At 36.9% G+C, this 144,179-nt stretch overlaps 3 protein-coding genes and 5 pseudogenes across 7 annotated transcripts; 3 read left to right on the top strand and 5 right to left on the bottom strand.

Moving 5' to 3' along the window:
• The window catches only part of LOC122144276, a 7,721-nt pseudogene extending 900 nt beyond the window's left edge, over positions 1 to 6,821 (top strand).
• A 19,423-nt stretch (positions 6,822 to 26,244) lies between these two features.
• LOC109095428 (zinc finger protein 648-like) lies at positions 26,245 to 29,834 on the top strand. 3 transcript variants are annotated; one of them, XM_019109141.2, is made up of 3 exons: positions 26,245 to 26,687; positions 27,093 to 28,666; positions 29,428 to 29,834. In XM_019109141.2, exon 2 carries the CDS (start codon positions 27,176 to 27,178, stop codon positions 28,625 to 28,627), a length of 1,452 nt encoding a protein of 483 aa, XP_018964686.2. In that variant the 5' UTR covers positions 26,245 to 26,687; positions 27,093 to 27,175; the 3' UTR covers positions 28,628 to 28,666; positions 29,428 to 29,834. The 3 variants fall into 3 exon arrangements, with proteins under 3 accessions (XP_018964686.2, XP_042610979.1, XP_042610980.1); XM_042755045.1 differs by lacking the exon at positions 29,428 to 29,834 and having other exon boundaries at positions 26,246 to 26,687; positions 27,093 to 28,820; XM_042755046.1 differs by lacking the exons at positions 26,245 to 26,687; positions 29,428 to 29,834 and adding an exon at positions 26,692 to 26,826 and having other exon boundaries at positions 27,093 to 28,820.
• Positions 29,835 to 29,926: 92 nt separating this feature from the next.
• On the bottom strand, positions 29,927 to 39,719 carry LOC122144275 (annotated as a pseudogene).
• A 3,858-nt stretch (positions 39,720 to 43,577) lies between these two features.
• On the top strand, positions 43,578 to 45,372 carry LOC122144274 (annotated as a pseudogene).
• Positions 45,373 to 55,761: 10,389 nt separating this feature from the next.
• On the bottom strand, positions 55,762 to 107,409 carry LOC109092369 (guanine nucleotide-binding protein G(I)/G(S)/G(O) subunit gamma-12-like). Of its 3 annotated transcripts, XM_019106145.2 has the most exons (4): positions 107,297 to 107,371; positions 79,245 to 79,325; positions 58,874 to 58,986; positions 55,762 to 56,113 (listed from the first exon to the last, which is right to left on the bottom strand). In XM_019106145.2, the coding sequence occupies exons 3-4, from the start codon at positions 58,964 to 58,966 to the stop codon at positions 55,988 to 55,990; spliced, it is 219 nt and encodes a 72-aa protein (XP_018961690.1). In that variant the 5' UTR covers positions 58,967 to 58,986; positions 79,245 to 79,325; positions 107,297 to 107,371; the 3' UTR covers positions 55,762 to 55,987. The 3 variants fall into 3 exon arrangements, with proteins under 3 accessions (XP_018961690.1, XP_018961689.1, XP_018961691.1); XM_019106144.2 differs by lacking the exon at positions 79,245 to 79,325 and having other exon boundaries at positions 107,297 to 107,409; XM_019106146.2 differs by lacking the exons at positions 79,245 to 79,325; positions 107,297 to 107,371 and adding an exon at positions 59,093 to 59,611.
• Positions 107,410 to 109,320: 1,911 nt separating this feature from the next.
• Positions 109,321 to 111,429, bottom strand: LOC122144273 (annotated as a pseudogene).
• Positions 111,430 to 114,661: 3,232 nt separating this feature from the next.
• LOC122144278 (retinol dehydrogenase 8-like) lies at positions 114,662 to 118,936 on the bottom strand. Its single transcript, XM_042755044.1, has 6 exons — positions 118,691 to 118,936; positions 118,145 to 118,306; positions 115,796 to 115,987; positions 115,513 to 115,606; positions 115,023 to 115,206; positions 114,662 to 114,901 (listed from the first exon to the last, which is right to left on the bottom strand). The coding sequence occupies exons 1-6, from the start codon at positions 118,779 to 118,781 to the stop codon at positions 114,662 to 114,664; spliced, it is 963 nt and encodes a 320-aa protein (XP_042610978.1). The 5' UTR covers positions 118,782 to 118,936.
• Positions 118,937 to 119,358: 422 nt separating this feature from the next.
• Positions 119,359 to 128,616, bottom strand: LOC109054783 (annotated as a pseudogene).
• Positions 128,617 to 144,179: the final 15,563 nt, after the last annotated feature.

Raw genomic sequence — 144,179 nt, 5'->3', positions numbered from 1 at the left:
ACATTTTAGGAATCAAGTGTAATTTCAATTGTTTTATGTATGTATATGCTCTGTAGGGTACACATATAGGTGTAATCAACTTGAAACAAATTAAGTCGCTGAAGCTGTCTTGTTGTTCTTCAGTGGGAATTTCAAGTTGGCCCTTGTGGAGGGGATTGTAGATGGGAGACCATTTGTGGATCGCCCGCTTCCTCCTGCACAGGGTTTGTGAGGACTTTTGGCATTGTGGCCTCTTTCGACCCCAAGCCCATTCCAGGGAACTGGAATGGAGCTGGCTGCCACACCAACTTCAGCACGAAGGAGATGCGTGAGGAAGGGGGTTTGAAGTAAGTGTGTAAAAGGACACCTTGAGGTTTGTGCACACTGTAGCACTGACATAAAATGGTCATTTATATTAATCAAATTTTGTTTTTGTTTTTTAGGTAGTTGATTGAGAGGCTGGCCAAGAGACACCAGTACCATATCCGTGCCTATGATCCTAAAGGAGGGAGGGTTGGACAATGCCAGACGACTGACCGCCATCATGAGACCCGCCAACTCAATGATTCCTCTGCTGAGTGCTACCGTGGTGTAGCCCCGAATCCCACGATCTTGTGGGCCATGAAAAAAAGGTACTTTGAAGACCGTCGTCCCTCCGCCAACTGCGGATCCGTACGCCAGATCACTGAAGCTCTTGTCTCCATTTCTGCTCAGTGAAGAAGGCGGAATAGCCGTGAAAATCTTAAGACTGAAAGTTGTTTTCAGTAGTGAAATATCTTACGGTGCCTTGTATGTTTGATTTCATTAATCCCTGAAATGTGGATGATTGGGTCAGTTTATGCCACCGTTTAGCATTCTTCACTGCCAGGTGTCTTTTATATCAGGTTTGTGGGATTGTAATGAATACCATATTCCCGTTTTCAGAAATCCCATTTTTGATAGAGACAGAATTTTGCAGGTAAGATTACTGCAACAACTTGGCCTTTAAAAGTTGTTCCTTGTCTCAAACTCTTGATTTGTGTTATCAAATTTAACATGTAAGATTTTAAATTGGCCTTTGTTATGTATATCTTAATCATTTTATTCACTCGGTTATCAATTATGGTACTGTTTCCTAACAGGGGCCAAAATGCGTTGTATTATACTGAATATGGCTCTGACTGTTCACAAGTTTGGTGGCATTTTAGATTTACAGTACCATTGGTTCCCGCAAAAAAACCACTAAACTTTAACACTACAACATCAAGAAAGTTTCTCTAGTTTTTTCTTCGCCCCCTGCATTGAGTCCCTTCTTGACAGGTTAGCTCATTGAGTGCTGAACTTATGTTGTTGTAGGCCAGTCCTGGAAGTGCGGCATGCACCCTGGTTCCTCTCAACAAATCCTTAATGCGGCTGTTTTTTATATGGTGTTTTGGGTGTTCTTGCATAAAACAAGTTCTCTGACAGACAAACAGTTTTTTCTAAGCGGCATAATAACTTGAATAGCATTTGAAGTCCTAAATACGAGAGACCCTAGTGTCAAAATGAGAATGTAGACTCAACGAACTGCATGAAAACAAAGCATTTGGGTGAATTTTAAGCATCAAGCTTCTAAAAACTCTTACGAAAAAGGAATCCAAGGTACTTCCCCTGGTCCAAAAAAGTTAAAAAGCTTTTTTCACATTTATGTGCCATTCTCATACAGAAACATTAAAAGTGAACCTCAAACACTGCACACTGATGCATTTTGGCCTTCACCTTCCCATTGTAGTGTGTCAGGTATCAAATGAATGACTGTTGTAGGAATAATTAGTCTGTGATATTGGCAGAAACCAAAAAAGCCACTAATTCGGCAACTCTTTGAAAGGTCAGTCATTATTAACTAAATTCCATATGAAAATCTAATCTAGCACAAAAACTTTTAAAAATCAACAAGGCATTATTGCTGCATATGGTTTATGTTGTTGACTAACAAAAAAATTTTAATTTCAGGCATTTAACCAAAAACCCATGATGCTACGAAAAATGCTACAGGGTACGATAGAGAAAAAATGCTGAGGTTCAAACGGTACTCATGCATGTAATGCGCAACTGATGAAAAGACCACTGCTATTTATTTGAAAACTTGGAATGTTGCATTCCATTGCTCTTTTGTTGGATTTTGAATGTGGGGAATCCTAACATCTAACTGATGTTTTTCTGGTGCCTTGGCATCTTAGGAAACATCAAAAACAACTTCATGCATCAAATTTTGTGTGTTTGGTAGGCAATCAGCCCACAGCACCAAGTGGAAGTGACTCTTTAGAGCCCAACACATAGCATGCCTCCCTGAAGCTCGGCTGTTTTCAGAAAAATGGTAAGTCTGTAATAATTTCTTTTATAAATATGATAAAACTTACGACTCTTTGGGGAGCATGAAGTATGTAGTAAAAAAAAATACCGATAGGTACTCAAGAGTAACACAAGATTGGGGCAAAGCTGTGTGTGTTATATCCACTTTAAAGGGTGAAACTTAGGCTGCGTTTTACTCGCCCCCGAGGCATCCTAGGTGTATATGACTTTCTTCTTTCAGACAAATCCAGTTGGAGTTATATTAAAAATTGTCTTTGATCTTTCAAAGCTGTTTCATGGCACTCAACGGGTGTTGCATTCCTTCAGTCCAAAAGACCTGAAATAAAAAGCAAAAAAAAAAGTGTCTCACACAGCTCCGGGGGGTGGTTAGGGTTGTGAACAAAGGCCTCCTGTAGCAACTCGATGCGTTTTTGTAAGAAAAATATCCATATTCAAAACATAATAATCACTTTAAGCAGAAATACTCTGGCTCTGGATGAAGTGTGTTGAATTACTATTCTGAAATCCAAAACACAAGGGCCTGTTTTGCATCCCAAATCATATAACATATTCTCTGTCATGTTTGGTAAACCCTTTCACCCAAATTCAATGGAACTATACAACTCCTCAAAGCAATTTGAAGGAAAACATTTTTGTAATATTGTTGTTCCATTAAACAAAGTGTTCCAATGAAGAGGGCATTTGTGGATGCAGACAGCCACACACCACTCAAGTTCTGACCAAATAAAGTTAGTTCACACAAACATGGCAACATTCTGGGAAGACAATGTTCCAAGAATTCACAAAGCAAACCAAAGAGAAATACTACAGCCACATCAGAAAGGAATTTCATTTTCAGAACTTTTTAAAGAAAATGATAATGCATTATAAATACGTACATTTCTTTTGCTTTTAATTATACTTGCACAACTTTAATGGTACAATTTTATTTTCAAAAACATGCCACAGACTACTCAAAATCCATTAGCTGCATTTTTTACTCAGAACTTTATTTTACTACATATTTTACTACTCCACTTTATTAGGTACACATTTCTAGTGCCTTTGCTAGTCCCTTTTGCCATCAGAACTGCCTTTATTCTCTGTGGCATACTGTTCAAGGTGCTCACAGATTTTGGTCCATATTGACATGACTGCATCACGCCTTTGCTGCACATCTATTATGTTTATCGTCCGTTCCACCACATTCCTAAGGTGCTCTATTAGATCTGTTGACTGTGAAGGTCATTGGAGTTCATAGTGAACTCATTATCATGTTCAGGGAACCAGTTTGAGATGATTTGAGCTTTGTGACATGGCTGTTATACTGCTGAAAGACAATACAACAAAGTGTGCCAAGAAAATATTCCCCACACCACTACGCCATCATCCGCCTGAACTTTTGCTACAATATGGGATGGATCCATTTTTTCATGTTGTCATGTTATTTGTAACCTTGGTCCACAACACCAGTCATAAGCAGCATGGGTATATTTGTAGCAATAGACAACACTACATTGTATGGGTCAAAATTATCGATTTTTCTTTTATGTCAAAAATCATTAGGATATTAAGTAAAGTTAATTTTTGAATTTTCTACCATAAATATATCACAACTTAATTTTTGATTTGTAATATGCATTGCTAAGGACTTTGCTAAGGACTTCATTTGGATAACTTTAAAGGAGATTTTCTCAATATTTAGATCAACTATCTCGGCCAAATATTGTCCTATCCTAGCAAACCATACATCAATGAAAAGCTTATTTATTCAGATTTCAGATTATGTATAAATCCAAATTTCAAAAACAATTGACCCTTATGACTGGTTTTGTGGACCAGGGTCACATTTATGCCAAATTAAGAATGTCACAACAGAAATTGCTGATAAGATCAGCACCCGGGTTGTGGTTTTCTGTTGCTGTACTCTAACTGCTTTCAGTGCTTGATGTGTTGTGCATTTATAGATGTTCTTGAGCATTCCTCAGTTAATAACGAGTGGTTATTTGAGTTACTGTTGCCTTTCTGTCAGCTCAGCTTATATCTGGCCATTCTCCTCTGACCTCTTGCATTTTCACACACAGAACTGCCGCTTACTGGATATTATATTTTTTTGGACATCGGTTTCTTTAAACACTAGAGATTGTGTGTGAAAATTCAAGAAGATCAGCAGTTCTTAAAATACTCAGACCAGCCCCCCGTCTGACACCAACAACCATGCCACCTTTAAAGTCAATTAAATCACTTATCTTTCCCATTCTGATGCTTGTTTTGAACCTCAGCAGATCATCTTCAGCTATCATATTGGGCAGAAATTGGAGTGCCCAATATCATAGTAACAGTTCAAGGAAGTCCTGCCTTTCAAATAAATGATCCAACTGTCATTCAACAAGTTATCACTTGTCATCAACCGTCAAGTCATCAACTACTTTTACAACGGTTGTTGCTGTTGGCAAGCAATTTTGAAATTTCAGTATTTCTCAACTCAGTCAGATAGGAGCTGTACTTGCATGGCTGAAAATAGCTGAAAATAATGCAAGGACATTCCCAAGATGATTGTTTTTGTTTTTTCAGGACAAATGTACGTCAGGTCAGGGAAAATTGAGACAATTTAGCTGGGAAAAGTTGTTAAGTGTTAAAAATGTTTTGTACAGCTTATTAATAGTATTTTATCTGTTTCATGTATCATTTTTACACTTTATAATTCCTTTACTGTTTCAGTTTTGCTGTAAAACTTATAACTCGTTGGTTTAATGTCAGGTTCCATTGTGACAACTTACCCCTTCAACAGACTTTAAGGTTGTACCAGAGAATCCCAGAGAAAACACTGTAATAATAAAAATGGTCTTTTGTGAAAATCAGAAAATACTGTGTATCGATTGACAATAAAGTATAATCAGTCTCTGTTCTAATACTTATTCATAACTGCAGCAGGCTAGAAGTGGCTGTATTATATTGGTCTTATGTTGACATGATATAATAGCTCTAGAAGTGTGACTCAGTTGAGCATGAGCAGCAGAACAAACATGGGCCTCAGCCTAGATATCAGAACAATCTCACCAATCAGTGTTCAGTGTTGTTTCATGCTCTGAATGAATATCAGCACTGATTGGCTTATTAGAATTCTGATCTCAGTCAACGACGGAACTACTGACCCATTTGAATTCCATCCTTTACCCTGCAGGATTTGAAAGATTATTGTGTCTTCTGAATCTTAGTGTGATATCACTAATAGGAAGATGGTGGTTGTGAGTTGATGTGAAATGGTAATTAAATATTGTGATCCCTTTACACATCCCCTCTTGTGCACATATAAACACACACAAAAGAGACAGTGGCAGGGCATGGCTGATTGGCGCCATGTGCAAATCACATGCAGCATCAGTGAGAGCCATGTGGCGGAAATGCAATTACACTCTTCACTCTTCAACCACGAATGCCATTTACTTAAGTACACACACACACACACACAAAAGCAGCCAATTCTTACAGGACAGGGCTGGAACTGGACTTTCAAGAGATGATAAACATCATGAAAATACTAAAAGAAAGTAAGACTTTGTGATTTGAGGTGGTTAAAGCACAAAATGTGTGTGCTCAGTTGCCATGGCAGCCATAGAGCAAAGACAATGTGTGTTTTGTGCAGCTAAGGTGGAGGATGGGGGTGGGACATTGGTAGTTACATAACAAATCTGGGTCAAACATGAATTCCCCTACTAACAAAGATCTGCTTGATTGAATAGCCTAAATAAAAATTAGCAAAATAATTATTATGAAATCACAGAAAGCTGCCCATAATGTAGTGTAAACTGGTTATACAAAAGCAGAGTCCATTACCAGTCTACAGGTCACCTAAAATGCTAATAACGTGATCTGTATTGGATCCTAGGAATGTTCTTGTACAGACAGATGAATTACTATGCTTAACCTGTTGAGACCTGTTAGCCTAGTCAGACACCACATCAACAGCACACAACGGTTGTCTGTGCAATGACTAAATGTCTGCTCATTGCATGCGAAGAGGATCTAATGAAAGCTACAATCAAACAATTTATAATAAAAGATATTAAAATAATACGTACTGTCTGACCTTTCGGTATCCTCATCAGTGTTTGTTTGGGTAAAAATGCTGATATGATGCCAAGGACATTGCTGTTCACAGCTGAAAAAGCAGTTTGCTGTGAGAATAAAACAGGACAAAATGTCCATCAGACCTTGTAACATCAGTCCACTGCAGCTGTGCACCAATTATCAGCATGCACTTTGAAGAAAAGAGTCTTTTGTCTTATGACAGAGACATGACGGTACAACAGTGGTATGGAAAAAATGGTTACAGTAACAAATGTATGTTGTGTGTTATGGTATACTATGAAAGGTTGATCTGTTGAAGAAGAAAACACAAAAAGCATGATTTTACATAAAATGCAGTTATGTTCAACTGTGTTTGTTTGCTCAGCAGGGTGCATTGTTTTTACAGCTGTATTGCTTCCAGACGGCCTGTGCAGGATGAGACCGTCTGGGAGAAACGCTAGGAAGATACAGCTTAGTGAAAGGTGAAGTTTGTGTGAAATGTGAATGTTGAATGAAAGTGAAATGTAATAAAGCTTGGTCCTTATTAAAGATATAAAAACAATGTCTTTGTATCTTTTCAATGAACTCTTACATTTTATGCAGTCAGATTATTCAATAAAAGGTGATGATTTTAATATCTGCTGTGAATCCATGGTGAATTTAGGAAAACATTTTGGTGTTCGGCCATTGTACTTTAAACTCTAAATGAGAGTCTCCAGCATTCATCCGGCCACATGAGAACAAAGAAACTGCTGATATTAGAGGTCAAGGCCCAATAAAAGGGCTATGTGTGATCAATGAAGCGCCACTGACATGGAATTTGCATCAAAATAGAGATTTATTTTGTGTGACTCTTGTATTAAAGGTGACTTCAGTAGTACACACCAGTAGCAAGGCAATATATTTTAAGGGGAGTGGGACATTGGTGAAATAGAGTGAACTTTAGTGCTTACTTTCAAACATGAGAAAAAAATAGGGCTGCAAATTTCAACATCTGACGACGGCATTACTGGTGTTTGGCTGAACAGGAAATAGGTCAAAAATATGTGATGAAAAATATATGCCTAAATTGAAAATGAAAATGTGACTTTCTTGAAAATGGGATTTTAAGCATCAAACGTGTCATATATTGTTGAAAAGGTCTCATCTAGCAGAATACAACAAGCATAAATGTTTCAAGTAGAGACCAAAATAATACCAAGTACAAAAGAAATTTCAAAAGATTTCAAAAAATTCATCAAAAAAACACAACATAATGTTTAATGAATAATGACATAATTTTAATTTTGGGGTGAACTACTTTTATTCTTTCCCAAAAGCCTATGCCTAGAGCCTCATAGCCACATTCATTAGTTGAACTCTTTTTATGGTACTAAATGGCTTAAGTATAATTATTTTGGAAATTCCAGTTAAACTTGTACACATTACAGATTGTAACTAATCACCTGGATGTAAAGACTCAACTATGTGTGCACTCATCAAAAATGAGCCAGGGTGCAACTGATTACTGATTGTTGAAAAAGTTGTAAAAGACTGCAACAAAATCTACAATTTTTAACTGCAGAGTCTGCAGTGCATAAAAGCTGCTGGTCTAGACTGAGGTTGTAAACACGGGGGGTGGGGAGTTTCACCTGTTTTCCCTCAGAGAAGTCTCAACACCCACCATACTTGTTTCCTGTATTTAAAATCTTCTCCACGCTGGTGTGGTGTCAAATAGCACAAACTCTGAACAAAATGTTCTACACAAACACCACCCCTGCACAATCAGCCCAAAGGGAGAAAATCTTGGCTGGACTTGTGTAACCCTATGATACAGCACTGGCTTGGCACATTTTAATTGGCAGGAGCTCATATTATTAGAGTGATCCCACGTGATATGAATGTCTTTTAGACATACAGTAGTTAAGTTTAATATGTCTAGAGTGCCTGGCTGAGTGACTGCCGCCATCTCCTGCTTGTGCACAAATGCGTAAAGATGCTGAAATAAAAGAATAAAGCAATTTAATAAATGTTCTTGATGTGAGACCGCATTTCAATATTTTGCATGATCTCCACTCAAAATGACTTTCCCTTTTGTTAAAGAGGCATAGTAACACGTTAAAACTTGGTGCCAGATGATTTTGCATGAGAAATTGAATTCAAAGTAAAGCCATCTGATGTGTCTTTATCACATGGGTTTGAGTATATGAGTAGGCCTAAATCATATAAACTATAGTATTACACAACTATTGGCTTTATTATGCATATGTAATAATAATTATAATGTAATAATTATGTGTTTAAAAGTTATTTTTATTAACTTCTTATTAACAATTTCCTGAATGTTTTGAATATCAGCACAGCTGTAATTGGTAAGCAGCCTCATGCTAGCAAATTAATCACTGCATGCTTGCTAGTGTGATATTATGTTAATATGTTTGCTATTTTGAGACTTGCTTCTCCATGTTTTGTCATCAAAATGTATTGCCATCAAAACCAATGTTTTAGGTTAAGCTTATCAACACAGTTTCATTAAGAAGTCTTCTCTAGTATAAATGTTACTCAGTGATTATTCAATGATTCTGATTTCAATATTCTCTAAATATAACTTTGATTTTTGCTTTTTATCCTGTTTTCAGCCTAAACTTGCCCTTTACCTCAACCCCCTTCCTCCATTTTTCTGACCACAGAAATATCCAGAGTACCCTGAACAAGTGAGTGTTACACATGTACAAAGGCTCTATAGAAGCCCCTGCAGAAAACTGAGTAGATAAACAATGGAGATCACACAGCACAGCGAACCGCTTGAACACAATGAACTCCAATTCAGAAGACGACAAAAACATTGTTAGGTTCTCGATAGCTATGAACAGGCACATGCAGAGAGGGTGCTTTGGGGGCTCAAGGCTCTGCACTTTTTCCAAAGTTAACCAAAAGTGCCCCTCTCTAAACAATTATCAACAATAATATTTTGGTCAATAAAACAAAATGCATTTAAATCATAATTATTATGACATATAAAAAACAGTAACAAATGGCTCAAAAAAAAAAGATACCTGTTTATTTTTATATCTGTCAGTCTGAGACATTGTTGCCAATGCGTTCCAATTGATTGTGTGCATCTTAAACAATCTCAAATTTTATTGGGCAATGTTAAGTGGAGTGGGATCTTCCTGGTCTTATTCATAATGAAAACTACATAGCCAGTGTTTGTTTACATCTTTTTAGGCAAACCTTAAAAAATAGTCACATTAATTGTATGCAGTGTTTAATTTACTCCTGTTTACATACTGCATATTGATATACCGTTTGATAAAACTATTATTTCTAGTTAAATGAAGCCCAAATGTCACCAACAGGCCTATTACATGAAGTGTAGTAAATGTTGAATTAGAATTACTCTGTATATAAATGCCTTTTTTTTTTTTTACAGTTGAGCCCCTGCCCTCGAGGAACTCTCTGCATGTCCCAGTCTATGATGAATAATAATAGCTATGAAGAAGAATAAAATCTTTTAATCACATACAGAAATAGTAGATATAATTCCTAGTCTGCTGGCCTCAAGTTTGGTGGTTGCAAATCTGGGGATACAGAGTACAAAAATGTGAAACCCCATTAAGGCTACATAAATGATACATTCACAGGGCTGCTGTTTTTAATAAATAATAAAATATAAAAACATCACATAGGAAAAAAATGTTTGACCAGCAGAGGTGTGTAGACATTATATTTTATCATTTTGAATTTACTTTGTTTTATTTAATGTGCAATTAAATTAAATTAAAAAAATTGTGTTTCACAAAATGCTTTGCAGTGGAATATACTTTCTTTGAGTTTTCCTTCCAATTGCGTGCATATAAATGAATAGAATGGAGCACAAAGTCTGGCATTAACAGGTGAACTAATTCCCATTGAAATATACCAGATTTTATTGAAAATGGGCCAGCGACAAGCATGTTGAGACTAAGGCAGGTGATCTTCTATATTCTTGTTGAACTGATGCTATCCAGACTGGCAAGAAGGGTCATTGTTTCTCTCACTGGCACCGAAGCCAGCCAAAGAGCTATCCAAGAGACAAATGCATCTTTGTGCTCAGCTTACTCATATCCACTCAGACTGAAGACTGCTTGTTTGTTAATGAAAGACCTTGGGAAGACAAACAATACCTTCAGCCAAGTTCACCAGTACCAAAATCTTAAGGAACATATAGATAAATGAAACTCTCAGTAGAGCAGTAGTCTCAGTTGAATGGCCACTCCTGAAACCTGACCTGGTTAGCATCCAGTTTGTTGTTCTGTGAAAGAATCAATGATACTTTGTTGAAAACAAAGGAAGGAGAGAGACAGGTCTGTAGCTATCTGTAAGTATCAGCTATCTGTTTGCTCAAGCCCAACTGGATGCAGAACATGATCACAACAAACTAGCCTTTTACAGTTCCATTCTCAGTGGAATTATCTCTCATATCCTTTAGCAATTGGGCCAGTCAGAGACTAATAATAAAGATGCTTAGTTTCAATATAGCCTGGTTTGCAAAGGGACAAGAAGTCACTGCTGTGTTCCAGATATAGTAATGTCAGGGTTATCTATTGCTTGGCTCACAACACAATTTCCAATCACGTGTATCCTTTAGATAAGGCATTAGTTTTTCACACCTCTTTAATTTCACTGTATATAAACAATTGATCTCCAGTATGACGTAAAAGCAGTTTGTCTGTTACACACTGACTGGAGGAACCTAATGCTTTCAGAGTACTAAAGGACAAGCAGTACTAAACAAATCAACATCTGTTAAACTGGTCACACAATGACCTTCATGCTGGAACTCAGTGATAAATCAATGAATTCATGCTTTCTCAGGTAAAGGGAATGTTATTCAGGTTTTGAAGACTCTGTTTTGACTCAAAGGAGGCAGACGAGAGAACGAGAGCATATGACTTCTTTTACTGTTGACAGAAAACAAAAAGAATTTTGAAATAAGTACACAGGTCAGAAACAATAGGTGGTATCCTTTGGTATGTCCAGCTTTTGCATCAGTTACAGTATAGTGTCTTGCATAGTGTCAATATATTTTCTGAGTAATTTAAACCTAATGTTATCCCATGCCTTCTGCAACTCAAGCCAAAGGCATTCCTTTTGAATGTACAATAGATCTGTCCAGTTTATTTTCCAACTTGCCTCAGATTTGCTCAATGGTGTTGAGGACCGGACTTTAAGGGGGCCAGTTCATCATTTTCAATTTTCCAGCAGATTCCTTCCATCGCAAGTAGCTCCGGCAATAGTTCGTTTTATAGGTATTGTAATGGCCAATTCAACAAAAACAACTGAAACCTCTTAAATATGCCAAGCGTGTTACTTAAATATTTTAATAAACATATATAAAAAGAGCACACATCTTTAGAGAAACACAAACTCTGTGGTAAATTTTAGTTGTTATTATTTGTGGTAAATAATAACAACACTACTATACAGTTTATAGTCTTTTATGCTCACCAAGGCTGAATTTATTCAAATTCAAAAATACAGTAATGATTTGATTTATTATTACATATTTAATATATTTTAAAATGTTTAAATAAAATGTATTTATGTGATGGAAAAGCCACTTTTTTTAGCAGCCATTAATCCTGTCTTCAATGTCCTATTATCCTTCAGAAATCATTCAAATAGATAATTCAATAGTGATTTGGTGCTCAAGAAACAGTCCTTTTTTTATAAAAAGTGCAGAATAGACTAGTATGACCTAAAATCTATCTCAGGCTGTGTTTCGCTTACTCTCTCTCTGTCTTTATTCAGATAACAAGACAATGTGACACCTCACATAAAGTTAAGCTGCGTAACAGGTGTGCCTGCATATCTTTGTAGTGAAACCAGTCTGACACGGACAGCTCACGTCACACAAACAAACAGCTGAGCTGTGCACGTCAAACCAAGTGTAACCATTGAAAACAATATACTCTCTGAGAAACATCTCTGATATTTAAATGACACACAACTGAGAGCTCCATCGAGTCTCTCGAGCTATGAAACAGAGCAGCCCTTAAGCAATAAAAGTTTCCTCTAAACACTATCACTGATTTTCCAGGGTGTAAGCAAGCATATATTTCATACCAAATGCCAATCTTGCATCATAAAAGCATACAGTATATCCTGATGTTTAAAGAAGAGTTGCCATGACTCATAATACAGTTTACTGGACACAGCAAACAGAAGTGAGGTGATTACTTCAAAGGAACTAAAGTTCCTGGTAAAGAAACGCCCTCTGTCTAACCTTAAATGCTCTTTGATATGATTAAGAAATTATATCATATAAATTAATGTACAATCAGACAGCCTTAGCAACCTTTAGTAAGCAAAATTAAACATTTCCTTATAATAGAATTCCAAACCTTTAAGGGGTTTTATGATTATTAGTTTAAGTGTGAAATAATATTAATCTGATAAAATGTGGTATGAAATGAAACAGGAAACAGGAACAAAGCATTATGATTAGTTCAAATATTTGCACATTACAGGTTTTCCTTTTTGTTTACTCAAAGACACGTCAGTGAAACTCTTTGCAAGCCAAAGAACAATTCAACACCATGACACCTAACAATAATATTAAAAAATAAAACATTTCCATGTAGCAAATGACCAATCACAACATTGCGTCATATCATGCATTCCATCAGGAGACTACAGACTTCTGAGCCTGCACACACCGCCTCGGCTCAAAAGCTAGTCTTTGTGTGTGAAACTGTGAAATATTTGACAGTTGTAACCTCATAGCTTTAGGGCACACCCCACTCACGCCCTCCTGTGACATCATTTCGAGTATGCATGGATTATCTATTTAGCGTATTGCAAAAAACTTGCTTTGTTTTTATTTCTGCCACATAAATCGTATTATGTGGTTTGATCCTGGTTATGTAATGATTCTTCACACCCATTTATTCAGGCACACAATATAAAAAAGCAACTCAATCCAACAGAAGTTCATGAAAATGGATAAAAGTTAAATTGTATTGAATGTGCACTAGTAGTACCAGTAACCTGCACTTACAGATAATATAATATTAAATAATGTAAATAAAAGCCCAATATATTTTATTTTATTTTATTTTAATGAAGTATATTATATAAAGCAGTGGTTCCCAACCATGTTGGAGATGCCCGCCAACACTGTGTGTTTTCCATGTCACCTTAATCAAACACACCTGATTCAAACCATCAGCTCATTAGTAGAGACTCCAAGACCTGAATTGGGTGTGTCAGACAAAGGAGAGATGCAAAATGTGCAGTGCTGGGGGGGCCTCCAGGAACGTGGTTGGGAACTACTGATATAAAGCATGTTATTTTTGTACTAAGTACTCCACTTTCCATGATGATCTAAGACAGTGTGGTGTAATGATACATTTCCAGTTTATCATTAAAATGATTAGTCATCAAATGTCAAGCTTCAGTTTGCATGTCTCACTTTAATGTATAATAGTTAGGGCAGAGCTGCATGTAAAACAGTAATTTTCTTAGCTCAAAGTTCGTCAGCCTTCTGTTTGCTTTGTCATTCTTCCGGAACACAGACGCAACTCAACTTAAGAATTACATTTATAAAACAAATAGAACAAATTGAATATATGAAACAGATTTAGACAGTCTGAATGGTGCAAGACCTGACGTCAAACCATTTCAGAGATTAAGAGCTGGAATCAAACCTGTTCAACAGGTATTAAGAATTAATATTGACTGTACTGTACATTACCATCCAAATTGGCCACATATATACATAATGATTTACACAAAAAAAAAAAAAATTTTTTATATAAAGTCATGGAATGACATGAGGATGAGTAAAGGATGAACAGATTTAAAGGGGTCATATGACCCCTTTAAATAAGAACATTATGTTGTGTTTTTGTTGTAATGAAATGTATGCGGTTTAAGGTTTAAAAACACATTATCTTCCACATACTGTACATTATTGTTGCTCCTCTATGCCATGCCTTTCTGAAACGCGTCGATTTTTACAAAGCTCATCATTCTGAAAAGCGAGGTATACGCTGATTGGCCAGTCATCCAGTGCAATTGGCTGAATACCTCAAGCGTGTGACGGAAATGTTACGCCGCTTAACATACTGTGATGCGTGTCTTGGCTGGTCCCGCCGTGTTTAGAGTATTCCGGTAAGGTGAGTTAAAAATGAGGCATTTCTTGCATCCAGTGGGGACATAATTACTGATTATAATGACTTTTACTGTGTTTTTACACGTTGCATTGTGTATTGAGGAGAATAAACATAAAACCATGTCTGCATTTGTGATTGGAGAGACGACTAACAACAAGCGCTACTCTACACTGCTCAAATCTCACATTTGAATCATCAGTGGCAAATTCTTTACATATAAAAAATTTACTTACAGGCTGTGAGTCAGAAGCGCCAGACTGGCCTTGCAAAGTTGGAACTGCCCCACTTTATAGAAACAGCCTTTGTGCACAGTGACATTGTAAGCTACTCTGCAGGTTCAAGAAACAATCCTCCATAAAAAAAAAAAATTCAGAATATTTGGGTTGAACTGTTCTGGAACAGTGTTGTACATACAAATTAACCACTGAATCAACGGCACGGCCAGCTGATTCAATGAAGGAGCGGCCAGCCAGGTTGCTGCAACCACATGTTATGATGCCGGGCTGGACTCCGCTTCATCCATGGTGAAAGCCGATCGAGCAATCCACAGTGCGAAACTGATGTATTTCCTCAGCGACAAGCACAGATCAGCTCTAGGCATGACAAAGCAGATATCGTCCTCTTTTGGAAGGCCAAACTAAGCAGTTTCGCTTTCACAATGAAACACACACCATTTCCACAACATGGCGGCGGCGGCAACAACAATACTACAGAGAGAACAAAAGTAACGCCTTCTTTCTTTGCATGAACATTTGGGCAGTGTTATGTAAATCTTCTCACACAGTGACGTAGACATGTGGGGGCTTGTTTAAACGAGGCATTTTAGGAGGGCGTGGGCAAGTCTTAACTGTAAATAAAGAATATCTCTTTGGATTTGAGACTTTAGTCTTTGCAACTTTACAGATCTTCTTTATGCACCAAGAGCTTGTAACACTCCAAAGAGATAGGAAAAATTTCAGTCGCATCATATGACCCCTTTAAATTTTTTGTTGAATTCTTTGAATTTATTGGGTTATTTGAGGCAAATCCCAACTGCCTAAATATATGAAACATTTTGGTGGAAAATTATAGGGGTGAAAATTTAGTTTTCTTGAACACAAATCTAGGATAAGTGAGTGACAGCATTTTTCCATAGAGGGGTATATGGCTAGAAACTCCCTAGGCAAAGTGGGTGCTTGGCCAGGCTAAAAGATTCATGCATTTAGAATGCATGACAGGATTTATGTTGATATTGTTCAAAAAATAAATACATTTAAAAAACACTTTACAAGCTTAGAAATTAATTGCAACATTTTTTTTTTTTTAATTAATAAAATTAAGATCTGGATTGGACAAAATATTTAGCACTGCTTTTTATGCTTAACTTGAACAAGAAAAAAAATATTCATCCTAAAATATAAAATAAATGTAATAAAAAGCATTAAATTTGACTTTTGCTAACATGTCGACAAAACAGCAATTTTGTTTTAAAACAAATTATGTAAACTGTTTGTGTCTTGAAAATTATTGCTTCATTTAAGGTTTTGGAAATTAGAATCTTATAATTTCAAGCAGAACATGATTTTTTAGAATGAATGCATTTAACCTGTTCTAAAAATCCCCATTTAAAAAATAGATTTTTGGATTTTGATATTATACATTGAGAATACATTTAGGGCCCCCGTCATTTTCATGTACAAAAGAGACTTGTTCCCCATATAATTTTTGCAATATGGAATGCAAAAACTTTGAAGTTTAATATCTCAAAACCTGAAAATGCAGATAGAACTGAATTAATTAATTCCAAGGTAGTGAATTTTATAGATAATAAAGAACTGGTTATTTTGCCAGGACACCCAAGTGAATAAAAATAATGGTTTGATATTTTGTATATAATGCAATGAAAATCATACAGTTTAAGAATGACTTAAATGTCCAAAATTGGTTTGGAGGTATTTATATTTTATTTTATCTTATAGCCAAAGAACTGCTAACTCCCAAGAAAATAATATAGTGTTGTCTGTGGTCAAACCCCTGCTGAACAGAGAGGACAAAAGTACAAACTAACTCCGGTCTTACAACAGGTGGCTCTCCAACAGCCACTGGAGATCTGCCAGAGATGATAAACATCAGGAACACACTCAGCCCTAGTCACCACATCACACACTTTCCGTACACACAGCCTTAAGGGCACAGCCTTTCTGTTGTCTCAGCTTGGAAAGTTTGACCTGTCCAGCTGATTTAAGAGGTGTGATCCCCACGATCTCTTGGATTCATAGTTCTTTCCCAGCTCTGAACACATTAGACTCATCTGACCTGACATGGAGCTGATGGAGCACACTAACTCCCTCATACCCACCACTCAGTTTGAGCTCTCAGTGCCTAAAAGGTCAAAGGTCCCTTTGGGAGGGGGAGGTGCAGTAATAAATAAGCAGACTATGACAAAAGCTCACAGTTATTCACTATGATGGTTACCTTTGTGAAAAAGAAGTACATTTTAGCATACTTTTAAAAGGAATACTTTGTTATTAATAAATAAAATGCAAAAAAAAGGGGAGTACTTTGTTAATAATATACTTAAAAAGAAAAATTAATGCAGTGTTTTAAGACACATAGTTGCATGTTATTTGCAATTTAATAAACATGTATATATAATTTTATGGTTCTTTCTATTGTCTTGATATATGGTTAAAGTGTACTTCTGAATATACTGACAAACATTTATGGTTAACTAAAATACACTTCAGTCTATCTTTATGAAAAATTGTATATCATGCATATAATATATTGTAATTATAATTATAATATATTTTGTAATGATGAAGTTAATATATATTACCTTTTAATTTCATATCAAATAAGACTACAGTTGTAATTATAATCATATAGTTTATTTGCTTTAATTTGTTAGTCAACCAATTCAAAATTCGTGTTTTTAAAGTAAAAGAAAAGATTCATAATTAATTTTAAACTTTTAATTTGACATTATTTCAAAGTGCAAATTTTATTTAAATGTGTTTAAAACATGCAATGTACACTTATGGCCTTTATCCATTAATGTTACATTATCTGCAACTACAAGTTATAAAATATAAAAATATACATACTTTTTAGAGTTGAAGTACACTACAAGCACACATTCAAAAAACTAAGCACACATCTTTTACCACAAAAGTATGCTATTTGAACAGGGCTTTCATGGAAAGCAGTACTGTCATACAAATTAAAACCATGTTTCAGCTGTATTTTCTGAAACTACTCATTGACTCAGATGTTTTGGAAAATTCCACGAAAAAAAAAAATCACAAGTGAGTCACCATTCAGAAAAACCTAAATTGTGGGAATGCTTTGAATTAAACTGCTCATGCAAGGATGGTTGCCTATATAACCCAGATCAAATCTGGAACTGCTCTGACATCAAACGTTTACAGTTTCATTCAATTTAATTTTAATATAACTTGCTGAAGGCTCTTTAAAATCAATATGTATTTTGCAGTGTCCCCCCGTGCATTGGTTCTTGGTCACGCTTTTAAAACGGGCTCTCAATGGGAGAATGTCTTCAGATTTGTAACTGAGAGAGTTAAAGGAGATGGAGTGCAACACGAGTCTTCTGTAGTTAATGAATTACAGTGCTTTCACCAAGCATATGCATTTAATTAAGTGTCCAAAATGGAGAAAGGACACAATGTGTCTCCTGACTGAGAAGCTTCTTTTGCTTTCATTTAAATGAAGTAAGTGTGAGTTCAGCCTTTTCCCACATAAATCGATCTACTAACAGTTCTGAATCATTTCTGTCCTGCTTTCTGTCTTGTGCCTCATAATTAAAGAGCAAACTCTCCTCTCTCATCACAACAATAGTTCTCCTACGAATATTGCAAAATAAAGTGAGCTTATGCACGTGTTTAAGCAAGCACTTTTTTGTGCATCCCAAGTTGTGGTACATATAGTATCTATCTATCTATCTATCTATCTATCTATCTATCTATCTATCTATCTATCTATCTATCTATCTATCTATGTATCAAAGAGAGTAACTGAATAAACAAACAAAATTTGTCAATAGCTATAATCCAATTGCAATAAAATAATTGCTGTACAATGTAAGTATTATATTTAAGCAGATCTCAAAACTGAGAATGATGTCTGAAAGCAAGTGCAATGACCAGTCTTCTGCTGTCACACATATGGTAACAAAACATCTCTGTGTAAACCTGTAATAATTAGAGCTTCTCACAGCTTTTAAAGCCAGTTTGAGTAAAGCACATAAGTAAACAAAAGAAGTTCTTTATGTCTGAGTTCATGTACCTTGTTGTATAAGGAACACAGGTAAGCTGAGCCTGAGGAGAGACCAATTATGGGTCTACGTGAGAAAGCCCTGCATGAAGACTGCATGATGTGACTGGTTTAAACACACAAAGGACAAAGGTTGTCAGAGAATAAACCATCTGTGTTTTCACTTATCATTGCCATTGCAGAAATGTGCTATAGGCTACTGGTCATTAAGTCATTCCAGCAGAAAATAGTATTTGAAAATAGCGAGTTACTGAGATAAAGTATGCTCACTTCATGTACAATATATATATATATATATATATATATATATATATATATATATATATTAAAGTACAATACTCACTTCATGTTCTATATATATTATATATATATATATATATTATTAATGTTAATATTTTTGCACATTTTTGGCCTTTTATTGTGGCCAGCCTAAGGCACACCTGTGCAATAATCATGCTGTCTAATCAGTATCTTGATATGCCAAACCTGTGAGGTGGATGGATTATCTCGGCAAAGGAAAAGTGCTCACTAACACCGATTTAGACAGATTTGTTAACAATATTTGAGAGAAATAGACCTTTTGTGTACATAGAAAAAATCTTAGATCTTTGAGTTCAGCTCATGAAAAATGGGGGCAAAAACAAAAGTGTTGCATTTATAATTTTTTTCAGTGTATAAGGAAGAAATATCAAACACTCATCAGTTCTGCACACAGTCTCTGCTTGGCTGGCATCTTACATACGCATTTGGCATCATATAAAACCCTCAAGTTGGCCTCAGTTCTGACAAGTCTTGTGAAACTATTATGAGAGATGTTGTCTAAGTATCACAAGACTTGTCAGAACTAGGCCTCTGCTTAATATAAAATCCAGGAAATGGCTGGTAATTCCCAGAACACAAGTACCAGTTTAGGAACAAAACCGTTTTGGCACAAGTCCTGATCTTGCTAAAGATCTGACATCAGATACAGCAGGTTCAAGATTTATCTCTAAATGCCAGTACAATGTCATTGTTATAGAGCAGGGGTCGACAAACTACGGCACGCAGAGGGATAATAGCTGGCACGCGAGCAATAGGGAAAACTGCATACTGACGTGCATTTTGAGGTAATTACTTCTCATAATCACACAGCCTTTTAGGAGCTATAAATACTATTGAAGTGTGAGAATTAACTTGCACTAGTCTACGGATGTGCGCGTGACCGCCGCACATACTAGGCACTTCAGATCAACGCCTCAGCGGTCTAACAGCACTTGTCAATCTTTGTCAATCACTTGTCAAAATGACTGAGATGGCCAATCAAATCAATGTAGGCGGGGTTTACTGTCCAGAGCGTGAAGCATCAGTTTAACGTAGGGATGGGCGAAACAACTTATTTTGTTTTCGATACGAAACACCTTAGTATTAATATTTTTTATTTGAGTATCGTACTTTCGATATTCGCATCAGTATCGATATATCGTTACTTCAGGATCGATTCGCCCATCCCTAGTTTAACGGGCGAGAGCGAGGTAATATGAAGCTACAAATCATTTAATATTAGTCAACTTTTAACGTTAAGTTTTACGAGAAATGTTAAATGACTAAATGTTAAATAATTTTCGTTTGCCCATTTTTCAAACAGAACGAAATAATAATAATAATAATAATAATAATAGGCCTAATTATTATTATTTTTATTTTATTTTATTTTTGTCACACTGCTACTGTGTGGGAACGAAGGAGCGTGGAGACAAAGGAGTTTCAACTTGACTGTCTTTAATGACTCACAACCAAGGGAACACAGGGCAGGCAGGAACACATGTAGCACATCGACGTTTAACACTGGACAGGAAACAAATGGCAGAACACACTTTAAATACAGAACTAAATGAGGAACTCAATGAGACACACCTGAAATCAATGAGCACAATCAACACAAGGGAGAAACAGGGTCACGGGGAGCACATGGGGAGCAAAACACAAAACAAAACAGGAACACAGGGATAACATTACCTCAACCTCCCGGAAGGCGCGTCCTCGCGCCACATAACTTCCAGAGGGTAGGTGGGGGGGTAGCTCTGGAGGCCTCTAGGGACAGGCTTGTGAAGGAAACAGGAACACATGGCTGACATTAGGTACCGGTCCCAGGGCCCATGGCGGATCAGGCAGTTCAGGGGGCCATGGCGGAATGGGCAGTTCGGACTCCGAGATGTATAGGGCCAGATGTGGGAACAACAGCCCTCTCTGGGCTTGATGTGGGGACAGGAGCACTCTCTGGGCTATACTCAGGATCTGAGGCCCTCCCTGGTCTGAACGTGGGGACAGGAGCCCTCTCTGGGCTATACTCAGGATTTGTGGCCGTCCCTGGGCCGGATGTGGGAACAGGAGATGAGGGAGGGCTGGACGGGACCAGTGAAGACGAATGAGACTCAGGAGATGAAGGAGAGCACAGTGAGCTGAGTGGGCTCCCAGTTGAGCTCTGTGACGTGAGTGGGCTCCCTGTTCTGGAGCGGACTCTGGAGAGAGTATCGGGCTTGACAAAAATCTCTTCCTCCTCATTCTCCTCCTTTGGTTTAAGGTTAAAGAGAATGCTGAAGTCATAATAGGGTTTGACTGAGGACCGGGATATCCTGTATTACAACATATCTGAGTGGAAAAAATAATATGTGTGTGGCAGCAATGCATCACCGTAATTTACACCCAGTATTTGTTCCCTTGAAAAACCATACACTGCGTTCCAAATTATTATGCAAGTGACATATCAATAGGATTTCGGTACAATAAAGAGTCAGATTTTTGTTTGTGTTGTTTTACACATCTTTTTAGATAACTGGTATCAATCTCAGACAGGTTTGGTCAATAGTTTTTGTACCGAAATCCTATTGATATGTCACTTGTATTATAATTTGGAACGCAGTGTAGGTTGAAAATGACATGAGGGTGACAATTTGGAATAATTATCCCAGCTTAGTCTTTTTTACTGCATATATTCATTACTGTTTTGTTCTGTATCTTTTTTGACCAGTAGATGACCATCAGTTGTGTTTTAGGATGTTGACTGCCTAACCACAGACATCTGACCTCACCCAAACTCTGATCTGCAAGGTTGCATTAGCCTACTTAACCATTTAGCCTGCAAGAACATTGTTGCTTAACTATCTTTGTTTAACAAGCTTCACCAACAACAACAACAACAACAAAAAAAGAAAATTACTTTAGACCAAAAAAACACGGATAGCTGTTGCTGCTTTGTGCTCAGTCTTCTCAGCAGCTATACCTTTGGTATATATTGTGACATATGTTTTATTTATGTTTCATTCTCCAATTCCATTTCTATTAACGCTTGTTTTAGCTAACAACAGGGTAAACGGTGATATTATGATGTATCAGTGTCAGCTGTATCACCACAGTTTTGCCACTTTGAATATCGGTTTGCAAGGATATCGCTATCATACGTAAATCAAACATTTCTCGTGTTTCACGGATCATTTTACATACTATTATTATTATATATATATATATTTTTTTTATCAGGACTTTTATTTAAAGAAATAAAACAGTTTCGAATGTTTTCTTAGAAGATGCCACTATGTTTTCTTCAAGTTCTCTGATAAAACGTGTTGGTAAACATACTGTAGTATAAGTAAGATTATAGCGACCTCTGCTGGACACATGTGGCATATCAGGTTGTTTACTCTATTTGGTTTGAATGTGAGTTTTAAACAAAAGCCAGGACTGAGGTGCGGGGAAATAGAACAGAATGTCCTCTTTATATGGAACAGGGCTTCCTCCTCCTCCTCAGGACCAGAATATTTATGATGGCCTTCAAAAATAACTAAACTGGAAATAAAAAGCAGATACATGTAAGCATAATTCTAAAGAATGTTTTTTGGAAAGTTATCGGAAATGCAAAATCAAAATTAGGTTCAAACAGCAAAGATGCCAAAATAACAAATCAATGCATGATTTAATGTGTGTGTGTGTGTGTGTGTGTGTGTGTGTGTGTGTGTGTGTGTGTGTGTGTGTGTGTGTGTCTGTGTGTGTGTAAATACTGTATATACTGTGTGTGTGTGTGTGTGTGTCTGTGTGTGTGTGTGAGACAGAGAGAGAGAGAGAGAGAGAGAGAGAGAGAGAGAAAGAGAAAGAGAGAGAGAGAGGTCTGTCAGTTTCACGGTAACTTAATTAATTAGTTATGAAAAATAAACGATTAAAATATTTTAACGGCCAGCCCGCTCCCAGACCTGTGCATCATCTTACATTTTATAGAGTTGACTGTTGACAAAAATGATGCAGGGCAACAACTATATGGGGGGGGGGGAGGTTGTTGTGTATGACCCAACATGAATGAATGCCCCTGTATGTCTCATATCTTTTTGTCTCATATTTATATGATAAGCGATATCGAGTGATGATTTTGTGCTTTTTTGCACGAGTGATTTATGAACCAATGATTCAAAGGCCCATTCATAAAGTGAGCCGTTTACTTCATTCCTGAATGAATCAGCCGTTTGAACTAATCGACTCATAAAGACATTTACCGCCACCTGTGGGAAGTTTTAGTTTATTTTTTAGAGTATAAATTTATTTAAAAAAAAAACAAAACAAAAAAAAAACCTTAAAGGGATAGATAGTTCACAAAAAAATGAACAATAAATACATTGTCATCATTTACTCACCCTCGTGTTGTTTCAAACCTGAATGACTTACTACTTTCTTTTGCACAACATAAAAGAAGGTATTTTGAAGACTGTTGTTAACAAAGCTGTTTTGGTCACCAGTGACTTTCATGAAAAAAAAGATACTGAGATGTTTCTCATCCATGAAACATTTTATCACATTTACATAATGTTTTAAAAATCTTTTCTCATATTTTCTCTACTGTATAATATGCATGTGTATAAAGATAATATTTGAATTGACAAGTTAATTAAGCTATAAAATTTACTGACTGAATAATCAGTGGTGATGGTTGATGATTTATTTATTTTTTTTTTGTATGAACTGAATCTTCCAGAGAGATTATAACAATTATGAATGGTTTTATTAGAGACCATTTACTAACATTATCATTATTCCAAACCAATGTATTAAGAGAGTTCATGTATTAATGGAACCATAAACCGTACTTATGAGCAGAATAACTGCTAATGAAACAGAATTACTTTTTAAAAGAATGATGGAACAGTTAAAAATAGTATATATACTCAAATTACTGAAAGAACGCACCGTGCATACCTGTTGATGTATGGGGTTGCATAGCTGCAGACTGGTCAGAATGCACCGCTGAAAGTGCCTACATGAGCATCAGACCAGGACCATGGAGCAATGGAAGAAAATTGCTGGATCTGATAAGTCTTTTTGTTGATCAGGAGGATGTTTGTATGCTTATGCATTGTTTACCTAGGCAAGAAATGGCCAGGGATGCACTAGGGGAAGGAAATATTTTGGTGGATATAGTGTTATAGCAGCAGATGATATGCTGTGAAACATTCGGTCCTGCCATTCAAGTGGATGTTATATAAACACATTCTACCTACCTACCTAGAGTTACAGACCTACATGGCAGTAGTATTCCGTGATGGCAAGTGGCCTGTTCCAGTAGGACACTTCATCCTGACACACAGTAATAATTGTTCAGAAAAAGTATGATGAACATCCTCCATCCTCCAAATTCCTCAGATGTCAATTCGATCGAGCATCTGGGATGTTCTTGACCAACAAATCCATCCATGGAGACTTCACCATGCAACTTGCAAGATCTGCTGTTAAAGTCTTGGTGCCAGATACCAGATGACAGGTTTAGAGGTCTTGTGGAGTGCAGTACATGCTTCAGTTCATCTTAGCTGTTTTGGCAGCACGACGGGGATCTCCACAATATTAGGCAGGTGGTTTTAATGTTGTGATTGATCGGTGTGTATATACCTGTAAGTATGTGTGTGTGTATATACATACTAAACAGAAACACTGGCAACGCAGTTCACCGCAACAACCTTGTTCTTTCCACACTCAGAACCAGACCAAATGTCTTTCTCAAAGTCATTCTATCCATGCAGGTTCCCTTTCTGTTGAAGTGTCAGAAGTTGAGTTGAACACTCTCCGTCATTTTTTTTCCTGCCAGTGACATTTCCACTGCCCTTTGTGCTATCCAGGATTTTAAACCAATGCTAAATCTAAACAATTATTAAAATAAATATGGTATTAATTAAAAGATTTGTTTCTTAATACAGTCATGTGTCCTTAATATAATGATAATTTCAATTAGTATTCTTAGATTATAAATATAAATCTAGATCATGTCTTATATAATGATTTATGTAATGGGAATGGGCAAGGCTGGTACGTTGCCATTATTTCCATTTAAAGAGGAATGACATTTTAAAGTCTTTTGGAGGGATAAATGCAATTAGCTGAAATTACTCTTACACCAATTGTTCATTTTCTGGAAAATCTGAAAGCAATGACATGCTTTTGGTAGGCCAGGCTCTATAATCGATAACAACTATCTCAGCGGTGCATATGCGCTCAGCTCAGCATGGGCGACAACAAATTGCAGCTGTTGTTGGAGCTTCTGGTGCTTTTAATGGGCTGCTGAAAAGGCAAGTAAGCAAGTAGTTCAAGTATTATATTAACACGATGACATGAGTGTGCAATAAGTGCGTTTAAAAAGGTTTTGTGTCATCGAAGGAGCTAGGGTTGCTGTCTGACCATTATTAGTGTGCTAGCTATTCTTACATATACTGCTGCAACTCATTTTGTTTCAGGATACATGTTAGCTTGTCTTATATTTATTTATGAACCAGAAATTAACCCAGTGGCAACCAACCCCATTCTCCCCTATATGTGATCTATCATACTGTGCCATACAACATAAAATTACATTTATGTCCAGACTGTTGAGAGTTACTCACCGGACTCTCATTAACTCTTTAATTAGTAGAGAAAGAACACTAAGCTTGATGGATTGTTTTGGCAATCATTGTTATATTCTGAAATTCTGAGAAGAAATTCTGACAAAATCTCTAAAAAATCTTTCTTCAAACACTGTGCAAAACAATCCACCAAGTCTTTTTTCTTTCATTCTGTTCAGAGTAGGCCTCAATGTCAGGATACCCTTCCATCAGCATTTACACTGAGGGGTATACTGAACCTTAAGCAGCAAACAGGTGTCTTGTACCAGCTGATCTACAGTATGTTCTCTTCCTCTCATATTTCCTTTGACGCTTATTTTTTTTTTATCTATATGTGCTAGATGGGTATCAGGTTCAGTTATGTCTAACATAAGCAGGTTATTCCTGTTCTTAATTCTTACACTCAATAAGTGAATTAGTAGAAATATTTACATGCTAATTAAATTAACTAAAGAATGGAACGTAGAACATTGATACATCTCCTCAGTCAGATAAAAAAAAAAACAACAGCCTTACATTTATACCAATGAGAAAATGTGGTTAAAAATTTCTGCAGTGTAAATTGATCTGTGAACAACAAACATAGAACCTGCTATTAGAGATACAGTGTGTAGGGTGGACTAGATGGCTTATTTTACTACATATGATTAATAAGTGGAATGACTGCATCGTTATTTTACAACAGCCTACAATACAAAACAAACAAAAAAGCAAATATATTGGGTGATCATAATTCTGGAAGGTTGTAATTGCATCAGCATGTTTATGCAGTGCTCCCTGAGAAAATATGCATGCATGTGCCTCACAGCTGGCATTGAGCTGAAAGTGTCAATGAGTTGATTTTTCCCAACAGCAAATGGTTTTGCTTAAGTGCTGACCACTGCCAAAAAGATGTTGCACTCCCCCATGTGAAGCAGGTCTAACTGCGCTCTGGCTCCTCCTATGGTATCTTAAACGTCCACCATGAAGAGGAAGTGGATTAATTGCACTCTTTGAAATCACCATTGGTGGACTTGGTGCTGCCAAGGTAAGAGACTCTTTGCATGTGTGGGATGTTTTAATGATTCTTGAGAGTCCCTACTATGCACTATGACAGCTGAGAACAAAGTCCTTGCTGGCTCAAAGAGTGTGTAACTCTTCCAAGAGGATCTACTGGAGGATTTCCAGTTAGTATAATTTATGCTGGATATCTTAATAGCTTCATTATACCATCAGTACTCACAAGTCCAGCCTCTTAGAATTGATTGGATTTGGTGTATAATGAATTGTAGTGAATATTTATTATATCAAAAACTCATGTTCCATGTAGGGCAGCAGGATGTTACAGTCAAATATTTATTTTGAGGTGTAAAGTATTAGTTTATAGTTCAGATTATCTGTATTTCTCAAGTATATAAATCTAAGATCTAAACCAATGCTTTTTCTTTTTTAGCAATTGCAAACATAGATCACACAGACCTTTCAATTTGTTAATAAAGGTTGATGCACTAAATTCTACTCAAGAAATCATCTGCAATGGATAAAATGAATGAGCTGTGGAATTCAACAGCTTTCACAGACAATGTCTACATATCAAAACGAAGTATTAGAAAGATTCTCACCAGCAAGAGGCATTATCTGCCTGTGGAGAGTAACATTACTGACACCATGAAAATGAGTTCTAATCTACCCAGGGAAGAGGACATCAGTACTTCTACCAGTTGCGATGAAAGAAAAACAAAAAAATTACGAATCCAAGAGAGTTCAAGGACTCAAGCTACATGCCACCTTCCTGAGAAATTTTCTGAACAATCCTATGAAAAGGTGAGAGAAGTTGATATAACTGATGTGAAGGCTGAGCCTGGATCTGATTCCCGACTGAATTATGAGCACTTGGAAGCGACCAGCATCACAAACGTGAAAGTGAAACAGGAGGTGGATATCACTGCACCATGTGAACTGGCAGCGATTCCAAGAGATCAGCAGGAGACTGTGGGGGATGAATGCGAGGCTGAGGGAAACGAAGCGGACAGCCTGAACTCTTCTCAGAAGCAGGTTTTAAAAAATCATCAATCAATTGTCTTTGCAGGCATGAAGAAGCGAGGAACGGAGGGAGACATGGAAAACCGTCCGTACAAGTGCCCGTACTGCAGCTGGGCTTTCAAAAAGTCCAGCAACCTGTTGAGCCACATCAACACTCACCAAGGTCTTAAACCACACGTTTGTGACCTGTGCGGGAAGGCTTACTCGCATCAAGGTACTCTTCAGCAGCACAAGCGGCTACACACTGGCGAACGACCGTACCAATGCCCCTTTTGTGAGAAGAGCTACATTTGGTCCTCTGACTTCCACAAACACATCCGAACGCACACCGGAGAGAAGCCATACATCTGTGAGGAATGTGGCAAGGATTTTGTGCGTTCCTCAGACCTGCGGAAGCATGAGCGCAACATGCACACCAACAACAAGCCGTTCCTCTGCAAGCAGTGCGGCAAAACCTTCAACAAACCCCTGTCTCTTCTCCGTCACGAGCGCACGCATTTGGGTGAGAGGCCCTTTGTTTGTCCGGAGTGCGGGAAAGCATTTGCCCTGGCCAGTCGCATGACAGAGCACAGGAAAATCCACAGCGGCGTGCGTCCCTACACCTGCTCTATTTGCTCCAAAGCTTTCACCAAGTCCTCCAACCTCGCTGAACATCTCACAGTTCACAGCGGAGTGCGGCCACACAAGTGCTCAGAGTGTGGGGTGGCATTCGCCACGGCGTCCCGGCTAGCGCGACACCAGCGTATTCATGCAGCTGTACGCTCCGATCACTGCAAAAGCTGCGATATGTCATTCAGCAACCTTGCGGCACTTGGGAAGCATCAGAAGCAGCATGGAGAAGGCACAATCTTTGTATGCGGGCAGTGCAGTAAATCTTTCCCCCAGGATTCCCTGCTTACAGAACACATGCAAAGCCATGCTGATGCTGCGATCTGCATTACCTAAACCTACCCATTTCACACTGAAGTAACTGGAGGATAGCAAGTAAGCCTGGGTTATTCTATCTATCTATCTATCTATCTATCTATCTATCTATCTATCTATCTATCTATCTATCTATATATCTATCTATCAGAATTTAGCCTTAACAACATAGTTATATTTAGACATATTTAATAACATAGTTATAGCTAGAAAACCCATTTGACTTGTACTTATTTTTATTAGTGTTACCTGCAGGGAATTGTGGAGACCACTGTTGAAAGACTTTGATTACAAATAAATCACTGTGTATATTCCTAGTAAAAAAAAAAACCCACTGTACACAGACTGGTGACCCATTTGTAAAATGTTAATGGCAGCTGATGGCATCAGTGAAAGTGATAAAGAATATTGTGAATTCTCTTAGAGGTGTCGGATGCACAGCCACAGTGCTATTTCAAGTTACAAGATATGCTGTTAAAGCTATATAATGTTACTATTACTATGTGGTAGTGCTATATTTTGGTACTAAATGCATGCAGTAGGGGAAAATGTGTAATTGTATTTTGAGGTTGCGGGGATGGGGTTGGTGGAGCGTTATATGATGAATTAAATTAATTATGAACTGTTACCTTTTCTTTTGGACTTACATTAAATCACATGTTGTATAATTGTGAATATGTCATTACCAATTTGCAATTAAAAATGTCACAGACTAAATAAAAGTATTTTTCAGGATTCATGTGTGAAATGTGGTGTTGGAAACATGTTGAATAGTGTGTTGGAATAGTGACTCAATCATGTTGTTCCTTCTGTATGTATAGGACACAAGACTAATTCCCAGAGTTCCACACTTCTGCTAACATTTGTCCCTCTGCTGCCAGATCTGCACACTCATGGTAAAATAAGATGGCATACATCTTGTCAAATTCCACTGTCCTGCTATGCAACAAGAGATGTTGGCTCAAATTATATTTTTAGTTGACTAATTTTAATCAAATACATTGGCATATACAAATACTATTGATTTTTATTAGAAGTTTTTACAATAAAAGAATACATTACTTGGTAGAGATATTAAATAAAACATCAATATCTCTTCCTCTGCAATAAATCAAGGCTGTAACCCAAAGGGACCACCTGTACAATTACAACATTTCCCACATTTTCACTACTCTCGGGCTCCATATCTTAAACATTTGAATTGAGAAAAGCCCACTTAAATTATTAAAATAATTTTGCGTGTGGGAAGGTGGGATGAGGGATGGAAGTGTTTACATGTTATACAAATTTACTGACATTGCCAGCTGTGTGGAGACGTCTTAAGTTCATGTTTCCATAGGACACAGCACCATTTCCATCATGTCCCCGTTACCAAAGGGAATGGACACCAAATCCCTAGAGTCAGCACGGGGAGCTGTGCCTCAGCTGTTCAGTGTCTTCATTCAAAGAAGACCGGGCACCAAACACTTAACAGATTATTTCAAGAACTCTATGTCCTCAGTGTATTTCTGTAACCACAGATGCTACTGTATATAAAGATACATAGGCCCCTCTGACCTCCTCTAGTGGAACTGAAGGGGTGTGCCTAAGGAATCCCTTGGTCATGTGAACACTAGTCACGAGGCTGAAAGTCCATCCCTGAGTTCCTCATTTGGTGCTTATTCCTCAATTATGAACCTTCATTAGGGACCCTATGAACAAAACAATTAGCTTGGATATTTGCATGACAGTTTGTGATAAATATAGGCATTTATCAGGATTTCTACCTGTGAAATGGACCCTTGATTCTGACTCATTGTCCCAGACATTTTTTGTCCTGTAACAAAGAAAGAAAATTGTGATTATATTAAACTTGTTAAAAACCTCTTGTTTGAACTTCAAAATATCTAATGTGTGCAAAAATACTGGATTGTCAAACACAAATATTGCATATTTATTCCAGATAAATAATAATAAAATTTCCACAATTTTTTTTTTTTTAAGATCTTATTAATCTTTACTTTTCCAGGCCCAGAAATCAGACATGTAAAATTCACCGTTTTTCCATATTTCCACTTCAAAATGACTACATTTTAAATGAACCAGTTCTAAAGTTTTACATACTCTTAATCATTTTGTATTTTCACCCTACTAAATAAGAAAAAACAAACTGCTTTTATTATCCCTCTTACTTACTAATTCTGCAAGGGATGCATGATCAGGGTTGGATGTTAAAATTGACAGTAGTCAAAAAGAACGAAAAGTGCAGAGATTCAGGAAAAGTTTGATTCTGTCAGCTCAAACTCATTCAGTGTAACCGTCTCAGAGCGGAGTGTTGAGAAAACCAGGCAGATGTACAGATGATCTTTACTCACCAGCTCTCCTAGAAAAAGGATTGATCCCACTGAGTTGGGGCTGTGATGCATTTGGTATGGGTGGAGGAGGAGAAGGGAAAGGAAAGCTGGCTGTTGACTCCTAACAAGAAACAGAAAAAAAAAATGTTACTTGACTACAAACGAGGCTCAGTGAAAAAAGGTGCATCATTAATACGGTCAGTATATAGTGCTCCCAAAAAGTATCTGAATACATCTGCCATCCTTAAATGTCTGTAAAATCAGTTTGGGTTGAAAAACTCTATAATGTGGATAAGTAATCCAAATTGCTTTTTAGGACCACTGTATGGATGAACAAAAGAAAGTATTTACTTGGGAAAATTTAAGGTTTAAGTAATTTTGATGAATGTAATGAGTGTAAAAAAGGATACTTATTCCATGAAAGACAAAATTAACTTGAAGATCTGACTTCTTCAAATAATTTCAATTATTGAAATACAAAATATGGCAGTTCAAAGGTGCCATGGCACAAATGGTTAATTTAATTTTTTTCATCTTTTCCATTAACATGATTAGTGAATATAGTTATTTTATACAACAAGGAAGAACAGCAGTTTATGACATGCTCTGATTTAGATCTTTTTCTGTCACAAACTTCTTTAGACTGTTATTTTATGATAGGAAATGTAAGAGCATATACCCTAGTGGGGGGTTTGGGTTCTGGGATTTGTTCTTTTGGGTCTTCTTTAGGCTTAGACTTGAACCAGCCACTGAACCATCCAGGCTTAGAGGGCTGTTCAGAGATGAAATAATACAACAATTAAAAAATAAATAAATAAAAGTAGAGAGGAAATCATGTAAATATTTGATGTAATATACCTTTGCTGATTGTGTGCTGGACTCTCTCTGGTTGTCCTCATTTGGAATTGTCCCGGACTGATAAACACTACCAACCATAGCGTAGTTTTCAGCAGAACCCTGTGTGAAATGTTCATAAAGGTGATGTGTGTAATTTTTTGTGTTAAAATTCTTCCTCCAATCTCTATTAAACATGCAGAGGCAACTTCACTAAGGTTTTTCTCAAACTTAAAAATGAAAATGAACTGAAATCTCTTTTTCTCACCATTATTGCACCAGCAGAAAAGTCACCATCTTAAAAAACAAAAGGTAAAAGTTTAGTATTAATAATTGGTGTTTGAAATATTTACACTGATGTTTAAAAGTTTGGGGTGGGTAAGATTTATTTATGTTCTTGAATAAGTCTGTTATGATCACCAAGTCTGCATTTATTTGATCGAAAATTCAGTCAAAACAGCAATACTGTGAAATTTACGTTTTTCAATTTTAATATATTTTATTTAAACTGTAATTTATTCCTGTGATGGCAAAGATACATTTTCAGCAGCCATTACTCCACTTTTCAGTGTCATGTAATTCTTCAGAAATCATTCGTGCTGATTAATATTTTTTTGGAAACCATGATAAGGTTTTTGGGGATTCCTTGATGAATAGAAAGTTCAAAAGAACAGCATTTTTAATAGAATTCATGGGAACATCACAAATGTCTTTACTATCACTTATGATCAAATTTTGAATGGCTGTGTACAGAACCAAAACATTATTTTTAAGAAATCAATCATCCTAACCTGTATTATTGTAGCTTCCTGCAGGCAAAGTAGAAGCAGCAGTGTAAAAGTTATCGTTTTAATGCTGCTATCAATATTAGAGTGGCCTTGGTCCATTGAGACTTGTGGAGGCCCAGACATTTCCATAGGGAAGACTGGGTGCAGTGTCACTGGCTGCTGGTTCGGGTACAGTGGCACTGGGGCCACGGTCTTAGGAGCCTGTTCTTCAGAAGCGTAAGAGTGGCTCACTGTAGAGTAAGACTCCTGAAACCTGGCATCAGTGTTAGGTATCATGGATTGAGGTGGGTTCGAGTTTTCGTTTTCAGTGCTAGTGTGGTTAACGGCATCTGTCTGGAAGCCTTCTGTAAAATCTACAGAGAAGCCAAGAGAGAAAAACACATTTTTTTTTACTGCATACTGACAAACTGTTAACACACTTTTCTCCTGCACATTAACAATGTTCTAAAATTACGGGCAACACTGACAGACTTTCTGAGTGTCACTGCCACCTAGTGGCTCAGAGAAAGTTTCATGGGCACATAGTCAAAAAGATGTGGTTTTAAACCTGAACACGTGTTGCTCTCCTCATGACTCCAAGTTGTCTCCCCAACTGGTGACTGATATGTTTCAGTACAGTAGCTCCCCTCCTAATAAAATAAACATTTTACTGAGAGTGGAACCAGGGGAAAGGTCACAACATTGGTGATTAAGAGCAGCCTCTAAAGATGTGTAGGGCTATTGATAGCCTGATAGCTCCCTGACGTCTGCAAATTATATAGAAGGGCTTGTTTCTAGAGCATTAAAGTGCATTTTTTGGTGATTCAATCGCAAGTTGTCAGTCCAGATGCAATTACCATTTCCACCTGATATACATGTGTTTTAAATTTGTCTCATTTGACCATTTCTGTTTGGTATTCATCACACTTCCCTTACCAGAAAATTAGTATACTTCAAGTTTTATTTTATTAAGTATACTTAAGCAAAGTTCAAAGTATATTTAGACTTTTTTTTAAGTATAAGTCAAGTATACTTAAATGTCATTTTACATGTCAGAGTACATAAAGCCCATTTCTGAGAAGTACATAAAAAGTAAACTAAAAGCATACTTTCCTATTTTTAGTTTAAAAAGAAGTATACTAATAGCACACTTGAATAAACTTATTTTTCGTAAGGGTTTACATCTCCTTTGCAAGAGCTCTGAGTGCAGCGCATGAATACTAACCAAACCAGCTAATGCAACTTATGAGTAAGCAAGGGTTAAAATCATGTAAAGCATGCATATCTATATACAAAATTCGATATATTTATATTTTATAAAATGTTTTTATTTAGTTGGATTTATATATATATATGACCACTTGTGACCATGTCACCTAAGTCCCCAAGATGGATGTCAATACCAGATATAAACAGGACCCGAAGGTGAGCAAGCACCGTGGGTAATGAAAAAACGATAGTGTGGTCTGTACATTGAGTTCCATATGGATAGTGTTAAGTCTTGTGCTATAAACAGTCCTGCTGATCTTAAAGTAGACTAATTACTGTCATATATACTGTACAATACTTTGGGTTTACCAGCATGGCCTGGTGTCTGCAGCGAATCTGCACCAGCCAGTCGGGATCCAGGAAAGGCTGACCTATGTCACTGAGCTGTGACTCGGAGAACTTCAGTCTGTCCACCAACTGTGATAGCAAACAAATCAGACAGATCACAAAACACTTTTCAATGCATACTCAGAAAAGACAAAAGCACTGTATGTGCAGGTGTGTGTTACTTTAATAAGCTCTCCCTGCAACACCACATGGGCTTCCTCTATCTTGAGCAGAGCTTTTGCCACCACCTCACAGTAGTGGAAAGCCTGAGAAACCAGACCACAGTCCAGCAGCCGGCATGCCATATAGGAATTTATACACCTACACAGAACAAAATACAATAATAACTATGCAATAGATAAACAGACTGAACCATAGTAATACAGCAAAAAAACAAATGTGAAACAATCATATGATCTAAATAATTTTAAAATTAAGTAGTGCTTATGACCATATAAAATACTGACTATACAATTCTGACATAAATAGTCATAAATTATGATATAGAGAGGTCCAGAATTCTGAGACCACATTGTTTAAAACAATAATAAAATAATAAAATTAAATTTTGATCAAATATGTAATGTTTTTATTATTATTATTATTATTAAATCAGAACATAAGCATTTTTAATAGTGCCCCTCAGATCTTCGGATCCCTGATTTGCTAAGATTCCTGTAGTTAATGTACAGTATGAATACCTGAAAAGCAGAGGATTATAAATCCAGCATTTCCAAGCCTCTGGCAGTACTCAAAGAGTTCAGTACAGCGAATGGCAGAGTTGTGACAGAACTTGGAAAAACAGAACACTGCAATCAAAAGTTAAAAAGAAGAGCCATTTGTATTCAGGAACTCTGCCATTTAGATACCTTAGTGCTCATGCTGAATCTCTCACCTTTGCTTGCTGCCCAGAAGCACAAGGCGCTCTGATCTGTTTGTGTACCAGCCAAAGGGACATGAGCCGTGAGGTAGCAGATCTGGGAGGCATACAGCATATCCCTTGAGGCTGAGAGGAGAAACATAAGAGAACACGAGATCTACTTGAAGATCACATTGATATTAGTCAAAAATATGACAGCCAGAACATACAAGGAGATGGTTGGTTACTTCTAGAAATTGGCCTAGACATTACCGTTAGAGTATCACCCATGGTGATGATGGACCTGTGATGTATAAAGGGGTCTCCTGTCTCATTGGACAGCAAAACAGCCAAGTGTGGTCGCCCGTCTCCCCACTTCTCACTACTCAGGACTGAAAAGTGGAATTAGGGAGCATAGTGACAGCATTTAGAAGAGATAGCCAGAGAGAACAATTTTAAGGGTAGAGGAAGTTTTCACATGAGCTGTGACTGGAGGGGGCTGTATTTACACTTCCATTTAAAGAAACAGTTAATTCAAAATTCATTTAAAATTCTGTCATATTAGCATCCCACTCTAATGTTGTTCCAAATCCATATGCTTTTCCATATGTTTTTCAATGAAGCATAAAATTTGAAATTCTGAAGAAGAACTACACAGCTCTTGGCAGTACATTTATCAGAAAGACAAAAAAACAAATACACTACTGTTCAAAAGTTTCAGGTCAGTAAGATTTTTTATGTTTCTAAATTTCTCTTAAGCTCAACAAGGTTGCAGTTATTTGAGGCAAATATATATATTATAAAAAATAATATTGTAAATATAAAAACACATTTCTGATGAATATAAAATTCAAAAGAAAATAATCAATTTGAAATATTTTTTATAACAGTCCTGGGCTTTCACTTTTGATCAGTTTAATGCATTCTTGCTGGAAAAAAGTATTAATTTCTTTAAATTTTACTGACCCCAAACTTTACTGAAAGGTAGTCTGTTTAAAAAAACGTACCATAGATTGTGAAAAAAAAGTTAACCTCAACTGAAAAAGTACTAAAAAATTGATATTACAAACTTTAATAAAATTTTTCACATGAAACAACACTGTGTCTATCCATGTGTCCAAATCAACAATCATCATGAAGTCAGTGCAAGCTGTCGACAATGCATTTTATGACCTGTGTAAAAAATTCTTCAAAATTTCTCATTTGAAACTCCACGAGCAGATACAATAAACAAAAAAGGTTTAGAACAACATGAGAGCAATAAATTGCAATTAATTAAAATTAAAAGAACGCGTGAGAGGCAGCAAAAATGTTGTAGAATTACCATCCGGCACAACAGACTGGAATCCTCCGCCCCAGAGAGCAGCTGGAAGAGGGTTTGCAGAGAGGGCATGAACTAGGAGCCAGACTCCCTGTTAAACCTGTCAACACATACATAAATATTCAATCAGCTATAAACATAGACATGCTAGCTTGGCACAAAAGTTAATAACAACTGTGACACATTATGCACATAGCATGCATGCACAAACGATTAGTCAGCAAGTTCAAGACCTTGCATATCAACAAACAAAAATGTTACCTTCTTAATTCAAAACACAGCACAAAAGGAGCGACATTTCCAAGAATGACAACCAGCTAAAACATTACAGGCATGTGCATGCAATCTTCCAGTCATAGTCTCACTCAGAAATAAAACCGGATCTTTTGCTGGTATCCTCATTAGCATATGTAATATTACTATTTACTGTACTCTTTTCTGTCTTACTTATTTCACTATTGGGATTGCTTAACCAATTATGTTAAAGGGCGTTCTTCTCCATGAGACATTTTTCAAGGTATGCCAATGCTAATAATGAAAACTGATATCAGACTGCTCAGAACTGGACAAGTGCCAGGAAATATAAATATAACCTTGACTATTGTGGCTCTCGCAACTGTCTTCACTCACTGTATATTTGATCTGACATTATTACCAGGGTGTGTTTACGGAGTGTAAAATGTGTAACTGCAATTAAAATGCATGCATAAACCACTCAAAGCCTAACAGATTTTGTAGAGACATGGCACTGTGACATGAACAGATGATTCAGGGATTTGTGCTGTTTGAAATGGAATGTTTTGAAATGGAATGGTTATTGATGGAAAGTGGTTAATGCTAAAATGCATGCGCTGATCTCCCTCAGGCAACGGCTGTGTTAGTCATCTTTTACAGTGCTACAAACCTGCTCAGCACTGTGTTGTAGGATCTGCTGTCCATTTTGCTAGCCAGAAATAAAGCATGACCCCAAAGGACCACTCTGCATGGCTGACTCTAGCGCCTCCTGCAGGGAGGGAAGAAGTGTGGAGAAAAGAATCAGACAAGTAAAATCTAAAATGATTGTTACCAAGTGAGGCAAGGTACTGAACACTGTTAAAAAGAAGAAAATCTGCGGTTTTTTTCTTTCTGAAAAAAATAAGAAATTGTACTACAGTTTCTACACAATTATTCAACACATACACCGTTTTCCAACACTAATAACAAAAAGGTTTCTTAAGCATCAAAACAAACATATTAGAATGGTTCTGAAGGATCATGTGGACACTGAAGACTGGAGTAATAGTTCCAAAAAGCAATTACATACAATATATATATAATATATATATATATATATACATATTAAATAATTTAAAGTAATATTTTCGGTTCTGCTATTGATCTTTTTTTTTATTAATAAATGCAGCCTTGGGGAGAGCATAGGAGACTTCTTTTCAAAATATTTATACATTTTTACCAACCCACAAACCTTCTAATGCTATTGTACATATTTACAGTGTACAATGTCTTTCTCTAATAGGAAATGGAGATTAAAGCACACACACACACACACACACACACACACACACACACACATATATATATATATATATATATATATATTATATACTGGATGATGTTTCTTCAAAAAGTCAGGTTTCTTCAAATATTTTGCTCAATTAAAATGCCTTCTATAAATGCGGGCTATGACTTTAAAAATGAAGAAAAAAGAGGGGGAGGGGGACTGAACTAAGAAAGACGTCCTTCATTATGCACCCTGCCCTAATCTCCATTTTCAGTAGAAATTATGACAAGAAAGAAAGAACTGCACTGGTTAAACAGTTTTACAGCGTCTTTACCGGTCAAAAAAAGCTCTGAAAAGGGTTGGATTGAGAGACTCAAGGTAGAAAATACATTTCAATAAAATGCATTACCTTCTTTCTGCCAGACAGCAATAGTTTTTGTGTATCTCTTGAAGGTTTGCTCTCCAGCCTCTTTGTCAGTTGGTGGATATCCAGTCAGGAGGGTGCCGGCAAAGTTGAGGTCTATTTTTTCCGATGTGGGTGTTTCACTCAGATCAATAAGAGTTTCTCCATCTCCATCATCAGAGACCCCACACGCACCCAGAGAACTGGAGTCCCTCATCAGCCAGTCTGCAACTCTGACCCATGATTCTCTATACATCAAGCACAAACTCACTTTAACAGTGTAAAAGGGGCACACAAACAGAACTGAAAAGAATGGTATTACTAAATACTTTAATCGTATGAGATTGAGGTGTAATGAGTAATGGAACTTACTCCATTCTGGTCTGCCAGAGCAAGATTAGTAGATGCCACAAGAGGGACGCAGATAGTAGCATCTTCTCATTTTCTATCTTTCAGACATTTGCCTGGACATTTGGAGGGCAAAATTATGGCATCCACCTATGCAATCCTCCCTTAATGAAAAAAAAAAGAAGAAAAGCAGGAATGTATATATATATATATCTAAAGTAATATATTGTGAGAGAGGGATTTTTGGAATATCATACTAGGCCAGTGTCCAGGAAAATCATCTCATATCCTGCTGTTCATGTGTGTCACAGAGAATTACCTGAAATCATTAAAAAAAACATATTTAATCCACCATGATACTTCATATTAATGCTTTCAAATTCACTGTTTGTACCATGTCTCTGATTTACCTCCAGACTGTGGAGTTCCACTTGAGGCAGGCTCAACCCTCCAGAAGCAAGAGCTGTGACTGACCCACACCAGCTGAACCTGAAGGCCCAAAACTCACTGCCAACATGAGGGATGCAGAACTTCATGGGAGCCACCTCTCATGGGTACAGCATCATAAATCAAATGACCAAATAAACCACAGCCATTCTGAATCCATTGACCATTCAGATTCACGGACTGTAATAACTGCTGTAATAAAGGAATATTAACAAGCACCATTTGCTGTACAAAACCACAAAACCATTAAAGTTCAGTATTTGAAGGCCTGGTTGTGACAAACCTGTGTGAGATATGAGCTCAAGCTCACTCAGTTCATACACCACCGATGTTTTGTACTGGCTGAGCTCATAGCTTGCTCGAGGACAGACCAGAAGCTTTAGAGTTGGCAAGAGCTCCACTATCATACACCTAGAGAAGGAAAAACAAAACAGCCTAAAGGGGGAATCAAAAAGAGCTGGAATATATACACTAATGTTCAAAAGATTAAATGAATGTCGTCCTGAATACAGTATTAGTTCTTTCTTACGTGACACAAAAGTTTTGAACAAATAATGTAGACTTTAAAGTTGACTTTTATGAACAAGAATGGCAAGTTTACAATAAAGTCTTACGAAAAGTAATTTCTGGAAACAAACCTCTCCAGTTCCATCTCCATTTTCCATACTTTCTCTGTGCTGTCTCTCTGAGACTCCATGGGTCATAGTGACCGTCTGTTTTCTATGGCTATAGCTGTTAATAATGTGTTATTTAAATTTGTAGGTCACTTTGATATATGAACTGATTTGATTGGTCTCTGCAAACACATTTCAGGCATGACAGAGCATATAATGTATGAGTGTTATGCCAGAGAACAGACCCCCTGCTAGACTCGAAGTACGTTGGCTCTTGCATGACTCCTGCTGCAGTCCTCTGCCCTGATACCCATCTGTTCTCCATGCCCACCACCAATCTACCAAAAACACCAATGGGCTTAAAGTGAGTTTGCATGTTTGATGCGAGAATCCTTTGACAAAAACTGTGGTGCATGTGATTGAAAATTATGTACCTGGGGAGCTGTATTGTGATCTGTGATAACCTGATAATCATAATACCCCGTAGTCTTCTCTGTACAGGACCGTATTCTTCTTCTCGTAGGGCCACGTAGTTGGATGCTGGGGTAGATCAGTATTCCTGCCTGAACAGATATTCGGATTTAGACCTGCTGTGTTCATTCATTGACAATACTAGCAGACAAGGTGCCCGTATAGTTCCAGTATATAATATTTAAATACCTGTTCTCAAAAGTTTTGCAGGTCTCTTAATCGGCTAACACAAAGGCTGTAATATCGTGAATATTAAAGTTTAAAATAACGCTTTCAATTTTAGTTTTTTCTTTATTTATTTCTATTTTAATTTAACCATTGAAAATAATTGAAAATAATGGTGCTTAATAATTTGTTTGAAACTGGAATTCATTTTAGGATTCTTTGATGAATATGAAAGTACAAAAAACAGCATTAATTTAAAAATATATATATATTTTTGTATCAATGTACTGTAAAAGTTTCTAACTTGACAGTTTTTTTGGATCAATTTAATGACCTCCCCCTTGTGATCCAGTACTAAAATAAATACAGTTAATCTTCTTTGCGAAAAATATTAATGACCGTTAAACTTATGAAGGGTCGTGTATATTCTAAATAATACTAAAAACTGTCCTTAATCAGTTATTTTTCCTTTATTTTTGCTACCCGACTAGCGGGTACGTCCGCATGACACTGTCAACAATGTCAGAATTTCACAAACTGGTAACTTTCATTCGCTTCGTTAGTATTTTAGACTTAGTATCTCCACGCAATACCCTTAGCCCCTGATTCTGAGATAATCTTCAAAAGTCAAACAAAGTATTACTGATGAGTAATAGCACCGCAAGTAAGCACCGAAAGTGTAAATTGCACATTGATGCACAAATGGCAAAGATAAGTGACAGATTTTCATGGAAATTACAACAAACACGTACTTCAAGCTAGATGTTTTCGATAAAAAGTGTCGTAATACGCCGAGCTGCAGAAGATTTTGACTGGTTCGTGCGTGTCAAGTAGAATTATTTTGGCCTACAGTATTAAAGGTTCTAGCTGGGATGACTCTCATTTCGATACGGACTAAGGAAGTACACTATTAAGAAAAGCCATTTTTGACTGATTATATCCGGGAGTGAGGTCTGAATGTGTAATGGTTGGTGTCGATGCGATAAGCACTACTATATCCGGAATGTACTCTTGTTTAGTGGAGGGGAGCCTGGCCGCATCGATAGCATTACATTAGACGTAATCGGATCCAAAGATGCGGATGAGGCACAACCGATCCGTCTCTCCCTCTCGGGTCTGATAGGTGTGGTACGGTAATACACGGTTCTGTTTGGTGGGGGGAGGATCTGTAGTTGCTATCTACGTCGTTAGCCTAGAACTGGTTACTGATAGCCATCTGGTCGCTATGCACACGAATAGCCTGCCCCTTGGGCTCCATCACAAGACACCGTCGCACGGATAAACTTACAGCAATCTGCACTGACACAGACAAAAGATGACAGGATTTAGACATCAAAGGGGGAGCGATTTTGACTGCGTAAGTCAACCGGTTATCTATGTGAAGCAATTATGGATACCGAGACCGTCTTATCAGGAGAGAGCATAGATCAAAAACAACCCTCTTGTTTTCAGTCTGTCCGTGTTTACTTTTTCGTATACCTAAAGCCATCAGTATTAATTTAAAGCTTTTCTTTTTAGTACTACGTACTTAAGGAGGGGAACAAATAGTGGTAATAGTTAGATCTTATAGAGTTGTTCGGGTCTTATAGATGTTTATGAAATTAATATTTTTTAAATACAAGTACAATATAAAACCGTACCACATATATTTCTTTATCAAATGCTTATATTGAAATACATATACCTAAAAACAGTACATAGTGGTTAATTTAAAGTGTGGTCATAAAGATGGTTGTGCCACAATATACATAGAAAGGCAACTTACTGTAAGTGTTACGTTTTTTTAATATAAGAAACTAAACATATTGCAATAGCATTAAAGAAACTTTTCCTCATATCAACTTTCAACTTTCAAATAACTCACAGGTAAGTGTCTATTATTTGAGATTTTTTTCGCCATACACACGCGGCCTGTTGACTGTATGTGTCCTGTCACATCCTCAAAGTGCACATGCCACATCATCATTTCAGAGCACAACACCAACAAAGCTGAACTAAGGAACCTGCTTTTTACTGTCCGTATCAAAAGTCTCATCCATATGTTTCTCCTTCCTTTCTACCTCTAAAGGACGTCAAAATACCCATATTTGATGACCCTCCTTCATGGCTGTACTGACCAGCTGTTGTCAGCCCTATGCAACACCTGGAACCTCGGCTTTTTTACATTTTTACTTTTAAATACATAACTGGCAATACATCTATGTAAAAAAAACCATACACGAATATGCGTTTAAACATAAAAAAAGAAGTAATTTTTACACATAAATAACGCTAAAATCTGAAATAATTCAAAGCAGGACTTACGAGTGTGTTGCATACGAGGTTTGACAGGCGCCCTGGGCTTTATGAACTCACTCCCATATTTGTAATATTCAAAGGTGCCCTCAACTCGAGCGGAATCATCGCGCGTAGACGCTGGAGCTGCTCGGACACACTCGGATTAACACAGCTCACCGTCATGGTAGGGATTCGCTGGCTATGCTATGAAGGAACATCTGCGAAATTGTGCAGTATGCATTCAGATTATTAAAGGAAAAAAAATAAACCTGCTCCCGTAGGTAGAAGATACGTGTCTGCTTTTCAAGCACTTCTTACTTGGCTACACTCGGCCTCTTAGACTCTGATTTGTGACAAAAGAAAAAAATGTGCACGTAATCATTGTATACTAATCACAGTACATGATCAGTCTTGTGTTTGCATGTATTCTAATTGTCATACGATGTTTAATGCTGCTCCATTCTTTTACGGGTTCTCTGATATCTTGTGAAATGATATTTTATATTTGTTAAAAAATTCCTAGATTTATATTCGAGCATTTTTAAAACTTTGTTCTGCGAGCGGTACGTGGGTGAGGTATGTTTTAATTAAGACTTGCACTAATCCGCCACCCGATGTCGGCTGTTAATCACGTTGTTTTAAAAGATTTGTTATTGTCCTGAAGGCATACATTTGTTTTGTGTTATAGTTCTGTGCCAGTAATACTTATTGCTTGCCACAAATTATGGTGGCATGTCCTGACTCATTATTTAGAAAATAACATAAAGAGATTTATAAGTAACTGCACTTATGAGTTGTCTCTCGCTCTGCTTGTTCATGTTATGTAACATCCCACGTGAGTCTACCCATCAGCGGACAGTATGTAATGGAGGCTGGGAGTGAGTACGCTACTACGGTCTCCTGACACGAGCGTCCATTTTATCACTCCACTCAGAACGCGAGCAGCATAACCGTGCTCCTGGACCGCACAGGATTACCATGCTAACGGAGAATCCAGTGGCGCGATCACATACTAAGGATATCCGTTTTCTAACAATGGCAATCTGGACTTTTGAAGAACCGTGTGGAGACAACGCAACGGAAAAGTATGTTTTTCTTATTAAACTTACTGGTGTTGCACATTTGTGGTTTGAGCCGAGCATACACCGCGTGTTATCTGTCTGTCCGCGTATGAAATATCAGGAGGGTTATCACTAATTTAACTTTTTTGACATTTTTTAAATACAGATTTCCTCTGTAGATGTGTGCCTATAAATGACTTTTTACTCGAACGTTGCACATGGGATACTCCCCATGTTTAACTTGCTTAAAATGCGTTGCTGTATCGCGTGCAGAAGTTTGATCCCCCAAATGACAGTACAAGTCCGTGACAATTGATTAAATGTCCTTTTCAGCCTGTAAAATCGCGTTCATTGCAGAACGTTTTCCCAACATTTTTGTGCTTTAAGATGAATTTAATTTGGTATGTAAATATAATCTAATGTGTGGTATTTTCAATAATTTTTTTTTTAGAATGGACTCGGTTGAAAAGGCCACTAAGGAAGAGGTCTTGACTGCTGCATTACCTCAGGGGTTTGCACTCACACTGTGGGAGTTTTATGAGGCAGCGAGAGTCACTAACGTGTAACGTGTAAGTGCGTCATTTTAGATCCCTTCTTAATACAATAAATGGGTCTCATTACACCTTTTAGAAAATGCGATAAATGCTGGGATATAGTTCAACAGGGTTTAACATTTTTTTTTTCATGTTGCCCATCATTAGCGTGTAAGGTCAGTGACATTAACAAAGGGGAGCACAAAGACAACAACAAATAGTTTACTAACAAAAACACAAGATCACAGATGATGTAGAAGGGCTGAGCCTGATTCACAAACTGGACACAAAGAAAAAAATGTTTTCATGTTTTTGCACATTTTTAAATGTACGTTCATTGTCATTTTCGTAGGGACCTCCAGACAATGTGGTTTTATGTCTGCTAGGCCACAAGACGAGGAGGATGTGAAGACGTCGCGCTCCAGATTCATTTCACCTTGATTCACGCATTTCTGCTGTGAGAATGACATCAATATCTTACGATTGTTGAAACAACATGAGACGTTTGGCCAGTAGTATCCTGGAAGGCATGAAACCGGGCGGAGAGTCGATGGACCTCCACTGCATCATAGTCACCGTATGTGTCCATTTCACTCACCTATTGTCCAGTTTATTGCTTGACACCGCTAGCCTCAAGCGCACAGATTCGATCACATGCTGCACATTTGCCAGAATTTTTCATTGCATATTCTTATTACCTGCCAGGACTGTTTAGTTGAACTCATTTGAGGGCGGGCACGAACTGAAGTAGTTTTTGAAGTGTCAGTGATCCATTTAGAGCCGTCTGTGATGTGGAATTCCAGCCGGTCTGGGGCTGGCAGTAAACTGGCAGCTCTTCAGTGAGATCTAATAGTCAGTGCTGAACCTCTGTGGCTGCCTTTAGTATTCGCAGAACTTCTGTGCAACACAGGCATTTCTGCAAACACGGTTTCCTGGAAGAAAAGGCTCTGTGAAGTGACATATCTTTCACCAAATTAGAGAGAGGCCCCCTAAAAAAAAAAAACAAGTGCTTGTCGCGTTAACCAGCAGCTGCGAAACCACTCACATGCCAGAATCTTACTGTGTGGACCTTCTGAATTGTTGCAATTTACAGTGTTTTTATTATTTTCTCTCTCAGGAATCCACAGTCATCCAACGTGAAGGATCGCGCCCTCAGCAAACTGAAATCGATTCTGCAGAGACAGTCGCGTGGATGGACCTCAGTGGGTGCCGGTTTATCAATCTTCCGAAAGATGAACCGAAGCGGACAAACAATGTCAGAGCTTTTACGGGGCTCCAGCACTAGAATTTGTGTTCTGCTTGGATGAAGCATAATGCAAACTGAGAATGAGACTGAGGGGGATTAACAAAATGCAATGGATGATATATTTTTCCAGCAAAATCTCAATGATCTAGAAGTGTGGGTTTTGTTCGGTAGAACAGGCGATCATGGTTTCAGCCTCAGAGCAGGAAGAATGACTCTAGCACTGTGTTCGCAGTGCTGCCAGGGAGCGAACAAGTTTGACGGGAACTGTACAGGAAACTGAATCACACATGCTGGATTAGAGTACTAAGAGTGAGCTGAGAGACTGGAGTTGTGTTTCACTGGAATCTACTCAATGAAATGTGATCAGACTCGGAGGTCCAGATGGACTGTTAAATGAGGGCATTACCCTTTGCAGACCCACTGCAATTTAAAGACTGTACACTTATGATGTTATATGCTGTCCCTGTATTATAGTTAATTTAAAAAGGGAATATCGCTAGTCTATTTACTGATTTAGATCGAAATGAGGTTACTTGGTTTAATTAAACCATTCTGGAATATGTTTCGTATTTTAAACTGTTAATTTTAAACTTTTAATTTATTAATTGTATGTATATTGTTGCGTTCATTGTCAGAAACTGTTAAAAATAAAATGTCTGACCCCTGGTGCATCTGTCTTTGGGGCAGTGTTGTCACTTGTCTGTGAAATGCATATGTTATAGTGTCTCAAAACACTCAAAAAAACTACTTACTGGTAATTATAAAATAATTGCCGTCGGCTAAAGAAGAAGCCTGTGTTATTTGCATTGCTACCCTTCCCTGCACTTAAGTGCGAACTGTAGTTTTTGATTTGAACAATTGCCCTGCTATAGGCTATTGGCTGTGCTAATTAGAAGGTGGTCACAGCGGCTGTAGATTATTTAAACTGCTTGGTCACTGTTATAACTTGGTAGAAGCGATTAGTCAACATAACAATCGGGTCGGCAGCGTGTGAGTGTTTTCCTTAATAGTTGTTTGTAGATCTGTTTTTTGTTTAAATTATTACTTGCTGCTATGAAAGGAATATTTATTTCCTCTATACCTAAATTCTGTAGTTTTCACTGTAGTAAGTATTTTGATTTGTTTGATTGCACTTACTGGTAATTATAATTCTCTTGCCGTCGGCTAAGAAGGAGCCTGTGCTATTAGCATTCCTTCCTTCCTGTATTTAACTGCGAACTGTAGTTTTCGATTTGAACCATTGCCCTGCTCTAGGCTATTGGCTGTGCTAATTAGGTGGCCACAGCTGTTTTAATACATGTAAATACATACCAGTAACTTTACCTGCGCGACTTCACTGAACAACAAAACCAGCAACGCACTTAAGTATTATTTTTATCTTCCCTTTAAACACTCTCCTTTTCTGTCCTCTCTTTTCCACCTCTATCATGTGTTTCCAAAACATTCCGTTTGTCTCTCGACAACACTCTAACATCACACGCAGACAGCAACGCAATCTTGCTAACCTGTATCTTATCTCTACTGTACATCCTCTACTGCACCTCTTTGTTTCTCTGTGGGTCTCTGGAATTGTAAGTCAGCTGTCAACAAAGCAGACTTCATTTATGCTTTAGTCTTTAAAATCCACACTCGGTATCTTGGCTTGACTGAGACCTGGATTCATCACCAGAAAGACTCTGCAACCCCAGATGCTCTATCTAACAATTTCTTTCTTTCCCTCACCCCCCGTCAGGTTGGCACTGGTCTGCTCATTTCTAACAATAGGAAATACTCAACCCAATCTCACCTATGCAATTTGTAATTATTTTTAATTTGATTTTATTGCTGTGATGTTTTATTTTATATAAAGGTTGTGGTTGTTTTATTTTAATTTTAGTTATAGGCACCTTCCTAGAGGAGCTGGATGTCCTCTCATTCCTGGAGGATGGCAGTCCATTTTTAGTCTTTGGCGACTTCGACATTCATCTGCACAAGCCTTTTGCTACAGACTTCCATTCACTCCTTGCTTTCAAATGACTTACCACTACAAGCATGCACAAATCAGGCAACCAACTTGACTTAATTTACACGCGCAATTGTATTGCTGAGTATGTATCAGTCTTTGCTTTCATCTTTCTCTGCTGAAATCCATACTGCCATATCTTCATATTTCCACAACAAGATCAACAGTGCTCCAGACACACTTAATCTCTTCAAGACATTTCTCGCCTCTGTGCCCCTCCACTTTTCGCCACATTCTTCACAGACAAAACTATAACAATCAGTAGTTAACTCTCAGCCCCACACACACAGGACTTCAAACCAACCACTGCTAAAACTCCCATCCCCCATTCTGTCCCCTCACTGAGGCAGAAGTATCAAAACTTCTCTCCAGCCATCCTACAACATGCCCTCTAGACCCAATCCCCTCACACTTTCTTCAAGCAATCTCTCCTACACGCTTACTAGCACTAACACATATCATCAACACATCTCTCCTCACAGGCACCTTCCCCACTGCATTCAAGGAAGCTCGGGTAACCCCACTGCTCAAAAAACCTACATTAAACACTTCTCTTATAGACAGCTACAGACCTGTCTATCTCCTTCCATTCATAGTGAAAACAAATAGTTTTCAACTAGGTATCATTATTTCTTTCACAAAACAACAAACTGGATGCTAACCAGTCAGGTTTCAGGAGTAGCCATTCAACTGAGACTGCACTACTGTTAGTCACAGAAGCCTTGCGGATTGCAAAAGCTGATTCCAAATCATCAGTTCTTATTCTGCTGGATCTATCTGCTGCTTTTGACACTGTCAATCATCAGATCCTCCTGTCTGGCCTCTCATCACTGGGCATCACAAGGATTCCATTTCGCTGGTTTGAATCCTATCTCACTGGTAGGTCTTTCAGGGTGGTCTGGGGAGGGGAGGTATCCAAAGCACATCAACTGGTCACAGGGGTGCCTCAAGGATCAGTTCTTGGACCCCTCCTCTTCTTCATATACACTACATCACTGGGTCCCATCATACAGGCACATGGCTTCTCCTACCATTACTATGCTAATGACAAACAGCACTATCTCTCATTTCAACCACATGATGCAACAGTAGCTGCATGGATCTCAGGCTGCCTGGTGGACATCTCGGCATGGATGAAAGAACATCACCTACAGCTCAACCTGGCAAAGACTGAGCTTCTTGTCTTCCCTGCCACTCCACCTCTACAGCATGATTTCAGCATCCAGCTAGGATCTTCAGTCTGAAACCTTGGTGTAATCTTTGATGACCAGCTGACCTTCAAAGACCACATTGCAAAGACTGCTCGATCTTGCAGGTTTTCATTGCACAACATCAGAAAGATCAGGCCCTTTCTAACGGAGCATGCTACACAACTTCTTGTCCAGGCCCTTGTCATTTCAAGGCTGGACTATGGCAATGCTCTTCTGGCTGGACTTCCATCAAGCACAATCAAACCTCTACAAATGATTCAGAATGCAGCCGCATGACTGGTCTTCAACGAGCCCAAAAGAGCCCATGTTACACCTCTCTTTATCTGCTTGCACTGGCTACTGGCTGCAGCTCACATCAAGTTCAAAACACTGATGCTTGCGTATAGAACAGCCACAGGCTCAGTACCTGCCTACTTCCACTCACTACTACGAATCTACATCCCCTCCAGAAGTCTGAGATCCACTAGTGTGTGACGCCTCGTGGTACCATCACAAAGAGGCTCAAAATCACGTTCTCGTTCACCATTCCTGGCTGGTAGAATGATCTTCCCACCTCATCCGGAATGCTGAATCCCTGACAATTTTCAAGCAATGCTAATTTTCTTTCGACGTAACTTGACTTCATCCTAAATGAAAGAAAAAAAAAAACTTTGTCTTTCTCTCTCTTTTTTTTTTTCTTTTTTTTGTTTGTTGTTATTTTTTGAATGATGAAAAATTGGTCTTGGTATTACGAGCACTTCCTGTGTCTGTTTGCCTCTAAAAGAAGAATTGCTTAATGTATACCCCAATTGTAAGTCACTTTTGATAAAAGCTTCTGCAAAATGACTAAATGTAAATGTAAACACTATAAGAAAACACTGTGCATGATATATCGGTACCAAATCGGTTATCGGCCGATATTACAAAGGTTTTTTGTTGTTGTTGTTTTAAAATCACATGCAGTGTTTGTGAATATTTAATTATAATCTCTTGTTGCCCTTATTTCTAAATTTAGATTAGCTTTGCAATCATCTAACATTTACTTAGATGATGGTACATGCTCAATGTTTGTCTATGAAAATGCTAATAAATTATTATCACTGTTAAAATTTAATCTTAAAATCACAGATCTTAGCAAATCTTAAAATAAAAATCAATTTTTCATACTGTACATTATAATGTTGTGATGCCTAAATCTACTTACAGCATTTGAAAATACTTTATTCATTTATTTATTAATTCATTTTAAATGTGTACCATTTCAATAAATTTTTAAGGCCATTTTTTTCTGCTATCAAATTAAAATAATATTATTGGGTTGTAGGAATTAGTATTTTAATATCGGTGTCATGGTCAATGAGTGTATACAAAAAACCACAAAAGGACATTTATTTGCATGAAGAAACCAGACTTTTTGCAACTATTTATTTTGATAATATAAATGCACCGTATGCTAAATGTTTTACAAGGCATGCACATTCTGAGGGCCGTAGAGGGCAGTTTTAAAGTGTCATTGAGCTTTGTTTTGTCAACAGCTTTCTTCACTTGCATTGCTAAAAAAAAAAGCTATTTCCACAAGTAGGCGGGAAAGAGAATTCCATTACGTTCACTACGGCAGCTGGGAGACGCATGACGTCGGGTCATCGTGGTCTTGTGTCTTTACACAAAACAGAAGATAATCCAGGCCCTGACCAAGCCAGAAATAGAAACAGCGCTGAGAAAGTGAATCATACCTGACAGCATCAGCAGGGTGGGGGACACGCTAAACTATGGCTGAGTTAAAATGTGAACAAAAAAAGAGAAAAGATAAAGTGAGTCAAGGCCATTCAAGGCTGCAGCAGGAGAGCTGACAACTAAAAATAGCCCTCTGTTCCCTTTGCTCAGTTTACTGAGACAGGACAAAGAGAGAGAGGACTGGAAAGACCCTAATACACACTGAATACCACTGTAAAATGTTTCATTTCCAGCTAAAGCTTTGCTGCATTGCTCAAGCAGTTGAATTCAGGTTTTTAGTAGAAGCTCGGTCATGTGTTTAAAACAGAAGTCCACTTATACTCAACATGTTCACAAGAAGAGTTTGAGATGTTCCCTCTAAACTATGGATGTACAATATATGCCTATAAATGTTAACATTTTTGGGATGTTCATTTGTGCATGCTTTGTCATGATTTAACTCATTGTTAATCTTTAAAAACATAAAATACTTTAATTACACTGTTAAATGTAATCTGTATCAAATCTCATATATATATATATATATATATCCATAAATATATATATATATATATATATATATGTACCCAAATCCGCTCATTTTAAAGACTATCTACAACAATTATATATATTTGTGTGTGTGTGTTAGTGTGTAATCAGTTAAACAAAGCACTGCAGAATTTTAATATCTGCCATTTGTCTTATGAGAAAAAAAGAGATTCTGACATTATTACTGATGACCATTCTGCTTTCTAAATGTCAGAAATGTTGTCATTTATTGAAAAAAATCCTATTGACAACTATGAAATAAAAACAAATCTACATTTTTATGTTATATAAAGTTTTATTCTCACACAGTACACAGTATTTTTTTCTGAAGTTGTAAATAAAACAGATTATTGGAGTTTTACAAGAAAATACAATTTCAGTTTTTCTACTTCAAAATTTTACATTTAATGCAATGTTTTAATTGCATATATATAATTACTTTCTAATTATTTGTAAAATTTACTTGCAATTTCTAAGTGAAAATGTCTACATTGGACCATTTTTTTATTTGGTGTCTAAATGAGTCTTTCTATCTTTGGGTTCCCAGCAAGGTGATCATCATTTTTGGGAAACTTTCCTTTGTTTTAAAATGTTGTGCATGGAAGGAGGAGGGGGAAATATAATACCTTTAGTTGAGAAATAAATTTTGAAGCTACACTGGGACTTTACTAACTCCACACACCAGCTGTGGTTCAAAAGCCCAGTCAGAGAGCCAGACTGGGACATTTTGGGAGGGGTATTTCTGTAAGCTGACTAGAAGTAAACAGAGCTGACATTATGTCCCTGCTGCAATGACCTCTGGAGTTTTTTACCGCCCGGCCTGCCATTAACCTCATCCTGCTAAATACAGGTTTGTAGGTAAGTGGAGTCACACAGTGGTACTTTCTCTCCAAAAGTGCCTAGAGCTGGGAAACTCCAGCTTCACTGGGAACATGATTTTAGGTGGAAGTGAGACATCGGCTGTTCCCACGCATGAGGAATACAAATGTTTCTAAAAGGACCAACTGCAGCGCCACAGATCGAACCCGAAGAGCGTGAACAATTTTACAATTTAAAGGGATAGTTCGCCTAAAAATGAAAATTATATCATTACTCACTCTCATGCTGTTATATCATATTCAGAACACAAATTAAGATATTTTTGATTAAATCTGAGAACTTTCTGACTCTGCATAGACAGCAACAGAACTGACACATTCAAGGCCCATAAAGGTAGTATAAGGACATTGTTAAAATAGTCCATGTTACATCAGTGGTAATGTTATGAAGCTACGAGAATACTTTTTATGTGCAAAAAAAAAGAGAGGCTTTATTCAACAATTTCTTCTCTTCTGTGTCAGTCTTCGCCGTACGTTCAGGAGACATGTGCATGGACACCTGTGGTCTCACAAAGCTCTGGTATATAGCTGGATAATAACAAATAAATAACAGATGATATACTGAATGGCTTCTTGTTTCCCTCATACAGGATTACGGGGTTTATCCTGGAGCTTTTCTAATGAGCTGAAAGGTAACTTTATCACTAAAAATGACACGACCACAAAGCCAGTTCATCAATCATAAACAATTTGCTCCGCTGATTACATCGATGTAGGGCAGTAAATACAGCCTGACCTGTTTCTGAGTGTAGCAGGTATGAGAAGAGCTCTACTGGGATCATTGCATAACAACAGGCTTTGACCTGGAGACCCAAATAAAACAATATCAGACAAATTAGAGCAAGTGGGAATAGTGAGACCATGAACACCTGGCTGCTGAGGGAAAGCAAGAGGCAGCCATTAAATACACATTATTCTCTCCTGATAATGACACAAAAAAAAACTTGATATGCCAAAATACACACCATCTATCTATCTATCTATCTATCTATCTATCTATCTATATATGACTGATTTGCTAACTAGCTTTTTTGCAGTTATTATATTGCATCAAGGCCAATTAAAATAACTTTTATATTTTAATATATTTTAAAGCATCATTTATTCCTGTAAGTGTAAAGAGTTTTCGGCATCCACAAGATTCTTTAGAAATCATTCTAGTAGGCTTATTTGGCACTTAAGAAGCATTCTGTTTATTGTCAACAAATAATATATTTATGGAAAGTGTGATGAAATTTTTTTCTCAGAATTTTTTGGTAACACTTTCCATATGATAATGGTTTTATATACTACTTTAGCATGAACTAACAATGAACAATACTTCTATGTAATTTATTAATATTAGTTCTTCTAGTAAATAAATAAATGTAAATGTTAGACTGGACTCACCAGAGAACATATACAAACAAGACAACAAGATTGAGAATAAATCTATATTTAGTTGGAAAAAGACAACATCTACAACCCAGTACATTGGAACCCAGCTCTGGAATTTCAGCACAAAGGTGGAAAATTCACTCAAATACAGTGACAATGAATGCTTCATATTAAAAATATTTTTTAAAGGCAAAAAGAGATAAGGCGGCAAACTGAAGAGCTTGTGCATGTCATATTTTCAATACAAAAGTACCTTCAGAAATGGCCACAGCATCAAGAAAAACACAACAGCCCAATTAACAACAGGCCACTGAGAGAACCCAATACTACTGTTGGGAAACATTATGAAATTGTCACTTTAAAACCATCACACAACAAGAAAGCAAGGCTGAAATTGCCATTAAAAGCATACTGTTATTCAAACAAGATTAACATTGTGGTTTAGCAAAATCTTGATGCGTGTACAAGTTCAGTTGCATGATGCACAGGCATAGACGTATCCAGCCTGGGGCATGAGACAGATGTGTAATGATGAAGATACACAGTGAAGATGTCCCTAGGATCTCAGCGCCGCTGGTTCACAGTAGTTTAACTCTGGCTGTCATCTCGAGACAGGAGCGCGGCAGTGAACGAGTCAGAGCAGGAATACTTCATTAAGGCTGGTTCAGCTGGTCTGGTCAAGTTGTTTTCTGCCAGCTTTGTCATGAAGGCATTTCACACTCACTTTCACTAAATGCATGGCAGTTCACAAGAGTATTACAAAAAAGGTACAGGAGCTGTAAACATGGAATGATGTCATGATTATAACAGTCACAAAAATAACTACAATCAGAGAAATCATCATGTGCTCAGTGTATGTGTACAGAAAAATCATATGTGACCCTACGTGAGTTTCTATTGCTGGTTAGATCCCAGAATGAGATGGCACAATGACATTTTATCATAGAAGAGACAATGATTATGAATCAAAACAATCAGAAGAAATGTATACATTAACATAAGGCATCTCGTAAATAATCATTAAAGGGTTATAATATATTAAGTTCCATGATCTGCAATAAAGTATTGCTACTGTATCTAACATACACAGGGCAATAACACAAGACAAAGTATTCTAATACAAATTCAGAGGTTTTGAGTAGGGGAAATCTCATCCCATTTACTGAAAGTAGGAATTTAAAGAATGGAGATATGGGTAAAGCAGACACATTTTGGTAACACTTTGCAATAAAACAAAATGTAAAGGTTAAATTATCATGAACTAATTATGAATAATATTTTTTTAAAGTGCAACCTATAATGGCTAGTTAGGTTAATGTTCATTCTACTGTTTATGCTGGGCTCTTCCACCCTTACACACACACAAACACACATTATTATTTTGTTTTTTGTATGTTTTTTGTTTTTGTTTATTTAAATTTTTAGGAATTTTTTGTTTATGTTGGTTTTGAACTTTGTCTTCGTTCAGCAAAGTTTCTAAAATTGTATTAAGTAGATAATGAGAAATGCTTCTTGAGCACCAAATCAGCATATGCAGAAATGATTTCTGGAGGATCATGTGACATTGAAGCCTGGCATAATCGCTACTGAAAAATCGGCTTTGCTACAACAGGAATAAATTACATTTCAAAAGATATGAAAGTAGAAAAAGTTGTTTTGAATTGTAATAATATTTCAACAATATTATATTTTATATTAAATAAATGCAGCCTTGGTGAGCAAAATGTATTTACTATCACTTTTGATTCTTGCTTAACAGAAATATTAATTTTATTTTAATATAAAAAAAAAAAAAAAATTACTGACCCCAAACTTTTGAATGGTAATGTATACTAATACATTTTTAGCATTTGTTTGAACAAGTTGTATTAATTAACTTTGAATTATTAGCTATGAATTATTAATTAACAATTAACAATAGTACAGCACATTTATAAATTTACATGGATTTACATTAATAAATGCTGTTAAAATGCTTTTCATTGCTATTTCATGATTCCTAATACATTAATGATAACAAATTCAACCTTATTGTAAAGTGTTTCCCAAATTTTGTTTCAGTAATTAAAATAATAAAAAAAAATAGTATAGGAAATAAAGAAGCCTTCCATACAAATGCATAAACACATCACCTTGTATTACTCTTAAAATGCTGATCTGCAAGTTTTAGCAGTTGTTGAACTTTTGAAACACAGTTCACCTGGTTTACTGCGAGAAAATAAAAAGGGCACAGTCTAGCGTGTAGTGATTTGACAGGAGGGGTTAGCTTTGTTCAGACAGTGAGTTAATGAGGGAGGGCCGGAGCAGCACTGTGTCAATGTGACGCCTCCAAAAGACACCTGTTTCCTCCTCCACTGAGCGCAAGGACCATTCACACATTAGTGATGCTGACATTTCAACCCTCACATCAACCCCCTACACCTTCCTGCGACTGAACGCCTTGAAAAGCATCAGATGGGGTCAAAGCACCGCTGATGAGGCTTTGCTTATCTGCAGATATATATGACAGAGTGCAGTCATTAAAAATGATCGTTTCCTGTGCTTCATGATACTGAGAGCCGCCCACACTGACCTCACCCTTTATTTGCAGAAGACACAACCACATCAGTGGACGCTATCACAAAGCAAACAACTCATCTGTGCTGTGCCCTAAAGTGAAAAATTCATTCATGGGTTGGTTTTGTCTTTGCACCACAAATGATTTGTTTACTAGGAGCTTTGACTCTCCTTTTTACAGACAACAGGAACATTTCTAGTGCGGATTTAATCAAATAATAGCTTGCGGTTTAGCTCATTTTAAGGCGAATAGTGAATGAATGTATGAAGATCATATTCTTTCTATTAAAAAATAATAAAAGGGAACATCAAAACACACAGCAAGAGTTCAAGCATCCCACTACAATATAGTGCATGGCTTTTTATCCTTAAAAGGGTTTTCCGAAGCTGGGATACCCATAAGTAGAGGATCAAACTTGGCATGTTCATTGCAGTAATGCATGAGGTCTGCAGAAGCTTTAGACACCTGCACAGAAGAGATACAATATGAAGAACAATTGTTAGATTTTTATGTTTTATAAATTAACAATTTATTGAAAGGGATAGTTCGTTCCAAATTCTGTCAATCCTATGACTTTTGTTCTTGAATACTCTTGAATTTAACTTTTAAGGAAATTAGAATACTTCATAAAACATTTGCGAATAAAGCATCATTTCCATTTCATGTTTCCATCATCACTTTCTGCAATACTGGCAAAGTATCAACAATTAAAACAAAAGTTTCTGCAACTGGGGAAGCATGTGGCTCTTTTTTCTTACATAATACTGTAAATGATTTGCAGCAGATGAAATGCAATAACAAACGCTGTCATGTTATCTTGAATTCAAATGCCAGATGTTTGGGAATGCAATCGTGCGACACAGTTATGGGAAGTGATCATACCAAGTAATTTTAATGATGGACTTTGCCACAGGCATTTCAAAACTATTAAAATACCTTTTGAGATGGTTTGCAATGAGTTTGGTGTGCCGGTTAGTTCAGTCATCCTATTACATGATCTGCTGAGGCAAAGTCGCATGAGCTTTTTTTTTTTTTGCGAATCAATTAATTTGTTTGTCATTTTTTTTTTTTTTTTTTTTTTATGCAGATCTTGGTGTTTCCATTAGCGATGTGAATCTCATAACTGAGGCCGATGCAAAACACATCTCGATGTATAGCCAACGAAGGATACATTAAAGATACATATGAAGCAGCTGATGCGATGCGATACGATACAATTCACCCATTATGAAGCAGTGCAATCATATTTCCATTTGAGTCAATACAATGCAATTCGATGCAATACAATGCAATGGAAAAAATATAATCGCTTTTATTCGATGATCGCTAAATTAACTTAAACAGTTAGTTCAGCCAAAAATGAAAATTAGCCCATAAATTACTCACCCTCAAGTCATCCTAGGTGTATATGACTTTCTTCTTTCTGACAAATCCAGTCAGAGTTATAATAAAAATTTTCTTTGATCTTTCAAGCTGTTTATTGGCACTCAGTGGGTGTTGCAGTGCTTCAGTCCAAAAGAACTGAAATAAAAAGTGCCCATCCATAAAAAAAATATCTCACACGGCTCCGAGGGGGGCACAAAGTCCTCCTGTAGCAAATCAATGCTTTTTTTTTGAAAAAAAATAACCATATTTAAAATGCAATAATTACTTTAACCTAGCTTGTGCTCACTATTGTACACGGAAGCAGCTCCAGGCAGATGACGTATGAGGTCAGCTTTGCGCATGAGCGCTCAGAAGTGACGAATGCAGTAGCGCAGGGGAGAGATCAGAACAAAACAACGGTCACTAATTAGAAGTACAAAATGAGGATTTGTAACGAAGAATTTTGGAGGATTTTGATATAAGCCAAGAGGAGACTAAAGTAAAGAATCTTTGCTTCCTTTGCTCCTATTAACAAATGTTGGTTTTCACGAGACTCACCGGCGCATGCACACGCCGACCCCATACGTCATCCTCCCGGAGCTGCTTCTGTGTACAACTGTTGGTGCAAGCTACATTAAAGTGATTATTACATTTTGAATATGGATATTTTTCTTACAAAAACGCATCGATTTGCTACAGGAGGACTTTGTTCACCCCCCTGGGCCCCCTGAGAAAAAAAGACACTTTTTTTATGGATGGGCGCTTTATATTTCACTTCTTTTGGACTGAAGCACTGAAAAGAGATGAAAATGTGGAATAAAGTTATTTTTGTTTTGTTTGCACAAAAAAAACGTATTCTCTTAGCTTCGTAACATTACATTTGAACCACCAATGTCACTTGGTGTACTTCTTGGTATCATCTATCATCTTGGTACTTTTCTGGACCTTGAACATGGTAATTTCCTTGCTGTCTATGGGAGGGTCAGAGAGCTCTCAGATTTCATCAAAAAATATCTTAAATTATGTTCCGAAGATGAAAGAAGATCTTACGAGTTTGGAACAATACGAGGGTGAGGAATTAATGACAGAATTTCATTTTTAGGTGAACTATCCCTTTAAAGATCTAAGGCATGACAACCATGTATTAAATACTGAAAGGTTTTTCGTTTGAACTTCGGTTTCGGTTGAAAAGTTTTGCATACAGACAACATTGTCAAAATTATCCGTTCACATTGCAAAAATGACTAAAAACGCTGTATTATGTATGCCATGCCAGTAAGTGGTGACTTTGTAAAGAAACACTACACACCTGCATAACTGAACATGTAATAAGCATGAGTATGATATCACTGTTTTCCCACATTTGTGTTTCTGTAGTTTACTAGCTTTAGTAAAATAGCTTTTTAAAAAACTTGCCTTTTCAGGCCTGTTTCCTGTATCTAGTTTAAAATGGTGTTGTGTAAATCTAGTGCAGCCTGTAGTGGTAGTTGAAGCTGCGCAGACTACAGATTGGCATACAGATGGCACTTCAAGGTGGGTAGGGTGGCTCTTCTCATACTAGTTTAAAAGAAGGCCATTTGGGGATTTTCTGGGGATACATTTGTTATGTGTTAAAAAGATAAAATTCACATTAAGCAAAATAAATTATAAATATCCTATAATTTAGCTTCTGCATGCCACCCATTTTCTAGATTTACTGCCCAGCATACTCATTTTCTCAACTAAATTCATGAAGTGCCACTTTAGTATGCCATTTCAACTGTCTTGAAGTATGCTAGGCATTTATTATCTATTTTTCCTTCACAATCGACTTTTATTTGACACTAATACCATGGTAAGTGAAATGAACATTACATTTACCTTTATTCTCTCTATGTTAGCTTCTATCCGTAGCTGTTGAACAGTCCTTCTGGCCTGGGCTATATTATTAGAGCTTTGCATCTTAGATGACATCTTCGATTATCTTCACAGACCTGAAAACAGATTTTGACATGCACTATAAGCAGCCTGCAGAAGATCAAAGTTACACATCATTTATGTCCCATGATTCATGAACTACATACAACAGAATTTTCTTACAAAGCATGCAAAACAGGAAATTTGCCTTTATGTGCATGTTAACACATAGTGAGGCAGCAAAAACTATCTGAGGAGGTACACAGGGCCCCTTCGACTCCTGCAGAGGTTGGGGGTGTTTAGTGTGTCAGGCCCCCAGTGAGGGGCTTTTCAACTGCGTCTGCTTTACGACTCCAGGAGGGAGAACTAAAGCAAGCTGTGTGTGTTTGAACAGATGATCACATGCTGCCAGCGGTTCAGTCTCTGCAGCTACTGTTCCTGCAGAGCACGCTTTCCGTAACTATCGTCACCGGTTACTTTGCCAACTCATCTTACACAATGAACACATGTGCGCAAGTGGAGAGAGACAGAGTCAGCAGTGCAGTCGCTCAAGCAGAAGCAGTTGTGCAATGTAAACGGGTGGTCTCTCATCAACCAGGAGATAAAAAGAGAACGGTTAGCCTTCTAACTTCCTAAATTTAGTGATAATGAAATAAAGCAATGTTGAAACCTGACAGGTTGATACTGAAATACTTACATTTCAGCAGTAGATACCAAAACCAGTGAAAAAGCACAGAAAAATTAATATGTTAATAAACACACTTCATTAGTTTGAAAAAAGAAAAGAAATACAGATTTTATTCAAATAAAATATAGAATTAAACATATATAAAGTAATAAATATAAATAAATATTAATATAAGTAAAAATATACATACATTAAAACAATGGTATGTAGACGTGTATTTCATTTAGGTAACTTTTTTATTGTTAATATTCAAGAAAACGGTCAGGTAGACTCAAGTCACATTTATTAAAGCGCTTTATAAAATTCAGATTGTATCACAGAAAAAAAGGAAAATATCAGTGTTGTAGAATGTCAATAAATATAAAGTGACTTCAATTTTAACTAAAACAGCTCTGTTGAAGACAAATGTCATTATTGAGGTCATTTCAATGTTGATTCGGTTCAGTACAATGGCAGTGTCTTTGTTACAAAGTTCATAAATTCCTAAACAAATTCTATCCAGGTATAAAGCAGCTCTAAAGAAGACAAGTGTCATTGTTCAGATCAAATGAGTTCAACAATGATTCAGTTTAATAACTTGTCAATGTTGCAAAAGTTCTTTAATGAACAATAAGACATCTCCAAAGACAGCTCTACCCAAAAAGTAAATGTCATTATCCAAATCAGTAATAAAGAACATAGAAATAAAAATGTTTTAGTATATTGTTTTCTCTTTTTATTGTCAATACAATTGTTTCACTGATATTGATTGATAATGAAACAATACTGCTGAAAAAATAGAAACCATCACAGAAATACCACTACAAATACCATTACAAACATTACAAGCCATCAACTTTCAACCATTAAAACCATTAAAAATGGTTTCCTGTACTGTAGTGTGTTTTGGGACATATTCCTTTAGGATTTAGTTGTTTTAACAAGACACCAATAGAAGGCAACCAATTACCAATAGAGACCAACAGGCACCATTACAGTTTCCATTAAAACCAGTACAATTTCCATTATAGCCAGTAAAACCATTACAAATTCTGTGATGGTTTTATATATATTTTTCTTTTTTCAGCACGGTTTAGCAACAGATTCTTGATTCTTGTTTGATTCTTGTTTCGCTGTTCATGTCTGATTTATGTAGGTTGTTTGTGTGTGTTTTTTTTACATGGGAAGTGTTTAACAGAGTGGCTTCATATTGCTACATGGTCAGCCGCATAATCTATAGCACAACAAACCCTGATATCCTACTTCCTGAGAAGCACAGACATAGCTTTATCAAGAACTGAGAAGAAGAGTGTATGGCTGTCTCCTGTCCCACTGGCACAGGGCTGGTATCTCTACATGGAGGTCCGTGTTGGGGGTGACCTTATCTGGCCGCACACCAGACATACTTAGAAGGGGTTAAGAGGTTTGGATAACAACTAGTTGTTAATGCAGTGACATAATTAGAGTGAGACAGAGGCCATAGTTGCTCCCACATGCCCTGAGGTCAAGGGGCCATTTATACATTACGGTCCAGAAAACAAACTGTTTAGCTGCAGCTTAACAAGCATAGACAGAACATGACACCTCTGATGACAGCAGTTTACTAATGATTACATCTTCTGGACAATAAAGCATACCAGGTTGCTAATTTTATTTTAGTCAAGAATTGATCAAATCAACTGTTTTCATCCATGTCTTTTGTTTAAAGGCATGCGTTTACATGCAGTTATAATTGAGCACATATTGTGTGCATCTCGATAGAGATATACAACATAATATGTTATTGAAGGAATAAAAATTGAAGAATTAAATACACAATAAGTGTGATTACCATTGTGATTTGATTTATTTTTTATTAGTATGTATTTATGTGTTTAATCATTTTGTATTAATATTTTGTCTCTGAGATTTACATAAAAATAATTTTTATATAAATATTACAATTATTTTTATTTTTCTTTATGTTAGTATGTTTTGAGAAAAAATACATATTTATTCTATATTATTCTTTATTCTATATGTTTATTCTAAAAACCCAACAAGATGAGCAAAACATATTGTTTTTCTTTGTTGTTTTTTTTTTACATCAAAACACAAATATATACAGTACACAGTGGGATTTTTATTTTATAATTTTGGTGGGTTTTTGTGATTTTCATTTTGTGATTGTGATTCAGTTTTAGTTATTTTAGTAAATCAAGCTCAACAGAAAGAAAATGAAAAATGATGTCTTGGCAACAAGATGAAATAAAAAAAGTTTAATTTATATTTTCTTTTATTTCCGTATACAATTATTTTATTTCAAGTAGGCTAACTAAAATTATTTTTATGATTTTAGTTTTAGTTATTGATAACTTGGTCAGAACTATACTAATAATAACAATAATAATTCATATTATTTATAGGCCCCTTTTTTAAAACACTCAAGGACACCTTACAAATAATAAAATGCATAATAAATAAAAAAGAAAATGCACAATAAAACACAAAACTATATCAATCAGAATAAGCTTAAAACAATAATTCTTACTTTTTAAAATGTTATGAAAGAGTCAGATTTTATCTGAAATCGTACCAGTCTGAGTTGAGCAAATGCAAAAGACAATGTCATTTGTATAAGGACAGATTGTGCTCAGTTGATCTTAGTCAAGGTTGAGTAAGAATGCAGCTCTGTGAAAGGGCACAGTGTTCCTGTGAGGTAATGGTTCATTCGCTCAGAGTGGCTCTGAGGGACAACGAGTCAATTTTCTGCAGACGCAGCACAGAGAGCACAACTGTGACGCAGACAGACACGGCTCAAGAGATGTGCCAATCAAACTCACTCGTGACCTCTGACCCCTCAGGCCGATTGTTGTGCTCATCAACTCACACCAGTCAAGCAGAGGTTCACGTGTAGAGACAGAGTCAAGATGACAATGTGATTAACCTCCAAAACCAGCACCCAGCGAGCCTTCCAGGCGCCCACATCCGTTTCATTAACACACTACCTTCTCTCCCTGCAGTATAAATGATTAAAGATGTGTATGGATGTATAAATAGCAAAGAAACAGGAAGAGGGGGCGTCTGTGAGCCTGGACTCAGAGGAGAAAGGGTTCGCTAATCACTGCATATCCCTCTCACGTTCGTCCTGATAAAACCCTTCATTTGCTCTAGAATTTGTCCTTTCTGTGCTGGGAAGTCAGTGTGTGACGTTTCCACCACTAAAGTGCTCTTAGCGTTTGCCCTCTGCTGTCTACGCAACACTGACTTTGAATCATCCAGCAGGTTAACCGCTGGCTTAAATGCAGAGTGGACACAGGATGCCGGCCAGTACAGCTGGCCGCTGAAGAGAGAGGACACTGAGGTGCACTCAACTGTGCCGGACGGCTCATCTGGACGTCTCGACTGTAATTACAGCTTTAGAGAGAGATACCCAACAGTCAAGCACACTCTAAAAGCTCAGGCTGACGCCGCAGCATTCAGTCTTTTGTTACATTTCTCTCACATCTGCCCTCACTGCGACCCTTTTTCATTTCTTTTATATGTTCAGACTAGGGATGTGCGGGTCTAGTCGACTAAACGGTACAGCTCCTAGTCGACACTGAAAACAATAGTCGATTACACAACAGAAAAAAAAAACTTACCATCATTTTATGTTACTATCAAATCCCCATTGTTACATTTAAAACATTTTAAATAACAAGTTAAAATAAAAAATTTGAAAAATAATACATTATTTTTAAAAGTGTTTCGGGGTGTAAACTACATTTTTACCTCATGCCTCGCATGAGTTTTTTTTCGTGTCAGTTGTGGCAAGCTCAAAAGTGACCACGCGAAAGACGAGCAATGTTTCGGATTATTTTGAATAAGAAGGAAACTGAAAAGTTTTGTGTTAACTGTGTAATGTCAAATTGGCTTACAATGGCTCTACTGGAGCAATGCATAATCACATTCATTACAGGCATATAGGCGTTAGCTTAGAGACTAGCCAAAGCCAGCTAATGTCATTCACTACAGCCCGCCGCCGCTGTGATCCCGTCCACGCCGTCTATTCCTCGAAGACCCACTTCGGTGGTGCTGCGTGATGTCCAGGCGCTTTCCGAAATTCTGTTGGCTTGCTTTTTGTTATCTCTACATTTTTTCAAGTGCAGGAATAGGTTTCCATCACCCTGTTTTAATGTGCATTTTGAAGTATCGAATGAGAAACGAGTGATGGAAACACCAAATTTCGAATAAAAATCCCTTGATTCGCATACAAGTTTTTTCGCTCGCTTGAGGTGGGTTTTGACTTGTGCGAAAAAGGATTAATGTGAATAATGGGAGATGGAAAAGCATTTTGCAAATAAATTCCAGTGGGCGCATATAAAAAATGTTTTACTTTGCACTATGAGGTGGGATAACTTGACTAGCAGCGGACTGCATGATCTCGTTCCACAGCATCTGAAATGTTGTTATGGTTGTTCTGAAATGCCTGAGCAAAGTCTGTCAATTAAGTATTTCTGTATAATGTCTTACACGACTGCGTACCCAAACAGCAGCATGCATCCACCTCCGAAAGCAATGATATCATTTATTGTGTTTCGTCTGCTCGCGAGGCGCAAGTAATTTATCATATGTGAATATTATTATATTCAGTTCTCCTAGTTTTCTTACTGATATTTAGTGCCAGTTTAACAGGAAGTGATGATTTTGTTCTCTTTGATGCGTTGGATGGAAACAGTGCTTGTTCGCAAATGTTTTATGTGATATTCCAATAGTTAAATTCGCATCAGGTTCTGTCTTTCTTTTTGTTCGTTTTGTTTTTAGATGATATAGTCTACATGATGAAGTATGTTTTAAATAGCCATTTTAATGCTATTCCTTGATAAAATTCCCTATTGTTTTTGTCTTTAGTTTTAATATGTTGGCTAAGGTTATATGAAGATGAAGAATTCTGTCAGGCTATTGATTGATTTTTCATTGTTCTGTATTTCCCCAGCTGATTTTAATAAATAAGCATCGGCTGGCGTTGAGTGTTAAGTGTCGTTCTCTTCTATTTTTTCTTTTTTTTTTTCTTTTTAACGACCCCCTAAAATTAAATGATGATAATGTGAGCCAAGAAAGAGTACGGCATAATTGTGACCTATTTTTAGCGGAATTCATTGAGGGATTTGTCAGTGTGATTAATAGATTAAGTATTTCAAATGTAGGCTATTATATACACGCACGCACAACGTTTTTTCTTTCTTACCATCTTTTGGGGGTTTCTTGCTTTTAGACTAGTCGACTAATCGGATACGAAACTTCCATTTAAACGACAGTCAAATTAGTCATCGTGCAGATCCCTAGTTCAGACCAAAAAAACGGTGGCTGATAGAGTTTAGATTTCGATTTTGGCTTCCAACGATTATGAAAATACAATAATCGAGATAAAACAATTATTGTTCCCTATTCGCTCCTTCATAAAAGGCCAAACTTCAAGTGCAAATTAGTAAAATCATGTAACATGACTTCCACAAAATGGGACAAGCTTGATTTACTCATGTTTAGATTTATTCATGTTCTGTGAATGCGCTCTGTCACGGAACAGAACACGGGCAAGTAAAGTGAACTTTTAGCTTAAGGTGTGTGCTTAAACTGTCAAATACATGCAAAAATGTGTCAAAATATGGCACTTGGTGATTATTCATGTAAACCCTCCTCAGTTTGGTCTTAAGTGAACATAAACAGTTAAGAATGAAAATATGTGTGTTAGGTCTGCACAATTAATCTCATTTCTAATCGCAGTTACAATTATGGATGCCACAATTACGTAATCGTTCAAAGTGGCAATTAATCGTTCAAAGTCGTGTTCAAACTTATGTTATTCGGTGTGCTTAAGGTGCGTTTTTTCTTTCTACATGTTATCTTAAGGGTTTTCCCATTATTTTAATTTTAGTTTTAGTATATCATTATAAAACCATTCATATTTTTACTTTTTTATAATTTAAAGAAGAAACCAATCTGATGTATAGTTGACATTTGAGGCTTAATACTACAGAAAAGCACTAAAAGTTTTTCAGTTAAAGTGTTTTCAGCTTGTTTATTTTCATACAAAAATCCGGCATGCAGTTGCATCAAACAATGGTATGAACATCATTCAATGTAAATTGTGATAATTGTAATTAATAATCGCAATTACAATTTCAAAGGAATAATCGACAATTATGATTTTTGTCATAATTGTGCAGCCCTAATGTGTGTAACAGTACATTGGATCCGTGCAGCTCTTAAAGTGATGACAGGTATTATTCCTTCTGCCGTCTGTGTGCATAATATTAATCAAACAACAAAATACAGAGAGAAAATTACTCACTGCTCTTGACTGAATAATTTTTGTAGCTTTAATAAGAAGTTTAACAAGTTTGATTCTTACAGTGAAGACTATGCTGTTTTATTTTAGATTTGATTATTCAATTTCTGTAGTAGACTGTTAGTTCATTACTTTTGACTAAAAAACTTAAAGCACTTTTTGTTTCATTAGTATCTTTTTTTCTATTGTATTTGACCTTAGGCTTTTGTTTTTATTGTATTACTGACTATTTATTTTTCAATCATTTTTGAGGACTTAAGTTAAGTAAAAAATTAAGTTACCCTAGTATTCTGCTGTGGTATTGAGGCTACGTCCACACAGAGCTAGAGCTTTCCCTATCTGATCTTTTTTTTCCCTCGTCTCAAGAAATATCTGCGTCCACATGAAACCACAAAACCGACACAAAACAATGTAGTATACATGCCAGACCAGTGTGTGGCACTGTAATTAGTGAGAGATACACTAAAAATGGAGAATAAGACTTGGACTATGTGCATAAACCTTGAGCGGGGTATACAAACGAACATGGAACAATACATTAATTAATCTGCGTTAATGTTAGTTAATAAAAAGACAATCGTTCAGTGTTTGTTCATGTTTTTGTTGCTGTTACATGACGTAGCGGTGTCAGCCTAGGGGCGAGACGTGGGCTGATATTGTCATAATTTCAGAAAATATATGGATTCGCTGTCCACATGAAAACGCAAGGGCAGTGTTTTCAGATTTTTTTTTTTTTTACATTTTTACTAAACTTGTCCTATGTCCTACCTTAATAATACATAAATAGCAAGAGAGAGATTTATCTTCATTGTTAGACACTTATTTTCACATAGTGTTAATTATTTAATATGAAATTACAATTAACATTTTTTTTTCCCCATGACTTGTTGGACAATTTCAAGACAAACTTTGCTGTCATTCTTTTAAAACTGCTGAAAATTATACCATTTTAAGTTAAGTGATATTTGTTTCTCCCCTTTTGCAATACTCTACTGTTTTTTTTTTTTTTTTTTTTTTTTTTTTAAGATATTTTGAGATCAAAACAAATCTGTGGTGCTTTTATGTGTGTCACACCATAAGACATTACTTCACACTAAAGGACAGAAATTGTTATTAAATTATTTATATTTAATTTTGAACATGTCAAAGGAGAAAGTTTAATTTTGATACAAACAATATCAACATGTATTTTAAACAAAACAAAAAATAATTTATCAACAAAATTCAGTCTCTTAGTCAATCAGTATGTTACTGAAACCCCCCCCGCTGCGTGTGCGGCACAGCTAAATAAGATTGATATTCATATATTCATTAAGATGTTAATTAATTTTTTTAAACTATATAGCTACTCTTTTTAAGGAATAATTTTATTGTATTTACTTTCTGCATTGTTCTCTTAGGATCTTCTGCATGGATCCCTGTTAATTTTCTCTATATATTTCCATGTCCTCTCTCTTTCACTAATTTCTCTCCCTCAATTCTTTCTGTTTCGAAAACAAAGTATCACATTTTATGCTTCTTTTCATGACACTTTATAACAGTAAAAGTTTTCTGTAAAAACGTCAGAAAATAGTTTAATGTAATTATTGCATTTATGAACACTGAAAATAATCAAAAAATAATAAAAAGGAGTTAAACAAATCTTATTTAATTATTTAAAATGCTTTTTAAAGAGACCTTGTCTTCTTTAGGAGTGTCACACCAAAGGACAAAAAAACTTAATACTTTTGTAGTTGTTCCAAAAAAGTTAAATATTTGAACAATTCTAAGACAAAAATGGACCATGTGCACATGTCATGGGCTTGACAGGGGGCTTGAGTAACATGATCATGAATGTGGTTCTTCAACTAATTAACTAGTCAACTAATTTTCTCTGGCATTGGCCGATTTAAAATCAGGGTATAGTGTCACACCAGAGGACATAGTTTTCAGAGACCAAATGTATCAAGTTCCTACACATTCAGAAATATATGGATGAAAAAAATAATTGCCATATTAAAATAGACACTTGTACAATTATGCCAGAGGTAAAAGTTGTAATTTATTGAACCATGCTTGGGACAGTCACACCATAGGACAATTTTAAGATTTAACTCAAAAATATTAAAAATTGAATAACACTGCAGCTTTTATAACAACAGGTCTATGAAGGACAAAGAAATGTTTAACCTTTTTTACTTAACCTTTTTTTTAAATTTTTTTTCAACTCATATATATATATGCTTCTTTAAATTAATCACTTATATAAAGTTTAGCTTGCATCTGGGAACGCAACATCTTCTTGTAATGAGAAGTGTTTATCGACAAAAAATAAGCCTTTTTACTTTTTTTATTATAAAATTTTTACTATTTTTTATTATATAGCCATAGTAATATATAATTACAAAATTTACCCAAAATTGAGCAGCTCTACAAAATTCAGCAAATCTGGATTTTGTAAATCACAATTTTTATCTGAATCGATGGTATGCATGATATGCAAATGTTTCTGCCAGTCTAAAGAGATGCATTAACAGCCGTAACAAAAAAAAAAAGACTGAAAAAAATAAGGTGTTACATCGGATAGCTGGTGCTCATCTAATGACGGAGGTCAGGAGGGGTTGGTTGGATGTTTGTATGTCTTGCAAACGTGTAGAAACAGTGTGAGAGAGGGCGAGTGAGATGAGAGAAAGAGAAGGGACTGTAACCGGCTTTGAAGTGTGTGACTCAAGCTGAATCACTAACAAACAACAAGAAGGGGAAACTAAGTAAGACCACCAAAAGGCAGAGTACAGACCACCTTGGGGCACAGAGAAAAACTGCTGCTGACTGAGCTGCCCACTGGGCCACCCACACCTCTGCAGACGGGCTCGCGCCTCCCTCCCATTCTGGCTCTGCCGTTGCCTGCTGGATCTCAGCCAGGACCAGGCGGCTCTATTCATCGACCCAGCCTCTGATGAAGCACTCCAGGAATAACAGAGTGCTGGCATACTGAGACCACCACAGCAGTGACACAGAGAGCGGGAAATGGCTTTCAAAACTATTTTACAAATTATAAATTAAATCTTTACATTTTCCTTCAGGAACAAGTGTGTCACTGCAATGCATGCTTAGTAAGGGTTGATATGTTGTTAGCATTATGGGAGGTTGCATTGGCCTTGCTAGGTGGTTAACCGGCTTGCGTTAAAAACAACAACAAAAACACCTGAAGTCTCTAAAATGCTTGGGTCCCTCTCTCAATGTAAATGTTTGTTTCAATCCAAAAGCATTTAGAAAAGTAATAGTACCTCTTCTCAACAACCTGTATGATTAAGGTATATTGCAGACATGCAATGGTACAAATGTAGTCTGATTCACAAGCAAATGACTCTTTTGAGCAAATTCTGTTCAATTGTTGGGACTATTAATTAATTATTTGTAAGACTTATTGTACAAAAATATGGAAATTTACTGTTAGATTGTTATGTGTATTAATAAATTATTTTGTATACTTATTGAGTAAAATTGTTGTTTGATCTCGCGCATCAAGAATGCACGGTTTAGCTTCTGCATACCATATTGGATTGTCAGGGGTTTTTTAATCTCCTTTTTGCAGGTTTTGGTAATATAAAAAGCATTAAAACAATATTTCTGTATTTTATTAGAAAATTATTACATAATTAATTAATATATATTGTTCACTATTTACAGTGGGAAAATTTTACTGCACAAATATATATATATATATATATATATATATATATATAAATATATATATATATATATATATCGATAGACTCAAAGAGAGATGAGAGAAGGGTGGATAATCACTAGTAGGAGCAATAGTAATAATGATACTTGCCTTAGCAAATACACATAATAACTACCCCCATTGACTTTAGGCATGTAAAAAAATTTAAAAAAATGCATTTCTCAGTACTACTATGTACTCTATGTACTCTATGTACAAATGAGTATTTGTTGGTATGTACACTACAGTATGCCTTTCACATAAACGTTATTCATATTCACATTGCACTAGGAGCATAAACGTTATTCATGTTGAAACTTATATATGGGTTTTTTTTTTTTTTTTATAAGGGAATTTGCCGGCTGGTCGTACCTCGCATGAGAGCCCTTGACCACAGTGACAGCCCAAGTCTGACTGGACCACCATCGCTGGGACAGAATCCAGCAAGTATGCACATTAAGTCTTCAGCATTCTGAACATAACGTCTTAAGATGTACATGAATCGAGCACTGTGTTCCTTAATGACCGGGTGGTGGTGTGGGTTACGAAGTTCTAAGAAGAACAAGCTATTTCTTATTCCCCTGTCCCACTGTGTTCTTTTACCAGGTCTATTATCTCTCCTTCACACGGCCTGATTGCTAAGTGATGGTTATGGCTAAAATTGTGCCTTGTGCTGCTGTAACACAATAAGGCTGTTGAGTCCTGTATGCACAGTGCACAGAAAGGACAATGAAGACTGTGCTATCAGAGAACCGATGCACTCCAGCTTGTAAAGTGGGAGATAGCTTATGGCTAGACAGCAAAACATGGTAGGCCGAGGTAACCAGTTTAACAGCACCCTCATGGGAGCTAATCTCTGAGAGCCAGATATTATCAGACAGACAGGCTGAAGCCATGAAGCGTGGGGAAGAAAGGAGACAGCCTCTCTCACAGTGACGCAGTGTTTTGAGAAGGGGGGGGGGTTGTTGACAGAGGTGTGTACATGCATGTGTTTGTTTAAATGGAGAGATGGGAGTCACAAAAAAGATTCCCACCCACATAAAACTGCTGAACACTTTAGCGCTGACTGTGAAGGTAATTCTATAGATAAGAGCACATTAAGATACTTGATCATGACAGACAAGAGATGACAGATTGTGTGAATGCCTTAGAGGTGTCAGGTATAGGCACCAAGCATAGGTTGTTTAATTTACAGTGTGTACTTAGGACATTTAGCCAGTGAGTCACAGCTTGTGAGATTCTCCCATGTCTCCAGAGTGTCTAGGACTGAGGGAATGAAGAAAAGAGGTGAAAAGTAAATGCACACCTACATCCCTGAAACATCTGGGACAGTAAGACTCCAACAGCCTCCACCATGTCTAATTCAGACAGTATTCATTTTTCTCTTCTTCTTCTTTCTGGCTATGGCTACAATTACACTATCAAACCTTGAAGTGTGAGTTTCAAAATGTCATGTTCAAACAGTATAAAAATCTCATATCATTATTAATGCAACTGTAGAGCAAATGCAGCGTAAATGCATTCATACCACCTCTGAGCTGCATTAAACCGTCTGTGTAACTACATTTAAATGTCACTGTTTGTTTGTTTTTCACATTTGCTGGAACATACATTTTAGTATCTGATGTGAGCACACCAGACAGTGCTGGAACGAGAAAAATGCAGCGGTAAAATGCATTTGATCTCTCAGTCCCCAAACGCACAGACATCAGATCTCTCCCTCCTCACACATTCTTCAAGTTGGCCCGCACACAGCTCTGCCCAATGCAATGTGGACGGGCCAGGTGAGAGACTTCAGAGACTCTGACTTCACTTTCAAGTGTACGAGCATCTCACCACATCTGCACGGCAGGATGAGAGCCAAAGGAGAGAATCATCATCAAATGCAGCGGAGAGGAAGGATGTTTGCATTTGGGATGGGCGGCCCTTCTGAGGTATGGTGGGACGGGAAATGGTGCGGCACAGTAGGGAGAGTTCAGTCAGGAACAACCAGATGCAACATCAATGAACGAACCCACCATCTGCTTCTATTAATATACCAGTATGGCACAAAGAGAGATGGGTGGGGGAGAGAATGCAGACCTGCAGTAGAAGTCTGTTTGCTTTTAGACCTTGGCTATTGAACGAGACAATCTGGCATGAAATTCTGGTTAAATGAGTTGAGGGTGTGCGTGCACCTTGAAGTGGGCTCAGCTGGCCTTTTGTAAAAATTTCCCGTTAAGTCCACTTGTACTTGTAAGTTTGTGCTAAACACAGAGGCTCCACCCTTTCCCTTACTCTTAAAGTCAGTATGAAATTAAAAATCATTTTTTAAATGCATGGACTATTTATCCATGCATATGTTTTTATTTTTAAACATATTTTACTTAGTAATTTTTAAACAATGTCGTAACTCAAGTTATGTTTCGTGAAACAAGAGACTTCTCTCTGTGATGTATGCCAAACTTCTCCAATCATTTTGTCTGCTTAATCTTTTTTTATGATTTTTTGGCAAGCTAACTTTTATATGTAGTATATATGGGTTTGATTAATTTTAGATGTAATAATATTATACAGTATAGATACTTTTTTTAACAGTGGTAAAGTAAGTTTCAAACAAAATGCAGTGCTATGACTATGTAGTATGTGATTTTAGATGCAGCTAAGGAGTATGCTATTATGCTAAATACCTTGATAAGGTGGTTCTGCTGTTTTTAATTAGAGTTGGAGCTAACTGGATCTGGGACCCATTTTTAAAGTAGTGAAGAGTGGAAATAATTTGTTGTTTTCCTAGTACTGATATTTACGCAAAAACTTCATGAAAGTTAATCTCCAGATGAGTCACTGGCCCTGTTTACAAGAGGAATTATAATGCATTTACATTGATTCAATCACAAGTAGACAATGCTAAACAGGGTCTAAAATATTTTGAGCTTGTCCACTTTAAACCACTTCCAGAGGTAGTCAAATACTCATTCAACTGGATTGCTTTTGTGATGTAGATGCTCATATGGTTAAAAGATTTGAACAGCCACAAAAGGTTGCCTCCTCAACCAAACTTTTGAGTGTTCAGAGCATTCTGAGAAAACACACCTGATTCAGACTTTGCTATGTTGTGCCAAAACACATGTATTTCAATTGAAATCACCATTAACATTTTCATCCCCTTTCCATTCGCTTCCTTTTCCGCTTGTAAGCAGCGTAACGGCTTCATTCATTCAGTCTTGTGCACCGAACTCACCAGCCCACAAAAGTGATGTAGAGTGTGACAAAATAGGAAGGGAGGGTCTAGACAATATCTGAACATAAGCTGCCATAGGTGATGCCTTTAAAAGGCATGTTAAGACCAGGTGTAAATGGTAATATGTCACAGCTGACCACTTATGATCAGATCACTAAAACATCTTAATACCAAGTGGAAACAGGGCCATTAAGGTATATACACCAAATGGGACAGCGGAAAACATCCAGGAACATGCAACTGCTGAAACTGACTCAGAGTTTCTTTGTGTTCTTTTGTGGCATCAGCAGCTTTTATCCTCACTGTCACTGTGGTAAGTGCACTGACAAAGAGACAAACATTTTAAATCACTCGACATCTTCAGATCTGCTGGTGGCCTGTCACCTTTTCTTCACCCTACTGTCATGTTATGTATAAGTGCATCTTTAAGGAGATGAAAGAAGACGGGTGAGTCATGCAGAGGTCATCTTTTATGACAGTGTGCATGCTCACCTTCGTTGAAAGCCCGTATGAGCAGATCACAGCTTTTGTTTTGGTGTTTTATCGTGGAGTGGAGTTTGATAGGGGCTCTGTGTGTGATGAGAAAGTAAAAAGCTTTCTTCTGTCTCTGTACAAACAGAATGTGCACTATGAAGCACTGACTCACCTTTATAAACCTGATAACGCATACCAGACATGAAGACGAGCAGTCTGTCTGGACCCTGTTTGTTCTTAAACGATGCACAACAGACACTTTCATTTTTCAAAGTCATTTCACGGTTCATGCTATCAAAGCGGATCATAATATTCAGTGATCTCTGCATGCAGACAATAAGGAAGCTGTGGTTGCATGTGTGCTTTTAGTATTAAAAATACAAGAAGGATTGCATCAAGGTTACCAGAAATGACAGTACTACATAAAAGCTTTCCAGTTCCTCAAAATCTCAAATACTCATTGACCTGGTGGGAAAATGTTTCACTGGTGAACTCTGCTTGTGAGGTCTACATTTATCTTATGGAAGTAGAAGAATCTATGAATTCCAGCCAAGTACACCACTGCTGAGAAACAACACTCAATAATGTATGCAAGTATGAAAAAAATGCAAACCTATATAAAAATCACTTCATAGAAAACTTCAATTAAAAAAAAAAATACTTATCCACATTGGCTCTTTAAAAACAGTAAAATTCACCATTTCAAGATCAGTCACATGACATGGTTTTAAGGCATGAATATGCATTAGAATATGCACAGGTGTAAATGCTACAGCTCAAACAGGTGAAGATCTTCATTGAAAAACTTGATTTGTTCTTTTAAAGTGCAAGCATGTCAGAATGACCATAATTACGAGATTTGTATTGTAATTTGTAAACTCAAAATTTTCTGAGAGCTCTGCATTGTACCACAAGCCCACGGTACAATGCAGGATAATCAAGGATAATCTGAAAATAAACAACATACAATACAGCTTAATATAGCAATATAGCTTAATTGATAGGCTTTCTAATGTCTCACTATAAACTATGAGTTTATTCAAAACATATTTTCATATCAACCTGGTGTATTTTGGATTGTCTTTTTATTACTCAGATTCATTTTGGTGTTAATAGTTTTATGCCATCAAAAGGAATAATTCCACTTCCAAGGACATTAACATCTCAGAGCAGAACATAATAGTGGTAATTACAACATGGCATCAATGCAGCATTAAGATGCAGTCACATTATCAAAATTTTGGCAAAAATTTTGCAGCCAAAAGTGGTTCATTGTCTGTAGTCATTAGTGTACGAAGCACAGCTTTCAAACCACAAAAGTCACTTTCAAACCAAGCAAGCAGCATTCTGTTGGTCAATGAGGTGAATCTGCATGAAATCTGAAACTCAAACCCAATGCGGAACCTACAGGGGTAAATTTTTCACCTTCAAGCAATAGTTTGGATTCTTATTCAAATTACTAGATTTTGACCGCGAACATTTCCACAACAATGGTAAATGTGACCATACATTTAGTCACACAAAGCTGTAATATGACTTAGAAGATGTAGAATACACATATTGTATGGACTACTTTTGTAACATAGGAAACTTCATGTTACTCTTTATTTAATAAGACTAATTTTTCAGCTCAACAGATCCTGTATCAGTTCACTTTGAATGTATGGAAAGAGCAAAGAATTTTGTGTTGCATGGAAGAAAGGTCTGGAGTGACAAGAGAGTAAGTAAATGATGACAGAATTTAATATTTTGGTCAACTATCCCTTTAATTCAAGCTTCAAAACAAAACCACATCACTACTGTCATTTACTGGAACATGCTAGATAGTTGTGTAAAGACTGGAAGAGCCATTGAGTATCTGGAGTATTTCATGTTAAGCTGCTCAACTCTGCGTTTCCTGCTTCGCAACAGTACACAACTCTGACGTCTGTCAGTCGTGCAGTGCTCAAAGTAAGCAGGGGGGGATGTCATCATTTCTCAGCGGAGTAAATGTGAGGGACAGAATAACAGAGACTCCCCGGCAAGCCTGCACGCAGGAAAGCTACAACAGGAAGAGCGTGTATCTTACGCTCGAGCGGAGCGGTTTGGCCACAGCACCCTCCCCAGAGTCAACAGAGGAGGGGCTGATGCTGACAAGAGCTCAATCCCATTTTTTCCCCTTAACACACCACTTCCTGCAGCCCTGAGCTCTGGGTTAGTCTATTTTTGTGCTGCTCAAGCAATCACATGTAGGTCCTGCCAACGAATCCATTCCAAGTCTAGGGTCCAGGCCAGACTGAGCTCATCTCACAAGAATCTAGTTTCAAACTCACGGTTCCTCACATTAACACATACTGTGACCTCAAATAGTATTTAGACACATAAGCCACATTTAGTATGTATAAATGCAATTGCACGAGATAAATCAAACTAAATCTGCAAAATAAGTTTTGAGCTGTTCTTGCAACTGAGCCAATGACAACTATTTGTATTTATATTGGATTCAAAAAATATATATATTTTCTTGAAAATGGTATATTGACCCTAAAATGTCATATGGTGTAACCAGCAAGTAAAAATGAATGTTTTTTTCCTAGAAACTTACACATGGAAGAGTATCTTCATCAATCATTATTTTTAAAGTGGTCATATGATGTTGCTAAAAAGAACATTATTTTGTGTATTCGGTGTAATGAAATGTTTTCATGCAGTTTAAGGTTCAAAATCACATTATTTTCCACATACTGTAACTGTACATTATTGTTTTTCCTCTATGCCCTGCCTTTCTGAAACATGTCGATTTTTACAAAACTCGTCGCCTGAAATGCGAGGTGGGCTCTGATTGCCCCTCTCCATACTGTGATGCTAACCAATAAAACCCATTACAAACTAAGCATTTGTTGCATCCAGTGGGGACATAATTACTGATTATAATGATTTATACTGTGTTTTTACGTGTTATGTTGCATCGCGCCGTGTAAACATAAAACCATGTCTCCATTTGTGATTGGAGAAATGACAAACAACAAGTGCTAACGTTACTCTACATTTTTTTCTGAACGTTGGTTGCATCACATGACATCACAAAAATTGTCAAATATTTAAAAATCTGCTTCAAAAGAATTTTCAAGAATTTTATACTTTTAATGTTTTTTTTCTTCTTTTTTTTTATCATATCAGGACAAATTTGCTACCAAGTTATTCATGTCCTTCTGTAAAATAAATGCCACTTGCTGTAATCTAACACAATGTTAGTGATACTTTCTATGAATGTGCCTTGAAGTGTTTTAAAACATCAAATGCTCGAGGGCCAGTTAGATGCAAAAGTGCATATGCTGCCAAACGGCTTTGCATGTAAACTTTATTTACTCTCTGTATCTCTATGCAAACACCTAAATCTCTCCACAAACAGTCACAGTAAAAGAGCAAAGCAAGAATTTGTTTGAGTGCGCAGGCAATGTTTGCGTACGTACAAAAGCACAATAGCTCACAACGCAAGCGAAATCAGCACAGATTCAAGGAATTGCTGTAGATGTGAGTACAGTAAAGCTTTGGGTGTGTTCCTGAAACTGACCCATCAAGGATGCATGGCCAGGTTGTTTAGTCACCTTTTACCTTCTTTCCATTTAAAAACCATCTCCGTTGTGTTAAGATAACAGCTTACATTCATGACAATGACGTCACATTTCCATGTAAATCTATGTTTACTCTCCAATGTGCCAAGAACATCAAAGATGAAAGACATTACTGACATACTATAGCAAAGTTATATTTAAATCTCCTAAAATCACCATTACTTACCTCTACTTTGATCTATTTTAATCAACCCATCCATATGCACAAAAATATTCCTACAACTATTTGCTGTTTCTTAAGAACTGTTATGACAAGTAAACATTGCAGATGAGATTATGAGATATTTCAGTGGAATTGACAGCAGGCATGAGACATACTGCAGAAAAAGGACAGTGATGGCATGAGGCAGGAATGTGAGGTGCAGCTCCACACACACACATAGGCTATTTTTTTACAGTAGAAGAGTACATTCTTATCTCTTAAACATGGTGTCACATGTACACTGTGAGGTTATATGCTCTTGTTATCTTTAAGATGGCGACATTCTTTTACACACCCGTAAGGAAAGAAAAATAAAAATCACAAATGTTTAGTATCTTCAGTCTCTCAATCAGTACTTCTAGACAACAATGACATTATCTGGGGGGCAAATAAGGAATTTTGCAAGCCTCCTATGGTAAACAACCATAATGATCTCACATGTGTCCTCTAGAGTTTATGAAAATTCAACAGTATAACAAACTCTGTTCATAGTTGCCAAGATACTGTAATAAAATCTGCGGTCAAAAGTCTGATATTCTAACATTTCTCAATGATTTCTTCTAAGACTAAATGATCTGAGTGAACTATGCTATAGAGTATTGTTTTTTTACAGCTTTGCAATTGTACTGTTATCTGTAATTTTCAATTTTTTATTTCTCTAAAGGACAAATTGAGAATGTCATTATGCATGGCTTAACAATAAGGATTTTCTTCCACTGTGCTTAATATTTCAACTGGCCCCACCACATACAAACATACATACATACATATTTTAACTGTAAAACAATTGGAAAAAGTGAAAATGCAAGCTATAAATTCATATTACAGCACACTTTTGGAAAGCAATGGTATATGGTGATTTGTTTCAGTCTAAATTAAGCTTCCATTACTATTGTCAATCTTGCCTCATCCGTGTGAGTCAGCTAGATGATGTCACTTTTCTGACATTCAAATCAGCAGAATACACAGCAACAATATTCAATATATCACAAATGACTAAATATTTAAGTTTGCAAGGCACATGACCACTGAATGCAATGACAATACAACACTGCCCTGACAAAATGAAAATTCTGCAAACTGGTCCTAAACAATCACACGCTTGGCCCGGGCCATTCTTACCACTGAGTGCTGCGATATATCTCTTGACTTCTGAGCAATATATTTTCTTCTGGTTATGACTTCCACATTATCTGACACAACCAAACTTTCCGTACAAAAATAACCACAGTAAAGTTCAATCTCCTTCATATGCACTAACAAATATGTATTATCTGCACTGTTTAAGCATTAGTGCATGTGCACACAAGGAGATGAGAGTCAGTACTGAAACATGCCTCTACTAGAGCTGTAGCAATAGACATTGAAAGGGACAGTTCCTCAATAATATAAATTGGCAAAATTGCCCCCTCATTATTTGATATTCTTGATGCAGTTTTGCTGCACTCCATTAAAACTGCTTTCCTGTGTTGTTAGAATGACAAAAAGTTTAAAAGGTCAGATTATTAGGGTGGTCTCAGTGGTTAAAATATATATAATAAATATCTGTATATACTGTATATACTAAATATGTGATACACTTTTTAATATGTTTTTTATAGTAATAGAGTATGAGATAAGAGGTAGCTAAACGTTTAATATTTGCCACATTTTGCAACAGAAATATTAAACAACTGACAGTTATATTTAGTGATGCAAAATAGTTTTTTGTCAAATTCTGCTGTTTTGAACTGAAAATAGACTTTTCCTTTCACGTGATTCATGTAGAGTACTCTGTTTCCTATTTCAATGTGATGAGACAAGAAACATGAAGTAACAACAAATGTCTGTGGGAAACTTGCACAACAAACAAAATCACCATGTACTGCAATTCTGAGATATTTCAATGTGACTCAGTGAAGAAAGTCCCTGATACAGGTGAAAACGACCTCTTTTGTTTTTGTGGAGGGGAAAAGAGAGAGAAAAACATAAGGATGACCTCATCGTGGCATAACTTAACAATGATGTGTGCTCACAAACATAGATTTCTTGCCTACATGACTACACACTGTCCCTACTGGCCAGAAACAGAGAAAGGATAAAGAGTGTGTGTACAAGGAAGAGATGTGTGTGTGTGTGAGTGCTCAGGCTCAGGCTGACCTCAGCGGGTAGGAAGAGGTAAGACGGGGAAATCAAGCTGGATTCTCGAACACTTCAACGGCTGATGAGAAAGCACCTGACCTAAGAACACATTCCTGCATAGTTAGTCACCTCCTCAGTGCAGTTCAAAGAACACACACTCAAACAAACACTTGCATACGTAAGCTTACATACTGTATGAGAAAATCTAATGCACATAACCTTGCATTGTAGATGCACTTTTACTTATACTATTATGTAAATTATCACGTGCATACTTTGTATACTTTAATCATTGGGTTTTACACGATGTTGCACACAAAATGTATAGCATATATCATACAGACTTAAATTTGCAAACTGTTTGCAAATTGTTGCACAATATCAGATTTATTTTAGAAAAAAAGAAATAGATTAATCAATTATCAAAATAGTATAGTAATGATATATTATTGTTTCTGACACATGCAATGTTCTACACTCTGTGTGAATCTCTGGCCTCTGCATGGCTGCAATCTTGAGCTGGGGCCTCAATGCAGAGAATTCAGAGTTAATGCTTAACTGGAAGCTGGGCGTTAGTTCAGTTCCTCCCTTGATTCTTAGAAGTGCCAGCACTTCTAGTGAAGTGAAATTGAAAGACTTCTCTGAACAGGTGGAAAAGGATAAGCCTACCTGAAAAAAAAAACAGCATCTGCAGGGCCAAGGACAAGAGGGCAGCTGCTTGTGGTGTCGTTGAGCAATGACATGTCCGTTTAAAAAAGGAAAAGCAATGAAGACATTTCAGAGAAACGTTTGTCAATAAAAAGGATGTGTCTTACGGTTAGTAAATGGAAATATAACTGAACTGAAAATGCTGAACGAGACAAGTCTGTTAAAATGCAGTGTAGCAGGGTCAAATGCTTAAATAAGAGCCCTGTGCATTAAAATCAAATGCTAACTATCTAGTCACACAATGATCTTGTTCTGTACTCTCACTCGTCCTTCACTACTCAATCTCTTTCCATGAGCCACATGCACATGGGGTCGTCCGCCTTGCTCTGGTGGGAGGACAGGACAAGGTAGGAGTGAGTGTATGTTTTTAAATGTGTGTGACCGACCACAGGTCCTGCTGTGGTCTGGAGGCCGTTCTCTTGACCTGTAGGTGGAATGTGTACTGTGAGCAATCTTAGTGGGGGGCCAGCGCTAATATGACCCTTAGAGAGACAGAACAGAGTCAGACGGCTCATGGGAAGGTCCCTCCCCCTTCTCTTGTTCATTTTTCATGTTCCAACCTCCCAAGGAGGATGTGAGGAAGAACTGAAAACCTTGGGGAAAAAATCCCACCATAAATAATGCAAGTAGCCTTTTCAATCAGTCTGTGATAGTTTATAAAGCACAAACTGGCACAGATGGTCTCAAGTATTATTCTTTCACAACTCTACAATCTCATGGACAAAACCTCTAATATAACCTAAAGCACCGTTCACACTACAAGTGACACGCAACAGCAAAGCCACACAATCCCATTCATTTCAATGGAGAGCTGGCAATTTCCAGCGTCACGTGCGACAGTGGCCATTGGCGACCGGATGGGGGACGTGTCCAGCGACGCGGCAAAGTTCAGAATCCTTCAACTTTATGCAAATGAAGAGCGACTTTCAGGAGCGACAGCTAATATGAAAGAAGACGGTAGAGCTCATGTGATTGTTGGCTCTGTAGGCTCTGTTTCTCATTAATTTTTGTTTGTATGTATGGATTTAATTTAAATTTAGATTATTTAGTCGCTGCTAGTGTGAATGGGGCTTAAAGGGTTAGTTCACCCAAAAATTAAAATTGTGTCATTAATTACTCACCTCATGTTGTTTCAAACCCGTAAGACCTTCGTTCGCAAAAGAAAGAAAAAAAACTAATTCATTCAACAATTTGTCAATTTTGGCACCCTGGTGCCATTTTGGAGAATATACCCATTGGACGCATGCTGTTCTGTGTCAGCTGCATCACACCAATACGCTGTTTCCAGCTGACACAGAACAGCATACGTCCAGCAGATCTTCTTTAAAATGGCACCAGGGTGATGCGAAGGAGACAAATTGTTGAATAAATACATTTTTTTTCCTTCTTTGCGCACAAAAAGTATTCTCGTAGCTTCGTATATAATTTCGGATGTACCACTGATTTCACATGAATTATTTTACAGATCTCCTTGCTACGTTTCTGGACTTGGGAACATTTCAGTTGCGTTGCTGTCTATGCAGGGTCAAACAGCTCTCAGATTCCATGCAGAATTATAAATCATTTTTTTATTTATTTGTCAATAACAAAAGCTACAAGACACTAGACATGTGCCAGTATTTGGTAATGCGATATATCTCGATAATGAACATGCACAGTATTGTTATCGTGAGCACTTCAAAATACAGAGAATAATTATTTATTATTACAAATTATTCAGAATTTTCAATGCATTCTAAGAATACTTCTACCATCAGCTGATCACAATGCACAACACAGCTGTATGCTGCATCAATGACACGTGCGCACTTTGATGTAAACAAGCAAGGAGGAGAAGCACATGGCGGAGGACGTCAGAGACGCTCTGAATGAAAGCACATTCACTCTCTGACAGCAGATCGCGGTAGACTGAAGATATGATAAACTGCAGTTATGCTGTAGTTACCATAGAAAATCCATATACTTTCTGTTTGTGATACGTGTTTAAAGGGGTCATATAATGTGATTTCAAATTGTCCTTTCTCTTTGGAGTGTTACAAGTTCTTGGTAAATAAAGAAGATCTGCAAAGTTGCAAAGACTAAAGTCTCAAATCCAAAGAGATATTCTTTATAAAAGTCCATGCCTCCCTGAAACGGCTGGTTCTAACACACCCCCACATCTCTATGTCACTATGTGGGAAGATTTGCATAACACCGCCCAGATGTTCACGGAAAAGAAAGAAGGCATACCTTTTATTCTCATAGTAGTATTGTTGTTGCCGTCGCCGCCATGTCGTATAGACGGCATGTGTTTCACTGTGAAAGCGAAAACTACTTTGTTTGGCCTTCCAAAAGAGGAAGATACCCGCTTTGATCCGCTTCAAGCTGATCCGTGCTGGTCGCTGAGGAAATACATCAACATTGCACTGTGGATCACCGAATTGGCTTTCACCGTGGACAAAGCGGAGTCCAGCCCGGGGTCGTCACATGTGGTTGCCACCATCACAAGGTACGCTCCTACATAGAATCCACCTCAAGCCGTCTGCCTCTGTTCATTCAAGCCGTCAGATGTTGTTTCTAGAATGTGGATGTATGATGGCAGCGGTGTGTGATGTGGTTTCGCTGAGAAAGCGAAACTACTTTGTTTGGTCTTCCAAAAGAAGACACGACTAGAAATCATGTTTATATCACGTTTATAATGTGTTTTATATTTATGTCTCGTCGCTCCAGCCGGACAAGGCATCATAATATGTTAAGAGGGGTAACATTTCCGTCACACTCTTGATGCATTCGGCCAATCACAACGCACTGGATAGCTGGCCAATCAGAGCACACCTCGCTTTTCAGAGCAATGAGCCTTGTAAAAATTGACGTGTTTCCTAAGGCGGCACATAGAGGAGCAACAATAATGTACAGTATGTGGAAAATAATGTGTTTTTTTAACCTTAAACCGCATAAACACATTTCATTACACCAAATACACAAAATAATCTTCTTTTTAGCAGCATCATATGACCCCTTTAAATGATTTAAATAGCCATTCAGATTTTTGTAGTCAATGTGGTGTTCATCACTGCGGCAAACACTTAAATATTTAGACTAAATAGGCTATTTATTTTCAAACTTAGTACATTTTAATCTGGACTACAACATGCCCTAGTTATTGTTTGAAAGTGTTTTGATTCTTTATTGTTCAGTCACACTTTACATTAGGGCTTCATTAGTTGACATTAGTTAATTCGTTAGTTAACATAAACTGCCAATGAAAAATTCTTCTAAACATGAATTAATCTTAGGTAATTCCAGAAATAAAAATTCGGTCATCATTTACTCATCCTCAAGTTGTTCCAAATCTGTTTCTTTATTCTGTCATTGACAACCATAGTATGGAAAAAAATTACTAAAGATATGATAAACACTTCTCTATTTTAAAATGTTTAAATAGGGACTTGAATGCCTTCTTGACACGTTACCCACTAATTTCAAGCTAAAAAGGACCCACTGACTTCCATAGTATGCAAACAAATACTATGGTAGTAAATGGGTACCATCAACTGTTACCAACATTCGGTTATATACTGTGATAGTTATTGGGAACCGGCAACTGTTTGTATAATACTGTGATAGTTATTGGGAGGACAACATGAGGATTAGTAAACAATGACAGAATTTTTATTTTTGAACCTCATCAAATTAATTTAACCAGTTTCAACTTCAGTTTAAGCTATACAAGATTCGACTAAATTTTTTTAGTCTGTTTTAGCTTTTTTAGTTTAAGTTTTTGATGTAGAAGTGAGTGGAACAGAAGATGAAGTAGGTGAAAATATTCATCATTTAATATGTCGAATTAGTTATATTTGTGTTTCAGTTAAGGATTATAATCCTGATCACAGCCACAATAAATACTTAATTTGCTACTATGATTTAACTAAATTAAAATGAGGGAACAAATTAGTGCGCCATGACCATGATTTAACTAAAAGGGGAAAATTACTAAAACATGGCAATTAATTAATAAAATCCATGGGAGCAAATTCTTAATTTTATATCTATTTTTTATCTACATGTCATGTGTGGTGTTTCATAGTAATCCAGATTTTTGCTTTTGGAATTTATTTTTTGTGGTTATTAACTTTTTGTCACAAATGCTTTTAATTGCACTAATTTGTACCCAGAATATTCCTTTAACTGCATTTCGAATGAAGCAGAATTAGAGATGTGTTAGAATTAGATATGTGCCACTCACCTGCTCTGAGACTTTACATCATGTGCACTCATAAATATTAATAAGGCTGATAAGATAAGGGTTTCCATGGCAGATAAGATTCATATAAACACTGAGGCAGTTCTAAGTTCTAAGAAATGTTTTGTGTACTCATCCAGCAAAGAGGGACACAAATATATACATGGTAAGACAATACATTGCAAGCACACAAATAACACGAGCATCTGAACTATGTCAACTGTAAGTTGTTCATAAGCTTTGCTTCTTTTTTAAATGAAGAGCTATTATCCTTGTGTTTGAAACCTAGTAATTGCCAGAGGTCTGTGTCTGAATGTCTGATTTGATGTGCATGTTGGGAGACGAGGTTTATCCTACAGGAAACACAGTGTCTAAACTGCCTGTGATGCACACAGACTAAACATACACAACTGCACATGCAACAGCACATTACACCCACATGCACAGACACTACTTCAAAAGACTCATCATTTAAAGAGGTTCAAGTACAGTTAAGCTAACCATTTGCATTATATAAAGTGATACAATACAAATATTTCTAGCATACCAAAATTGCTCAAAACGTGTAAAAATGCAGAATTGTCCTTTTAAATGTATGTGCAAAAGCCAAAGAGTGCTTCTAGCTGTTTTTTTCCCCCTTTCATTATTTAGAATCCAGTTTGAATTCATTTCTATTCCCCTGTTCCAGTAAAGGCTGGTCACTCATTTCTCTAACTAGGGACAGCGAGTGTGAAGAGTGAACCTGGCCTGTATCATACTGTAAAAACAAAGTGATGAACATCAGTATTATTTGAGTTATATAATTCTTCAATTAAATAATAGTTTTTCATTTGATAATCACAGTGTAGTGAGATATACTGCTGTTTCAGTTTTATTTAGAATTTTATTTTTATTGTTACATTCGACTGAATTAATCCTTGATTGCAAAAAAATACCAATGTAATATTCTTTAAGTATGCAAATAAGAAATAATTAAACCAAAAAAAGAGAGAGAGAGAGTTTATCTTATATTGAAACTGGAATATTAGCACTCATTAAACTGTGGGGGTGAGCCAGTGGTAAACTGACAAAGCTGCCTCCCTCTACTTTCCAACACATTAATAATCTCTGGCCACCGACAGCCACTGCCGCTGCAATTAAACTCTACTTATTTATGGCCAGACAAATATATTTCCTTTTCCTCTGTCTGCCAAGAGACATGACTTCAAATGAACCTCAAACCTCAAAAAAAAAAAAAAAAAAAAAAAAAAAAAAAAGAGAGAGGACAATAAAGCACCATGAAAGGCAGACTGCAAGCAGAATTTCAGGCATGTGGAGATTTTTCCTGTGAGGCCACAGAGGGTTTGGTCACGTGCCACTGACCTGTGATCATCACTGAATATATCGGCTCATGTCCTGCTGAAGGCAAGGTTGATGGAAATGATTCCAGATTACATACACATATACTGTATACCTGCATCAACTGATAAGTGACATAAGCAAGACTTTTATTTTAACAGCATTGAGAACCTAACCACCTGATGCACAGACACTCACAGTCTTAGTTTACTGTCTTTGTTCTGTCTAATTAGTAATAGAAAGGGAAACACTCATATTTTCTCATATGCTGTTGGCATTCAGCAAATATGCATGTGAATCAATATTGAATCCCTTGCAAACTTTCAGCTGTTAGATTCTATGAAGTGTGCAATTGTAAAATAAAAAATACTATAATAGGAATAGAATTAATAAGTTGCTAACTAAAGTATACATTTGGTAATTTTTCAAATCATTATTACGTTAATTTATTTTCAAATTCTTCATAATTTAGTAAATATTATGTAAAATAAATATGCATTTTATTGCAGCATACGTTGTTTAGTATCTTCAAATGTAATCTGTGTGAGATCATTTATATTGTCTGTGTATTAGCATCAGCCAGCTCTCATTATCAGCACTGGCCATAAAAAAAAATTCTATATTGGTCGACCACTATTCTTTTTTATTGTCCCTCAGATGAAAATCATATATCAAATCATTCAGATAAGTCAAGTCTGCTAAAAAGTAACACTAAACTGCCACAAATAAAGAGAGGAAAGTTTTTTGTTTTTTTTACCTAAATTTAGATTACTTATAATTGCACATAAATCTGGGATTTAAAAAAGTGTTTTATTGGAAACTGTGCAAACTTCAGCTTCAGCTTTTTTAGAGAAGACAAAAAAACCACTCATGAGCACACATTTTGCCATTGAGACACATGTTGGAATACATAATAATAATGTCTCTACAGCCCCATACCAGTCTGGAGATTTTCTGATAAATGGAAGATGATGCATACAAATTTCAATAAAGTGTATAGAGTATAGGTACAGCTGAGATAAAAATTTAACATTCTGCATCATATTAACAGGCAAATGAAATACACAATAATGGCTAACGCGCATGTCTGGACTGGATCCCAAGAATGATATGCATTGTCAGTGTGAGAAAGAAAGCCTGAGTTCCAGGAATGTGATCTGAGATGACCCAGTTAAAGGTGAAATAGGCCAGTGTGACAAGGACCAGGTAACCCACACACAGCGCTCTGATACTCCTTAGATAATCTTACCACACGCTTCTACAGAGGACCTGCAGTGGACATCCAAGCCCTGATTTTGACTCTGAGTGTGGACAACAATACACTCGTAAAGAGCACTTCCTGTCTCCTGCTAGTCAATTAGTGACTGTAAGATTTGAATTAGCCCTTTTCCCGGAGGAGAAAGCTGCTGAAGGTACTAAACAACACAGGATTCAGACACTCTTATCAGAGCTCCGACAGATTCAGCCATGAGGGAGATCTGTGAACGAATAAGCTCTGGTTCAAGTGTCTCAGTTGTATCGTGTATGTTCATATCTCTCTGTATTAAACAGCTCTTTAAAAACTCTCTTCAAAAATTTTGTGAGCAGCCTAAGATTGTCTCCAGAGGGCGGCTGGCTTCCAAAACAAACCACTGCAAATATGCGGCAAGCTATGTAATGACCTGTTTTAGTCAACTTTTTGTTGTATTTTCTTGGTAGTAAGTTTTATTTAATTACTTTTAAATATACATCTTATGTATTTTGGCAGTTCATTTACTTGACAATGACATTTTGGAGGCCAGAAAACGAGTTTCAAAGTTCATGTTTTTGAAAACGATACTATTACCACCAAACAACACTTATCGTTACATAAATTAGTAAAAATGGTGATGTCTTGCACATATTATGCTGTTTAGTCTATAGGTGCACATAGTATATGTACAAGGAACATAATTAGTGCAACATGGCCACAATTTAACTAAAACGAGGGAACAAATTAGTAAATCATATATATATATATATATATATATATATATATATATATATATATATATATATATATATATATATATATATACACACACACAAACATAATTCTATCTGGAACTGCCTTCTCCACTAAGTCTAAGGCTGCATCTGAAATCTCTAAAATCCTGCCTTCGGAGGAAGCATTCTAAGGCAGGAAGGCATAAAGGCACGTTTGAATCCAAATTCTGCTTTACTTCCTGTCTCTGGAGGTACTTTCGTCTTATTGTATTTTGAAGGCAGCATAAATGTATCCTTTGCTGCCTTTGATATCCCACAATCCTGTGCATTCCATTCCGTAACGGTTGAGCAAAACAATAAATAAATAAATAAAAAGATGGCATCTGAAAGTTGTGTTTGGTGTTCAGTTTGTGTGTAAATGTATATTTCTGACTAACTTTTTGCACTTTTGATGTTAGTTCTAGCGAGAAATCAGTATTATATTTATTGAGTATTCATTTTTTTATTAATTAAACTCATTCTATTTTGCTGTAGGTCATTAAACCGTTACGCTGCCTCAGAAGTCTGTCCGAAATCAGTTTCATGATGTGCCTTCGTGCAAAAGCGCTGCCTGCAAAGTCATTGCCTCATATGGCAGCGAGGCAGCAAATCAGCTACCTAAGCTTTCAGATGCAGCCTAAAATGTAACATTGACTTGCAACATATTTAAATCAACACAATTATTATAATCTGTTTGGACCAGCCTAACGTAAGGAATGCATATGATGCCTTAAAATGCTGCCTAGGCAGCTCACCAGGTTTTAAAACAAAGCTATTATGTGCAGATATGACTGATCCAGGCAGCAGACACACAGGTAAGTCATGTGTCTCTATTAACTGTAATACTCTGTTCCCTTGTTTTCACTGGCTCTCCTAATAGGGTTTCTCCCTTTTTTCTATAAATGAAGGCATGAGCAGGAACCTGCTCTACAAGTAACAAGATGCAGCTTGGCAAGATTATTCAATAGTGGCATAAACCAACAGACAATTAGACACATTTGTTTCTCAGTCCTGTACAATGCTTCTATTGTTTTAATACTGAGCTTGTGATATTTTCTATTCCCTTAGCCTAACTCCGAAAGTAAATGTTTTGCACTTTTAGATTTTCAATTTAAGTCAAAATTAAACTTTAATGCATATTTTTACTCTAAATGTGTGAATGTGCAAAATTGTTTGTCTTGTACTTCCTCTTAAACAACATTCCTTTTCCGCTGTTTGCAGGGGAGCCGCAAGGGGTGCTATCAGTTAAGTTGTTAATGTTAAATTCTCATTTTCCACCCACCATGTTGCCATCGAATTGTCCAAAAATCCAAAACATTTAATATTTATTTTCAGTGAACACTTTTTTCCTATATACCATCACACACATTTTCATCAATCAAATGTGTGAGAACTATACAAACAAGTTCATCTATGCAAACAAGTGAGAGAATTCTTAAGAAACTGAATTTTTTCATTAAAGCTATTCATGTAAAAATACAGTGGAGTTATTTATATATATATATATATATATATATATAATATATATATATATATATATATATATATATGTGTGTGTGGTGTGTGGTGTGTGTGTGGTGTGTGTTTGTATTTTTTATATGTATCAATATATAGCCACACATGGACATGAATATATTGCAATATTAAAAAAATATGAGCAATAGGCCTATAGTTTTCCATATATGTATCATTTAATATATTGCATTATATTTTCCAGTATATTCCCATACATATAGAGAGTGGGGCATATTTGTATGGCAAACCGCAATTCACAATGAATTTAAATAACTATTTTGTACATTTATTCAACTTTTTTCTTTCTGGTACTACTGGATCATCCTCACAGTGCAGCCGATTTCAGGTTTTGTTATTCTTGTGGTACGTTTTGTCTCCACAGTGTAGGCAAAAACATAACCCTCACACACACACACAGGAACAAGGAACTTCATATTCTGTTAACAAGCAACTTCAAAGTTATCTGTGGTCAGCACCCGCACTAACAGACAGAGAGAACAACAAATCTTAAATGAAGCACCTTCCTCGTTTTCCCTGTGGGGCGCACTACTACACACATGATCAAAAAGACCAGTCTACAAAGCCAAGTAACATCACTTCCTGTCAGGCCATGCCTCTCTGCGCTTCGGGCCGGTCGCGGAATGTCGAGTGAGTTATCTCGTGTGCGGAGGACGTGGGGAGAGTGTGAGTCAAGTAACGTGCTTGTGAAGGGGGAGCTAAACGAATGGCGAGACGGAACTCAACCACGTTCATATATGCAATGCCCATATATGTGCAGGTGTCTGCGAAAAAGGAAAGGAAGAGATCGTCTTGAATGGGAAGGGCCTATAATAAAGAAATCATGAGGTAATGTAGGCCAAACATGTAATTTCTCACTTTGACAGTGTTATTTAAATTTTATTTATATACTATTGTAGTATCAATTTTTATATTTCATATTTTCAGTTTTTACTTTAATCTGTTTCCTTTTTTAGTAATTTTGTGTGCTGTTATCTTGTATTACTGTTTTTTTAATATGTGACCATCGACCCACAAAACCAGTCATAAGGGGCATTTAAAAAAAAAAACTGGGATATATATACACATTACTGAAAGCTGAATAAATAAACTTTCCATTGAGGCATGGTTTGTTAGGATAAAACCTATTTGGCTGAGATACAACTATATGATTTGGAATCTGAAGGTGCAAAAAAATATTGAGAAAATCTCCTTTAAATTTGTCCAAATGAAGTCCTTAGCATTGCATATTACTAATCAAAAATTAAGTTCTGATATATTTACGGTAGGAAATTTACAAAATATCTTCAATGGAACATGATCTTTACTAAATTTCTTAATGATTTTTGGCATAAAAGAAATATTCATAATTTTGACCCATCCAATGTATTGTTGATTATTGCTACACAATATAATACCGTGCCAACTTTAAAAACTGGTTTTGTGGTCCAGGGTCATGTCTATATAGTTTTCATATTTATTGATGGGAATTTTTTTTTATTTTTTATGTATATTTAATTTTAGTTGAAGTTTTGGAAACTTTGTAAACTTAAAAATTAAAAGGAACTATTTAGAAAAAAAAATGAATAAATATATATGCATTATAATTTTTTATTTAATTCATTTAACACTGTTCACATCTCACTAGTGGGCATTTTGTACATTCCTAGAAGACAAAAACAAATAAACTTGTGCAAACGCATATTTATGCATGTCTCTCCTGCAGGCACACAATGCATTCCTAACCACACATTCTGCTTAAAAAACTCCAGGTCTCTTGCACATACAACATTCCCCAAAGACGGATTAACATTCACATCCGCTGTGCCCCCATTACATATAGCATATCATTAATGCAAGCCCACCAGCCAAGAGCACACACGGTTATGAGCACCGAGAGAGAGCGAGCCAGCAATCCACACAAAAGAAAGACTGAAACCCAAAACCGCGCTGCTCTTGTTGTCCTGCAAGAAGAAGAATTTTTCCCACACTTCCTCCAGCAGGGGTGAAAACAGCCTTTCTCAGCCAAGAAGAGCCTCACCTCATCTAAAGCAGCTCCATATGACACTCCATCACAGATTGTATTACACTTTACACATTCCAGCCCGCTCTCTGTTTAAAACATTTAACAAATACACTTTTATTCACGTGAACTACGGCTGTGTTCTGAGTAACTATAAGCACACTGACCTCCCACTGATATGCTTGAGTATGTTATTACAATGCTAGGCTAGTTTTGACAGTGAAACTTCAAATTTTCACAAAGAATTTTCTTTTCTAATGAGTGGACACAACAACAGGGCCTCCATTCTGAAAAACACTTTAGTCCTCTGTGAGAAGTGTTTGTAGCAATTGTAGCATAATCATTCCAGCATGCAAATAGTCTAATATAATCCCACATAATGGTGGGATTAAATTAGATAATATACAGAATTATAATATATACATACTGAACCTGTGCACAGCAATTGAAGAAAACCCCAGTGACTTTGCTGATGGAAAACTTGGTGTTCTATGTTGTAGGAATATTAAAACTCTTTTACAGTTCTGTGACTCCCCCTAGTGGAGAAAAGTGGCTTCCAAGATTATATTAATCACGAATTGTATAGCTATAGACATCAAAAAGTAATCATGTATAACAAATTAATAAGCAGCAAATTAGGAGTTAATTACTAGTGAATATGTGTCCCCTATTCTAAAGTGTTACCGGGAATTTTCTAACTTTTTTTTTTTTTTTTTTGGAAATCCCCTCTTAAAATAAAAACATTTTTTGTTAAAATAATTGCTTTATATTTTACATTCTACTCAAGTCAAAAGAAGTGATCAAAACAATACTTGTAAATGTTTTGGTTTCTAGTAAGCTGACAGTGATTTATTCTGTCTGCTTTTAAACTAATATTTGATGCATAGACTGAGGAGAAAATTTTTACTTCAAATTTAAATTAACTGTATTAGTGCTTTTCACAATTATATGATTATAAAAACAAATACAAAATAAAATAAATAAATCAAAATCTCATTCATAATTTCTTTGCCAAATCTTTAGAATAAATTTTGTTAAACGTTAACTATTATAGACTATGTTACGATGGATGGACGGGATGACAGATAGACAGAGACAGACAGACACGACAGACAGACAGACAGACAGACAGATAGATAGATAGATACGATAGATAGATAGATAGATAGATAGATAGATAGATAGATAGAGTAGATAAGCAAATACAAAATACCAAACATTTTTCTATATAACACTAATATCCAGATGTGAAGTAACTTAGGAGCTTGATAATATTGCTATATCACGGTGTAATTGCATTGCATGCATTGCCATCTTAATCCCACTAGGGGTCAGTGTTCCCAGCGGGAGATTTTCACTATCCACATATCAGGAAGAAAATTGTGTGTGTGTGTGTGTGGGGTGTGTGGTGTGTGTGTGTGTGTGTGTCGTGTGTGGTGTGTGTACCTACTTAAATCATATCACGTACTTTGGGGGTCAAATTTGTACCCAAATGTCATGGACCAAAATATCTACCAAAACCGCCTCTTGATACCACAAGACGCCCCGCCCATTTGTACACAACAATGGTAATACGAAATGCGAAGTAAACAAAGTTTTTTTTAATTATAAAAAGGCAGAAATTAAGTTTTTTAATTGTAAGGGGTAGGTTTAGGTTAGGTGATAGAATATACAGCGATTGTACCAGTAATAAAAAAACCATTAAGCCTATGGAATGTTCCAATTTAGATAGCTAAGGGAAAAGAAACGTCCCTGTGTGCTGAGTGTGTGTGTGTAAGTGTAAGTTAAACATTTAGGGGTATTTTTTTTCCAGTTCTTGGGCAACTGTTGGTTAACTTATCAACTGTGCAGGTAATAAAAAACTCCACCTGTGCGATGTTTTTCAGCGAACTTTTCACATCACCTTTTAAATTGTGAATGCGTGCGCTTGTCTAAGTTTCTAACAACAAAAGTATTCCAGGCAGCCTGGGATATACCACACTCAGAAATAGAAGGAAACAAACACTGAGCTTATCTGCATCCAGGTTTGGACATTATCAGCAAGAGGATCTGCACCAGTTGTTCTAGTGGAAAACCCAGTTTAACCCCCTAAGGCTCACCATTTGTCAACCAACAGATGACAGGTCAACGTGTAGCGTGACAAAACCTGAGAAACACATTCTTGGAACAATCCCCTATGGTCATTATTTTCCCTCCATGTTTCTACAGAGGCTGACCTTGCATGTTCATAATTTGGCATGATTTCACACAACCCATGAAAATACATCGAGTTGCGAAAGGCATAGTAAAATCTCCCGCTTATCTAGCACTTTTCACTGGACATGGAAGTCTGTGAATATATTTCATTCCTCAATAAACAACCAGCTGTCAAAAAAGATCTTGTAGCAAAAATAATGACACACATAAATAAAATCGTAAAATCATCCATCTGAGTATGAGTGTCTATGAACTGCCTGCGCATTCTATATAGAGCACACGCCGAGTATGAGTGTTTAACAGGTTTTGGTTTTTAGCTAGTATCCGAGATGAGAATAAGAAAAAACACAGTTCTACCACAACTATAGGCAGTGATTATGGGTGGACGTTAAAGCAAATGTATCACTGATGAGATGGTTAAATTTATTACAGGTCTCTTGTATAGCCAGACTGGAGGGAGTCATGTTGGAGGCGAGTTCACAGCAGACCAAGATGATCTCTGACAAATGTCAGAACATTGTTCGTATGGTTCTGGAACAAAGCTTTTTTTTTTTTTAAGAAACAAATGAAACATTTCTATCTGAATAAAAACACATTAAAATAAAAAATTAAATAAGCATGTATTTCCTTGCACAAACTGAATGAGGGGGCGACTGGAACAAGATCAACATCATGTCATGTTGGAAGTTCACGTGTCGTACAAATACAAGGCGTATCTATATAAAGGGTATGAAGTTTTTTAAGACCTACGCGCTACATTGCTTTTATACCTTGTCTTGCCATAAAAATAGTGTCCAAATTATCTAATTATTTTAGTAATAGATTTATTTATTGATAACCAGGCCATGAGTACTTTTGAGCAGGTCTTCGCTATGAAATGATATTTATTATTTGTAAATGACTATTGATCATTCTTATTGGTGGACCCTTTTTAAACATAATCCAGCCCCAAAAATGATCCATACATTAATTTTAATTTCCCGACATTCAAAACATATTTAACTAGTAAAAAATGTTTCAAATTTTCTTCAGGAGCACTTACACAATTTTGATACTGTAATAGAGTCTGGCCAAACACAGAACAACAAAAGGAATGGACAACGTCACTGACCTCCGTTACATATGAGATCTCCGGCGGTGATAATTGTCTCCTATAATCCTGTTTCAAAGCCAGACCACACCAACAGTGAGAACACACAAGAACCTGTGTTAAATAAGCGCAAGTGATTGACTGCTGGCAGCGTAGCGACAGGGGACTAAATGGTGAGCAAGTGACACTACAATCAACCGCAATACATTCTGGGTTATAGGAAATACATAGGCAACAAAAGCAGGCAAATCGTCAGGGGACACAGGAGTTGGCGAGACCGGCACGCACTCCCAGCACCCACATTCCCGTTATGAAGGCAGCTAGATAAATTAAGTCCGAAAGTACTAAATTAGACGCAAGCGTCCACAAAATACTATGTCGTCCACTGCTGAGCGTTAATGTTAGTATAAATAAACAATAGATGATTTTTTTGTCAGCATTAAAAATCTTTTCTAATAAATTCGGCAGGGTCTCAATTTGCCGCAGTATATGTGTACTACTAATTTGTGTGAATTAGTTGTCACAACAACACCAACCACAACAAGGCAGTGACCAAGAAAGATAAGGAGGCCTTGTGGGGACGCAGCGTGTAGCGAGAGCTGAGCGTCATGTTCCACGGAGTCCACGCTATAACACGAACACACAGCCAACGTCAGGATGATCGTGCCAGTGTTACAAGGGAAGGATCATGGCAGCGGTCGAGCAAACGCACCCAATCTGTTTCAGAACATAGTGCACCACACTAAGTCGTTAGAGGCATAATGTGAAGTGTAGAGCGTGTCGTTCTTTGCTTCAAAGCACTACAGACTCACAAACAAAGCTCTCATTCTTCCACAACCTCAGTCATCGTACGTTACGGTTAATCATATTTGGCTCAAAAGACAGAAAGGATGCTTTGTCTACACAGAAAGCGATCGATTGCGTGTGCTTGTTTTGGTTATAGGTGCTGAACCCCTTATATTGAGTGTTTCTCTTATTATTGACTGTGCTTGTGAACAGTTTCTAGGCAACCACGTTATGATCATGATCCTAGCCATTGATGTTTGATACATGGGTTCGTCCGATGTTCCAGTGGTAGAGGCACGTAAACAGGACCACGGCATTCATCTGCGGACACCTCATTGAACCATGCTCTTTGAGTGATTTTTGCTGTTCCATTCACCTCCTGGTCAAGTAAAGCACGCAGTCCCACAAGTAGGACTCGAAACGTCCACAAATGACATGTCTCAGATGACAACGAAGCATCTGTTGCCAACGCAAATAATTACATTTAGCCAATGCATTGGAAGTGAAAAAGATATACTGGTAGGTATACTGTGGTCGGTCATACTGATTGCATTTTCAGGTTTTCCTTTCTCTTGGAGTGTGTTATGGAAAGTCAGTCTGTGGTTGCATAAAGAAGATCTGTATTAGTTGCACAACGTTCCAAAGACGATAGGTCTTTATAAACGTTAAGTAGTTCAACCACACGTCGCCTGTCCTAAAAGGGGCTTGTCACCACCACCCACTGCCAGCACCGAACACACAGACCACACATGTCTACATTCACAATGTGGAAAGATTTGGCATTGGACGCCACCCAAATGTTTCACGCAAATAAAAGACAAGAGAGAGCATTAATTTTATTCTCTTGCCTGTTGTCGCCGCCACCATGTTGTGGCTGACGCTGTGTGTTTCCTTGTGAAAGCGGAAAAATAATATTGTTGACCTTCCAAAAGAGGACACAAACTAGAAAATCAGTGGTTAAGTTTTATTTACAACGTACTGTTCCAGAACCAATTCAACTCACATCTTCAGATGTGTGCTCCACATTTTACCAGAGGACTGTTTCCTGATTGCCAAACGCTATCGATATGTGTAAAAACGACCAGTTAAAAGTCAGCAGTTCTCAATTGCAGTTCCTAGCGCCGCCCCTGCTCTGCCCCATTTTTGTTGTTTCTCCACTGTCGCGATCAGGACATTTGTTCTAGTTCGAACGTTAAGTGCCACTGCGAACGGTGGGACATCACAGGATATCGCCACCCATGATACCAGTTCAAAGTGAACGTAATATAGTGTCCATTCACAAGTGCATTGAAGTGTGCGAGACATGAATTGAAATTGAGTTTATTTACAGCACAGTTTATTGATGTCACACTTCTGGTCGAGGCGACGTGTGAAGACGGTAGGGGACAGGGCCAATCATGTGAATGACATGTTGCCAACACGTCGTGCGAGGTACTTGTAACATCAGCAGATTTCCCTGCTCACACGGAGAGTAGGGAGCAATGACAACACTGTGTAGAGACATATCATGGTAACACCGTTCATGGAGAAGAGCTACTTACTAACGAGATGATTAAGTCTGAAGGTGTTAACAAGATGAGGACATGAAAAATAGAGGCTGGGGGCACGAGGCTGGAATGAGAAAAGTTGGTATGTGGTCCTTACAATGCCATAGTAGTCCCCACTGGATTACAACAAATGTGTTTATAATGGGTTTTAATGTTTTTGTCCCTGCGCTCGACGGACACAAGAATCACAGTATGTTAAGGGGGCGTAACATTCCGTCACACGTGCTTGAGGTATGCGGGCCAATCATAACGCACTGGATCGCTGGCCAATCAGAGCACACATCGCTTTTCAGAACGATAAGCTTTGTAAAAATCGACCCATTTCAGAAGGCGGGGCATAGAGGAGCAACAATAATGTACAGTATGTGGAAAATCATGTGTGTTTTTTAACAAACCGCATAAATACATTTTATTACACCAAATACACATAATAATGTTCTTTTTAGCAACATTATATGACCCCTTTAAATCAACTGGGGTACAATGGGTAATTAGCATTTGTACACATGACTGATTAATGACTTAAAGGGATAATTCATCTAACCATAAATTGTCCATTTAATTACTCTGTACTTCCCAACCTGTAAACACCGTGTTCAGTTTATAACCGCAATACTTTTGGTGATAAACAAAATAGTAGTTCTAAATCTTATGGTTGAACCACTGATTCCTACGCACTTTCTGGACCTGTGGACACAAAATATTTAAAGAAAAACTTAAAAGCAGTGGCTATTTGCACTAAGTGTAAAAAAGAAATATGCTATGTACCTTAAGTGTCAAATAGCAATAGGTGCTGTACACTAAGTGAAAAATAGCTATTTTCTTAATTGATGTATGCTATTACACTAAGTTGCAAGGCAATGGATTTTATTTACACTTAGGGGTTGTACTCACACTAGGCTTTTTGTACCGTGCCCGAGCACGTTGACCCCCACAAAGCCGGTTGGTGACTAGTGTGAGAGCTCTATGCCACAAATAATAGCGCATTTCGTTTAGACCGTCCCTGGCCATGTTGGAAGAGGTGGGCCTGCAAGAACGGTTCTGGGTTGGGCTCGGGCGCGGTACGCATGCAGTGTGAGCGCTTACCATGCCAGAGCACGAAACAGATACTGTTTTGTGTGTGCTGTCATCATTACAACCGCAAACATATTCTATTAACTACTATTCCACTACACACATTCAAGATTCAAAACAAACAAACTAATACTTAGGTTTATAATGGCTCTGGTTCTCACCTTATTGAGAAACATGAAATGTAGTTTTGAGAGTAAGCTGCAAATTATTGAATTAACGTCAGGTGCCTCTAATAATTCTCTGATTACATACAAGTGAAAATCAATGGACAACATGAACTATAAATGATTATTATTATTAGTTATTCGGCAGAAATATTGAGTAGCGAAAGTGTTTTCTTCCTTCCTCCATTATCACGTACATGATGTAAGCATGCTCCAGCCCGGAATGTTTAGTGTGAGTGCAGGCCAGCGGGGGAGTGCGGAGGGGGGATAATTGCGCTTGGTTCAAGGCAACCGTGCCTAGTGTGAGTACGCTCTAAGTGAAAATAGTATTTTTCAATGATATGCTATTCACACTAAGTGCAAATAGCTATAGATGTTAAAATAGCCAGATGTTCTGCTATTTATACTACTTATTGCAAATAGTGGCAATTATCTGCACCTCAGTATTGTAGTACATTATAAAACAGTACATAATAATAATATTGAGTGTAATACAGTACATAATTAGAATAATAATACTGAGTGTAAATTATCATTTAATTCAAATTATTTAATGGATGCATTGGGACAATAAAGCCCGTCCCTACAACCGCCCTAACACTACCTGATACTTTTATTTTACTTTTTTGATTATTTATTTCAACTTTTTGATTTTTTTTTTCCTTCATTTTTATTGAAAATAAATGCCTTTCCATGTGATATATGATTTGAAAAGGAAAAAGAAAAGTTTTTGGCAAAAGCGTCGTTTCGAACTCGGGTCGATCACATCACATCAAAATGCACACGCTTTAACCATTTACACCACTGGAAACTGATGTTTTGTGAGCATCTTTTGTAGTGTTGACTACCTCAATCACACGTTGGTAGATTAGATTAGAGTAAATAGCCTCTGCCAACAAGGGGGGCTATATGCACTTAGTGTAAATAGACACTTCAAAATCTTCATTTGTGTTTCCAAAGATGAAATGAAGGTCTTAGAGGTTTTGGAACAACGTGAGGGTGACAGAATTTTCTTTTTTTCATTGAACTATCCCTTTACAAACAGTCAATCAAATTGCTACACTAATAAGCTTTTTTGTTTTTTACCATAGTCTGTTTTACTTAATCAGAATTGGTTGGTGGCTGAAAAAATCACAGTCCCAAGCCCACTTGACAAAATGTGCTTGAGGTATGATTACTGTGGGCTTCCGGGATATTTTTTGCAATATTTAATGAAAATATCCTGCCTAATTTGCAGAACTGAACCACCATAAATGACATGTATAGCTTTCAGACCAACTGGACTGAGTCCCAAAGACAAGACATAGTGACAAATATCTGAATGTCTCTGACTGTAGAAACTAAATGGTCTTTGGTGAACAGCTCATATTCTCTGTATCTTTTGCAATAAATCCATTGCGAAAAAGATTGCAAGTCTATGTTCTGTTTTTAGGTAGTAAAAGCCAAAGGAAAAAAAGACAAATTACTAAAAGGTAATAAAATTAGCAAAATAAGTTCTCAAAATAATTTGTGATTTAGTCAGTAGAAATGCCTATTGTTGATATGACTATATATAATTTAGAATTCAATATTAGAATTTTGCCTGAAGGTATACATTTTTCATATCATACAAGTCTCTTATGGTAACTAGCTTGAAACTGTATTCCATTAAAAAATTAAATCAACTTGTCTATTTTAATATATTTTCAAATGCAGTTTATTCTTATAATGGCAAAGCTGAATTGTCAGCATCCATTATTCAAAAAACAGTTCTTATTATCAACATTGAAAAAAAGCTGTGCTGATTAACATTTTTGTGGAAACAATATTTTTATTTTTTTTAATTTTTTTTTTGAGGATGAATAGAAAAAAAATATTTTGTAGCATTAAAAATGTCTTTACTATTACTTTCAATTTTTATCAATTTAATGCATCCTTGCCTCAATAAAGTATTGATTCCTTTAATAATAATACAAATAATCACCAAAAATACTTTGGTGAATATCCAATACGAATTGCATAACAACTACTGGTTATTGCAACTTTTATTGCTGGGTAATAATGAAACACAAACAGTCTCCGCAAGGATAAGCCAGTTAGCTCCCAGCTCCTTAAGTGATGTATCACACCTTCTACCACGCCCACAACGCTTACAACCTGAACATTATGCTAACTAAGCATTGTGACTAATGTGTGATGTAGCTTTATGTGTCCCTCTGAAAATAATGATTTTGGTCCCCAATAGAGATGCAGTCCCAATTAACCATTTGCATGAGCCAAGCATAACCTTTCCTAAACACACTAAACTCATCATGAGTCACCACATAGCTAACTGTGAAGTCACAGCCACACTTCCAGTAAAACATGAGATGGCTGCACACAGAACTTGTGCAACCTAAACTTCATTGCTCACTCCAGCACATAAGGAAACAAGATTGGGCAGTGAGTAAAGACTAGTAATCGTTTACAACCCACAAAAACATCCCACATGACAAAATATAGGTAATTTCAAGACATTTTAAACTCCAAATCATAAATATATCAGTGTTTTACTGAATTTTCTTGTGTTGTTGTACTTTTTATTGAAACAGTTTTTAGGTTGTTTTTGTTCTCAGGTCTCATCCCTTTTTCTTTTAAATAGCCAATAGGAATTAGTTTTGTCAGCACCATTATTACCATGATTTGCTACATCAGGTGGATTGTTTAAGGTGGGCGTTCTTTAGAAAGCATCTGTTTGGACAAAAATCTGTGGTGCAGGATGAGTCATCAATATTTTTGCTCCATTTTCCCAGAAGACTGTACATTTTAAAATGCATATATCTGCTTAACTAGAATTTTGTTTAGGAATGGGGTGTGCGATATGTATCCTGTATGATAATATCCTAAATGTTGCTCTAATGATGTGAGCTGAGTACAGTATGTCACTGACAGAAAATGTATGAGCTTTTGTCTTATATTTACATCATATACAATTTTATTTTTGTAATATCAGCATATTTGCAAATACAATATTGATTTTACACAACAGTTCAATAAACAAGAAGTTAATACTGCAGGTCTTAGACACATTTTAAACATAAAAATTCTCTTTTTAATGTGTTTTGCTTTGTTTTGCCAATGGACAATTCCACAGCAAAAACTGTTGCACATCTACAGGCAGCACACAGTGGTGTTTCATTACTGAATAAATACACATTTTTCACAAACTGGTGAGTCAATAATTCAATGATCCCAATATTAATTTCAATATTTATTTTAAACAAATTATTGTTGCTGCAATTAAATTGCAATTTGTAAATGGGACCACTGGTTTGAGATGGATTCCAAGGGCAACTGGACAAGTGTCAGTGCATCTGGTTGTTGTAGCCACATGTAAATGTTACTCCCCCCAAAATGGCAAAAAATAAAGGAGTAAGAGTATGTTATAGCTCCTTGCTTCCAGTGGCCTGACACTACACAGCTGAGAGACATGTTTTTGTGGCCAAGTGTAAATGAAACAGTTTTAACAAATCCAATAGCTAAATAGACCCAATATGTGCATCCGTTTACAGGCACATTACCAAATTAATTCAAAGCAAAAACAGACTAAATGCCAAAAAAATTAATGGGATCTCTTTTCATGGAGATATTTAAAGTTGATATGTGTAATATACTGAATGGCCCCTCATTTTTTGGGTAAACAGGTAATCCCGCCTCAAACTCATGCCGTTGGTTAACACGTCATAATTAATGTTTTCAAAGTGCCATAAAGCCAGAGTGTTTACATTTATCAGTAAAACAACCATTGAATGGATTACTTATAGTTGGCTCTGTACATTAAACTGCTAATTTAATACAAAAACGAGACACTTGACCTTTAAAGGTCAATAACTTCAAAACAAAGAACAAATCAGCCATAACACAACCACTACCAATCAATCTATGGAAAAAGTAATAACTCTGGAGTTGCTGTGATCAACAGAGCAAGGCTGCTTAATGATGAGAATAACAGCTTCTTAGAGATCAAACCAAGTCTCCACAGGGCCAGAGGCAGAATGTGTCACATCCTAGTACAGGGTGTGTTTATAAAAGATAAAGAAACTATGTTTTGCTTCATGTCTGTCATAACACATTTACTGCCTTGTGCGGCTTAATCTACATTGATAAAATAAATATGTCCATAAAATATATGGTGAAACTGAGGTTCATTGCCAACAGGCTAAAATGAGCACTGAACTTTCACTTACAGCTCTACTTCGGGCAAAGATTTGGCTTTTTACCAATGTTTGTGCTAACATTATTATAAAGATTGCACCGTGCAAGCAGTTCTGAATGGAATTTCAGTGAAAGATGCACTGGGAGGAACCCAGACGATGATGTAAGGAATCACATATTATAACTAGATACACTAGTACCAGCCTGCATTTATTTGATCCAAAGTAGCAAAAACTCTAACATTTTTAAATATGAAATATTTCTATTTCATCAAAGAATCTTGAAAAAAAATCTGTTTTAAATATTGATAATATAATAATAATAATAATAATATAATAATATATAATAAATGTTTCTTGAACAGCAAATCACGCATTTTAGAATGGTTTTCTGAAGAATCGTGTGACACTGAAGACTGGTAGTAATGATGCTGAAAATTTAGTAGTAACTGGTCAAAAATATTTCACAATATTACCAGCTTTTGCTGTATTTTTGGATAAAATAAATGCAGGCTTTGGGGAGCACAAGAGCATTCTTTAAAAAAAAATCTTACCGTTTATAAAAAAAAAAAAAACTATTGACTGGTAGCATAAATGACAAGGAATTAAATGGTTTTAAAAAAGCTTGAAGGTTTTATTGTCAGATAGACGATGAACAAATTAAATCTCAGACAAACCCATATTAGACCACTGCACATTAGACCACTTTAGACCTCTTTGCAGACTCAAATGACCTCATAAGATCTCTAAGAAACCACATCAGATTACAATTTTCTAGACCTTGTTAGTATGTTTCTAACTGTTAGCATTTTTAAAAAGTATTGTTAGCCATTGTTTACTGTACATGGTGCTAGACTAAACATGTGTTTAAGCTTGATTAGCATGTTGCTAGCACATTGATTTCATGTTTTTAAACACTGTTAATGTGTTTTTCCACATTGTGATTTAACATGTTTTAGCATGTTGTCAACATGTTCTCAAACATTATTTTAATTATTGCTACATCCCAATTTGCACACTATACATCCTAATTAGCGTATACTCTAATTAGAATCAGTGTGTCCCAAATCATAGTACATTGAAATTACAAAGGTATATTCCAAAGGTACCTGATTGGTTATTTTTTTAGTGTAAATTCAAAGTGCAAATCCGTGCACACTCTAACAGCTAATACTGCCCCCAACCACTGTTGCCAACTCTCGCAAGATAAATAAAAAAACCGCCGTTTCAAAAACAAGAGCCAATATTTTTTTTCATGATTTATTATCATCAATATTACTTATCATTATTTATTACCAATAAATGAGCCTGAACCACCCTTTTATCTGAAAAGTAAAAACAGAAGTTATATTACAAAATCAGCAAACTGCAACAAAGTGGGAACAAAACTCATCTCCAATCACCTGTGTAATCAGAATAGACTGAGCCAAGAAAAAACACACAAAGGGAGCTGTAACATAGCCACCTATTTATAGCCTACTAAAACATAGGCTATCGAACCAAATGTATTTACTCTTATAGGACAACTTGTTTTTTATTGCATCCCGTGATAATTAATACATGCACAAAAACATTGTAAAAATCAAAAAAAAATTAGGTGTAAGAGAAAGTCATCCCACTCCTCTACATCTACTCTATCATCACTTCGATTACAGCGTCACGCTCATTCTTTTTGAACGTGATTTTTTTTCCAATAAGGGGGAGGAGTGGGCGGAACATTTGGCAAATTACACTGCAGCACTTTTATTTTTGCACTGGTTGGATTTTTAAACTGCGAGCAGACAGAGCGTCAATCAATGCATTGGAGGATACAGCTAACATAAATAAATGAAGTTGCTTGTCAGATTTCCCTAACAAATAACCCAGGATTTTTTCACGCAACTTTACAAAAAAAGAATCCCAAAGTTGCGTATTGGACTTGGCAACTCTGCCCACAACCAATGCACGTTGGACGAGGATTCAATTAGAGCTTCAAGTGTTTAAAAAATTACAAACATGGCAGATTATGTGAGGCCCAACAGTTAAGTAGAGTAAAGGGATTTTGAGTAACTGATCCAAAATCTAACCTGATGGAAAAAAACAAATTATGTTATCCGCAGTATATGCACAACCCTGTGAAGCTTTTAATAAAGATATGTTTTAGTTATTAAATTTAAAAAAATGCATCATTGTGCAAACACATGAGGAGAGCACTTGAAATGAAAGACATATGACTAGAAGATCAATGTGTCGCTTCATTTCTGTCCAATGCAGTATGAAATTATTCTACGTCACTGTGTGTGGGAGGATCTGCATAACACTGCCCAAATGTTCACAGCAACGAAACTTTGATTCTCGCTGTAGTATTGTTGCTACCGCCGCCATGTCGTGGAGACACTGCGTGTGTGTTGGTGTGAAAGCAAAACTACTTTGTTTGGCTTCCAAAAGAGGGACATAACTAGAAATCAGTGGTTAAGTTGTATTTACAACACTGTTCCAGAACAGTTCAACCCAAATATTCAGATATGTGCAGTGCATTTTACAGAGGACTGTTTCCTGAACCAGTAGCCTACAATGTGTCTGTGCACAAAGGCTGTTTCTATAAAGTGGGGCGATTCCAACTTTGCAAGTACAGTCTGGTTGCTTTTCTGGACATTGTTAAGCACTTTGGTCAACCATGGTTGTTTTTAAAAAAATGTGCTATATAAATAAAATTGAACTGAACTGAACTTCTGACTCACATCCTGTAAGTACGTTTTCATATTTAAAGAATTTGACATTTACGATTCAAATGTGAGTTTTGAGCAGTGTAGAGTAGCGCTTGTTGTTTGACGTTTTTCCGATAATAAATGCAGACATGGTTTTATGTTTATGCGACGTGGATACACAACGCAACGTGGGACTGTTTCCTGTGAGAGTAACCTACAATGCCGGTGTCTGTTTCTATAAAGGGGCAATTCAACACTTTGTAATGGGTTTTATTGCTTTTGTCTCATTGCGCTGGGACAGGGAATCACAGTATGGAAAAGGGGCGTAACATTTCCGTCACACGCTTGAGGTATTCAGCCAATCACAATGCACTGGATAACTGGCCAATCAGCATACAGTTCGCTTTTCAGAACAATGAGCTTTGTAAAAATCGACGCGTTTCAGAAAGGCGGGGCACAGAGGAGCAACAATAATGTATATTATGTGGAAAAAATGTTTTTTTTTTTTAACCTTAAACCACATAAACATATTGCATTACACCAAATACACAACATAATGTTCTTTTTAGTAACGTCATATGACCCCTTTAAAGAAGTTGTACTAGGTGTTTCAGAGTGACAAGTAGCACTGTGTTTTCTATCTGTGTTTTCATACATAGGTCTTTACTTTTTTCTTTTTCTATCTATCTATCTATCTATCTATCTATCTATCTATCCATGTATCTACCTCTCTCTCTCTACAATTTTACAATATAAATGCAAACAATATAAATAAATATCTTACTAAAAAAAGATTACTTGCATGTCATGTGACTAATAACAAAAAAATTGAAATATTCACTTAAAATCTCAGGGAACACTTCAAATAAATATTTTACATCTATGGGGTTTAGCAGACAAAAAAGTTTGAGAACCCCTGATCTACTGACTTCAGAGGGACAGAAAGGGATGTAAAAAGCAGAAACCTCATTCTCTTTGTAGCTTGTACTCATTTGAACAATGCTTAAAACTTGGTATTACGAGCAGTTCCTGTGTCTGTTTGCCCCTTTAAGAAAAATCGCTTTATGTATTCCCCAGTTGAAAGTCGCTTTGGATAAAAGCATCTGCAAAATTACTTAATGTAAATATAATGTAAATTTAGTATCTATCAATCCACAAGAAGACTTTTAATTTATTGATATTGGATGATTCTGAACATATATTGGCCGAATGAAAACACTTAAAGTTAATTAATCTTTAAAATATGAATAACTTCATAAAAATGTACCAGGTAATTTTTTGTAAATCCCAAAATGAATATCCATTGCAGAACAATCAGATTACGTAAAGAGGGAAAGTCAATGGCTAACCTTGCGTGGACCTGAAGCTGGACCAAACTGGTAAATCCACATTCATTGGTTAACATGACTATGGCCTGATAGCATGTAGTATTCAGACAGAAATTATCTATAAATATATACACTTATATAAACTTTAAGTATCTCTTTATGTATTGCACACTGCAGATTTCCTATAAGAAATAAAGTGAAAACGTTGTGACTTTTGTATTCCACAGAAAACAGGAAGTAATAAGGTTTGGAAAGACATAATAATGTACCAAAAAAAGGGGGTGAGGGTGGGGGAGTGAACTGTCCTATTTTCATGAGCTATAACTCCAACCAGAAAGGCCAATAAATGAATTAAGCATAGAAAGCTGGTAAAGATTTAAGACCTATTGCTGACAAGACATTTCACAGGATTAACAACCTAGAAACATCCATACAGCCATTGTTTCAAATGGTGTACTGTGTAAATACAATAATATATTAATATCTTTTAGCAAACATTCCCAAAAATAATAATATATAATGCCACTGACAGAACAGACTCAGATTTCCACACCATTTTTTTTTTCTTTTTATGAGAATACCCAGAATACCTATGCAAGTCTAACCTGAAATGTACTGCCTGCATTTAACAGATCAATGTGCAAAGTCCTTTACAGTAAGTTTTACACATCTGGTTCATGTCAGTCATGTCATGTCAGATTGTTCTGGCTTTCTTCTGGATGACATGAACTATGTTTCTTGGATTTTCCTGCGATATGTCACATCTTGATTTGTTATTGCAGAACATTGATAATGATCATTCTTTCCAAAGCATAAAAAAAACAGAAGAAAAGTAATAGCTCCTATACGGGAATAATTTCTTCATATTACCAGAAATAATCTGTCTAAAGGTGACATCTTAACATCTCAGCTGATCTTAAACTGACAAAAACATATCCTAAACAATTCAGCTGGAAACACATCCATGGCAAATAAATAAATGTACCACACAAATCTCAACAGCCATGGTAATAATTTTCTTACTGTTGAACATGGGCTTCCGCTTACAGCAACTATCAAACACGAGACAGATATATTGACTAAAGCCGAGATCAAAACAATATCGTACACAAATCAGCCGTGCAACAGTGTTTATAAACATTTACACGATTATTTGCCCCTGAACAGTGCAGTACAACATTAATACATATTGTATACATGCTGTCAGTTTGACACTTACCGTATCTCAGCTGGGTTTAGTGTGGAGGGAAAAACGGGAATAGAAGAACAGCCTTAGTGTAATACTGGGCAAACCCGACCGTTTCGTCGATGGCAATTCATAAAGTTCGCTTGTAACAACTTCGTTACTTATTGTTATTCTTCACTTGAATTCTCTTCAAAACTGTCTCTGTTTATCTGATACAGCCGAACTCCGAAAATGATCGACCTTTCACTTCTGTACGCGTAAATAAGGAATGGTGGGAACGGTGGAGACTGGAGCGCAACGTTTTTCTCTACACGTCCTCCGGCGGGAATTTAACGAATTCTACTATGTGCAGAGGCTGAGCTTATGAATATAAATTAGGCCACACTGACGTTGCCTGGTAACGTTCGGGAAGCGTCCAGTCACGTAAACTGTTAATATTCATGAGCAGATGATTCAGCGAATCAGTCCTTGGTTACTGGGAGAACGTCAGATTTGCGACATTAATATAAATGTTTCAAGCCTTTGTCATAGCAGGACGATCATCTTCACAGCAGCGCCGTCTGTCGACTCTGTTCAAACAAAACAGGTCACTTCTTCCTTCCTTTTCAGTTATATAAAGGTTTACATTTTCTGCATTATTTCTTCGTGCTGTCATTAAAAAAAAAAAATACATTTTGAAAATTTCCATCAAGAGCTTTATTCAAAAGTTTTGTTTAAAAATATTATATTAACAAAAACAAAACCGAACACAGGCTGTCTATAAAACGGGTTGACTTTATTGCTTAGAGAATACAGCTTACAGCTTTTGCAAGGCATGTGAAAACGCTTCTCAACTACACCTTACCAGTCATCCACAAGATATGATTAACCACACATTCACAACTCCACTTTTTTTACACCATTGCACCTGGAAAATCTCTGCTATCAAAACATTGTACAAAGTGAGAGTTACAGAGCGCTCGGTGCGATATGCACCGAAGCACCCAAGTCATACAGAGAGCAAATACCATGAGCAGATTTTCCGAAGCCTATCTGGTGACTGAATTTTTTTTTAATAGTTTTTCTATCTGTTGGTACTATGAGACAGATTTTATTCTGGCACATGTAAATCTTTTCCTTGGAAATACTGTTCTGAACACAGGGCAGGTAAAAGCCTATCTACACGTAATCTTTATCCTCACTTGAACTAAAAAAGAACCAAAAAGCAACATCCTACATTACAAATCACATTCTCAGATCTCAACTCAGCAGAACAAAGAGAAATACAGAAGTGGGGATGAACGGCTGAAAAAATCACTTTTCCAAAAAATGTTTCCCCAAATGTGTCTCTTTAAGCTATTTTACAAAGACAATATAAGAGAAATACGCAAATCTCCTAAAACAGGATGCGATTCGAAACGCCGGCTCCTGAATTCAACCAATGACAATTAACATAGTGCGCCTCATGTCCACAGCCACATCACATGACCTAACATCCTTCCCACACACCATACGGTGAAACTTATGGCAACTGCCTTCAATTAATCAGGAACAGATGAGAAAAAGAAAAGAGGGATTTTCAAAAGCTAATAATTTCTAGTTAACAAGTGAAATCGAGGCAAACATAGCAACAATCACAGGAGAGCACCCATGATTGCTCCTGAAACCATCAGTATGAATTTTATACTGTGTAATCTGGGATTTAAAAGTTTTATATAGAAGAGAACACTGCAGAGGTCTCTCTCTGCTAAGGTTTACAGAGAACGAGTGTGTGTGTGAGAGACCGAACATGTCTGTAATATATATATATAATATATATTTGTTCAATCTATCTGTGTGCTTCGGTGAAAGCCTGTCGGGATTCACATGTCGTCCTCTTCATCTTCATCCTGGAAGATCCAGCCTGCTGAGCGTAACTGGCTGAAGCCCGCCGCCAGCTGTGCCTGCTGGGCGGCCTGCTGCATCTGTAACCACTCCTGCTGTGCCCGCTCAGCCTGCTGCTGCCGGCCTGTACCACCCCCCCCCCCCCCCCCCCCCCTCCCCCCCCCCCCCCCCCCCCCCCCAGAAAGCAGAACTTATCAGAAGAGCCACTTGAAAATCACAGCGTTCATGCTGTCACACAAATACAAGGCAATAAACTGGAAAGCCACAGAGTGAGAAGTTGATTTAATCAGCTTCGTGAACAGTTCGGCATGCTTTTTAAAATTCTTCCAGCATTTTTACCTTGGCAAATAATTCCTGCTGTTGACGGAGAATTTCTTCCTCAGGTATGCCAAGGTTCTCTAGTCGAGAGCTGGCCTTCCTCCGTTTAAGTGCTACAGTTTTACACTCTTGCAGAACATCTTTTACTTCTGCGATGTATGACCCAAAACCTAGACTTTCAAGTGCTGAGGAAAAAATAAATAAATTCCCTGTTACATACATCTGTTGGAAATCAAATGTCCAACCAGTTTTAAAAAATTAAAAAAAATAAAAACATTCATACTGTAAATCTATATCATGACTGTTAACAATCTTATCCACCTTCCCTGCAAATCCAAACTGAAAGCCAAAATACTAATTAATCTTTAGATTAATCTGAATTATATCTATATTAATACAATCTAAACATTAGAAGACCGAAAAAGTTGCAGGTTAAAACCCACAAATTGACAACAATCCAATCACAATTGTGGATTGTGATGAACATATTTAAGGATAGCTCATCCATGAATTGATAATTTTTTTTTACCCTCATGTTGCTCCAAAATATCTTATTCTGTGTTCCAAAGAAGAATGAAAAGCATACAAGTGTGGAGCAAGCCAAACAGTTTTCATTATTAGATGAACTCCAGCCAATCCAACCAGTTTAAGATGGTCCCCCAGACCATCTTCAGCAAGTCTTCAAGCTGAACAGATGAAAAAACTGCCCAAAACCCCTTCAAATCAGTTGTTCAAACGATTAACCTGACCAGGGACAAACATAGTCAAACTAGTTTTTTCTTAAGACAGTCTTAACATATAAGCTATGTTTATTTGCGCATCTGGCCACAGAGTGCAAATGCAGCTAAGACAAAGCATATCAGGGGTGCGTTTCCCAAAAACATCATTAGCTCCGTTGAACTCTATTGGTAATGACAGAACTTGTGACCATAGCTGCTTTGGGAAATGCACCCCAGGTTTTCATCACGAATTGTATGGAAAAATAAGCCAATGACAGTGAACGGTGACTAAAGAAAACGTCCCATTTTGTGTACAGCAGAAGCAAGTAAGAATACAGGTTTTAGAATAACATGGAAAATGAATAAAATAAAAGAATTGTTAATTCTTGAGTGAACTACCCTTCAACTCAAACTTACAAAGCAAACTTTGAATAAACTCCTCCATCACGTATCCAGATGGATTAATTAGCTGTTAGTGACCTCACAGTCATCAAGAAGTGACATCCTCACCGTTTATAACATGTTCTGGGGATATAGTCTTCTTCTCGGATTTATTGCAGATCTCGTTGGCCTCTGAGGAGACGAGGTGAATGAACTCTGTGCAGCAGTTCACCACCAGCTCTCTGGCATCGTTCGCCACTCGCACGTTGGGAAGCGTTTTCTTTAATCATTTTATTGATCGCCGCCCTCGGGATCGTCAGATCATCGTCGTTGCCCGATGAAGAGGCCATGAGGGATGAGCTGCTCAGAGTTTGAAGGGAATCGAAAGCAGGCGAGGAAGTGCAATGGGCTGTTAATGAAACAACACCCACAGCGGCGGCTTTGTGTGGAGATTCAAATGGTGTGTCGGATTTCTTATAGCAGATCACTAAAACACTGTCAGAGAGAATGCAGGCTTTTGCATATACGTTTGAATTCAAATTCAGGGAAAGAGTGTGAGTGTGTGGGACACAAGGAAGGGAGGATGAGAGGAGTCGGTACCTTTCGGTTGATCAGTTTACGCTGACTCTCCACATCCACACATCAGAGCTGCTTCTGCTGCTGTTCCTGTGCGCGTTTATAATCATGATTTAACTCCGCGCATTCATTCTCAAGCTGCCTGGTTAAACTAACAGACACCGCGCGCGTTCGGCTAAAGCCCGGGGCGGATTTTTGTTTTTTTTAAGTATTCGAAGCTCTTAATTCATTACTTCACTCACTCGGTTGGCGTTTAACAAAATGAACCCCACAATGCAACACTTCCGGATATCCGGTGAATCTTCTGCTTGTTATTGTTTTCGTGGGGTTGCTTGACACTACTGCCTCCTACTGTACGAAATCACGAAATATGATCCCGAGACGCTCTTACTACCCACATAAACACGAAATCTGTCAAACATTAAACAATGTATTGTGTATACCCCTGACATTCTGTACTGAAAAAGTACAAAACTGAAACTGCAAGCGTAAGATTAGGGAAAGTCACGTGGTTATAGACTATAGTTCTGCAGCCATGCAGTTCCTTGAACCTTATGTATGTAATGGTTTTCTTTTCTTCCGTCTTCCTTATGTTATGCATGATTATGTTATATAATATTATTATATTGTAATTGGCACACACAGACAAGAGGCGATGCACTCCCAATTATATCACGTTTAGGTCATTGTTAAGGTTGCTATTTACATAATCCTCCTTGTAATCTTTTAACTGTGTGATTAGGACATTAACTTGAAACTTTTGATGTTTGTATTTAGTAAAGTGCTGCATGTCTAAAAATAGAAATAGAAGATTTTATCAAATTTTTTTTGAAAAACTGATCAAATCATCATTCAGGACCCAGTTGTTAAAAAAGTTTCATCTGGATTAGAATAATCCCTTGTTTTGCTATTCAGGTTCCGTGCCAGTTTTTCAAAGCAAAGTTGGATTAGATCACCCTGATACACTCGTTTAGATTACCAAATCCAGATGATTATCTGCGCTCAGGACTAATGATCACAATGTAGGCTACTAAAGAACAACAGGTGGAACTTTTAGTGTGGAGTCAGTGTTTTCAATTCAAATATGCACAAAACAGGCACAAAATATCCAACTAATAACCCCTTTTCATTTTTCAACAGTCAGACGTATGAGGGGTTTGGATCAAAGGTTAAAGATCAAAGTTTTGAACAAAACATATACAGCGACAATTAAACCATGATTTTGGATGACTGGATCTAATCCAATAACTGAATTCTTTTTTCCTTTTTTTTCTGTTTGTTTTGAACAACCCATGTTCAAGAATTTTCTAAACTAACCCTGATCAGTTAACCTATGAACAACTGGGCCAATAAAATAATTTCAGTTATTTGAAGATTCTGACAATTGTGATGTACAAACGCAATGCCCTTTTGAGAGAACTGGCCACAAGGTGGTGCTATAACAAGAGATTTATTTATTTATTTATTGTGTAGCATGCAGAAGCTTTATTTAAACATTTTATTGTTTCCTCTGCATTAATCCTCAAATTCTTGTAATCTAATGGCAACATGATGTTTGCATTTTTGTCCTCACCTTTTCCTTACCCTTGCCTGACACATGCATTTGCTGTATAGTTCTTCAACTGTTTATGTTCTTCTTCCAGCAATTGGCAAAATAGCATATCAGTTTCATTCATTACATACATAGATTAATTGAATAATATCCAAAAGTTAAGAATACAATCTCTTCCCTCATGTCCTGATTCTTCATCTTTTGTTTTTTTGTATCAAGGGATTTATCCAGATTAAGTATGGCAGAAATGAACTTTTGCTTGGTACTATATGTAAGCATTACCTCAAGTAGCTCTAGATTATAAAACTTCAAGATGACCAAAAGAAAGAGAGAAAAGATTAGATGAACAATTAATTTATTCAGATGTCTTCAATTGATGGATGGAAAATTAAACTAAGGAAACAATTAGCACAGGTAACAGCAGAACTATTATGAACATTTTGCAATGTGTTGTATTGATTTGTTGGATGTTAAATTAATCTAAGGATACTGATAGTAGATGCTGAACGTCAGAGCCAGCCTGCAGGTTTTCGGCAGTCAATGTTGACAGATTTAGCAAAAATAGTGCATAGCGTATGATTATTTATTTATTTATTATTTTATTTTTTTTGAGAACAGATTTTATTTTATTTTTTTAATGTAGTACGTTCTAGTAATGAGACACACTTTAAAAATGTTCAGTTATTTAGTGTATGATGCAGGTTTTCTCTGTAACCATTTACAAGTCAATAAGTGTATGATGCCTGGTGTTTTTGTTAAAATACTTTATGAACACAAATATATTCTCAACAGTGTCTAATCCATGAAACAAACTCCATGAAAACAAATGCTAAGAAGCACATATTGCTATTATGCAGTCTATTTTTAAACAAATAATTTGTCTTTTTTATTTTTTGGTAGCTACTTAAATTCAGTTGCTACTACTTAAAAATTGATGGTAAATAAAGATACTTATAAAAACTGATGCTAAATAAAGATATACAAAGATATTATGGCTATTATGTTCAGGGGTGTCCTGTCCTGCTCCTGGAGAACTAACGTCAGCTCGAACCCCAATTAAACACACCTGAACCAGCTAATCAAGGTGTTCAGGGTTAACTGATAATTGGAACTGAAGTCTGCAGGGGTGTGTTTCCAAAAGTATAATTTCCCAACTATAGTTCTGTTGAACCCTGTGACCATAGTTGCTTTTGGGAAATGCACCCCAGGATGATAAGCTCTCCTGAAGCCAGGGAATTGGAGATATTATAGACCAGACTATAGAGTCTGTTGCAAAATAGTCTGTGACTTTTTGTTCAAAAAAAAAGAAATAATTAAAAAAAAAAAAAAATGAATGTTTAATGGAAACATCTTGAAGATTAGTCAATAGGTTGTCATGATAAGCTGTTTCCTCACAAAAGCAGTTTATTCAGCCTATGGATGCCTTTCCTCCACTGATCCTCAGGATCACTAGAAATTTCTTGGGAGGTGTTTTGGTGCTAAACTCTGCAGGACAGTAGCCTTCAAGGAGCAAAACTAGACATTTCCTGCCATGTGTATATAGATTTTTTTTTAGGTATAGCCATTTTACTTCCATATTGGTGATAAGGTGTGATGTATCTCATGTGTACGTTAGTTGTATTTTTTATTAATAAATTATATAGAAATATTTAGTGTTATATTGCCTTAAAATGATAATATCACGCTTTATCTTTGTTGTTACGCTCACTGGAGCCTCAACAAAAAGGCAAGAATTTGCTGAATATCTATGAGGCTGAGAGGCATTTTTCTGAAGTAAACCAACCCTGGAACATATCCTGCTCCGGAGCAAGTTATGTTTAGAGAGTAATTTGCTGTATAGTTACTTCCATACCATAAAATCTCCTCAGTTTTTGGAACCAAAAGTTGAGGTTGTCCATTTACTTTGGGTAAACTTACCCAGTTAATTTGCTTAACTAATTTGTAAAACTGTTTTCTGGAATACTCCCAGCTCTACTGCAGGAATATTCTTTAAGAGGCATTCTTGTCTTTATCCAAAGAAAAGCTGTTATGGCTTCTCCAGCGCAGGAGCTTCAGGAAACTGAGACTTGCTTTGAACACCTTGTCATGTTCAAACACCATTTTGTAGAAGGTTTCAATGGGAAGGTCACCGTTTGCATCCGCATATTTTAGGTTGGTCATGGTTGTGTACGGATGGTTTAGCTGATGGCGGAATGGTGGGTTGGCCATGGTTATCATTTTGAATGTGTGCTGGTTATAAAAGAAACAACATATGGACTGTTAGTAATTCAGAAACAAAACATCAGAACACTGGAAAGATAGAAGAATGAAATAAATGAAATGCTATATGAAATGTGTTTTGGAAAAGTACCTCTGCAACATCCTCTGGAGTTTGTCCAAGACTCTGGAATATCTGGTTGTAATTCTTTAAGTAGATGTTGGTAAACATATCTGCTGTCACTTTATCAGCTTTGGAGAGGTCTATCTTCAAGCCTTCCTCATACACCTTACGCTCAAACTCTGTGATGACGGGTCCTGGTTCAATGAGGCTGATACTGCACAGATGGAAATACAATTACAATTTAAATGTGGGGGTCAAAGCTTTAAAAACACATAGAAAACTTTTGAAATTACTGCTGCAATCTATTATCACGAACAAGAAAACTGAGCTCTTATAAAACTTGTAAACTTTGAGTAGTTCTAGTCATACAAAGCTACCAATAGAAGCATGAGGCAATGTGGTTCATTTCCACTCTGTCTAGACTCATGTTCAAGTGAATAAATGTAAATGTACTCCTGGGTAGTGGGGTATTTGGGGCAATTCAATGCTTGGATCCCTATATATGAGTGTGATCACTTACTTCAGATTGAATCTCAGAGCTTGAACTGCCAGACTCTCACAGAACCCTTCAACAGCGAACTTGGAAGCAGCATAAATGTCATTAAACAAGATACCTGTGTACGTGAACACAACAGTGATTACCCTGATTGAATCCTCTCAGAGCTCCTTTAGTCATTGTTGTTAATCCTTTAAGTATCTAAGTTGGATCTCACCCCCTGGTATAAAGAGCTCAAATGCAAATATCAGCTTAAGAAAACCAGCCATTAATAAATGTTGGTTGTTGTCCATTTGTAACAACTCACCCTGAATCCCCATTACACTGCTGATTACCACTATGTGGCCACTTTTTCTCTTCTTCATATCAGGCAGAATCTCCTTCAAGAGTTGCACAAGCCCAAAGAAGTTAGTGTCCATGACCGATTTCATCTCACAAATGGTCTGACACTCAATGGGGCCAATCATTCCCAGTTCAGCATTTCTGCATAACGGCATAACTGTAACACAGATAATGCAATGGGAGTATCAACAATGCTAATTCACAGAAGACAAATTAAGCAAATCATGAAGTATTCTTGAATATTCCAGATTTCTTTCAGTTTTAACTCATCTACAACTGCAAAAGCATATTGTATTGTATTGATTGTATCTCATAAACTGCTGGGATTTCCATGCACAGTTCACATTAGAGTGAATGCTGAATGCAAAAAGTCAAATCTTGAAGTGGATAGACTGTAGCAGCAGAAGCCCAAATTCACTTCAACTCTTGTTAGAACAGGAAACTGAATGTACTCTGATGGCCAAATATACAGCAAATGTATTATGTTATAAAGTCTGCTCTGCATAGACCAGAATCTCTGATTTCCTCAGGTTTTTGTTATAGCCATGCCACAAAGAATTCTGGCTGTTCTCTAAGCAGACTGGTTCTTTTAACTAAAAGCAGGACTTCCATTTATACAGCATAGGCCTATTACAACTAAAACCCCAGGTAAATAGAATTGTGGGTGATCTTGATTCATGTTTCACACTACCAATACTTGGGGTTACAATTAATCTGGGGTGCTCAGTAGCTGACGTTTCATACTCTATATAAATCCCAGGTTTATGTCTACATAGCGTTGCATTCTGCGTTCATCCAATCAAAAGCACTGATACCGCAAATAAGAACCCTTACGAAAATTGACCATGGATTTACGACAGAACCAAAAAACCATGGTTACTATAGTTAAACCATGGTAACCACAAATTAACCATGGTCTTGTTACACTAAACCTTGTTCATTTGTAGTAAAACTGGTTATATAGCCCTCTAAAGCACCATATAGTCCCATATCTCAAAAACACTGCAGTAAAATGGTTTCATACAAGGTCTGAATATAGTATGGGACGTTTAAACATTCGCTTTTTTCTACTTATTAGAAATCTGGTCTTTATAGGCCTCTGAAGTAGAATGATGTCCCATATCTCAAAAAAACGCTGCAGTAAAATGGTTTGATATTAGGTGTCCACATAGTATGGAACGTCCCGTATAAGAACTGACCATTCATTTGTTCTACTTATTAGAAATGGGGTCTTTATACCCCTCTAAAAGTGTGATAATGTCCCATATCTCAAAAACGCTGCAGTAAAATGGTTTGATATGAAATGTGCATATAGTGTGGGACGTCCTTTATAAGAACTAACCATTAGCTTTTTCTACTAATTAGAAATTAGGAATTAGGTCTTTATAGCCCTGTAAATTGTTATAATGTGGCATATCTAGAAAACGTTGATGTAAAATGGTTTCATATGAGATATGCATGTAGTATAGGACGTCCCATATACAATCGAATAATTTCCCATTTCTCTTTTTCTACGAATCCTGCTATGATTTGAAAGGTCGAAAAATATAGTAACACAAAACACCAATAAATAACACACATATTATAGCAGAAGTACAAAAAAGAAATCGAGAAATGTCATCTTGTTATAATGTATCTTAATTCTGGGCCTCTTAATGAAAAGTGCTCTGAAAGTGCGTTCTCTCTGTGTGTTCCTGTCAGTATCGTAATCATGATAATACGCGCGCACACAAATTTCAATCGCGGCTGGCTTGGCCGTGTTTTTCTGAACTGCGGCTGGCTTGACCGCAGTTTCAAACTGTAATCAGTGCGCCAAAAACAAGAAACACGGTTACTACACTTTTTACTATAATAAAACCATGGTTAACTCCCGTAAGCGAACGTTAAAGTTTAGTAGAGTGTGAAATGCTATCTTATAAATACCCAGAATTTATTATTTATTATTTACCCCATCATTTTTTTTAGATTTAGGTTTAGAATGGGTTAACCATTTCAAGTGTAGCCCTATCGTTTCACTCCGTACATCTAAAAAACAATGCTAACTTTGCACCAGAGCAGGGTTTCATAACCCCCTCGGCAAAATAAAAAAAAAGAAAAGAAAAGAAAAAGTGGTGCTAACCCACTTCTTAATTGCAAGTATGAAACGTTCCTTTACCCAGGGTTAAAACCTGCGTGTTACGATTACTGTATGTCTTTCTCCGTCTTATATTAAACCGCCGTGCACATGGTATGCAGGTAAAATGAGATATTATGGGCACAAAGTTAAAGCATAGCATTTGTGTTTTGATGTAAGAAATACATCTGAGACCCTTACTGAGAATGTCAACTCTTCGCATGGGCAGACTGTCCACACAGGCTTTGATAGAATTCTCATCACAGACGTCGAGCTGCTTGATCTCCAGTGTGCTGCCCAAAGTACGACCTGCTGCCTTCTCCAGAGCTTCACGTTTAGCCAGGTTCCTCATAGTCGCATACACTGCCAAAGCCAAAAAACACTTAACTTTTAATTTTCATTTGTACTAGTCTGCTAAGTACAAACCCCTGGTAAGGTATGTTTTGATGCTGGAATGCTGGTTTATGATGGTCCTTTGGTTTATGCTGGTCATGTGCTGGCAAAGGGCCAGCATAAACCAGCATAAACCAACATCCCGGCGTCAAAACATACCTAACCAGCATATGCTGTTTTTTTTTCAGCAGGGTTTATATAAGAAAGTTGCTTGCTTCTTTTGAAGAAAAACAAATCTTTGTTAATTCTGCACAGTATTTGTGCAGTACAACAAAAAGCAAACATTTTACAACTGTGCTTGGTCTACACTACTATTATATGACTATAGATATCCTATGGAGCTTACCCATAAACCTGTCTTTTTCTCATCTTTGGCAAGACGAACAGCAAGTGCCAAGCCAATGCCAGAAGAACAACCAGTGATCAGTACAGCCTTCCGATTCATGGCTGCTTTCTCTGATGATACAGTAAGACAAGAGAACAAGAAGTAAATGAAGGCTAAGGAGATCTGAAAAGAAGATAAAGAGACAGAATGAGTAAGAGCTTGAGAGATGAGCTAAAACACCTGCTAATCCACAGCATAAAGACTCAGCAGAATGACCCATGTGTCACTATGGTTTAGACGTGGTGGAAAATACATAACATTACGACTGCTGAGATGCAAGGTCTATACACCAGTGTGGTATAGCTGATAAAACACAACATAATATGCATATAGTTTGGGGTCAGTCAGTAAGTCCCACATCAACAAACACATAACTCAGTACTATTTTTTAAAAGGTTTTTATTACTATTATTGATTCAGAATAATTGTAGAGATACATTAAAAAGGTTTTTATTATTATTGTTTAATATTTTTTGTAGGGTTTTTTTGATTTGTTTATTTATGAGGCATTAACCATACACAGTTTTTAACGATCCAAATGGCACCAAGTTGTCAAATACAGACAAATGTTATTGTCTTGCTTATATAAAACAACGACATTTTCCATTTCCATTTCTTGTAATTTTCATTTTTAAAAAAATCATGAAGACCATGTTGTCAAAAACATCATACAGAAGCATGTAAAAGAAAATATAAAAGAGTTTAATTGTATAAAAAGGCAAAGTCAATGCATAGGAATCAACAAGGCAAAAAGTCATTAATCGTAGCAAAATACACATACATAGTGGCTTAACATGCAGCATTATTGCATAGTGTGTTCCCATCTGCATCCTTTACAGACCATCAATACATGAAACACAAGAGGTGAGTATTCTGGAAGCTATGCAAAAGTATATAAAGGTTTGTGTGTCTGAATGCATGTGCTTTTAGAAACGACCACGGATGCGATCCAGTGGGTCTGTGTCCCACATCTTTGCGTCCCAAGCCTGGAACCAGCCAGTGAAGGTTGGGGGCTCAAAGCCCTGCTTTACAGTGATGACCGGGGTGCCACGGCGACCAGAGGGGGTCAGAATCCAGAAAATCTTTGGCTAACAGTAAAGAAACATGCACATTAATAATCAGGAATTACATTCAATCACAGTGTTAAATCAAATTAAATCCTCCATTATGGACTGCTCTAGTTGGGATTTTGCTTTTTGGTACCTTAACTGTATAAATGTAAGTGTTAAAGTTAGTGCTTTAGCATCTTAACTTACCTATTTTATCGGCTCCATTGCGCTCCACCTCGTTGGCATCATTACCAATCCAAACAAAGACCTAAAGGAAGAAGAAATTGAATTAAACATTTAAAGTTTAACATTAGACCCAAGTCAGGTTACATTTATATTTAATTTTTGTTTTATGGAAATTTTGTCAAATAAATTAATAAAGGCTCTACCTTGACTAAGGTCTATAACTGAACTTCATTCTGTGCGTCATTCTGGTATATAACACCCACTTTTTCAAGAACCAGACAAATAATTATGGCTACAATCTATTCTCATTCCACATTTTCTGTTTGAAAATTGTCTCACTCAGAAGTTTGTTAGATTACAGGAAGTAAAATGTGTTGCAAACCATGATTTCATGTTGACTTTAAGTCATTATCGGTACTTCAAAATGCTAACCTGATCCCAGGTGTCCAGCAGCATGACATCATCAGTGGCCAAATCAGACTGAGTGAAATCTCCAGGCACTTCCTCAGCCTGAAACGAAATAGGGGAGAGGTATAGTTAATTGTATGCATTCATTTGACAAAGAAATTTAAATGAGTTGCAAATTCCGTTTATGATAACTCACAATTAGACGTCCAGTCTTGTTGGAGCAGCCAAAGAGACGTGGAGGTTTAACAGTCTTCTGCAGACTTTTAGATGTTTGATAGTCCTTCTTTCCACCCAAAGCTGTCCAAAACCCAGCTGAGTGAAAGAAAGATACAGATAAGTACCAATCAGTTCAAAAGAACAGGAAACGTGATTAGTTTAGGAATGCCTTTTAACTGTATAAATTACAATGTTTGAACATTTACAAAAGGCAGACACCCACCCGGCTCTTTGCCCTCTGAAATTTCTGTGGCACTGCCTCCAAGGAAGCTGCAGACGTGTTTAGCAGCAGCCATTTCTTCCTCTGAAGCGGCAACTCCTTTCCACAGAAACAGGCCACTGGGACATTTCAGCACGAACACATCGTTAGTATTCAGTTTAGATGCAGTGGGGTCCACCTGGGTGAGAAGAAAGAGAAAGAAAGAGTCAGAGAGGAAGGTTATTGCCAGATGGCCATTGCTGATTGTGTCCATGTATGTGCCTGCCGTCCTCACTGACCTCCACAGCGCGTGTTGCACGGGTGGAGCTCTGGCGGATATGGAAAAGGCGTGTATTGCTAGTCTGACTTTGACCACCTTTACGTGAAGTCCCACCCATGTGGATGATCATGGGTTTCCCCTTGAACAGGCTCATCAAATGGGCCGGTTCCTGGCCTTGAGTGACACGTACCTGCAGATTGATATAACAGTGAATTCTAAATCATCATCAAAATTTTAAACTTTCTGTTCATGAAAGAAAAAGAAAAAAGTATCTCTGTTACAACAAAAACATTAAGCAGCACAACTGTTTTTCAACAGTGATAATAAAAAGAAAGGTTTCGAAAGAAAAAGAAAAAAGTATCTCTGTTACAACAAAAACATTAAGCACGTTAAAATAAAAACAAGTATTTTAATTTGTAATAATCTTTTTTAAGTTTTAATGTTTTTTTTATGTTTTGATGATTTTTATTTTGTTTTGGTGAGATTAAATGTATTATTTCAAAATCATTAAAATATCTTACATACCACAAACTATTAAAGGGAAGTGTACATATCCAGTAGGAATCAATATCCATAAATACCATCTAATATTAATTGATAACCAATATGGTACTGATACATTGTGTACTATATACTGTATACTGTCCTAGAAACAAAGATGTTTTAAAACCAAAGTGAAAAGACTATTATGGAATTATTTTTAATTTGCTGGCTCCGGTCACTTTATGACCAAACTAGAAATCCTCATTATAATCAACATGGCATAGAGACAGTGTAAATAAAAAATGACAATTAATCAACAATTACACAATAATAGCCGATAAGGTTGAGTTAAATTTCATTTAAGCTTGGAATAGAATTTGACCAGACTCAAGAAATTAGGCTTGTGTTTTGGTAATACCTGGACAGGCGAACCTCCCATGGAATCATCCAGCTTGACTGTTAGAAAAGCTGAGGCAGCTAGCTCATCATTGTGTACACTTAAGACCTTGCCTGATATGAAAATAAATACATATAAGTAGGTCATTAAATATTGACTTGATTAGTTAAATATTGGATAATCGGGTGGTTTAATGAGCACATGTTCCAGCATGTCAACCTGTGGCTATCTAGACTTACCAGGGTAGATTAATATGTTGCTCTCTGCTTCCCTGGCGATAGGTGTAGAGGATCAGGTAACAGTCTCCTCCATAGAGAACTGCCCATAGCTGGAAGGGGTCCACAGGAACTTTATCCCCACCCTCTAAGCGCCATATCTGTCGAGGTCAGAGTCATGGACTTCATACAAGTGTGGCATTGTAGTTAACAATAAAATTAACCTCATTATTGAAATATTGGCAATTATAGCTGTTCAGTCATGAGTTTGAATGGGTCTTTAGAATAAAACTTCATTTATGAGTTTTGTTTTTACCATAAAATAAATATATGTTAGCATTAGCAACTTAGGCTAAAACTTGCTACATAAGGACTAGAACAGCTGTCTGAGGAATCTTTATGTAGCAACTTAACCTATTAGTTAGCGCATCAAATCAGGATTGACATATGACTGTGTATAGTATATGTTATAGAACAAATAACTTGAAAGCTTTAAGTAATGTTAAACAAAGATACAGTTTGCATTTACCATTGTTCTGTTAATGATTTCAATACACAGTTTTTTCCATTACGGCTTCAGTTTGGTCATTAGAATTTGCTGTTGACCAACAGAAAGCTGTTCAGCTTGAAAGTGACTTCTACGTGAGCTGTGCTTCATGCATTGCTACACTACTGACAAACTACAGTAGAACTTTTTGCATCTAAGATTTTGCAGAAATGTCTATAGTGTCACCACACCTTAAAAAAGAAAAAGCTATTCTAAAAACCCATTACCAATTCCTGATGCAACCCATTCTTTGAACAAACTTATTCTTTTCTGGGTTTTAGGACTCCAGACTGAATAGCTCTATGGTGCTTGGTGCTATTAGCTTTTAAATTTTTACCTGGACCTTGCCAGAGCCGTCATCCACCATACCATGCTGGGCAGCCATAGTTTTGTTTGGAATGCAGACTGGAGGCATCAAAGGGAACCTGTGAAACTTTGGCAATGCGGCCAATGCTGTAGGCCTGGCCTGGACCTGTGGTTTGATCCTTATCCTTCCAGTTACTGAAGAACTGCTTGAACAGTGTGGTCTCACCTCCGGCTGGCATAACCTGGATCTGGCCACAAAAAGTTAGATAGACTAGTTAGAATTTGGCTTTCATTTGACTTACTTTCATTAACATGCTGGATCTAAGTCTGATACCTGTGTGTTTTTGGGGTAGTTCTTGTCTTTGACAAACTGCTCAGCTACCTTCATGGCTGCCTTACGTTCTTCAGTGTTTGCATTTTGTCCTGAGTTGTTAAAACAGAAGAAATTGTCAATATGTGTAATATAAGAACACCAAAATAAAATTTGACCATACCTTTCCAAAGAAAGATCTTGCTGTCCACTCCATTGTCCAGGATGTAGCATTCGGTGGGAGAGAGCATTTCCTGTTTGAAAGGGCTGCTCTGGGACACCAGAGATGTCTTCATAGAGCCTGCAGCGTCAGACACCTAACCCATACAAAACAAATGAATGCATGCATTAACACAATTACCATAATATAATGATCGTAGTGTGTGCATAATACATAAATGTACCATGTAGAGTGTGCCCTTTTTCTGATTGCTTCTGTCAGTCGTCTCATCGTCAGGACTTCCTGCTGGGATGTTGGGCTTGGACCCAAGAGCCTAAAAATAAACAAACACAATAAGAGTTTCCGCCATTTTTCTCCATGGCAGCGGTCAACCCAGGACACAAAAAGACTATTATGCAGAACCTCAACCAAGAAGTCAAATTCAAAACCAAATGGACTGGGATTCTTTCTTTGCTGATTGCAACTCTAATTGTATTAAATTGTTATTTACTATTTACTGTGACAAACAGATTCCATCTTTCTTTTAGCGTTTCACACTAGAGCATTGTGCTAGCATTGCTAAGGTCCCGAGTTCAGTTTCCAGAGAATGCATGATTTTGAATACACTGTAAATTGCTTGGGATTAATGTGCCTACCATGTGAATGTTTACATTCATTTTGTCTGAATTTATCTAGTGTGTCTGATTCTATGTTGTGTTGATTTCTTGCTTGCATTACTGGACTATATTTCTGTAGCTACAAAGATGGTCTACAATATCTGGAGAAAGCTATCCGTTAGCGTTCCCATTCATTTCAGCTTATTTCTACCTTTTTGGAATAAGATGATGGTTACAGCATCTAACAGCAGAAGCTAACTAGATCATGCTAAACCCATTGGTAGCTACAGATGATGTTAAGGTAATGAGGCAAATGTCTGAACTTTGCCACTGAATGAGGCAAATTAGAATGTGAGCTTGCAGTTAAGTGTAAGAGGTGGTTTTATGCAGACAAAATTCCAGGATAAGTCACCAGACAAGTCTGTTGTTTCACTGGAAGTTTGATTTATGACATTTAAAATAAAAATGACAAGGTCTAAAAAAAAGAAAGAAAAAGCAAAACACACATGGATAAATTGTTTCCAATAAGATCAGTAACCTGCTTTAAGGTACATTTCTTTAGATCGAACAGTACAGCATTCCACTAATCATGACAAGGTCATGAGATCAATTCCCAGCAAATGCATTAACTGATTAAAAGTGTAACTTGAATGCTATGCAAGTAGCTTTGTATAAAAGCGTAAATGTAAATTTAGAAAAATGTGTCCATATCCTGATGTTCTACCAGTTTTATAGTCACAATATCTTGTCTATAAAGTGTCTTGAGGGAGCTTAGGTGGTTTAACAACTTTACAAAAGCCAGAACAAAACTGATCAAGAAAACCAGTGCTGTTACTTTTCTCGCTATTTTGCTGTCTTTTATTTGTGTTATGTTTTATTTATGTCTATTTGTGTTTCAGGCGTGCCACCACTGACCCAATAACTTATTCTTTTACTTCCTGTCACAGCAACCAAAGACATGCTCATTCTTTCCACTGCATGTTTAAACTTGCAGTATTATTTAGTTTTTTTGGTTTTGTAGAAGAAGATAAGACTTACAGCAATAACAGCCTCTGGCTCAGCACCGTCCTCAACCATTTGCAGACTGGCACGCCCATTTCTCTCATTATCACGAATGCCAATAGCCACCTCGGATGCTTTCAACCGCTCAAACCGGTTGCAGTCACTCCCACACCATTGGTAGATGTCCTAGAAAAGTCACAATATGATTTGTGAGGTTGTGAATTTTGGATTTCTCAAAGGGACGGCAGTTTCATTCATTACTCCACCCCATGTGTTTCTGACCTTGCCGAGATCAATAATGAAGCAGTCTCCACGATTGAAGCTGGCCCAAGACAAATTCACCTCTGTGGCACGAATGGCCACGTCGCCCCTTAATGTGAAGCAGACGCTTCACATTCATGTCATTAGTCACCACGTGCTGGAATCCAGAGGCCACACCACCTTGCTTTGTAGGGGGAAAAAGAACAAAATACACCAAAATGTCTCATGGCTCTTGAGTTACAATAAAAAAAAAAAATGTAAAAAAGATTTTCTCATGATACAATCAAATAAATTGGAGACAAGATTATACAAAAAGGTAAAATGCACTTAATCTGAGAAGAATATTGCACATACGTGAAAGGAAGCTGAGAAATAAATATTCATCACAGCAATACACTGTGATATGTTCTGATGGATTAATTCTTATTTTTAAATTATTAAAACATCACAGACTAAACCTGCCACAATATACTATAAATTTGCAAGGCAAAATTATTCAGGAACTTTCCACTAGTGATTTGAATGTGGTTTTTGACTCCCTTTTATATAAACACATTTATTATTTGAGGAATAATAACTCTCATTCCCTACAACCAGGGCCGTGCACCATATACATAGATGTTGACAAATCAAAAAAACATTTTTAGATTAGTGGTCTATCAATATAGGATTTCAATGACAGATTCTTAAAGGAGTCATATGATGCAATTTCAAGTTTTCCTTTCTCTTTGGAGTGTTACAAGCTGTTTGTGCATAGATAAGATCCCTAAAGTTTCAAAGACTAAACTCTCAAACCCAAAGAGATATTCTTTATAAAAGTTAACACTCGTCCACGCCCTCCTAAAATGCCTTGTTTAAACACGCCCCCCACATGTCTACGTCACTGTGTGCAAAGATTTGCATAACACCGTTATTTTTGTATATTTTATTTTTTTGTTATGTGTGGTTATTTTTTCGGAGATTAAATCTTTTTCTTCTGACAGCATATTTTTTTTTATTTTTTATTCAGCTCTCTGTAGGCATAATTACCTTGTACTTAATTCCAGTTTTAAAGTAGCCAAGGAAGGTAACGGACTCATTGTTCTGAACCTCACGGTACTGGACTGGTGCTCCACCCAGATGATCATCCAGCTGCATAGCAAAGATGGCAGCAGCTCCACTTTCATCCTGAGAGCAATCATTACCTGCAGAGTAATGCAAATCCTCAAATAAACAGTGTCAAGGTGTGTGTGTGTTGTATTAGCCTACATATCCAACAAGAAAAAAAGGGCACTGTATTTTAAATGTGGTTATTTTCACTCACCCATCCACATGTGGACATTGTAGGATGGAGCAGAAGTTGTGTAAAGGACAACATAGGCATCACCAGTGAAGAAGTTTCCAAACAGTTGTTTGGGAACAGGTTTCAGATCCATCTTCTCTATCCTCCAAATCTGCAGACCAGGCTCCTTGCCAGCATTCTGGAACTCTTTATGGAAAACCATGATTCCTGGAAGATACAAAAATACTGGGGCTGAACTATGAAAATCCATACAATTCAAAGACCTAATGGTCTGAAGGTGGAAACTACTGGGAGGGCAATAAAACAGGTTCAGAATGGATCTTATAAAGGGAATACACTGGAATAGCAACAACATTAAAAATGACAAAGACCAAAGACCTATGGTTTATTAATCTACTACACACACACACACACACACACATATATAATATGTATATAATACCCTATAACAAAGAGACAACCAATTTTATTTAAAATATATGGAAAACGTGTGGATGCATGTGTGGATGGTAAAAAAAAATTTGCATTTTAGTAATGCAGGAAGCATCAGATGCATTCATTCTCGGAGGACAATATGAGACTTTTTATATGATCCGTGAATTACTGTACCTGCACTTCATCAGTGAGCATTTTAATTGCATTTTCAAGTCATATGGAGGAAAAGGGGCTGTTCGGGTGTTGACGAAGGTGGGTGCAGCCCAGCCGGGTGAGGATGTCAACAAAATGAGTCATGCTGCATTGATTACAGCTGTGGGCAGACATGCCTGCCCCGAGTTTACCAGGAAAAAGTTTAACGCAAAGAACACACTTTGCATGTACATGAGATCTGCCATTTACAGATTCATAGTATTATACCGGACAGTGAGATTTACCATAAACTATAAAAGATAACAGAAACATTAACCAATTTTAATCAGCCAGGCAACTACTTTTCACACAATACATAGCTAGATTACATTCATTTTTTTTTCTCTCTGTCTGGCTGTCTACTTTCACTGTTCAGCTCTGGAAAACATAACTCAAAATTAAATTTGCTTTTAAGCAAAATCAAAGTGGTGTAAATATTGCCTACACCCTGCAATAATAAACTAATTGCATCTTTTCAACCATTTAGAATTTAATTAGATAAACCCGAAACTCTTAAAACTAAATATTTTGATGCAAAGTATGGTTACCATGGTAATTCATGTAAGAACTTCACGTCCGTGTCTAAATGGACACGCCCACATACGAAGTTCTAACTTCTTACTGGGATTTTAAAGAAACAAATCGGTTAAATAAGAACTTTTGACATTTTCAATTGAAAAAAAAACAACAAAAAAAAAAAAAAACAACAATAAATGTCCATATGCACATTCAGCATACTTTTTTTTTCCTCGGATCATTTTCAGATTTCTCCGATCATTTAAACTCGTTTTTTCCTGTTAGGCTCTAAAAGTGCGCATGATCACAAATGCCTGCAAAGCACGAAAAATAATAGCAGTGTTTGTAAATATAACGTTAGATAAAGAGTTTGCAATAGAAAAAAAGCGGTCTGCAGGCAGCTACACTCCCCGTCTGTATATGTATAATCAAACTGTTATTTCCTGTTCTTCACTTTACGTCATAAAGCGGGGAAATGGAAAGTCTATTAAATGCAAACAAAGAAATAAAATCCGCTACCTCAAGCATCCCAGAAAGAAAGTCGCCAGAAAGTAACAGATATAAAGTGATAACCCAGAGATATAATAACAGTTTATTCTTCACTCAGCTGTCTTTCGAAGACTCAGTGAAGTAACGTTATATGACTAAAAGTAAAGGGAGTTCAGTTTTCTTACCTTGGTCAAAGAGATGCACAGAAGGCGATGAAGACAGATCTGGTTTGAGAAGCTGCTCCTGGTTTAGTCCAGACTCAGTTTCACAGGTTTCAATAGATGCGAGCAGACTTTAAATGGTCTGCCGTATTTTCAGGGGAGAGGCAGATGCGAGTCTTCAGCCAATGAATCTCTGAGTCCTCTAAACCACATTATGCAACGTCGTTCCACTCCCCCAAACCAAATCACACCATAAACCAGCATACCTCCTTATTCTTTCTTCTTGTATAGACACAGAACAGTGCAACATACATCACTATAATGAAATGCATTATAAAAACTATATGAGAGCACATGGTAAAAAAATAAAATAAAAAAACAAAGGTTTTGGTCTTTTTTTGGTCGCTTTATTAGCTTTATGATCTAATTAATATTTTATAATATAAAGGATTATAATTATGAGAAAATAGGCTACTAAAACTAAATATAAAAGAATTTGCAAAATTCTTTTTTGAAATACTTTCATCTTGAACGCCAGCTTCCGAAAAGTACTCAGATTCAGTGTATTTCAGCCTCTCCTCATATGCATGATAAAGTACACGTACTCATATGCATGACAAAGTAAATTTGATCAAATGTTCCACACATTAAATAGCTCACAGGCACATAAAATGTTTTTTTATTTCTTGTGCATTGCATGTCAGATGCATTGTTCATAATGAAATGAGTGTAATAATGTGAATTCAAGGTACAGAAGGGTAAATGTCTCAGAGACCGTGTAAAAATAACAAATGACAAACATTTTAGTGCATGCAAAGGACAAAGAAATGTGTTCACTACTTCTATTTTCCTTTAAATTAATTAACATAATGTGTGTTATGCATTCATTGTACAGTATCATTCAAAAGAATTATTTTTGCAGTTGGTCGTTCAAGTAAAACATTGTTCCCACATTTAAGGTTAAGCTCATTAAGCTCACATTTCCAGTGAGATGGCATTCTGTCCTCTGTGAAAGGTGTGGTCTACCTTTCGTTTAGTTACAGCTCTAGTCAGGTCTGTTTGTTTGTGCTTCATGCACATTAGATTCACAATACAGCTAACAATTCACTTTTCCCCATGTCAGTCATTCCCTACATAACGCTCTCTGACTACTTGTGCCGCCCTTCCCCTTGCATTTTGCTAAACTGCTCCACCCAGCCCTCATGCTCTCCAATGTCATTACAATCTCAAGGCTTTCGCTGAGCTCTGCTACACCTGCAGGCCTGAGAGTCTGCCTCACAGCAGCTTGCAGAAAACTTTGGCAACACAAGACTCTAAGATTTACTGTAATATTCTGGAGAATCTGAAATATTCCATCAAGACACCAGCCTTAGGAAGGTCCAAGCTTTCTATTTAATATTCTCATCAGATCCATCATGTAATGCCCTGAGCACACTGCTTTATTTGAATATGCTTTAGGGTTATAAAGCTATATGCAGGATTTCCATAAAGTGAAGGGTAAAGAAATCATAGGTGCAACTCTTACGGCTAAAATCTGCCTAAAGATTTGCTCAGATTTAAAACATGAGGACTGTGAAATGAGAGAATAAAAGTGAGGAGGAGAGTGGCGTGAAACGGAGTGGAGTGTGTGAGTCAGGGTCACAGACTCTACGTGCTAAAATTAACCTTGCAGTGGTGTTTCCTCAACTGTCTATGGCTGTTTTCCATTGCATTCACTTGTGCTCACTGTTATTCACAAATATTATAAAAGCATCATAATAATCCAAAGTAATCGACACGAATACATAAATTTAACACCTTGTAAAGCAAAAAGCTGCATGCTTGTAATAAAGAAATCCATCATTAAGACTTCAAACTGTTGCTTCTGGCTAACATGAGTCATCTAAAACATTACTTTTTTTCAGTGAAAAAGCAGTCTCGTTTGAATCAGAAGAGAAATATGCACAGATCAAGCACCATTTCCAGGTCAAAAACAGCTGTTTGGACTCTCATTCTGACGGCACCCATTCACTGCAGAGGATCCAGAGGAAGTGATGCAAAAATAGTTGGGTTAACTTGGGTTAACTATTCAAATGTAATTATTTTAGACTTATTTTAGTTTTTTTTATGGCTTACAGTTACTTATTATCTAGCATTTTTTTTTTTTTGTATTTGTTGTTGTCCTAAATATACACGTTTTTTTTTTCAAGTTTTGCATATTTTTCTTCATGCATGACATGTCTAATATATTTAAATCTCAAGCATGTTCTAAACACATTAACTCTAAAAAAAGCCATTGATGACACAGCTGTTGGTTGTGGTGGAAATGGCACCACAAGTGAGGGACTGTCCTCATTTGTGTTAAAAACTGACGGCATCTTTTCATACTATATTAAAGTGGTTTAATAGTTTAAGTCTTAAAAATGTCTCTGTACTGTTTAATACAGAAGAAACTACTTTATTTTTAATATTCCAGTGTTGAAACACAATGCTGCCTATAGCTTGAGTATATAGAGCCACAAAACGAAACCACATCTCTGAAGTAATGAATGTGTATCAAGACCGGTTTTTAGATATATCGTTGTAACTTCCTGTTCAAGGAAACTGGACACAAGTGTGTCGTGAATCTTGAAGCTGCTCCAGCCATGATAAATCTCTAACCACAGGCACAAACAAATGTTTCCAATGACAACAATGTGTGGTGTAAGAGCTGTTGTTTTGTTTTTTATATTAAACCTACAGGTATTGCCACTCTATTTGTACTTTTATGTTGCACTTTGTATCAGTGAATAGCAGACTTGACAGCAATAATGTCTGAATGTTAAATGTGAATGTTGAAAATGTGTATTTTGTAATATTTAATACATTATAATTTTAATATGATAATTTAAAAGTGTCTTTTTTCCATGACAAATGCTATGTAGAAAATGAAACTATTTCGTAGCAGTTTTACAAGTTTTTACTTTATTGCTTTTTAGTTTTTCAGATCACTGACTGTCTGACTTGTCTGTATTTGTCACTAATCCACACCGGCTGTTTGGGGAGAGGATTGAGTGCACCTGTGTGGAGTCTCTCATGCAGAATCCCTGTTGAATTCCCTGAAATCACAACCTCAGCATTTTCTGCTATTGTCTGCCTTTTAAACACACGCCCTTAATACACAATCCTGCACACACAGAAATACATAACTGTACACATGTGTATATGTACACTCGCAGACATCGACACACACACACACACATACCTTCTGAAGTGGTCACTAACACACTTCAGTTGTCAAACTTAAACAAACCTCTTTTCACACACATAATCACAAATACAAAAACTGTGCTTTTAGTGCTCACATGCCAAACAAAAGACAGGGATATAATGCTATTGTCTTCAGACCGGGGGAGTGTGAGCAGAGTGTGCCATCAGGAATGTGCATAAATCCAGCACTATAGGCTTATTCAAAAATTCCAAACAAAGTCTGATGGATGCTGTTTCAAAATCAGTTAAAATCTTGGTAGATGTAACGGTCTCAGATTATTAAATCACAAACTGGCCTGTGAACTGACTAAATGTACCATTTCATTAAAGCTTTTGGAAGGATTGGATGTGAATCCCCGAAGAGAACCTTTATTCTCTCTGCAGCTCTAGATTTGTTTCCCGTGCAAGTGGAAATTTACTCTGGCCCCCCTTCCCAAACCTCACTCTCTCTGCAGCTCTAGAAAAAAAAAAAAAAAAAAAAAAAAATTACACATATGTTGTACTGCCAATATAATAATTGGATTTAATGGTTATGTCATCCATTTAATGTAAAAGACAGGTTTTACCTCAAAAAATGCCCTTCCTCATATCAGTCCAAACTGAACCACTAATGGCTAACCTGTAAAAAAGTTCCTTGTGTCCTTGTGAACGATGATCTCAAAGAGATTTGGGAGCAACACGTGTGTGGAATGGCCAACAGATGCTCCAGCACTTTCATTTCCTGTTGCTGATTTCTGGGATCTTACGGTACAGCCATACTAATGCCACCAGACTTCATGGCAGGAGAATAGTGCTATGCCACGTCTCACTCACACGATATGTGCGCCATTCAGACATGTGCGAACAGATAATGTGCGATTTAGGTAACTGATTCTGTTTTTTTTTTAGGTATCCTGTCAAACAGAACAGGATTGTACTTGCTCTTTAAAACATCTGTGAATAATATTACAATGCATTGCAGTTTGTTTATGACAAAGTAAACCATACTAACCTAATGTAAACAGTTATCAAACGGGCTGGGAAAAGGATGCTTATATGGCAGAATGTGTGGTTTGTTTTGATCTGAAAGACACAAGTCCTGTGCTCCTATAGAGCACGAAATCTCTTTTCTTGATCTGCTGTAGAACAATTGTGTGTCTAATTTGAAGAAAACATGCAACAATAGTCTGATTGTGATCAAATGAATTCACATAACCAAAATGCCTTGGGTCTAAAATTTTGAGTTGTCTTGGGTGTTTAGAAATGACCATATACAGTCATTTCTGTGTCCTGACTATATAGTAGAAATTACAAAGTCATACAAACAAACATGCTGATATATTGGCTCCAAAGAGCATTTTCTGCAATGACATCTAACAGGCCCAAGGTCATTTTAGAGGATGTATGAAGCAAGACACGGTTAGAGGTTTAAATGCTTTGCTGTTAATAATAAAAAGAAGATAGTTTTTTCCACAGAATACACATAAGAAGCATGTAAGATGTTACAAGTTACAAAATAGAGCATACACTTAATCTGAGTCCTGTAGATTCACATTAAATACAGCAAAACATCCCATATATGTATTGTGCTGTGATGGTGTATATCTGATATATATTAATATACTTTAGTGCTCTTCTCCACTGAAAACGCAGTCTTTTACAATGAGTAAATTTCTTGCATGTTTCACTGTGTGATTTTCAACATGTATCAGCATGACTGTGGTGTCTGGTGCTGCTGATAGTACATGGAGGTTTTGAATGAGTTGGAGAGGTGGTTCTAAGCAGTCTATATACACACTGGTGTGAAAAGTGTTGGCCCCCTTCCTGATTTCTGAATTTTTTTTTTTTTTTTGCATGTTTGTCACACTTTAATGTTTCAGATCAAACAAATTTAAATATTAGTAAAAGATAACACAAGTTGACACAACATGCAAAATTTTAAGTGAAGGTTTTTATTATTAAGGGAAAACAAAATCCAAACTACATGGCCTGTGTGAAGAATTGTTTATCACACCTGAGTTTTTTCAATTGTCTCTAGTCACACCCAGGCCTGATTACTGCCACACCTGTTCGCAATCAAGAAATCTCTTAAATAGGACCTGCCTGTCAAAGTGAAATAGGACCAAAAGATCCTCAAAAAAGCGTTAGACAGCATGCTGTGATCCAAAGAAATTCAGAAACACATGAGAAAAGAAAGTAATTGAGATATATCAGTCTGGAAAAGGTTATAAAGCCATTTCTAAAGCTTTTGGACTCAGACCACATCACAGTGAGAGCCATTATTCACAAATGGCAAAACATGGAACAATGGAGAACCTTCCCAGGAGTGGCCGGCTGACCAAAATTACCCCAAGAGCACAGCGACGACTCATCCAAGAGGACACAAACAACCCCACAACAACATCCAAAGAACTGCAGGCCTCACTTGCCTCAGTTTTTAAGGTCAGTGTTCATGACTCCACCATAAGAAAGAGGCTGGGCAAAAATGGTCTGCATGGCAGAGTTCCAAGTCGAAAACCACTGCTGAGCAAAAAAGAACAAAGGCTTGTCTCAGTTTTGCCAGAAAACATCTTGATGATACCTCAAGACTTTTGGGGGAAATACTCTGTTGGGACGGACGACGACAAAAGTTGAACTTTTTGGAAGGTGTGTGTGTCTATTACGTCTGGCGTAAAAGTAACACCGCATTTCAGAAAAAGAACATCATACCAACAGTAAGATATGGTGGTGGCAGTGTGATGGTCTGGGGCCGTTTTGCTGCTTCAGGACCTGGAAGACTTGCTGTGATTAAATGGAACCATGAATTCTGCTGTTTACCAAAAAAATCCTGAAGAGAATGTCCGGCCCTCTGTTCGTGACCCTCAAGCTGAAGCTAACTTGGGTTCTGCAGCAGGACAATGATCCAAAACACACCAGCAAGTCCTCCCTCCTGAATGGCTGAAGAAAAACTAAATGAAGACCTTTGGAGTGGCCTAGTCAAAGTCCTGACCTGAATCCTATTGAGATGCTGTGGCATCACCTTAAAAGGGCGGTTCATGCTTGGAAACCCTCCAATGGTGGCTGAATTATAACAATTTCTGCATAGATATGAGGTGGACCAAAATTCCTCCACACCTCAAGCTGAAGCGAACTTGAGGTTATCGCAAACGCTTGATTGCAGTTTGTTGCTGCTAGGGTGGCCCAACCAGTTATTAGGTATATAGGGGGCAAACACTTTTTCACACAGGGCCATGTAGTTTTGGATTTAGTTTTTTCCTTAATAATAAAAAACCTTCATTTAAAAACTGCATGTTGTGTTCACTTGTGTTATCTTTTACGAATTTTTAAATTTGTTTGATCTGAAACATTAAAGTGTGACAAACATGCAAAAAAAAAAAAATACAACAAGAAATCAGGAAAGGGAGCCAACAAATTTTTCCACCACTGTATATATATTTTGTAGCTCTCCTTCCTTCATAGTTTGCAGGTCCTCCTCTGAATGTTTGATCTCATTCTCTTAAAGCCAAAAGACAAGGTCATTTACACATTTTTTTTTTTCCTCCTCTGCAATGCATTCAAATCTTAATCCACATGGCAAGACCACATGCAAAAACAAGTACTCTTAACATATTACTATGATGGACCATACAACATTTTAAGGAGAACACTTATGAGTGTAGCATTTTTTTAAATAAAAGAGTCGTAAACCCATATTTTTTAAAGTTGGGTTAAAGGGGCGGTTCAGTGGGTTTTTTCTAAGCTTGATTGAGGTGCAGTCTAACATGTGTTATGCTTCGTTTTTAAAAAAAAGTTAGCCCCAGTTTGTGATTGGCTAAACCGCTTCTGGTGCGCGTCTACATGTCCTGCCCCTCACCTCAGTGGCATGTGCTCTGGTTGTATTGTGAACACCCCGCGTCGTTAATATAAGGCTTATCGAGTTAAGCCCAATTGAGAAGCAGAGGATATTATTGAAGAGGATTGTGCAGAACCTGTGCAAGCACGGCTTTTTAATGGTAGGCGTATGTTTTTTTGTTTGGTTGTTGTCTCATACTTTTAGATACGCTGTTTATTTGTAAATGCTACTGCTTATTGTCAGCTTTAATATACGGTTATATAAAACTTTAATAAAGTAATAATCTCAGTTTGCATTGAACTTTCGTCCTTCGTAACTTTGCAGATATTGTTTATTGCTCTCAACAGCAACATTACAAACTAACTAACGTTAAAAAAAGCAGAACAATTGCAATGAACCACCCCTTTAAAACGCATAAATTTAGATTACCAAATGGAACAGTAAAAATCCTAAAACACCCTGATTAAAACATCAGAATTAAAACCTTTAATGATAAGATAAAATTCTAAAATATTTACAAATTTATAGACAGTTATTATATTTTTCTGAGAATATGGACACATTGCAAATCTAAACAGATAAGGTGTATCAGTAAGAAGAAAATGGTATACAGGAGTGACAATATTCAGTCAGTTAGTAGGATTAAGTGCAAGAAATTTTTCCCAAAGTCATTCTTAGAAACTATAAGATGGAATATGGATAAGGATGAAAAAACCTCCTTGACTTCAGTGGGAAAAGGCCAAACTGAACACTGCCGCACGCCCTGCTGGCCAACATGAGATATATATATCAATGATGAACAACAGCAAGGCCTGAAGTAAAGAGCCATTCTCACATGGTAAAAAAAATAAATAAATACCATAAAACATTGTTTATGTTTATCTTTGTAAAAAACCATTATCGGTGAGAATGATCCAAGTAAGGTTGTTACCTATGCCCATGGGGGCCATGTATCACAGATTGCCAGTACTTGTAACTTTCCATTCTCTGAGCAGTGAACACTGAGAGGTTTGATAATGGAATGAGAGAGTTCTTTTTTGGTTTCGACTAAAGCACCTAGGTTTTTTAGTACACATTAAGAATATATTTGATGAAATTCACTCACCAGGCCATCTGGATAGAGTTCTGTATTGGATGCTGCGTATCAGCCCACAGATAAATTGATATTCTAAGATTCATAATAACCTGCCAGATGGGAAAAGAAACCTGAAATAGGCATAAGGCAGATTGTTTGTGCTGTACTAAAGATTCATTCAAGATCGTGGGGGGGGGTAAGCCCCAGAAGATTATAGCAGTTTGGATTCACCCAGCCCAGTGTTCTCACTGCCCTGTAAAATGACCTTTGACAGTTTTGAGCCCATCTGAGCACAAATCATATGGCAACTTGTCAACAATTAAAAGACAAAATAAATAAATCGATGGAACTGTTGAGTCTTGTTGAGAACTAATTTGTATTCTTGTCTTAAGCATAAAAAACATTTTTTATTGTATTGTATAAACACCCCCTCACTGAAGTTATATGTTTATTAACAAAAAATGTCAATTAGGTATACAGAATATACAATCTCAAAAGATGTATTGCCTTCTTGACCACCCAACAAGTCCCCAAGGTTTTAAAATATATATTTTTGAGAATGTTTAGAATCCGTTTTTATTGGCGAACAATGATTTTTTAATTACAGTGTTTATATTCTACCATAAATACAGGAACATATAACAAATTAAGAATCCGTTTTTCCCCCATTTTAAATAACCATGTACAACATGGCCAATATTTAAACTGAAAACAAGGGAAATGAATTAATTAAAATGTGGCCACCCAAATTAATAAAGTTGTCGGGGAAACAAAACTTTAAAAAATGTGTTGGCCACAATATTTCTTTCTTTTCTTCCTGCAGTGTCATGTTGGTGGACCCTTCTGTAAATTAATTTGTTAGTATGAATAGGAACATAACTATGTAATAAAGTAATCATGGCTTAAAGGGTATGGACTAATTTTTGTTTATGTTACCGACGGAAGTCACTGTGGAAATCTACGTTTTTGATGTATACTGACACCTTGTTGGGTGGTGTATGCAAAAGCAACATTTTTCAGTGTGTGATAGGCCAACACCACTGTAGAAATGCGCTTTTCAAAGTTCAGCCTTCTTCTTTTCAAAGTCAAGCTTGTAAAGTTGTAGGTCCACAAGCAAAGTGTGTTCTATCTACAATATGTTTTGCCCACACGAGCGTCATCCATCTTTACACATTCAGAAAAAATTCAGAAAAAAGGTACAAAAGCTGTCACAGGGACGGTATCTTTTCAAAATGTACACTTTTGTATCCTTTTTTACGCCCTTAACAGATACATATTAGTACATTAGAGGTACCCTTTTAAAAAGGGTACACGCCACCAACCCAGTGACAGATTTTATACTCTTTGCCACTGGGATGACTGAAGAAATGACTGGCAACCTTTAGTAAATATAGTTAGACTTTAAAAAAACATATTTAACAGGGGTATACTGCATGTAAAGGTAAGTGAGGACAGATCAGTGGTGTGTATTACCATCTGCTAGCATAGGGTTGGCATGAGGACGCAAAGACATGAGAGAACTTCAACTCAACGCGGTCGGATTATGAAAAAGCAGATTTAAGAACTGAATCTTATACTGAAAGCTTCCCGAAAGAACATGACAAAGTGAATCTTTAGGATATGGGGAGGAAATCCACACACTGATGGATATACTGTTTCTGTTTTCTTTGGCATAAAGGACGGACCTGGAGGATTATATCAATATTTTAATGTGAACAACATCATAGAGTAACCCAGACACACACCATTCTTCAAAGTTCACCTGCAGTAGTGTGAATGGGTGAGTAATATTAATGTTGTACTCAAGTCATGTAAAAGTCTCAATAAACGTTTGGAATAAATTAAATCTAATAAAAAGATAGAAATATAAGGGAATAAAACATCCATTATTCATGAAATGCCTGGACCTTGCAGATACCATAACACTAAATCATTGCACAGTCCCCGTGTCTTACAAAACAACTCGCTGTGAAGACGATCTTGCCTGGAAGCTGTCATACATAATTTGGCAACCACTAAAAATGTGTCCGATTGTGACAGGGTGTGAAACTTTATTTGTTATAAGCAACAAGGCATTCAGTGGATGACTTATATACTACTTGTCTATTCATCAATTGAGAATTATTAGTTTAAGGTCTGCACTACGCCTAACAAAACAGCGATAAATAAACAGGATTCTACCAGAGACACAGATTCTATCAACCAAAATGGTAGAACTTGCTTCATTTTTGGAGTGTAAAAAAACGCCTTGTAAAGAAAATGACATGCTTTGAATCATTTAATATAGATATTTTTACAACCAGCATTCTGGTTTGAAAATCACCAGTGTGAAAAAAATGATATCATTCTGGATAGTGCAGTCCAAATAGATATTTCAGATGAACAATGCTTAATAAGTCTTTATGATGAGATTGAATGTGATTTGTGGGAGCCCATGAACTGCAGGCAGACAGGTGGCGGTCTCACCTCAACCCAGCGTCCATTTTTGTGGGGCATAGCTGGCATACCCGCTCTTCTGCGGTTCTGCTGCGATGCGACGCAATATGTTGAGCTAGCTCCTGTGACAGTGGTCAAGAGTGCCCACGAGCTCACCACGAACTTGTCTTCAATCCCTACGCCACTCTCCACGCACAGCTCCGTGTGCCCCCACCGGTGGAGAGAGTTACGCACGGTCTTCCGCCCCTGCGCCCTGACGCTGGCACCTTCTGCTAGGCTCCAGATCTGGACCACTAAGCACCAGAGCATATAGACAAATGACTCTGAACATTCATTCTTCATTCATAATGATTCATTTGTCACAAAACCATGAAATATAGCCTTTATATATACTAATATAGAGAGAGACGAAGCGAGGAGAGAGAGAGAGACGAGAGAAAGTAGGAGAGAGATGAGAGAGAGAGAGAGAGAGAGATGTGCTAAGAATAACAAAAAAAAATTCCAACAAAAATAATATTTTATATAATTTCATAATTATGTTACATTGTAAGTTTTTCTTTTTTTTTTCATTAAGTTTTTTCCTTTTCTATTATAGATTTTTATCTGAATAGAGAAGGGACTACTTAAGTCTTGTCATTTGCCGGTCACCAAAATGTTTCTTTTTTAGAAGTCTTAGGATTTTTTATTTAGTTATTTTATTTACTCATTTTTTTTACTGTAAAAACAAGCAAGAAGTATATAGTAAAGTGCAGATCACTGGTTGTGAATTGGTTAATGCAGATTACCAGATATTTAAATCTGAAGATTCAGATACATGACCCAACGTGTACGCCCACAAATCGAGAAGGCTTTGCTCTCTGATTCCGTCTCTGTCTTCCTTCTCAGCAGGCCGTTGGTTTCGTGGTAGGCATCTTTTTCCATAATGAGCCAGCCTGAGAGGGCGTTGGTCCGCTGGGCCCTGCGGACGAGCAGCCGTTCTCTCTCTCTCTCACTCAACTTCTTTTCCTTACACTTACTGCATCTCCTCAAAAAGCAACTACGGTTCAAACACTTGGACAATGCTAGCAGAAAAAGAAAGAACGACTCCAGATGGCTTAAAAATTTTAAACCGTCCAAACCCCTGTCTTTGAAAACTTAAATATTACGAAGAAAAGACAAATCTATGATGGTTAACCAAACACTATCTTGTCATTCTGTTTCCTGTAATAGTCTCGACCATTGTGTTTTTTTCTCTATGGCGTTGCCTCATTTCCCCTGATCTTTGAGTTAATTTTAAAGTATTCTGTATCAACCCGAAAGCAGTTCTATACACTGTAAATAGTCCCGCTCTGCAAGATCAGGAGACAGTTTTGATCGTCCCTTTTATACTTGTTTACGAGAGCAAACTTATCCTGCAGACAAACAAACAAAAGATGTGGAACAGAGGAGCCATGGCAGTCATGAGACCAGCCTGATTCACAGCCATCAGCATCGGTGGCCTCTTAAACTTCGACCACGCACTAATGGACAATACAGCCAGGCATTCTGGGTAAACTCAACATTAAAAAAACAGGTGTTCGTCAATTACCAAGATGTTCCTGTTAAATGTGATTTTTTTACAGTGCAGGTGGTGTCCTCACATGGGGCTTATGGAGCTCTGAACACTACCTAAGGACTTTAAGACTCTCTCTCGTCTGCCTGAGGGCATCACGTCTTCCATGTCAATAGGAATGAAAATAAATGTCCTTACACCATAGATATTTTATTAAAAGAAGCCCTAAGCTCTGTCAGGAGCATGTCCTTCCCATGTTCGATCTCCCTTATTGATTGAGGACAGTGTTAGTCAGTCTTGTGATGGAGTCACTAAACACTTTGTTGGTAGCATGCATGGTCAGCAGGAGACAGGGATAGGTGTCCTTCTCACATGCTGGCACAAGAGTTTCAATATTCTGGGACAGCATCAACCACTTATTGGCTTTAGTATAGGTGACTGTGATGAATCATGCAGTTTAATTAAGCATGATTCACAGGGATCAGATTATGTGGAGCTTTGCATACTTTTGGTAATGTGAATATGAAGGTTACATTTACTACTGTGGTGACAGTTAGACAGCATTGTTATTGTTAACCAACTAAATATATTTTTTTGGTAATAAAATCAAAATCTTTAAATGAAAAACTTAAAAAAAAACGAAAGAAAATTAGACATGGTGCCTGCTAACTAAATTAAACAGTTGAAGTTAAGTCGAAAACTAAATAAACTGAAATAAAAAACTGAATTATTTGCTATACAGATATCACACCCCCCCCCGCCCCCAACAAATAAACATGACAAAAGTCTAATATCAAAATTACCCAAACACTAAAATGAAACTGAAAATATTTAAATAAAGCTGATTAAAAATATGAATACATACTATAATAGAAATAAAGATTGCAAGTAGATAATTGACATTTCTGTTTTAAATTCCCTTTCCAACTTAGTGTGAACACTGTTGGGTTTTCACGTGTGTGATCCTCATTATTTGAAATTAAATTTTATATTTAAAGCAACACTATGTAACTTTTTGAACTTTTCTGCGTTCAAAATTTTGCTAAATGTATATAATGAGCGAGTACAACATAAATACATCTACTCAAACCGCCTTTTGTCTTTATCCCAAATCACTACGGTACATTATTAATACGGTCCTGATTAATTATTTTTGGACTATTGTAGCTTGTTCGGATCATAACCGCTGCGTAGTAATTCATACCTGCGTGAATCGCCATAGACATAAAACTTGGCAGAAGTAGCTCCGGTTAGTAAGTTTCCTTCCGCGGGATGCGTGCAGTTCTGTTTATTAACCGCTAGAGCGCCCAAATTTACACAGTGTTGCTTTAAATAGGTTTATTTTATACAAATAAATAAATTAATAATTAAGTATTTTTTATTGCAGATTAAATATTTGATATTTATTTAACATATCAAACTAATTTATTAATAAAAAAAATTAATTTAAAATATGCACATTTAGTAATAGTCAAAATATTTTAACCCTGCCGGAACTGGGGCTTATTCTGATATGAATAACATTTATGTGTGCTTGTGGCTTACAGCTATGTGACTAAAACACACATGGACCTAGATTTATCTCATAATATGATCAAATATCATAATTCCATAAAATAACATACTTTATGATGACATTAATTGTTATTGAGAGAGGGAACCCACAAAAACATTTCTATTTTATTTCGTTACAACCCACTGAAACCCACACTTGACTCTCAGCTGAACACTGGGAGCATTATAACATCACACAAATGAGATCTACTGATTAAAAGAATGCAACACTCATTTTGACTCAGGATTGTCTTCCTTGGAAAAAGCTGCTTTTATTTACTTTGTATCATCTTTAGATATAAATAGAAATACAAGGCCAAAATATTTGAGATGATGTACACCGCCACATGAAAAAAAAAATCAAAACAAATACAATCATCTGTGCAGTTTTAAATTGGACATAGTCATGTCATCACAGGCCGACATCTCGTTATCTGGGAGAACTTGGAGGATTTCTGGTTTGGTTTAATTTTTTTGGCATAAATGCCTTGTATGAAAGATTTTGTGTGGGTATTTTGTCTCTCACAGGAAATGAAGGATAAATAAGGATGTCTACTGTTTCTGCAGCTGCCCGCAGGCCTGACCTTCAGGTCCATCTGCTTGACCTTCCCTCCTGACAGCAAAACCCCGTGGGCTCTAGAAAACTTCATACTCACTTGCAATTAAAAGACAAATGGGGTTAGCCAAACGAGCAGCGGGTGTCCGCTAGTCCTGGAGAAGGATTACTTAGTTTTACCACAAGAACCGATGAGCTGCAGAGTAGTGTAACTTTTACGCACAGATCCTCGCAGTTAACTCCTGTGTTACGTTCTGTTAATGGGATCTGTCCCCTTGTAGTATGAGAGAGGGTCGTCATAATTACATAAGTCACTGTACATTCAAAATGTAGGCTACGTTTTGTTTTTGAAATACTAGATAAAAAGCTAAATTTCTGTTCTAACTGCATATAATCATACGTACAGTATTCCAGTATTTTACACTGAAACCCACTGTGTTAAATGATTCCACTACTAATATCGGCTTGTTCTCATCAAGAAGAGCATTTTTTACCATTGTGGATAAAGAAAAGTCTCAATGGATCTCCTAACATAACCTTACGAGTCATTACACTACATTATTTGGTTAAGCACTATGGATTTTTCCCACTAACCAGTGTATAGTCAAAGGCAAGAGCATTTTTTCCCAATTTGTTGGTCACAGTCTTCCATTTCTTGTGGTTTTCCTTCCTCTTTAACTGGGAGGGACGCAAATATCTGCCCTAGGGGAGACGAAAGATAGAAAGACAAAACTTACAAGCTAATCGCAGGTCAATTTTTAACCTGCGATTATAAAATAATAAACACCGATTCCAACATTAAAAAGAACTTTCTGAGGGAGAGTACAGTCAGTCGAAAAGTGCCATTGAAATGCATAAGAATGCTAGCTTCTATGAGTATTACACCCTCCTTTGTGAGTGGTTCGTCTATGTTATGGTGCACCGGTCTTCAGTTTCTCCAGCAGGTTGGCTTAGAAGCAAACCGTGAAACCCAGACAAAAGCAACAGTAACACTAAATTCGGTATAAGACCTTCCTGCCCGTCTTGCTCTCCTTGTCACGCTGACCTGATTATGCTTGTGAGTAATTACGTCTTGTATCTCTTGGGTCAGATCCTGTCGTGACATGTTTGTTTTTTTGTCACCCCGGGTCCCCGATTTGTCAGTCTGAACGTGAGTTTTGGTGCACTCTGGAACCCTCACACACTCATCGTATGGTGCATCAGGATTACATTAGAAACTGGGGAGATACGTTCACGTACACTGTTGAATATGGCAGGACAGAATCTGGACCTGTGATATGGAAAGACGTGGATAGTTTGGTGTCGACACTTCCCTGGAGCAGCAGCAGGGTTTTGAGGACGAAACCGCTGGCCCCACTGCTCAGCTCTGTTGCGTAGCTCATAAGTGTGTGTGCTTATATCTTCTCCAGACCACTTTACTTTTACTTTGCAAGGGCACAGCTGAATGATTTTCCTTCAGGGCTTCCTGTCAGCCTCACCACTGGAGAACAGCGGTAATTTATAGCATGGGCGTACCCTTTCTTCTGTCCTTAAAGTCTACAGTTTTCCTTATTCAA

This window comes from Cyprinus carpio, unplaced genomic scaffold (assembly GCF_018340385.1).
Source record: "Cyprinus carpio isolate SPL01 unplaced genomic scaffold, ASM1834038v1 S000006628, whole genome shotgun sequence".
In the NCBI taxonomy this organism is placed as follows: Eukaryota; Metazoa; Chordata; class Actinopteri; order Cypriniformes; family Cyprinidae; genus Cyprinus; species Cyprinus carpio.
The sequence above is the reverse complement of the archived record's forward strand: the minus strand, read 5'-3'. Positions and strand labels throughout refer to the sequence as shown.

Bases quoted from the DNA above. Each gene is read 5' to 3' on its own strand.
- LOC109095428 (XM_019109141.2), top strand. From the start codon at position 27,176: ATGGATAAAATGAATGAGCTGTGGAATTCAACAGCTTTCACAGACAAT.
- LOC109092369 (XM_019106144.2), bottom strand. From the start codon at position 58,966: ATGTCATCTAAGATGCAAAGCTCTAATAATATAGCCCAGGCCAGAAGG. The intron at 56,114-58,873 runs GTAAATGTAATG...TCTTCTGTGCAG, and splicing joins CTAACATAGAGAGAATAAAG to GTGTCTAAAGCTTCTGCAGA.
- LOC122144278 (XM_042755044.1), bottom strand. From the start codon at position 118,781: ATGAATCGGAAGGCTGTACTGATCACTGGTTGTTCTTCTGGCATTGGC. The intron at 115,988-118,144 runs GTAAGGGTCTCA...TCTGTGTTACAG, and splicing joins GCGAAGAGTTGACATTCTCA to TTATGCCGTTATGCAGAAAT. The intron at 115,207-115,512 runs GTAAGTGATCAC...CCATCTGTGCAG, and splicing joins GCTCTGAGATTCAATCTGAA to TATCAGCCTCATTGAACCAG.